The following is a 106,069-nucleotide window of genomic DNA, read 5'->3' as shown; positions in this document are numbered from 1 at the left end:
TGTGTGGGGGGCAGAGGGCAGAGCACGAGGTGTGAGGGGCCACTGAGGCCTGGCCCAGCCTGGGGCCGGTGAGTCAGACCTCTGTGCCCCAGCTTGCTGGGGCCTGTGCTAGCAAGAGGCAAGGAGGGGTACACTGGGAGGGACACCCGGGCTGGGCTATGTGCTGGGTGTGGGGACCACCCTGGCTGGTAGCAGCTGGCCCCGCCTTCACCCGCTCCTGGCCTTCCCCATTCCAGGCCGGGGATGGCAGCAAGGAACAGTCAGCCTTCGGTGACGGTGTTCCTGGTAATGGGCTCAAATCTGCAGCCCCTCCTGCTATCCACAGTGCTTCTGGCAGGCAGAGGCTGCTATAGACCCTGACATGGCGGGGAGTGAGGCTGAGCCTTGAGGAACTGCCACTCAGGCATGGAGCCCAGGGCAGCTGGAGCCCCGGGGGAGCCTCCTGCTCAGTTACCTGGGATAAAGGGACCTGCCCAGGGGTGCAGCTGGTGGTAGGATAGGGGAGGCATAGGAAAACTGAGGCCCCAAGGGAGTCTTGTGTCCCCTCTCTCCATCCCCCTCCTCCAGGAGGCCCTCAGGAGCTCCCCACCGCCCAACATGCACTTCCTCCCTGGGTGGTTTCTCAGCAGGGTCCACCTGACAATGGGGACACCCATATTGTCCACCCTTGGGAGCTCCTCAGTCCCTGGAAACCACTACTATTTCCCCCAACCCCCTGTGGCAGGGCCCGGGGACCAGGGACAGGCCACTGCTAAGCAGGGCTGGGCTGGACTATGGATAATTTCTGCCTTTTTAATTTATTCTCAGAGAATTTGAGGAGGATTAAAATAAAAATCACATTTGATTTCCTCATTATAACAGAAATGTAATTTTAAAGAATATGGGAAGGGAGAAGAGAGAATATTCCCAAATCCCTTGGCCAATACTAGCTACTGTGTCAGATTCTTATATTCAGCTCCGAGCTTCCTGGCAGGCTGTGCAAGAAAGGCAACACCATGAAGCAAGCGCTGTTGGGAGTCTGTCACCTTGGCAGTACCATGCCATGGCAGCCCAACCCAAGCATCCTGGCCTTTTTGCCCCTTGGTTTGTTCAGGCAGCTAGATCTCAAGTCCTGACTTTTGGTTTGGAAAATGTGGTTGCTCCCAGATGGGCCAAGGAAGGAGACCAGGCTGCCTGCAGACAGAGGAGAGGAGGGGCTGAGGGGGTGAAAGTTCAGGCTTTCCCTGGGCTCCAAACTCAGGTGGGGGAAGGGTAGAAGGCAAAGGACAAGGGGCCCCTGCCAGCCCCCCCTCAGAGCCTGGCACAGAGCCTCTGTCCGGGCAACGCAGAAGAGGCCAAGGTAGGAGAAGGGGAGGGAGTCGTGTGCCAGCCGGGGTGTGGACAAGGCCCCCACAGCTGCGATGCAGGCCAGGAGGCGGGGCTGGGGGTATCCAGCAGGGCAGCAGAGCCAGCCAGGGAGGGGTTAAGGCCTGTACAGCTCCCAGGCCTGGCGGGGGCCAGGCCAGTAGCTGCTGAGCAGCTCAGAAATCTATTTTCCTAAGCACTTGGCATTTGCCTGAAACCTCAAGTGTATTTTCCCTAAGTTTTATTTTTTCTTTGACCCCAAACTCTGGTAAATTTAAGGGAAATTTAATTATGGTGTTTTGGGTCCATTTATGCTTGAACCCTCTCAGCATTTTTTCCAAGACCCTTTTGGAGTTTAGCACGCCTTGGGAGCCTTCTAAATGAGCGTTTTTATTATTTTTATTTTTTGAAAAGGTTTCACCCCCCACCTCCTCCCTACCCCCCTGCACCAGCCTTCCTGCCAAGAATAAACAAGCTCCATCTCCAGGCTCCAGCTGAATTAGGAATCTGGGCCCTGGGACCGTGGGCCAATCTCACGTCACACCGGTCCTCCTGCATGGCCGTCCCCACCCTCCTTGGAATGCCCCTTCCCCTCTATCCTGCTGGCCCTTCCGGGCATCACCTGCCCCAGGAAGCCCCTTCAGATCTCTGCCCCCACAGCCTCGGCTGGAGCCCCTCCTCAGAGCCTTGACCCCCAGCCTTTGCCCCAGTGGTCCCTGCACGGGTCACTCACGGTCAAACCTCAGCCATATTCAAGGCAGGAGTCAGCTAGTTCAGAGGGGCCTGCAGGGTCCGGCAGGCAGTGAGTGTCTCACCCCCTGCCCAGTCTAAGCCAAGGTGAGATCACCCCACCTCTGCAGTTGACAGGGGAACCCACGACCTGTGGGTCTGTAAGGTTGGGAGTGAGGGTGGCTCCTAACAGAGGACCCCAGGGGCTTGATCCTCACATCAGCCTCATTATCAGCCCTGTTTGATGGCTGGGGAAACTGAGACACAGAGCTTTGACATGGCCTGTCTAGGTACCCCATGACCAGGTGTGGCTGCCTTGCTCTGGGGAGGTTTCAGCTGAACTTGAGAAGGGTGGGGTGTTCTCTGCAACATTCGGGGAGCCCAGAAGAGCAGGCTCGACCTCCTAGTATTGGGCCGGGCGCCCAGAAGCCCAAGGGAGGGCTGGCCCCTGCCCCCACCCGGCCGCCAGCCACCGGATGTTGGCACGAAGGGCCGCACAGAGCTAATTGGAGGAGGCAGCTGTTTGCAGAATGGACTTGCTGCGTGGGCAGAGGCCCCTGGCTGCTGTTGAGCCCTGGTCTCTGGGTGCCGCCCCCCAGCCAGGCTGCTGTGACCCACGCTCCTCCTCCTCCTCGTCCCAATGGCCAGACCCTTGGCCCATGAGTATCCAGCACAAGACATGGTCTCCACCACTCGAGGGAACTCAGTGGCTAGATCAGGCCGAGGCTTGTTCCCTGTGCCTGGGCTGACACTGGTGACACACTGGGCATGTTGAGCGGAGGCTGCATTGGGCTGTGGTGGGGGGAGGGGGATTGGTTTGGGGGTGAATATCATAGCCTGGCAGGCAAATGGCCACTGTCTTCAGGCCTCAGCCTCCCTGTCTGCAGACAGAGGTTGTAACAGCATCTGGTTGGTGCATGGGAAGAAGGAGGCAAGCCCTAGAAAGGACTCCAGGGGGCACAGGAAGTGCTGGGAGGAGGCAGGCCTGGTGGCTGCCTGGAGGAATGGCTAGCTCTGGGTGACTTTCAGACAGTTGTCCTCAGAGTGCTGATCCGAGACACTTGGCTCTGGCACCTTGTCCCCAGGGGAGGAGGGGCAGAAGGGTCTGCCCTGCCGGAGACCCCCAAGCCCAGCTGGGTCTTTTCTCTTCCGAAGTGGAAGCGGCATCTTGCCAAGATCTTTGCTGCATCGGGCGGGGTGCGGCCACCCCGACTCAGTGCGGGAGGTGGGTGGTAGCCACAACCAGGGCTTCTCCAGGAAGTCTGCTCTGAGCCCAGCTTCTCAGGGAGTCAGGGCCTCCTGTGTGTCCCCTGGCCACAGAGCTTCCACAGCCCTGACCCCCTGTGGGCAGCTCTGAGCCCCTCCCCACACCTGGAAGCCCCAAGGCAGATGAATGGGCTCAGTTGGGTACCTGGTGGGAATTGAGGGAGGGGTGTCTTCGTGTAGGATGTCTCCTCCTGTATCCCTTTAAACTGCAGGACTGCCCAGCATGGTCAGCACTGCACCACCATTTTGGCAGGTGGGGAAACTGAGGTACAACATTATGAAGAACTTCACGAGGGATTTATCCCAACAGCTGTTTGCTTAGGGCCTTTGCCAGGGACTGGGCAGTGTGACCCACCCAGGGCACTTCCACCCAGCTGGCCAGCCACAGAGCCGGGCGCCTTGAGGAGGCCGTGCAGGGCTGGGGGTGCCCAAGCCCTCATACCCAGCCACACACTGCCCCTCTCTGACCACCCCTGCCCAGCCCTGCTCTCTGGGCCTCCCTCTGCCCAATGGGCTTGCCCAGTGGGGGGCCCTGATGGACTGTAAGCCACCTGCTTACTCTGAGCCTGAGAGTCGCCTCTGCCCCAGTCTGACCCCCCTTTTGGAAGCCTCGATCTGGGCAGGCTGAGTAAGGCAGGGTCTGCTGGCCCTAATAGAGTTGTCTTTGCTGGCCCTTGCAGCCTCCCTCCTGGCCACGCCTGCCTGCCTTCCGCAGGCCCAGGCTGCTGACAGCTTTATTTTCTGGCAGGCCTGGGTGGGCATGAATGGAGTGCTTGGTCAGGGCAGCCCCAGGGTGATGGGGATGCTGACTGTCACCCGGGACAGGGTGCCCAGGCACTATGTACTTGCCCCCATATGTCACTGCCCACACCTGTGCCCGTACTGGTACACACAAGGGCAGACAGGGCCACCCAAGCAGCTGCGGCTCTCTGGAGGCCCTGCTGGAGAGCGTCAGACACAGGGTCCCCCAGGCTCAGGCTGAAAAATGGAGCCAGATGGAAAGGTGGGGGAGTGTTCCCCCTCAGGCCAGAGGGACCAAAACTGACTGCAGAGAGGCCAAGGATGCTGGGTCGGGGGTGGGGGACTTGAGAGCCAGGGTGAGAGTCAGGCAGTGCCCTAGGTGGTGGGGGCCCACCAGGCTCCCCACCTGGCCGACAGGACCACTCTGTGGGGTCCCCCCTCCCCACCTTGGCTCAGGCTATCCTTACCCCAGGCTTCTAGCTGAGCCTGCTCTGGGGACTGGCCACTGTCTGGGCCACAGTCAGAGATGGGTCAAGAGTGGAGGTGGGCTACACTTGGGAGGTGGCTTGGGCCACAGCACTAAGGTTCCCAGGCCCAGGTTATCTCAGGGTGGGGGTCTGCCTTGGCTCAGTGCAGATCAAAGGGGCTTATCGGGCTGGCCGGGCCCTGGGCCTGCTTCCCACGGCCACCCTTCCGCTCCGCCCCTACTTCCCCCTTACCGCCTCCCAGCAGCCTTTGCCCTGGCTGTGCTCCCCTGCCTCCCTGCCCATCCGGACCCTTCTACCTCTCCTCCGGGAGGACTTGTCTTCAAACCCCACCCCCTAGGATTGTGGTCTCCTCCTAGGCTATGATGGGCCTCCAGGAGGAGTGACAGGGAAGGACCTTACCCAGGTCTCTAGCGGAGGGCCACAGGGCTCCCTCTTGGCACACCATGCTGGTTTATCTGGAGGAAGAGGTGGGGTGCCAGAGTATTGACGGACAGCTGTGCCCCTGGTGACCAGGGGCAGAAGGTGGAGAGCAGGATGTGGGTGGGCCCAGGGCAGGGACACGGCAAGGATATTACCCCCAAGTAGGAGGCACACGTGGGGACACGCTTGTGAGCACACCTCCACAGGGTGCTCAAAATGCCCATGTGTGTATGCCTGCACGCTGATCTTGTGTACCCACGCCTGGGATAGCATGGAGCTGGCCGGTGCCCTGATGAGCTGCCTCAGCTCTGGGAGCACCCACAGCCAGCGCCTGCCCACCTGCTGGTCTGGGCACAGAGGGCTGGGCCGGGCCCGGAAACTGGGTCAGAGCAAGGCTGGGCAAGCTCCCTGCACCAGCGCCACAGCTGTGCCCGCACCCAGCAAGCTCCCAGTGGGCCCCAGGGCCCAGCTTGTGCACGGCTCACACGTGTGCATGGGAGTGTAGGTGTGCACTCACATGTTCGTATCTTGGGGGTACAAGCAGGGTTGGGGCTTAACTAACAGCCTCAGCTCAGGGCTCAGGCCCTCTGGCCCCATACAACCCTGGCCTGGCTTAGGGGAGACTTTGGCCATTGCAACACCCAGGCTAACTCAGTTCCCAGGCTAGAACTGGGTAACCTGGGGGGCATTTTCCAGTCCTGCCCAGCTCAGGAAAAAGGCTCCCTGCCCAAGATCCTTTGGTCTTTGGGACACAGAGAGATGAATGATCTCTGGTAGATGGAGGAAGAAGCCAAGTTTCAAAGAGGGCTAGGACTTGCCCTGGGTACACAGCAAACCAAGAAGGGTCACTCCAGCCCTGAAAGCCTCTGACCGTGCTTGTCATAGGGTCTTGAATCCTCCATAAGAGTCGAGTGTTGCCCCTCCCGCCCTCCACCTTGGGGCTGGCCCCCAGCACAGCTCATTGGTGCTTGAGGGTGTTGTTCCTTCTGGTGGTTCGGGCCTGCGGGTGCAGTACTGAAGGCATCTCAGGTCTGAGTTCCAGGTCCCCATACCCCTGAGGCCCAGTGGGGCGGGCAAAGAGAAGGATGGACTGTGCCCCACACCCCAGTGGCGAGGCACGTTCTGCCAGGTGCATCCGCGCACACTTCCTTCTCCCCTATTTGCCGACCCCATCTTTGAGCCCCTTTCTGCCCCCCGCCAGGCCTGGGCTTGCTGGCCCTGGGGTTTGTACTTAGCCCACTGGCCTAGCCTTGGGGTCCACCGAGTGTGGCTGAGGTCTGGCCCCACCCTGACCAGAAGCATCAGGGCCTGTTCCCATGTCCCCAAGCCACCCTGGGGTGGGGGGAGGGGGTGCGTCAGCCCACAGTTCCTGTTCAGCCAGGATCCAGTTCAGACCCCTCCTTGCTCTGTCCCAGCCACGGAGAGGTGGGGGCGGCAGCAGGTCCCCACAACCAAGAGATGGTGGAGTCTTAAAGAGATGCCACTCTCACCCCAGAGGTCATGGACCCCCAGACCTTCTGTTAGCCGAAGACAGGAACCATTCCCAAAGCCAACTCTTCAGACAGGGATTGGACTGGACTGTAGGATAGAAAATGATACTGATGAGGAATGGGCTTCTTGCCTCACGTAGACACATGAAACTATGTGGGCAGCTCCTGTCTGGAGGGGAGATGAAAAGGCAGAGGGGGACAGAAGCTGGCCGAATGGACACGGAAATACGAGGTGGAGAAAAGGAGTGCGCTGTTTCATTAGGGTGAGGGCAGCTAGGAGTACATAGCAAGGTGTATATAAGTTTTTGTATGAGAGACTGACTTGGTTTGTAAACTTTCACTTAAAGCACAACAAAAATTGAAAAAAAAAAAAAAAAGAGATGCCACTCATCCCTGCTCCCCCCATCCTTGCCCCACCCTCTGCCCTGTCCCTGCCTCATCAACCCACTGTTAGGAGTCCCTTTGCCCAGCCCCCACCCCAGGACAGGGCAGCCTTGTCCTGGGCCCACGAGAAGGGGCCAGGACCACCTTCAGTTTGACTCCATCAGGTGCCCAGCCCAGGGTTTGCAGGGCCCACGCCCCTCCTCCGTTCCCAGGAAGCTCCTGGGCCACTCAGTTTTGTAGGGTCTGGGAGGGGCTGCTGAGTGGCACCCCATGACCATCTCCCTACCACCCAAGATAACACACACACACACACACACACACACACATTGTGTCCTCCTTGTCAAGAGCTTAAAGGATTCGGGCTGTTTGCTACTGTGGAGCTCACGGAACTGGTCGTGCCAGAAATCAGGCTGGCCCCAGGCAGGTGGAGACTCGAAGGCCGGCTGGCCGGGCTGCTCCCGGGGCCTCATCATCTCTCCCTGCCAGCCCCTTGCTGACCCCTCCAAGGTGACCCACCCACCTCAGCCACCCTCAGATGAGGAAAAAAGCATGTGGACCTCGCTCCTCTCAGAGGCCACCTGCTCCGCCCCACATCACTGGCAGCTCCCCCCTGGCCTCCTCCCAGACTCTGAATGTCGTGGTGTTCAGGGTCCATGCCGGAGCCTTGTCATCTTCTCTGTTGGCGCTCACTGCCCACAGGCCCCCATCCCTGAGCCGGGACCTCTCACCCAAGCCCCTCATACTCCCCCTGACCAATGTGGACCTCCTGGCCGCCGTCCACACCCGCTGGGTGGTCCTGGGGTGGGGTGCCAGCACTGCTATCTCCAGCGGTGGCTGGGGCTCCTGGTTCCATCATTTGTAGAGAGGAGACAATAATGGTGCCTCCCAATGGAGTGTGGGTTTAGTGACTGAGGAGCGCTCCCACCGGTGCCCACTGTCAATGTCAATTGCTATTAACATTGTCACCATCTTGCTATCTCCCCAGCCCCAGAACAGTGGGCAGGGTGGGCATTCACCAGGTGGGGCTGCCTGCCCAGCAGAAATAATAGCCAGGCCACCTTGTGTGCTGTGGGGACCCAGGGGTAGCTGCTGGTTATCTCATGAGAGGGGACCCCGACTTGACCAAGGGGCTCTGTGAGGGCCAAGACACTTTCCAGCCAAGCAGGAGAAACCCCATGCAGACTGGCCCCGGCCCATGGGGTCTGTGCTGGCACCCATGCCTGGGACACGCAGGGGAATGCAAGCCTCACACACAGCTGGCTTCTCCTTGGACCCCTCCTCGCCCCCCACTCATTCTCTCCTGCACCAGCAGGTCATCCCCATAGGGTCAGCCCCTGCCCACTGTTCTCCACCAGAGCCCACTTGAGCCAGAGAGGGTGCCACCTGAGGTCCCTCAGCCCAGGGCCAGCTCACCCAGAACAATGTAGCTCAGCAGCCAAAGGGACCCTAAAATCAGGAGGTCCTGCACAGGGGCCCTTTGGGGAGGGGGCTTTGTGGTCTCTGGGATGGGTGTTTGTGACCCTAGAGGGTTAACAGGTGGGGTGTCAGAAACCATTTCAAGGTGGCAGCTCCATGGTGTGCGCACCACCATATGTCCAGCCTGTGCCCCTGGCAGACATCACTAATCAACTGCAGCACCAGCTCCCCACCCTCATTGTGGCTGTGGTCTTGGCTTATGAATCCTGCTTCACACACTGCTCCAGTCAGCTGCCACCACTCGTCAGCTGGAAACTTGGGGCCAAATCTGGGCCCATGGCTTCAATTCCCCCAGGCTGGTCTGGGAGGGGTTACCAGGTTTCCAGTCTTTCTGCTATGGGACCACAGTCAATCCCCTCCCCGCCCCTCCACCCCACCCAGGTTTCCAGTCCTGCTCCCAAAGGCTCTGTTTTCTGGCCCAGACCACTGGACCCACTTATCTTGGGGGGAGCAAAGTGCTGGGAGGCCCAGGGCGGGGCCAGCAGAGCCCCTGAACCCTACTCCTGATGGGTGTTTGCAGAGCTGCTCTGGGGTTGGTGGAGGGGGGCTTCGAGCCAGGACAGGAGGGTTAAGGCCCCTAAGGTCTGGGCCTCCCCAGAAAAAAGCCATGGCCCCTTCAGCCTGGGGACAGCTGTGCAAGGCCCTCGATTGGGCCACCCTGTCCCCGCTCCCCACCCAGCAGCGTGTGCAGCCCCTTGGACAGCTGGTGGTGCGAGTGATAGCGAAGTGCAGGGCACATTCTCTCCGTGAGCCCCCAGGACGCACACCAGGCCCTGGCCAGGCGCCTCACATCCGGGCCATGTGAGGCTGCCAGCTGCTGCCAGCTGGAGCTGCAGTCCACCAGCCAGCACATCTGTCCTGCCAGGCGGGCAGGGATTAGCGGTACTCGGGGAGCACAACGGCCCATTGAGCAGCCTGAGTGTGGATGCGGTCTCTTCCGGGATGCCTGCCAGGCCCCGGGGTCTCCTAGGAGCCCCCAACTTCCCCTAATCCAGGTTGTTGTCCTCAGGGAGTGCCCAGGTAGCAGATGAGCAGGGTGGACCTCAGCTGGATGCATGGGACGCCAGGTGTTAGGACCTTCGCCAGTCTTGCCACTCCCCACTTGGAGTGTGACACCCCCCACCTGCCCCCACCGTCTGCTACAGCAGCCCTCCCAACGTCTTGGATGCTCTGGTGTCCTCAGCTTGAACTCTTCACAGACACAGAGCTCACCCCCAGTTAGGCCATGCTTTCCACCCTGGAGGCAGCCCACAGCTCAGGTAAGGTCCTCGGGGAGGTAGGCCACCTATATGGGAAGGTGGCTGGTGTGTTTGTGCATGTTGATGCTCTTGGGGACAGGATGGGGTCCGGGGCTCCTTGGGGGCCTGAGAACTGTGTCTCTGTAACGGCCTGGGTCAGGCTCAGGGCTGCTCACCCCAGCCTGGCTCCCTGCAGAGAGTTCTGACCCAGCACTGGGCTGACAGATCTGCGGTGGGGTGGGGGGAGGTCAGGTCCCTCCTGTCCCCTCCCAGCCCTAGGGCTGGGACCCAGGAAGTGCTTCACAGGGAAGCAGGCAGCTGGCTGCGAAGGTCTGTAGCTTTAAGCTGCTTGTACATATCAGATTTATTTAGGCTAAGAAAAGAAAGATCGTCATGAACATGGGGTAGAAGAACTACTGCACTTGAACCCTCAGCTTTGTCCTGAGCTCCCTGGCAGCCAGAGCAAAGAGAGGAAGGAGATGTTGCCATGGCTCTCAATGCCCAAGAAAGGACAGCGCAGGGAGTTTGGCTGGTGAGATGGACAGCCCCAAGCTTCCCCTTGGCATTTTGTGGTCATGTTTCCCCTCCCAAGACCCTCTCAGGACAACCCAGGAGCATCTATCCTGCCCCTGAGGGGTGGGCCTCTCAACCACAGGCATAGCCTGCCCAGTGGCCTGGAGGCCGGAATGACCACATGGATTTGTGGAAGAGGACCAGAAGGCCAGCAATGAGGAGCTTGGCTCGACCTTGAGGCCTTGGTTGGTTGGCTCTGAGGCAGCTGAGCAGCAGAGTAGGCCCTAGGGCATGTGGGCTCCCCAGGCCAGGCTGGGCACCCTCGTGGGAGGGACAGGTCCCGGAGGGCAGCCTGCAGCTTGTCCTTGACAGCTGAGGCCTGGCCACCTACGCTTTCTCCTGTCCCTTTCCAGCCTGGTCTGATGAGGTGTGGAGTATGAGGGCTGGCCGGGCAGAGGATCCTGGACTGGGCAGCACCCTGCGGGGTTGCCTCTCATGGGGCTCCCCACCCCCTACTCTCTGGCCCAGCTGGCCTAGGGCTTCCCTTCACCCAGAGCTGATAGTGTCCCCATGAAGGAGGCCACAGGCGGTGAGAGGCCAGGGAGGGCAGGCCTGGCCCAGGTTTCCTGGCAGTCTGGCCTGAAGAATCTGGGCTGGTTCTGGGACCGAGATCCTGGCTAGGTGCACCTGGGCCAAAAGTCCTTGACCTGTTGGGGTGAGGGGTGCAGGTGGTAGCTCCAGGCCTTGGCTTTCTTCTCTGAACAATGGGGTCATGACCAGCCAGTCTTGAGGATCTCAGAGGCCTGGGCTGGGGGCCAGAGAGAGGGAAAAGGAGGGGCGGGGTAGTGGCCCAGAGTCAGGCGCCTACCCACCCACTCCACCCTGGCTCCCTGAGCTCCAACTGGCCATTTCCCCGAGGTCAGCCTCAGCTTCCACATTGCAGATTAGGAATTCATTCACTCTCTTCTCCACTTTTTCATTCATTCATTCTACAAATACCCACTGAGCACCTCCTGTGTGTCTGGTTCTGCTTGAGTGACTGGGGGACATGTTGTGAGCAAGACAGATGAGTCCCCACACTAGTGGTCTGGACAGTGTCCTGGGGTAGACAGGCAGTGACCAGTGAGGTGCTGGACTCTGGCCAATGCAGTCAGGAAAGGTGGCCACACCTCTGATGACAGCTGATGCCCAGAGATAGGGTGGAGAGCTCCTGGCAGGGGGAGCGGCAGGTGCAAAGGCCCTGAGGCAGGATGGAGTCCAGTTGGTGGGACGAGAGGGGTCAGGGAGGTGGCCCGAGCCTGGGTCATCAGAGGACTTGGCTCCTCCTCTCAACCAGATGTCGGCCATTGGAGGGTTTGGAGGGGAGGGGTCTGATCTAACTGCTTGGGAGAAGGGACTAGGGGCAGAGGGCAGAGGCTGGAGGCCAAGGGGTGGTTGCCATTTCCCCCAGAGGTGGTGGGAGATGAGAGGGCCAGGTCCTGGATGCTTTCCGTAGGGGGCTGAGAGGCCAGGCTCTGGGCGTGGGGACCTGACATGGTGGTCCTCAGGGGAGGGGACCCCTCTCCATCTTCAGCTGTGTCTACTGGATCAGGTCCCTACAGTGAGGATGACACAGACCACCCTCTCTGGCTGAGCCCAGGGAGGTGGCCTGTGTGGTCAATGTGGCCGGGAGCCTGAGGGAAGCCTGCCTGGACCCCCTCCCCCATGCCCCTGGGGGCTCCCATCCCGCAGCCCCATCACAGCTTACCTGTCTGAGGGAGGTGGGCCGCCGTGCTGATCAGAGTGGATGTAAACTTGGCAGACTGCCCAGCCCCCGTGGGCCGTGAAGCCCCAACTGTCTCTGCGCCTGATCCCAGCAACCAGGTTCTTCCCAAGAGACAAGACTGGCAAGCCGTCTCCCCAGGTAGGCGGAAGGAGGTGTCGGCACAGGGTCCCTCTGGACACCCTGCTGACCGCGGGCATTGTGCCAGCCTCCTTCAGCTTCAGCTCTTTCCCAGGCTGGGGGGCCTCCCCGGCAGCCAGGCCTTTGTGCCTCCTCGTCACCCACCTGCCCCCTGGGACTGCCCTCTCCCTGGGCTCAGGTTCCCTGGCCTCCTGCCTGACATTTTCCCTCTCCCCTCCCCGGGCCTGAGATGAAGCGTCCACACCTGAGTCAAAGCAGCCAACACACTAGGGGAGGGAGGCCCAGCTGCAACAGGAGACTCTGGGTCCAGGGTGTCAGGGGGACAGGCTGGCTACTCGTGGGTGGGATTCTGCTCCACCTGTCTGGGGGGCCCTGTCTGGGGTGGAGATTGGACGCTGATGGGGGTTGACCAGGCCCACATGGTATCTTCCAGCAGGTCCCACGAGGCAGGAGGTGGGATCAGGCTCTTGGGGGGCCTCAAGCTGGCCTCACAGGGTGCTCTCCATTCCTTGGGAGCACTCAGCAGTCAGGGCAAGGGCCACTGCCACCTGTCACCTTCATCCTCTCTTCCAGCAGGGTTGTCTTGGGTGCACTGTGCTCTATCTAGGGTCCCAGGGACCTGGGAGTCCCGGGGAATACGGCCAACAGGCACCAGCCATGAGACACTGGCTGCATTAAAACATTAATTCCTCAAGTATGTGTCAGGTACCCAAAGTATCTGGCTGAGGTCAGGTGCTGTGCAGGGATTGAGGGCCCTGCCTCTGCGGGCCGACAGTAGTAAACAACAAACCCCAGGCAGAACCAACAGGCAGACAGCAGCTCCAGAAGGAGAAAGCAAGGCAGGAGGTGATGGATGGGTAGGGTGGCCTTCGGCTAAAGCCTCCTGGAGAGGGGATCTTGCAGCATGGGGGTGACAGTGAGAGGGGCTCAGAGATGGGGGATGAGAGTGCTGAGCCCCTGTGAAGTGAGACTGGGAGGCCAGCGAGGCTGAGCTGGGTGGGGCTGGGGAGGTGGCCATCAGTGACCCTGGGGCACAGGGGCTGCTGGCCTTCCCTGCCTGTGGCCATTGGGCAGCCCCTGAGGGCTCTAAGCAGAGCATGACCTGATCGGATTAAGACTTCGATGATGTCCCTCTGGCTTTGGGAGGAGAGGGGACAAGAAGGCCACGAGGTGGAAGGGACCCATGCTCAGTGCCTGCTCTGGGCCCAGTCCTAGGGGGTATGCACAGGGTCCACCCAAGCAGCTGACGTCAGTCACGCTGGGGGAGGGAGAGATGGGGGGGTGTCCCAAGTTGGGGGGGGCGCTGACGGCTCAATCCCGCCCGTCACCGCTCAATGGGCCCTTGTCTGCGGCGGCCATTGAGCACTGCATTCCCGGCCCCCTGGCTACGGCAGGCCACAGCCATCTCCGGGGAGGCAGGAATGCAGCGGGCGGGGCATGGACAGGGGGTGGGGGCTCCTGTTCTCACGCCCCGTGGCCACTCGGGCCAACTCAATTGGAATTTAAATGCTGGCCATTGTTGTCCCTAGAATGGCCAGAGTCAGCGCTACCCTGGGGGCCTGGGCCCAGGGGCCAGGACTGGAGCAGCCAGCTCAGCCCAGCTTCATGCCGGACCAACCCATTCTCTCCTGGAGTTCTTTCCCTCAGCCCCCTCCTCCAGGCAGCCCTCCAGGTCAGCTCCAACCCAGTATACTGGTCACCCCACTTCAGTTCTGTCTCACCTGAAAAACAGGACAGGCCACCCCACACCCCTTCCAGTCATGGCTAACAGGACATGGGCCTGACTGGGATCTTTTCCCCTGGGGGCCTTACCCACATCTCAGGCCCCCTGGACCAGGCCCATTGGTGACATACGGCCCTCATCTTTCCAGTGTCCCCCACTCCAGGGACTCCTGGGGCCCTGGAATGAGGACCAACAGGGCTCAGGGATCAGACTTGCAAGGATGGGCACGGGTTTCTGAGCAATCTGCAGCCAGAGGTCACAGAGGCAACTAGGAGCTGGGCCTGGGCTGGGAGGGCAGGTGGGGCAGAATGAATGCAGGCCCTGTCCTAGGGTACACCCACGGGTCTTCCTGAGCCTCAAGCTGCCGGGGTAAGTGTCCCAAGAGGAAGGGCATAGCTCTGGCCTCCCCACCCTGGAAGTGGATCCCTGAGGGCAGGAAGGGGCAGCCCAAGGGCCGCAGAGACTCAGCATGCTGTCTCCCAAGTCCTTCCCTCCCTCACAAAGCTCAGACTCTACCAGGAGAGTCACCACCTAGGCTCTTCTCCAGGTCCAAGCAGGGACCCTACGAAGATGCGTGGTCGGGGTGACACAGGGATACACAGGGGCCACAGGCAGGCCCACCACTTCTGCCATTGGCCTGGCTCCAGGGCCTCAGGGTCTGCCCCTTTGCAGTGCCAGGGTGTGTCCTGGGACCCAGCAAACCCAGGTTGTGGCAGCCCCTGCACCTGGGTGGGAGCTGTCCCCTCCGTGTGCGACACCCACCTCCTCTGATTCCCAGTCTCATACCCTTCAAACCCTGCCAAACGCAGGCCCAAGCCCCCAGGCTGGAGGGCATCCCCTGGTGCCCTGGTCCCATCCGATCTCTCCCCTGGCCTGGATGCCCCTCTGAGGGCTGGGCGTGGAGACCAAGGCCCGGCCAGCTGAATGGGGGAAATGTTGGCCTCCCCCTGCCAGCCCCTTCCCACCACCTCTTCCTCTGCCCGCCACTTCATTCATTTATTTATTTGCTGAACCTCTGACGTCCCTGAAAGGGGCCTTTGTCTGTTCAGACAATCAATTGCACGAATGGAAACGGAGTCGTGTTTGAGGAAAGTCTAGTGGGGGGGGGGGGGCAGTGGTCCAGCCTGGAGATGGGGCACACTGCCAGCGCGGGAGCCTGGTGGGGGAGGGGCCTGGTGCACTGGCGTCCACTCCCCTCCCCCGCCCCATATCCCAACCCCAGTGGGGAGCCCTCTGGGAGGCCAGTCCCAATGCAGAGCATAACCACAGGGACCACAGCCTGCCTGCAATACGCCTGGGAGGGAGAACATGCCTAGTCTGCTGCGCTGAGGCTGGGGGCTCTGACACTCCACTTGCGTGTTTAATGGCTTTATCTTCATAGAGTTGTATGAGGCAGCTGGCAGGAGGAGGCCTGAGTGAGGCGATACCCAAGTCAAGGGGTCCTCAGGCAATTCTCGAACCATTAGACTGCACAGCCCTGTGTGGGCCCAGGGGACAGGAAGTACACAGAGGGGCCCAAGCAGACCTCTCCAAGGTGGCCACGTTTGAGCAGGCATGCAGGGAAGGGTCCTCCAGGCCCAGGGAACAGCCAGTGCGAGGGTCCTGAGGCCAGGGCACACTCGGTGAGTTTGAGGAGCAGTGAGGGGCAGGGACTTAACAGGAAGTGGGAGGCCAAGAGGCATACCCAGAGAGTGCTATAGACTCTTACGGGGTTTTGTCCAAGTAGGGACGTGTCAGGCTAAGGTTTTCGGGGGGCTGATGTATGGTTCGAATCTACCAGCCACTCCTTGGAAACCCTATGGGGCAGCTCTGCTCTGTCCTGTAGGGTCACTATGAGTCAGAATGGACTCAACAGCCATGAATTGTGCCATAGGAGGGGAGGGGAATTCGAGATTAGTGAGAAGGCCGATGCAGGGTCCCTGTGAGAGGGATGGAGGCTGGGACCAGGGGTGGCTAAGAGGGTGAGAAGTGTTGGATTCTGGGTCTATCCTGAAGGCAGAGCCGGGTTAACTCTGGGTGAGAGGGAGGAGCAGGACTGTAGTTTAGAAAAAGGTGAAGGATTTGGGTTGAGTGGCTGACCCCCTCCCCCATCTTGCTGCCTCTCCTACCCACTTCATAGAATAAAGGCCTGTGAGCCATGGAAGCCCCCAATGTTGGACTAGTGCATTCAGAGGTGGGCGCTGGGAGCCAAGGGGCTGGGCCGGGGCTGGGCCAGGCAGACCCAAGGGCTCCTGGTAGTGTGTTGTGGTTGGAGGGAGAAGCAGGAGGCCAGGGTGGGGCCAGCATTGCCCCCAAGGTGGGTGGCATGTCACCTCCCGGCATGGCGAGGCCCAGCCCCATATCCTGGGCCCTCGGCCTGGTGAGGGTGCGGAGGGGAGGGAGGTTCCGTGTCCACCTCGGCTGAGCAGCGCTGAGCCAGCACTGGCCGCCTAATCCCGGCACTGTTCTAGCGGCATGCCTAGCACCTGCCCCAGACACAAATGCACCCTCGACATTTTGCGCCATTCACAGGCAGAAGAGGCAATGCTGTGGACTTCAGGAAGTATCGGTGTCGAGCTGCTGTCCAGTGCCTGCTTGTCCATGGTCCATGGGCTGGGCCTGGCTGGTGCAGGGTGGCTGGCCTCCCTGCGCATCCTCTGTCCCTGGGCCATGTCTCTGAAACTGGGATGGGCAGGCAGGCAGGCAGGTGGCATGGAACACTGAGGGGAGGAGGGTTGAGCACAAGGAAGGACCCCCTGGCCCAGGGTGTGGGGCATGGTGAGAGGGCTGGAGTGTCCTCCTATAGAGGGACTGGCATGGTGTAAGGGTGACTGCCCGGGGCATTGGTGGGGATCCAGGGCACATAGGGCCACAGCCCAGAAGACCCCTCTTGGTCTGGCCCACCAATAGCTCAGATCCCCAATTAGGCCCCCAAATCAGCTCCGTCTGGGATATCACCCAACACCGAGGTCTTGGGTGTTGATTCAACCTCAAAGTTGTGAGTCTTGGGGCTGCAGGGGCCCCTCCCAGCCCCTCGGGCACCACCGTTCCCTTGACCTAGGGTCCCAGCAATCTGTTCCCCTGTGAAGTGTGTGTGCGGTGACTACCCACTACAGTGCCGTCAGCCCTTTGGCTGTCCCAAGATAGCTGCTGACCGCAGCATGGCCAAGGCCCTGTCTCTGACCTCAGGCAGGGGGCCACAGGTAGGGTAGGCACAGGGCTCTGCCCTCCACGGCCCCCACCCTTCATGGCCCCTCACCCTTGGCCCACCCTCTGATACAAGCTGCCTTTGACCAGCCCAAGAGGCCCCATCCTGAGGCCAAGCCGTATGGTTGTAGTACACTCAGGCTGGCATGTGGACATAGAGCCTGGGCAATGAGACTCTGGGGAGGGGGTGACATGAGCAGGGTCCCATGCTGCCCCTCTTTTGGCCTCATTCTGGGTCCCAGCCCCCTCTGGGCCTGGAAGTGGTCAACAATCACCAGCAGGACCCACGGTCTGGGCTCCCAGCTTCGGGGCTGCCTCTGGGCTGAGCCACCAAAACAGCCCTTCAAGGTGGGGCTCCCTTTGGTGTGGGTGCCTTTGGTCAGCCTGGTGGGTGGACTGTGATAAGCCCCCGCTGTGTGCATGGCCTGGGTGGGGGGAGACAAGGGCTACCAGCAGGTGAGTGACCAAAGCAAGGGGCCTGGGCAAAGGCCCACAGTGAAGAGGACAAGCTGGACTCAGGGCTGCAGGGAACACAGACGTGGGGTCAGGAAGTCAGCCCGGGCTGGTGAGGAGAATAGAGGGGACAGAGGGGACGAAGCAGAAGCCAGCGTCCAGGTGACCGGCCAGGTGGCTGGACAGAGCGGCTGGTGGCTAGGGGTGCAAATGGGGGATGAGTGTGGGACAATTCAGAGGGCGAGCAGAGGGCCTGACAGGGAGGGTCGTGGGTCTGGGACAAAGAACAATGCTGCGGTTCCGGAGAGTTCTGGAGTCCCGGCATCGAAATTCACCTCACAAAGGCCAGAGCTGAGAATCAGTCGGGTTTTGTGGCTCCAAGAAAATGAGCCATGTGGGCCCAGCTTCTCCTCATGCCAACTTCATCCTGGTCCTGGAGCCTGGGGCCCACCGCCTACACACGACTGTGGGTGATCAGACCAAACGGGTACTCCAGGACCGGGATGCATACCCCCAAACCAGACCTGAGGGACCCTTGCCCTCCCTGGGAGCCTGCATCTGGGCAGACAGATCTGTCATACCATCGGGCCAGGAGGGGCAGGGTCCAGATTCGGGGGGCCCAACAGGGGCTCCCCAGAGTAGGACACAGCCCAGTTGGCCCACCTGGGGTCTGAAAACGTGGTTACATGTGGCCAGGGCAGGAACACTGCCCTGGGTGGGCTCGGCTGGGAGGCTGGGTGGCCCGGCCGGGATCTGAAGCCCAGGAAAGGACATCGCTGGACAAAGCCCTGGCGCTAAATCCATAAGCTGGCCCCCTTGGGCCACCTCTCAGCACCGGCACCTTCCCAGTTCTCAGGCACAGCCTGAGGAGGAGGCAGAAGCGGACGCCTCGTGAGAGCCGGCCGCCTGTAAGCCAACACCGGCCACCGCTGTCCCGGCCCCCCGCGCTGACCCAGATCTCCCTGTTATCTAAGCAGGAAGGGAGCTGGGATTGAGATTGGAGCCCCCCTCAGAGGAGGGTGTGGGGAGGGGTGAACACCCGGCAGGCAGATGGGAGACTGAGGCCCAGAGCCCCCCTCTTTGTCATCCCTCCCCCGACCACCTTGCCTGTTTCCCCTGGAAGCGACTCCAGGCCCCCTGTGCCCGGGCCCTGCCAATCTGGGGCAGATCAGCTCCAGGAGGGGCAGGGACAAGGGTCGTGCTAATCTCTGTGTCTCTTGGGACGGCCCGCCAGCTTTGCAGCGGGCAGGGGGTGACAGGCAGGTTTGGGTTTCCAGTTGGCTCCTCCCCAGGCGCCGACACCTGCCTTGGGCGCGACAAGCCCATTCTGCTGCCCGTCAGAGATAGCACCTCTAGCGCTCACCGGCTGTCCTGGAAACAAGGGCTGGCATGGGGGACAGAGCTGAGCCGGGAGGTGGGCACGGCGGGCCAGGGCCCAGGGGGGCTGTTGGGAGGGAGAAGCTTCCCTCAGCCTCCCATCAACTTCTTTGGGGGGTTCAAACCAATCCTGGCTCACCAATGGGTTCCACGCACCTCCCTTGCCACCTTCACCAACACCCAGTGCACCCAGTGGGCCTCAGGGAAGGGAGGACTCCAGAAGGGGCATGGGGTGAGGGTGAGGCAGATATGGGGGCCCAAGGGTATTCCCTACTCCACAACACAAAACCTCCTTCACTTCTCTGGCCACTAACCCCCAAGTCCAACTAGGTAGACAGAGGGCGGGGGCAGGCTGAGGCCTCAGCAGACAACCCGGCCCCAACCCAGCCCCCACCCAGGCCAGGACAGGCAACAGCTGCCCCTGTGCCACCTGGCGGGGCAAGATTGGGCCCCACCCATGGCCCAGCTTCCTGGACATCAGCCATTGTCACTTGCCCAGCACTGGTGAGCGGGGACCCCAGGCCTCTTTGGTGGCCGAGAAATCCTCTTTCAGCCTTGGTTTTCACCTTGCCAGGTTAGGAGTGGTGGTGGTGAAGCCAGCTGGCAAGTGGGGGGATGGGGGGGCGGGGCTGGTGTCCTCTCTGGGTCTTTGGGCACGCACGCCTGGGACTCGGTGAGTGGGGGGTCTGTGTCCACGCCAGTGGGCACCTGGAGCTGGCTTGGTCAGTCTCCCTGTCCCCCATCTCTTGACCTCTGTGGCTGTGGCTCAGCCTGTTTCTCCTACAAACTGGGTCACCCTGGGACCACCAAAACCCTTCTGTACAAACTGTTGCCTTCCCAATGGCTGTGCACTGCAAATGTTTACTGAGCCTGGACCTGACTGGGGGGCTAGGCCCAGGGCCCCCTCCTTGGGCTCCAGGCCATGTCTTCCCAGGGCCATATGGACAGGGACTTCCATGTGTGCATGTATGTTCATGCATGTGCTCAATGTCCACATGTATTCACACACGTGTGCCTGCATGCCTGTGTGCATACACAGGCCAGGGTAGTGGCCTTGGTGGTTCTTACTGATCAGGCCCTAGGCCCCCCTAAATGGTGGGGTCTCCAAGGTATGGGGTCATGACACACACCACTGCTCCACCAGGACGCTGAGGCCTGACAGGGCTGCTCCGGGGTGGGAAAGGAGCCTGCGACAGACTGCCTGCCGCTCTCCTGCAGGCCTCCACGGGCTGAGAGGAAGCCTCTGCCTGCCAAGGCCCCTACTCACCCCCCTGCAAAGTCTGGAGCCCTAAAGCCACGGTGCAGAGCTGGCAAGGGACGGGGGTGGGGGTGGGGGCTGCACCACAAGCCAGACCTGGAGGCCCCAGCAAAACCACGAGGCCCCAGCACTGAGCGCACCCCCAATCCAGGCAGGCTGGGGTGGGGAGGCGAGCTCCAGGCCTGCAATCCCAGCCCTGCGGGTCCCCACACACCTAGTTCAGCTTCCAGACTGGTTGACCAAAGCCCAGAGAGGGGCAGCTACCCTCCATGGTCACACAGCACAGCCAGGGCAGACAAGCTAAGTGGGCATTACCAGCTGTGATTCCCCCCTCGTACACAGAATCCTCACTCAGGACCGCCCACTGTCCATCATGGCCTTCTGGCACCGAATTGGCCTGAGACCCTCCCAAGGCTGGTGTCCCCCCCCCAGCCCCAATGAGCTATGTATATTATGCCAGGGTACCCCCATCACCATGGGTTCAACCCTGAGCCCAGGCCACTGTTCAGGTCATGGCTCCAGAGTGGCCCAAAGGCTCCCAGGTCACAGGGGGAGGTCTGCAAACTCCAGAGCCCCCTAGAACCTCCTAGGGCCGCCTCACCAAGTCTCAACCTGGGTACTCCAAGGAGGCCAGAGAAGTTTCTAGCAAATTTCCTGGGTCCTGCCATCCCTGCTCCCTATAGCTGCCTAGGGTTGCAGAGTACCAGGGCCTTGGACCTCTGGGCCCCTTGGTTCTACCTTTGCCCCCCAGGCCCCCAGGCCCCCAGGCCCATCCTTCAGGCCCTGGCCAGGCTGTTCCTCTGTGTGAAATGTGGAAGGGGTGGGTGGACACCTCCCGGTTTCTAATCCCTCAAAAGGTATTGAGCCCCAGCCAGATGCCAAGATAGGTACCCTTCATCACCTCTGACCCCAAGGCTGCTGGGGCACACAATGATCCACACTGTCCAGCTGAGAGGAGGGCCAGGCCAATTGTGGCTGGACCACCAACCCTAGCACTAAACCTGGGGCACCTGGCTACACTGTCCTGGAACCAGAGCCCCCTGCCTGCGGCCCCCACGTGTCCTGACTTGAGAGTGGCTTCCTGAAGATTGTCCCCCCTACTCAGCCCTGGGGGTCCCTTTTCCAATCTGATGTTTCTCCTTTGGGAGGGGCAGCAGATGGGCATGGGGTGGTGGAGCTCCTTGGGTTTCTCCTGGGGGAATGGTCTCAAGTCACCCCACCCCCAAGCCAACTCCCCTCTCCGTCCTGCCGCCCCGCCCGTCCCTGGCCCCCCTGGCGCGGAGCCTGCAGAGCTCATTAGCGAAGCGCAGCCTCACCGAGCTCGCTTTAATTGGTGCCGGCGGGACGTGAGAACTCGGGGACCCCGTGCCCGACTGCCCGGGGGAGGGGGCACCGCCTGAGACTCCTGAGGCGGCCCGGATTAGCACGAGGCTCAGTGGGCCCAGCGAGTGGTAATTAAAGCTGCCTACCCTGGGCAGTGGGACGAGGGGGGCCCTGGCGCCCAGCCCCATCCACTCAGGAACCCCAACCTACCCAGGCTGAAGCCACATGCAGAGTGTGTGCCCACAGCCACGAGTCCCTGAAGGCCATATCTGCCCCTCAACATCATCTGGGCTGGGGATGACGAGGGCAGTCACTGCATGCTAGGGCCTGCCTCAGTTTCCCCTTCTGAAAGTTGGGCTGACACTGCCCAGGCACAGGTGTTGGTGGTGGGGGAGGGGGAGAAGAAAGGCTAGTGAGTGAATCCTGGCTCTCTAAGTGGGTGGGTGGACGTGACTAGCTGCTCCAGGACCCTCCGGGGGCCTCCCAGGGCTGCCAGAAGGCCTGGCTGGGCAACTGGACATCAGGCTACAAGGGGGGGGCCCAGCCCTGGAAGCTCTAATGGCAGGTGGTCCCAGAAGGACTGCTGGGAGGCTTTGGCAGAGCCCTGCCAGCTTTCCTAACGCCACACTAGCTGCAGGACACTTAGGACCTCATCTGGTTTCCCTGCCGTCTGAGGCCCTCACTTGGAGTCCCTGGGCCAGACAGACCCAAGGAGGGGTGCAGGGCTGACACGCAGGAGGCATAGGCTCCTCTCGGCCTGATGCAGGTCCTGGGGTCCCAGCTGACCCCAAAGCCCCCGGAGGTTCCCCAGGGGGCACTGGTGAGGGCTGGCTGGCAGAGAAGGGTAGGGATGGCCAGGCCAAGGGTGAGAGGCTCAGGGGAGCCCCCAGGGAGAAAGGCAGGGAGGGGGATGGTGCAGGAAGGCCTGGAGGGGGCCTGGCCTCTGGTGGGAGCTGTCAGTGGGAAGCGGGGGGCAGGGGCCCTCTGCTGCTGGATGGCCCGTGGCAGGGCAGCTCCCTTCAGCCGATTGCCCCTACACCAACCCTGTCATTACTTGATCGGGTTTCCCACTGCAAACCGGAGGCTCCGTGTGGTTTCCCCAGAGTCATAGGATCCGGCCGGCCTGTCCTCGTTCCGGCCAAGAGGCTGGGGGATTCATGAGAGGGCTGGCTCTCCCCTGCCCTTCCCGAGGCAAGGGGGTCAGAGTCCGTGGAAAACTCCCCCAGCCACCAAAAGCAGGACTCCTGGACTAGGGGCATCCTGTTGGGCCCAGAATGGAGGGTCCTGGACGGCAGGACCCAGAGGCCTTGGGCTCAGGCTTGGGTAGGCCCTGGGGGTAAGCCCCGAAGCCCACACCAGTCCAAAGCTGGTCCTGAGCTATCCTGGGCACAGGGTAGGGGGACGTGAGGCCTTCGTAGGGGCCCCCTCCTTTCAGAGGCATGAAGAGTCCTGGGAGGCCAAGCATGAGCCCCCTTGGACAGGACAGCCCAGTTATCTCTTAGACAAGCTCCCTGGGGTGGGCGGGGCCGGCAACCCTGGTGGCCCCTTCGAGCACCGAGGGGGCACTCCTGCCCAGTGCTCACAGTGGCCCACCTGCCTGCACAGCTCAGACACCTGCCATGCCACTCAGGCACCCACCTGCTCAGCCTTACCCACCTGGGGCCCTCAGCTCCCGCAGGCCTGCCTGGGTCAGGTTTGGCCACATTTTCCTGGGTTGCTTCTTCTGGAGATGTTTACTCTCCCGGAGCGGGGGCGCCTTCTGGGTGCATGTGCATGTGTGTGCATGTGTACACGTGTGGGTCCCTGTGCGAGGTGGGGCTGTGGGGCGCGAGCCCCGGGTGGCCACCGGCCAGCACTGCTGGCCAGCGCTGAGCAGCCAGCGGGAAAGATCACTGTTGACAAGCCCCATGGGAACCGAAGTTCAGAAAGGGGAGGTGCAGCCAGGCTGAGACCCCCACACCAGGCCCCAGTGTGCTGGGTGGGATGTTCAGGGCTCAGCAGAATGAGAGTGGGAAAAGGATGAGAGTCTAGTCCCCACTCCACACCTCCTGGCAGTGTGACCTTGGGCTGCTTCAATCTCAGTCTCCCTATCTGTAGAATGGGGATAATAGTGTCACCCATAAGGCTGTTGAAGATTATGTAATTTCACCCAACTTCAGAGAGGCACTGAGCAGATGTGAGTGATCTTTGACTTCTGTTTGGAGACGATGCCCCTCTGTCCAGCAGCTTCTCTTCTGGCCTCCTTGGGAGCCATCAGCCCCAGGGCCCAGGAGTTGAGAGAAAAGGGTGATACCTGGCTGTGGGGTGGAGGTGGAAGGGTTTCCCTACCCATTTAACCTTGGAATCAGGGGGAGCAGAAGGCAAGGAGGGGTGTGGGGACCCAGGGGCCTAGAGCTCAGCACGGGAAAATCCAGGGTGGCTGCTGGGAGGAGGCAATGCTTGTATTGGTTTTGGAAGGTTGGAGGAAAAGGCCTGGGGGTGGGCATGGAAACAGCTCTGAGGGACCCACCACTAGCAGCCTAGAGGCAGCACCCCCTTTCTCAGGCCTGGAGGGTGGGAGGGTGGCTCTTCACAGATCATATCTTGGAAGCTATGCAGGGCCTCCTCAAGGGACCCCAGCAGCAGGCCTCAGCCATGCCGAGTCTCAGCTCTGCGCCAAAGGTGCCCCTCAGAGGGTTGGGAGCCTAGGTACAGCGGGTGGCAGGCGCCCCCAGCCCTCTTGTTCCTGCCGGGGGCACCTGCCTTCAAACCAGAGCCGAGCCCTGACCCAAGGCCTGACATGTGAATGGGGGAATTCCAGGCCCCGCAGATCTTTGCAGGATCTCTGCGCGGGGCGGAGCCAGGCCTCCAGCCTCGGGGGACTCAGGCCTGCAAAAGGGCGTGGCCCGGCGGAAGGGGCGCCCCGGGTGCCGCTCATAGCGGCTGCTAATGGTCGCTAATCCCGGCCTTTCAGGCGGCCGCGGCCCGAGCTGTTGGCCCAACAACAGGCGCTTGAAAGGGGAGCGCGGGCCGGGAGGTGCCCTGGCGGCCCGCCCCGTCCGCGGCCTCCGGCCCTCGGCCCCGCGGGGTCGGCCCCGCCCGCCTGCACGCCGTGGACCCTGAGCCAGGAGGACGGGGCGCCTCTGACCCCGGGCCCCAGAAGGGGCCCTGGGCACTCCATCCTAGATGGGGAGACTGAGGCCGGAGCCCAGAGGCGCCTTCGACCAGCACCTCCGCGGACCCCTACCCCAGAGCCCCTTAGGGGTGTGTCCCCTGGCCGGTGCCGTCGGGGGTTGGGGGCTGGGGAGGACGGAGTGTCCGGGTCCCCCCTCCCGCTGCTTCACAGCGGTTCCCAGGCCCTGGAGGAGCGCGCGGGGCCCTCACGTAGCAGACAGGCCGGGCCCCTCTGGAGCGTGACCCCGGCTTTCAGAGCCGCCCCTGGCCCAGCCCCAGCGCCTCGTTAGGGATTTAATTAAGGAGCCGCCAGGGATTTGCATAATCTCCGAGCAGCGGGGCTGGGAAGCCCCAGGAGGGGGAGGAGGAGGAGGGGCCAGGGGAGCCGGTTGAGCCACTCTGTTTGGGCTGAGAGTCCCCCAGTCGAGGGGACACAGGGGCCAGAGGAGGCAAAACGCCCTCTCAGGCAGAGAACACTTGGAGGGACAGGCCGGAGGCAGAAGTGACCCTTTGTGTCACAGCCGGGCCCTGGAATTCCCCCCTCCAAGCCAGAGGGGGACCCTCCCCTACCCCAGCTGACTCAAACTGTGGACTCAGCTGGGCCTGGGCTCCCAGGGGAGGAGGGACTCCCCCAGGAGCGCCCCCCCTCCAGGCAAACAGTGAATGCAAACATTCCAGCCCCAGCTGGCTCACAGCAACAGCCCGCCCCTGTCCCAAGGTCCTTCCAGTCTGCCTGTCCCTGGTGGACAGCCAGGGGTCAGGGCCATCAGGGGGGACAGAGCCAGGCAAAGTGATGGGGAGGTGCTGACCCCTCCCAGGGCAGGGGTCGCCCCCTGGGCATTCACAGCCCCGGAAGAGGCTGGGCCAGTCTGGGGACCCCAGTTCTGGCCGGAGCTTGTGTGCTGAGCGGTGGTGACTCCAGTACCTGTTCTTGGACCCTTTTCTCTGAATGGAGGTTGGGGAGAGCCTTCTCCTGCCCCTGGTGGCTTTGGGCTGTTGCAGGGGTGGGGGGCAGAGAGCCTTGCTCCTCCCTCCTCACCCTCACATTCCCTGGGCCCCTGCCTGCACCAACTGTCCAGCTGGGGAAACCAAGGCATGGCCACAAGATTTGCTCCCCGCTGCCCACTGATATCTTAGAAGGGCAAGGCCATGGCAGTGTGGCCCCTGGAGGGTGGCCAGTGCTGAGCCAGGAGGCTGTACGGGTCCGGGCATCCTGGCTGCAGCCCCAGAAGCCCGCTCCCATGCCGGGCACCCCTTGCCCAGCGGGCATTCTTACAGCCTTCAAAGGGCACTGGTGGAAATCTCCAGGGGCAGGGCCAAGGCAGAGCCTTTCATCTCCTGGGTAGTGGCCGGGGCTGGGTGATCCCGGGGATGCAGCCACCTCCCCAGCCTTGCCCTCTGTGCCCTGGTAGGACCTGGCACCCCAGCCCAGCCTGGGCTGGGGACAGCCTACCACATCAGGATGGAGCTGACAGCCAGCAGCCCCAAGGTGGTGGGTAGGGCAGAGGGTCAGTGCCTACAGCACCCTGCCCAGGGCCTCGGTACAAAGGCCTTGAGCCCTGCTGCAGTCCATGCACCCACTGCATCCAGAGGGTTCCGAGGGTCCCAGTGTTGATCAGCCCCTGCAGTGGCTCTTGTGGCCTGTAAAGGAAGCCAAAGTCCCTGGAGTACCCACTCAGCCTCCTACTTCCCCTCTCACTCCTTCTACTGTGGCCATCAGGCCTCCTTGATGTTCTGGAACATGCCAGGTGCCCTCCCACCTCAGGGCTATCAGCCTGGCTCCTTCTTATTATTTAGGCCGTGATCTCTCAAATGTCACCTCTTCCAGGAAGCCTTCCCTGAACTCCCCACCCCACTAGCTCTCTCTGCCGTGTGGCTGGCTCCATATGAATAACTACCTGAAATCGACATAGATTCTTTTTCAGACACTGTCCCTGTCCCCATTGGGATGTCAGCCATACCAGGCCTGTCTTGGTCACCCCACCCCAGTGAGAGGGCAGATGTGAGGTATTGGTGCCATAATAGGGTTGTCACCTGAAAAGTGCTGTGGGGCCTCCAGGGAGCACATTTCTTAATCCTTCTGAGCCTGAGTTTCTGCATCCCTACAATGGAGACAACAACACAGTGCAGAACCCAAAACCCAACCTCTTGCCGTTGAGTTGATTCCAGCTCATAGAGACCCTACAGGACAGAGGAGAACTGTCCCATAGAGTTTCCAAGGCTGTCATCTTTACGGAAGCAGACTGCCACATCTTTCTCCCTCAGAGTGGCTGGTGGGTTCAAACCACTGACCTTTCGGTTAGCAGTCGAGTGCTTAACTGTTGGACTATCAGGGCTCCATGATAAAGCAGCAGGGGTGGCCAAATGGGGGTGGGGATGTCATAGGGTTAAACCAGGTCCATGGGGTGAGTGGCTAGCACAGGGGGTAGCACTCACCACATGCTTTGACAGCCCAGGGTGGTGTTGAGCTGGCTCCCATCAGGAAGGGGCTGGGCCTGGGCCAAGCAGGGCACTGCTTTACTGAGGCAGAGCACAGTCCACACCCTGGCCCACCGTGGGGTTTGCATCCAGAGCACCTTGCCTCTTTCCACCTTCCAGAAGCAGAGGACAGGGGGTTGCTGAGGTCAGGGTGTGCCACAGCGCCCTGCTCTGGCAAGGTCAAGTCAGAGCAGCCTCCTTCAGACTGGGTCTTGACGGGGGAGTAGGAGCGTGCTAGGTGGGAGAAGGAGATAGAATGGCTTGGGTTTGGCAGGCTCTGGGGGATGGCAGTGTGAACCTGGAGCGGGCAGGTACACCTGGGCTTTGGGACCCCAGATTGTCTCTCTCCTAGAGCTTTGTCCTGCCTGGCCCGGAGACCCTGGGAACCAGGAGCTACCCAGGAACCTCATGCTTCAGCTCCTGGCAGCCCTCCCTTCCACTAGGTCTGGCCCTGTCCAGCTCTTTGTGTCCACTTTGAAACCTCACCTCACCCGAGAGTTGGGGCTGGGGGTTAGGAGGGCCCTGGCTGAAAGGCAGGGGTTGGGGCAAGGCAGGAAACCCAAACATAACAAGAGATGGGCAGCCCTGAGACTAGGCCTGGGGCACAAGCAGTGGATACCAGCTGAAGGAGGAAGCCACCCCTGCAGCCCGATGAGGCAGATGCAAGCAAAGGGGGTCTGGAGAGAGAAGCCCAGTGTGAGCTCCAATGCTGCCCTAAGCTGGGGGGATGGGACAGCCCACCCCTCTGGAAAGCCCAGGGGGAACAGGGCAAGACAGAGAAGCCAGAAGACCCTCTGCCCCAAGCAAGCCCCCACCTGCCTGATGGGGCCTGAGGTCTTACCACCCTGCTCTAGGGCTCAACCCGTCCTCTGAAGTGCCTCACCGGCCCCTTCTTGCCCCAGGCACCCATCCTGTGTCCTGTGCTGGGTTAGGGGCTGGAGCTTAGTGGTAGCCGGCTCAGTCCCACCCTCTGGCAATGGCCCAGAAAGCAGGGAAGGAGGCAAGTCCTCGCCTCAGCAATGCAACCCCCCCTCGCAGCTTATGGAGAAGGCTCCAGAGGAGGCTGGGGGCGCAGCAGGGTGGAGGCTGTGGCCTCCAGGGGGGTGACGTGTGGGCATTAGAGAGACCGAGAAGCGCTGCCTGCCCCCATGCTCATAGCCCCCAGGTCTTCATCCACCTGGCCACACCGGGGCCAGTGGGACCCCAGAGCACTCGTGGCCACGGATGGAATGGAGATAAGCCACCTAGTTTTCATTCATTTCCACTTAAATTGTCTACATTTTATCCTAGGTGGCTCCTTTCTTCCCCCGACTACATTCCTCTGTCCGGGCCCCTCAACCCTGGAGTTGGAGGCTCGGCCGAGAGGGGGGTGCAGGGGGCTACGGGGGGCTGAGAATGGGACCTGGGTCTCCCCTCCTCTTCTCTTCCCCCCAGACTGTTGCAGCACCCAGCCTAGAGCCTGAAGGGATCTCAGGGTGGGGGTGACTGGCCAGGGAACCCACTCAGGGCTCTGTCACCCTCAGCTGGGCTGAGGCTAGCTCAGGGGACACACGAGGGCCCCCCACATGGTCTTGGCATCTGTGGGGGGCAAGTGTGAGGCTGGCCCAGAGAGCCTGGCGGCATGGGCCTATGGGGCTGGGGTGTAGAGTGAGCCCCGTCCCCCCGTCAGGGCCGGCCGCTATTGAAGGGACCTTTCTCTGAGTTCCGGGCGCGGCGGGAGCCCCCCGCCTGCCCGGTGCCCAGCCCAGTCCCGGCGCCTCCCAGCCGGGCGGCCACAACCCTGATGTTGCTTTAATAAAACAAAGTTTTTCTTTCGTGCGCAGCCTCCAGTGGTGAAAGGGCCGATTTACGGAGCCCGGCCCCAGCCGCCCCGCCTGCGCTGTGGTGGCGCTGGCCCGGCTGCCGGGTAATTTATAGCTTCAACTTAGCGCACTCGCGCTGGGGCCAGCGGCTGATGACTGAGGCCATTTATGCCAGCGCCCCCCCACCCCCCACCGCTGGCCACAGAGCATGGCCTTTCTTCGCACTCACAGGCGCCATTCAGGGCCGGTGGCCACGCTCCCGCTCAGGACACGTTCCTTATTAAGACGTTTGGAAACCCCATGGAACCCCGGGGGGAGCAAGGCGGCTGTTTGTGCCCTTGGTAGCCAGTGGCCGGAGCCCCTACCTGGCCAGGCCTGCCGTCCCCTCCCCATGCCAGGCCCCCCGTGGACTGTGAGTGTCCCCCTTGGCTGGCCTCACAGGTGAGAGTCAAGGCCATCCATGACAGGACAGTTTGGGTTTCTACTTTTCTCTTCAGTTGTGCCTACAGTTTTCACTAGGGAACCTGGGTGCCTGGAGAGGACAGGGCTCAGCACCGTTGTCACAGGGTACACTCTCTGGGGTTCTCAGGTCAAGGGCTCCTCACTGCTCGTGGAGGGGCAAGTGGGTGCAGGGTCTTCTTGGGGACGGGTCGAAGCGCAGGAACCTGAAGATGGGGTGGCCTTCAGTGGCAGAACTTGGGGCAGCCTTGGGGGGACAGCCAGCAGTGTGACAGCTCAGAGGGTTGCCAACTCTGAGACATACGGAAACACCTGGACGTCAGTGCCCACCACGCAGACTCGCCTGGTGGCATTTCAGGGCCCAGGCCCAGCTTTGGTCTGCATACACAGACTCATGGGCACCCACTCACAGCACACATGCAGCATATACATGCAGACATGCACACGCAGGTGCGCACACAGGGTATACACTCAGAGTACACACGCAAAGACACACATGGACACGTGCATATGCACAGAGGTACACACGGACATACAAGCACATACAGATTACACACAGACATGCACACAGGAGTACACACATTAGCATACATACATCCAGAGGTACACACACACAGACACTCTGACATGCACAGGCACACAGAGGCACACACAGACACTCAGACACACACACAGACATGACCATACAGACACACGGGCACACACAGATATGCACACACACTGACACGCAGACACACAGATGGCACATGTGCAGACACAGCTGGGTATGTCCACCTATCAGTGTGTGCACTCAGACCCAGCTAATGGGCATCTCATTTGGGCATGTTGAACTTGACAGGGTCACCCTTGCTCCTGCCCCCAACCCTGCTCCCAGTCCAGGTCCTGGCAGTGGCTGTGGCCCGACCCTTCTTTGATGTTGCTTGTTCCTGCACCCCCAGCTCTAACGGCCATACACGGCCTCCACCCTGGCCTGCCCCACCCACACCCTTCTGGGCCATCACAGGTGTCCCTCCACGACTCCCTGTATCTGCCCTGGCCCCCTATCTCTTCCGCCAGAGGGTCCCTGGGAGCTCTGGGGAAACAAGTGCCTACTCTGCTGAGCACCCTGCTGTCTCCGTGGCTGGGGTCCCCCTGGGGACACCCTGACCTCTGGCCTCTGCCCGAGCCACCTTGAGAAGTCAGCTAGCTGACAGCAGGAGCAGGGTGGCAGGCACTGTTTGGAATGCGAGTCCCCTCGTCCTCTGTTTCCTGGAGTCTAGGATTCAGCCCGGTTCCATTATGCCTGATAGCCATGTCCCCCCAGCCTGAACCAGGGTGCTGCCCCTGTTCTCGGGGGTGGGCTCAGGCAGAGGATGGGGACCTGGCACCTTGTTGGAGGGTACAGATGGTCCAGGGGCAGAGGCCACTGTCTCTGGACCTTGGTTTCCTCATCTAACACTAACCTCAGAGACTTCTGTGAGCAGTGCTGGGGGTTCAGCGCCTCCCTCCATCCCTCAGCGCCCTGGGGCTCCATCCCCACCCACCAAGCAACCCGCCAGGGGCATTTCCAGCTTGCTCTCCTTCTGTGAGGGGCTGCTCACTCAGCCTCTGACCTTGGAGAGTCCAACGTGGCTCTGACTGGCTCTGACTGCTTCCCCATTTCTGCCCCTGAGCACCGCCCCAGGAAAGTGAAGCTCAGGGTACCCAGGGACTCGCCATGGTCACACAGCAAGTCAAGCTGGAGCTCCATCTCAAGACAGGAACAGGGGGATAGGAGAGGTGTGGTGGAGGGTGGGAGGGTTCAGGTGGAGGGTGAGAGGGGTGGGGTGGAGTGGGACTGGGAGGGGTATCAGGGGTGCCTCTGAGAATCAGGGGGCTGAGCACAAACAGGACTGAAGGAGGGGGCAGGGCAACAGGCAGGGCCACTGGGACCATCAGCCAGGTCCTTTCTGCTTAAGACCCCTACACTGTGCCTCTGCCAGCCATCCCTGAGACCTGGGGTAGACCACCTGCCTCACTCAGGTCAGGGAGCCTCCTACCCACCCAAGTGCCAGATGTGGGGAAACTGAGGCAGGGTGCAGGGAGGCCACCTAGGAGTCTGTGCGCCTCTAAATCTTGCAGAACGAGAGGGTAGCTGGCATCCAGCCTGTCTCAGGCCCGGCTCCGCAGCCAATGAACGGTTCTGAGTTTCGTCCCCTTTATGAGGAAACTGCCTGTGAGAAACCCCGAAGGGTGGGGTAGAGTCCCACCCCCAAGTGAGGAGGGAAGCAGCCCTGTTGCAGGCGACACCCCAGCTCAGAGGTGGTCAGCTCCTTGTCCGAGGTCCAAAAAACCAAACCCAAACTACTGCCGTCGAGTTGATTGAGTCATAGACACGATGTAGGATGCAGTAGAACTGCCCATAGAGTTTCCAAGGCTGTAAATCTTTATGGAAGCAAACTGCCACTTCTTTCTCCCTCGCAACAGCTGGTGGGTTCGAACTGCTGACCCTTCAGTTAACAGCCAAGTACTTTTAACCACTGCACTACCAGGGCTCCTGTCCGAGGTCAGGCAACCGGAAATCTCAAGCAGAGGGGAAGTGATGGGGGTGGGGGGAGGGTGCGTGCCAGGCTCACACCCAGGATCCCGTCCTGTTGCCCCCCAGGCCCCTCGGTCTTGTCCTCTCGCCGCTGGGGGACAGGCCACCCTGAGTAGGGAGTCAGGAATCTTGGGGCTCTTCCCCCCGACCTTGTCTTGTTGGAGGTGAGATTTTCTCTTCATTCCTGAGTTTCATGGGGTCAGGGGTGCGGGGCAGTTGCAGGGCTGGGAAGATGGGCCTGGCCGGTGGTCAGGCCGCCCCGGTGCAAGGGCCCGACGGGGTTAACGAGCTGCCTCTGCTCCCACCATTATGGCTCAGTCATTAAAACCCCATCTCCTGCCTGTGTCCCGGCCCTCCCAGGGCCTCCCGGGCCCTTTGTCTCACTTTCTAAGGCTCTGACAGCATCAGCCGGGTGGGGGCCCCAGGAAGAGAGGGGGGCTAGCAGCATACAAAGCCCCCGGCCCCAGCACCTCGTCTGCCAGGATGCCCAGGAGCCACTCCCAGGATGCCCTCCTCTGGGGGGCTGGCACGGGCCAGGCAGGGCGGGCATCCCCTGTGCCCACCCCTGCCTGGATCCGCCCTGGCCGCACCCCGAGCCACCACCGTCCTGTTCCCAGGCCCATGCTGGAGAGCCCCCAGCCCCTGGTGGCAGCGGAGCGGGGGTGGCCTCACATTTGCCTACGCTCCGCTGCAGGTTGCTAGGAGCTGGGAGGGGGGCGGGGGATGTGCGGCCGGTGGCTTGGCCTGGCGGAGGATCTGGGCAGGGGGGCCGGGTGCCTATGGACAAAGCCCGCCTGCGATTAAGTCATCTGCCCAACGCACCACGCATGTCGCCCAGTCAATTGAGGGCCAAACCTGCCCACACCCGAGATGCCACAGGCCAAGTGGCCTCATGCCCCTGGCCAGGCGCAGCCCACCCCATCATGGTCAGAGAGTACCTGGAGCCCGTGTGGTCTCTATTGCTTGAGTACCCCCCTTGTCCTTCCCAGCTCTATGATAACTTGCAGGTGACCATGGCCAGGGCCCCCTTGCTTCCGTGTATCCATTTGTTCTAAGGGCACCCTGCCTGGACAAGCATCTGAAGGTCCCAGCACCCAGCACTGTCCCCCACAAGCCCCAAGTGCCTGCACCCACTTCTCAGCTCCCCACCTTGATACCCCTGTGAGCCTCTCCCACCCTGAGCATACCATCTGAGCTGGGGGTCACTGCCCACCAGGCCCCGGGAACCCACCGAGGTGGACGTGTGGGCGAGGGGGCTGCCCTGCTCAAGGAAAGGGAGGAGTTGGGCCCCCATGGCCCCTAGCTGCCTTTCCTGCCGTTCCCACTGTTCCTGCTTGCCCCCACAGGGTCTCCCGGTGGCCCCCTCCTTCCCCACTTGGGGTCTGCTGGTTAAGTTGGCCTTTGCCTGCCACACCTCCTTGGGAGCTGGGGGCTTTCCAGGCCTCACCAAGAGGGCCATGTCTGAACCTGACCTGCACACGGTCCCCAGCATGGAGCGAACCCCAGGAAAGGGCCAGGGTGGGCATGTCTGGGAACACAAGGACCACAAGAAACATACTCCTTCACTGATCCTTGCCACCTGTCCCGACCAGCTCACTGGGCATCTATGGGGTCCCACGTGCCCCCAGCCCTGGCCCCAACAACAGCAGGGCCCCTAAAGCATGGGTGTCCTCCAGGGTCTCTCAATGGCTTTAGAGCAAACTCTGAGTGAGGAGGGAACCTGTAGGCAGCGTCAGCTCCTGGGCCACCTCAGGCATCTCATCTCTGTCTCTCTAGTAAGGGTGTGATAAGGGGGGCTGGGCCGCAGGGAGGGGCTGCGGGCAATCCACAGTGCTGGCCTCGGGGGCCAGGCCTGCTCCGGATGGGCGGCCAACAGATTACGGCCGCCAGGCTGAGCCTGGCTGGAGATGGGGTTTCAGGATGGGGCGGGAACTTCCTGGGATTTTCAGCTAATCGGGTCTGGGGCGGGCCCCAGTTTATCTCTACCTCGATTCACACGTTATCTCTGAGCCTGCCCTCCAGCTGGGGCTCTGGGGGCAGAGGGCGGCACCCTGGCTGGGCCAGGATTCCTGGGACCAAGTCCAGGCCTGGGTGGGCCACCAAAAGGGAACAGGACAGGGAAACGGCTGGTGGGCTCTGCAGGTCTGACAGCCCTGTGGCAGGTCCTGAGGCCGGCTGGTGGGGGAGGGTGCAAGCAGCTTCCAGGGGAGCCCCCAGTGGGTCCTGGCCTGACCCTCAGGGTGCTGCCTTCTGCTGCTGAACTGCCGTGTGGCCTGGGGGGAGCCTGGGCACGTACGCAATGCCTGGAGAGGGCGCAAGTGAAGGAGGGGCCTCCTGCTTCCGCCCTCACTGGCGGAGGGTCCCACCTCCCTGGGCGGCCCGGAAATGGGGCTGCAGGATCCAGCCAGGCCCTGGGATCCCGCCAAGACCCTACTTCTCGTTCCAGGGGTTTGCTGCTCCTACTGGGAACCTTGGCGCAGCTCAGGGAGGGGTTGGTGTGCCTGAGTCAACCTAGATTCAAAGCTCTTTCCTTCCCAGCTCCACCTCAGCTGGGTGGAGGGGCCCAGGGTCACAGGAAAAGCCAGGAAGAGACCCTCCTCCCTCACCCCATGCCTCTACCCCCACTTTGCCCCCTACTTACCAGGTGGTGGGAATTAGCAGCTCCTGGTGGCCAACACGCACCACAGGGAAGACCCACTCTCCCTGTCAGGCCTCCTAGCCCCCAGTGCTCTCCCCTGCTCCTGGATCCCAGCTGCCCAGCCCCTGTCCAGCCCCACCCAGGGCACTGTCCCGAGTTTCCTGGGCTGCCTAAGGCTGTCCCACCCAGTCATTGTCCCTGCATCAATTCGTGTTCCACCTACCAGGTATGTGACTGCTGTCCCCTCTGCTTGGAAGGCCAGGCCCTCTTGTCTGTGCCCGGCAAACACCTCTTTATCTTTCAGTGCACAGCTCAGAGTCACCAATCTAGAGGCTCACCCTATGCCCAGGGCCAGCTTTGACTTCACTGGATCAGCAGCTGGTGGGAAGCCTGGTCTCTGGGTTCTCAGCGGGGAAGAGAATCAGCACTCTGCCTACCATGGATGGAATCAGGCACTGTTGGGGCCAAGGGACTTGGCTACGAGAAAAGAACCACTGCCATGCCTGGTGGTACAACCGCTGGCAGGAACCACAGGGACCCTAGCCCACCCCGTTGGCAGTGAGCAGGGCTGTAGCACCCAGGCGTGCTGTGGCCACCTTCCCCTGCCCCCAGACCCACAGTTGAGGAGGCACAGGCCTGGATTGCGATGGACACGTCCATGGGCCACAGGCTTTCTCACTCCTACCCCTGGCTCTGCCTCTCCTGGCCTGGGCAGCCTCACTGAGCCAGTTCTGATAGCCTGCTTCCCTGGCCATCAAGAAGGGGATGGCACCGCAGGGGGTGGGGGCTTTCCTAGCCAATACATCTGGGGGCCTTGACACCCAATTTCTCATTCACTGCCGGGCAAGACAAGAAGAAAGCAGCTCTAATGGGGTGGAGGGCGGGCCCTAGGCTAGGGATAGAGGTGTAGATGAGCTATTTGGGGAGGGGCCTCGTAAGGACCTTCTGGTCACTCCCTGTGGTTTGATCCTGCAGGGGCAGGAATAGTGGAGCTGGGATGGCCGCACGGGGTGCTGAAGGGGTGCAGTGCAGGTAACATTGTCAGTGCCTTGCCCAGAGCTGCAGGCTGGGTGGGGTGGGATCCTTGGAGGTTTACAACCCGAGTCTGCTGCCTCTCTGCAATCAGCCTGCTCAGACCTGCCTGGGTTGGGCCTCCCAGAACCCCAGGCTGTAGCTCTGGGGGGGCCTGTGTCAACCTCCTCCCCATGAGTTCCAGCTGGGGCTGTCCATGCAACAACCTGCCCCGTGGGATGATGGCAGACTCAGGTTGCAGGGTCCCTCTGAGGCCTGCCCAGGGCCTCTGTCGTTTTTCTCTCGCCCCAGACCCAGCTGTCCCAAGGCAGGCCACACCTTTCTCCTCGGGGTCCCAGCAGGAGCTCATGAGACCCCCTGAGACCTGCCCCAGCTCCACCTCCCTCATGCATTCTCCTCAGACCTCCTGTTTCTCTCTGCCCATTCCTGCCTGGAGACTTCACACCTGCTGCTCTGGTAACCCTCGTAACGGGTCTCTGCGGAAATATCTCCCGACTTGCCTCACCCTCTCATATCACACAGATTCCAACTCGTAAGAGTGTGTCACCACCAGTGGTGGCCACTCCACTTCCTTTATTTGTTGATGGTCTCCCCCAGTTAGGTTGGGGGCTCCATGAGAATATGGACTTGTCTTATTTAGCGTTCATCCTCAGCAGTGGTTGGGACAAGTCTACGTGGTTGTAACTGTTTGTCCAGTGGATGGATGGATGGACAGCCATATGGAAGGATGGCTTGATGGATGGATGGAATGAATGAGTAGGGAGACACATGGGTGGTGAGTGACAGGGTGGGTGAATGGGTTGATGGGTGGGTGGAATCAAGGGGGGTTATATAGAAGGGTAGATGCCCTATGGGTAAACTCGTGGAGGGATGGCTGGATAGATGTTCGGTTGGCAGATGGCTGGCTGGGTGGATGAATATGTGAACGTCTGGCTGGGGCGATGAATGGATGGATGGTTGGTTGGTTGGATAATGGGGGAATGGTTGATGAGTGAATGATTCTATGATAGGTAGGAGGATGGAGAGGTGATGAGAGTGGATGGTCAGCTGGGTGGGTATTGGTGGCTGAGTGAATGGATCAGTGTATGGATGGCTATGTGGTACAATATACAGATGATGGAGTGAGGATGCATGGAGGACCAAGAGTCAGATGGATGCATAAGGTATCAGATAGCTGGGTAAGCATATAGAGGATTAGACAAGAGGATGGAAGGGTGGGTTAGTGGATAGAGGGTAGGCAGGCAGAGACGGGGTGGGTATACGGGGGATGGAAGGGTGGGTGGGTGGATGGAGGGTGAGTGGGCAAAGGAGGGGTGGGCACATGGAAGATGGAGGGGTAGGTGGGCAGAGGGAGGAGTGGGTAGGTAAGGTGAGGGGTGGAAGAGCAGATGGAGGGGTGGATTGGTGAGGGGAGGGATGGGTGGGAGGATGGAGGGATGGTTTTCTGAGGGGAGGGGTGGGCCTGCAGAAGGATGGTGGGAGTGGAGATCCAAGGCTCTGGAAGCCTGGGAGCCACCACTGATGATGCATGTGGTTATCTGAGCGGCCGGGGAAGGTGGTGGACATTCTGGGGAGGCTGGCTTGGCCTGTAGGATACTGTGTGTTAGAGTGTGACCTGTTGGGCCCACCGTGTGAAGCAGGCCTGAGGTGAGAGGCAGCTACAGGCATGAGTTGTGGGGCCCGGGGAAGCTCCAGGGCCAGAGTTGGACCAGGGCCGGGGGAAGCGCTGGCCAGGGGTCCTCACTGCCGAGACCAGTGTCTGCCCCACCGCAACCCAGAGTGGAGCTGGGGGGCTGGTGGTGGATGGGAGGGGTGAGTCATCAGCCTGGGGAGCCTGGTGTTAACAAGCACCCACGCTGCTTCGGTGGGCCCAGCTAGCACCCCCTCCTGCTCTCAGCGGGCGGGATGACGTTACGTCTGCTTCAGGTGCCCCAGGCCTATCAGCCAGGCACGGAGCCCAGGGTCAGCGCAGCCTGGTGCCCTGCCGAGGCTGGGCCATGGTCCCCACCTCACAGCTCACCCAGGATCAGCTTGGAGTTGCTGGGTCATGAGGAGGAAGGAGGAGGACATAACGGTGCCCAGTGGCCATTGCCGCCCTGGCAGGCTCTGGGCCCCACCCTCTTGGATAGGCTTGGGAGTGGGCTTCTGCTCTCTGACCCCAGGGAAGCAGCGGCTGGTGCGACTCTTGAGCCCTGGGGTCCTATCCTGACCCCTGTGACTCCTGAGTATGAGCACACGATCTCCCCACGGGGTCTCCCTCCCCCAGGGCCCCAACAACTGCTACCCCTTGCCCCTTGCTGACCCCTGGCTGGAGCAGCTGGCTGGCCTCTGTCTCCCCCTCCCTGCAGACACCTTCTGAGAGGCAGGGAGGGGACAATGAAGCGTGGCCAGGCACACCCCGGGCCCTGCCAGCTCTTTCTCATCTGCTCTGAGTGTCGGGGTATAGGTACAGGAGGTGTTTTGGGGGGATGCACCCAGGCTGAGCTAGAGAAGTTGTTACTTCCTTCCCATGGCTGGTCAGACAGGGGCCCTCATTAGGCCACCCCCACACCAAAGGAAGGATCTCTCTTCCATGAGCCCAGAGCCTCCTGTGGCCTCTTAAGTGGTCCAGGAGGGCAGACAAAGGGGGGCCTGGGCCAAGACAGCTCCAGACCTGAGGTCCCACCATCTCCCTGCAGCCTGCCCTCCTCACCCTGCCTGGGTAACATCAGGGGGCTTCATGCCCCCCACCACACTCCTGCCTGCGTGTGCTGTGCCGGACCTGACCCGGGAGGCCTTCTCCATTTGCACACTGGCCAATCCGACAAGTGACCTTTAGGCCCGGGTCAGATGCCCCTCCTTGGGGCAGCCTCCCTAAGCCTTCGGGTGGCCCTGGGTGGCCTGCACCTGGGCTATCGCAGCCGGCACTGGTGCCATGTTGTTGTTGTTAGGTGCCATGAAGTCGATTCTGATTCACAGGGACCCCATGTGACAGAGTAGACCTGCCCCACAGATTTCCTAGGCTGTCACCTTTACGGAGGAGTCTTGGCTGCTAGCCGGAAGATTGGCGGTTCGAACCGACCAGCTGCTCTTCGGTAGAAAGACGTGGCAATCTGCTTCTGTAAAGATGACAGCCTTGAACATCCTGTGGGGCAGCTCTACTCTGTCTTATAAAGTCGCTACATGTCAGGATCGCCTTGGCAGCCACGGAGTCCTAATCTTCACCGGTGCACATCCCCAGGTCCTTCTTCCGAGGAGCTGCTGGGCTGGTTCAAACTGCCAACCGTTCAGTTAGTAGCCAAGTGCCACCAGGGCTCCTTAGTGGCATAGTAGGTTGAATAGTGTCCTCCCAAAATTCATGTTCACCTGGAACCTCAGAATGTGACTCATTTGGAAATAGGGACTTGCAGATATAATTAGTTAAATTAAGATGAGCTCACCCTGGATTAAGAGGACCAAAGAAGAGGAGAAGGCTCAGAGACACAGACACACGGGAGAAGGCCTTGAGACGACCGAGGCAGACTGGAGTGATGTGGCCACGAGCCTAGGAACGCTTGAGGCCACCAGGAGCTGGGAGAGGCAAGGGAGGATCCTACTCGAGCCTCAGGAGGGAGCACAGCCCTGCCGACACTTTGATTTTAGACTCCTGGCCTCTGGAACTGCGAGAGAGTGCATTCTGCTGTTTTAAGCCAGTCTGTGGCACCTCGTTGTGGCAGCCCAGGACACACACTGATGCCAAGGGTGTCTCTCTCCTCCAGTCCTCTAGCAGGGGCTCACAAAGACTCAGGCCAGGACTGGGCCATTTCTGAGGTCACTGGCTGCTGTAGAAGGTGGGGGCTGCATCGGAGCCTCTGCCAAGGTGGAGTCAGGAAGAGGCAGCCTGGGTAGGAACTGACTGAGTAACTCTGGGTACGTCATTCGGCTCGCCCGCATTGTCCTCGATGCTCTGGGAGGTAGTCTGTTCTGTGTCCACTTTACAGATGGGGCACCAAGGCCAGGCAGCAGTGGGGCTGGGGCTGCCCAACTCCAGAGCCCGATGTGATGTGCCGGGGCCCTCCATCCTGGGTCAGCGACAGCAGGGGACAGTGCCGGGCTCCTGGAGGAGAGGACCGTTCCCCTTCCACACCTTCCCAGCTGCCATTCCACCACGCTCTTCTCTGCCAACTGTGTCCCTCCGAGGCAGCCTACCCTGACCAAGTGCAAATGGCCTGGGGGGCAGGGTGGGGGGTCCCAGGCTGGTGCAGAGACAGAAATGGACTGTCAACTGCTGGTGGCCTGTCCCACCCTGCCCATCACCCATCGTTGTGCTGGGACCTGGGTCCTGTGGCCATCCCGCCTCCCCGGGGGTCTGTCTGTGTACCAGCCAGACCCCCCTGCTCACTCAGGCCGGCCAAGCTGGGGCCAGGCAGGAGGAAGGGAGGGGTCCCGGCAGACGCCAGGCTGCCATTGCCACAGGAAGAGCCAGGAGGAGAGAGCGGACAAATCTGATTAGCTAGTAGACTTCCGAGTACCCATCACTGACCGCCCAGCGACCTTCCTCCACTGCCCAGCTGGGTGGGAGCCAGAGGCCGCACACCCAGAGTGTGCGCTCCGCCCCCGGACCCCGCCTCACTCCCTGGAGCAGGTAGTGCTAGGGCCTTTTGTCCCCATCAGTGCCCTGGGGGCCAGGGTGAGAGCCGCCCTGGTCCTCGCTGGCCCACTGCCTGAGAAGATTCCTGGGCCTCTGGGTACTTTCCTTGCTGGGAGGGGGCCAAAGTAGGATGGGAGAGGCTGGTCCCTGCTCCACAGTCCCATTCAGCAGCCTGAGTGAGACCCCGGGGGCCTGGTTCTGCTCACCTAGAGCCAAGATGGAGTCACTGACCAACAGCCAGTTGCTCTCTGTGGCCGGTTCTGTTTTGGGGCACGGCAGGCTGGCAAACTGGGCCCCTGTTTGTGAACATGCGGTTTCCTGAGCAGTGTGGTCCACGGAAGGAGCTACAGGCACAGGCCCCCTGGACATGGGTCCCTGACCACTGGGCTCCTTCTGGTCCCGGCTCCAGGGTCAAGGCCCAGCCCACCCTGGGGAGCTCCCAACCTGGAAGGGTCAGGGCAGTGCTGTGCATTTTGTGACCAAACCCCTCCGGACAGGGCTTAGCTCTTCCAAGCCTCTCTCTCTGAGCCTCCGTTTCCAAACCAAAAACCAAAACCCACTGCCGTCGAGTCAATTCTGACTCATAGCGACCCCATAGGGCAGAGCAGAACTGCCCTGACCAATAGCGACCCTATAGGGCAGAGCAGAACTGCCCCACAGAGTTTCCAAGGAGCACCTGGTGGATTTGAACTGCTGACCTTTTGGTTGGCAGCCATAGCACTTAACTACTATGTCGCCAGGGTTTCCTCAGTTTACCCGTCTGTAAAATGGGAAGCATGACCTGTAACAGCCTCTCCTGTCCAGCCTGACTCCAAGGTCCCGGGTATCAGCACCAAAGCACGGCCCTGTGCTATGGGGCCTCATCACCCAGAGTGGGCCTGTGGCCACCCTCCCTCCCCCTGCCCAAGCCCAGCGGGCAGAGAGGCCTCAGCGGGTCCCCATCTGGAAACGATTGTGCTCGTGGCCCTCAGAGATATAATTAAAATATATTGGGTTTTTATGCTCCTTCCTCAGCTGGGGTGGAATCCAGGCTGGTTATGAAACCGAATCGCGGTGACGTTGAGCACTGGGCGGGGGGGGGGGGTGAGGGGGCACGTGGGTACGGGGGGCCACGCATCTGACGCCAGCGCAGACTCTGCCTTCGTGGCCATCATAAAAGCATGCAGTGAGGGAAACCTCTGAGGCTGGCTGGGTGGGAGGGGGCAGGGGGCTAAACGCCCAGGGCTTCACTGTGCCCACTCCCTCCTTGTCCCTGGGCGACGTTGTCATGGCTGGGGTATGGGGAGGAGAGTGGCAACTTCTGGTCCAGCTGCTCCCAGGCCACAGGCAATGATTCCTGCCGATCCTGGACACAGCTCACCTTCCTTCCGACCTAGAGGACCCCTGGGTTGGGTCGCTGGGCCGAGTGGCTGAGCAACCTGCAGGCAGACCACATTCTCCATCCTGCCCCTACCTTTTGCTGGCTTGTTCTCCCTGGAGCGCCCTTCTTCTCCCGGTTCTTGGTGTTGCAGGCCTGCCTCCCCCGGGGAGCCTTCCTGGCTGATGACCCCAGGGCTAGATCAAGGGCCCCTTCTCCTTACTGCCCCGTCTGGGAGATCTGAGGATCCCCCTGACCCCCAAAGTGTGTGCAGGCCCAGGGCTTGTTTGTGGCCAGCCCCTTCCCCCAGCCCAGGTGTCTGCACCAAACCACGGGCTCCAGGGCTGATGGGAATCTCCCTCAGAAGCCTTGAGAACTGGCAACTCTGGACAGGGAGCCCCAGAGGCAGGTATGGGGAGGGAGCAGGAAAGGTGATGGGGGCAGGGAGGGTGAAGAAGGGATGAGGAGGGTGGGGGGGGCAGGGAGTGTGGAGGGGCTCAGTCAGGCTTGGCCCCACAGTTAACACGGGGGCAGGGAATACTCTTCCTCCAGGGAGCCTCCCCCGAAAAGCCGCACCTTGTATCGCCCCGCCCCTCATCCCATCCTAAGTTCTGATTTCACTGAGGGGAGGACCCAGTGGGGGCTCCCTGGTGCCCAAGGTAGCCACAGACCATCACCTTCATTAACCTCAAGGACCGGTGCCCATCCTGCCACTCCCACCACCCCCCCGCCTCCGCCCCACGTTGTCTGGTGGCCTCTATCTGGCCTAGGGCCGGCATCAGTGGCTCCCAGGTGTGGGTGGCCCTGACCCCTGTGCAAAGCAGCTCACTGTACACTGTCACTGTGCCCAAGGTGTTACCAAACAGCGCCTTCTTCCTCCCTCCCCTCAGGGAGGGCACAATCAGCCACTCCCTGAGGGCTTTGAGCAGCCCCTGCCACTGGCACAGGAGACGCTGCCCAGGTCCCTGAAGGACCCCAAGGAAGCCGGGGGGGCTCCTGCTGAGCGCCTGCTGTGTGCTGAGGTGCCTGCTATGTGCCTAGTTGATTGCCTGCTGTGTGCCAGGTGCCTACTGGGTGTCCAGGTGCCTGCCGTGTGCCCAGGCACCTGCTATGTATCCAGGTGTCTGCTGGGTGCCCAGGTGCCTGCTCTGTAAAGGGCTGGGGAGACCTCCATAGTCATCTGTCATTGCCCTCCTTCCCACATCTAGCGCCCCTCCCCCAGTGACTGACTCCTCAGAGGGGACAGCCAAGCCAAGGTGTCCCCATGGAGCAGGGCTAGTGATTTCTCTGCCCTTGCCTCGTCGCCCCCCAGGGTGCCAAGGACACCTCTGACCCTGCTGGGCCTCATGGGCCCCTTATGACCGTCCCCCTCAGCTGTCTGTTCCTCCCCTAGCCCTCCTCCCCAGCAACCTGGCCTGGAAAGCCCTTAGCACAGGCCCCGGAATGGGCAGCTCACTCCTTCCCAGCCGCACATCCAACCTCAGAATCAGGGACAGACTGTTGCCTGGCCTTGTGCCCCCACAGCAGCAGACCTGAGTTCAGGAGGACTCCTGGTGTCAGGCTCTCCCTGGGGGAGGGGGTGGAGTGTTGGCTGGTTGTCACCCAGGGAGGGGCAAGCTGGATACGGCTGAGACTTGAACAAGCCACCTCCCCGTGGGTGTCAGGCTGGGAGCAGCACGCCCAGCCTCCATGTGGCTCAGGTGCCAGCTCAGTGCAGCCAGGGCTGAGCTCAGCACTCTGGCCACATCACCCTCCCGCACCCCTCTTCCCAGTGCTTGGTGATGGCTCAGGGACAGCTACCGCCACCCCCAGGACCCAAAATGCTACTGCCCCTCAGATCCCCAGCATGTCTCCTCCCATACCTTAGCCTTCCTCCCAGCATCTCCCACAGCCCCGGGCCCAGAGGTCACTGTTGACAGGCCATCCCCAGAAAGTCCCCAGTCCTCTGCCCTCTGAGGAGCCACGTGGGCCCCAGGCTTATCCTTGCCCCTGGCCCAGGCCCTCCCTGAGAACTGCCCCTTTTCTGGACTTGGCTCCCAGGCCTCAGAGCCGAAGGTCTGAGCTGTAGGGCCGTCTTCAAGCTTCAGTCTCTTGGTCTGTAAAATGGGGCCCCAGGGGCCTGTGAGGTTATGTGAGCTTTCCTGGGGAGGGGGTCCCAACACAGCCACACCAGGTGAAGACCCTGGTCAAGCCACTCCTCACAGGGCTTGACCCTGGCGGGGGTGGGGGGTCCTTTTACCCTTTCTGATCTCCCTGGTCACAGTCACTGTGGAGGTGGTGTGATGGCTATCCCTCCCAGGGGCACCTCCCACCCTGGATTCATGTCTAGAGGGGCTGACTGCCTCCTCCCTGTCCTGGTTTTGGGGTTTGGGGCTTCGTTGGGAAGAGGGGGATGGGTTCCAGAGTCTGGGCCAGTGGGAGGGGACAGCCAGAGAGAGAGAACAAGGGGCTGCCCTGGCCCAGGGCCCCAGAGCCCCCACCTAATCCCTGTCCCCTCTGCCTTCCCACCCTGCCTGAGGTGTGTCCCTGCCCTCCCTGGTTCTGGGGTCCTCCTCCAGGAAGCCCTCCCAAGGTCTGGGTGCCTGTCCCAACTGTCTGAGACAGCTCAGGCCTTATCTAACTGACCCTGGGAAGGGGAAGGGGAGTGCCAGGCTGGGCCCGTGGGGCACCCGGGGCCAGGCAAGCCTGGGCTCGGGGCGAAGGTACATGCCTGCTTCTGGGCGTGTGGGGAGGGGGATTCCCAGAACCGCCGTGGAGACCTGGCTGGCATCCCGCGGGGAGAGCCCCCGGCACTTCCTGCTTGGCAAGAAGACGCCAGTAGCCCGCCCAGAGTTCAAGAGAAACATATCAACAACAATAACAGTAACTGCCCACCTTCATGAAGCCCTCCTGTTGCCCTGGGCCCATGGTGGCCACGCTAGTAGCCAGGAAAGTTGATTGGGTGAGGTCCCGCCCTTGCTGTGGTCTTCAAGGCCCTCCACCCCCGGCACACCCCTGCCCTGTGTACAGCAGGCATCTGGTCTCTGTGTCCATTCACGCTTCTACAGCTTGTGCCCGCCCCGCTGCCCTGCAGGACCCTGGGGCTGTCCTCCAGCTCGGCTCCCATCACAGCCCCCTCTAGGTTGTCACGTCTCTCTGTGCGGGGGCATGCTGGGGCTCAGAACCGCTGCCGTGCTCCGGGAAGCAGAGGGGTGGCGGATGACCCAGGGCAGGGCAGGGAGCCGCAGAGGGGGGCTGTGTGACCTCAGGGAGTCACGTCGCAGTGGGGTGGGGAGCCGCTATGCCCCGCCCTGCCCGTGGGGCCAGTCAAATGAGCTCATGCTCCTGGCAGGCCAACCGGCACCTGGCAGAGCGGGCTCCTGGGGGAGCAAGCGGCACACGGGCAGGTCGGGGCGCGTGGAGCCGCCTGCACCCGCCCTGGCTGCACAGCTCCACAGGTGTGCCCACCACCCCGTGATGCTGCGGTGTCTCAGCAGCCAGGGGTCCAGCACAAGGGCACCAGCAAGCAGAGGCCCAGGCCTGGCCCCACCCAGCTCGGCACCCCCTCCTTTGGAAGTCCCCCAGGCTGCTGGCTGGCCCAGTCTGGCCCACTAGGTCTGTGCTTCAACTGCAAGGAGAATGGGGGTTGGGAGGTGTGAGGAGAAGCTCCAAGCCCTGGAGTCCTGGCACAAATGGCACAAATGACCCTTCGGAGGTGACTCCTGGATGCTGAGCCCACCCTCCTGGGGGAAGCTGGGGGGCTTGTGCTGTTTGCCACTTGCAGCTGGGTGTCTCTGGGCCAGTCTGCACCCTCCTCGCTGGGTGTCTGTGGGCCAGTCTTCCTCACTCCCCCAAAGAGAAGACAAATCCCAGGGCCTATCTCCTAGGTGCCCGTGTTGAAGTCAAGGGGCATTGTAGAGCTCCAGGAGGTGCTGGGGCATAGGAGCTGGGGTAGGGGCCTTCCTTGATGCCTTGGAGATGAAGGTTCTTCTTCAGACCCTAGCATTACTACCCTCACAGGGCCCCCAACCTTTCAGCTAGAAGGCAAATGTGTGAGCCTCCAGGCTGTGGGGGCAAGCAAGCTGAGCTGGGGGGTGGAGGGGCTGGGATGGGTTGGCTTGGCCCGGCCTGATCCCCACCATCTGGGCCCGCCCTGGCATGGCTCTGAGGATGAGCCGCCTGGGGGCTGGACGCTGGGCTGGCCTGGCCATGTGTTTCTGATTCCTCGAGGCCTCCGCAGCGCAGAGCTTATGCAAGAGGCGCCCCCCACCTCGGGCCCGCCCAGTGCCCAGCTTCTCAGCTGCCTGGCCTGGTACAGGGCGACCCACCGAGGGGCCCCAGCCTGTGAGGGCCATGGGGGTGGTCCTGGCAGGGAGGCAGCCTTCCAGGCCCAGAGGAGCTCAGGCCCAGGACCTCCGTGCAGAACAGAGAGGTAAGGGATGTGGTGTCCCAGAGCAGGGGGAGAGCAACCCCCCTACCTGGCCACCAGACAGGGCCATCTGGGGATGGGGCTGCCTGTATCCTATGGAAACTGAGGCCATATCAGGGTACAGGGCTGGCCCCTCCCAAGGCAGGGTAGGGGGTTCTGCTAACATAGGTCCCTCTCCCACGTTGGGTTCCCTGGAGCCTCCCAGGCTGGCATGGGTGTGGGGTGAATGTCCCAGCTGAGGAAGCAGGACAGAGGGGAACGGGGGAGTAGGGGATGTCGTGAAGGAAGCAATGGGACCTTACTGTCCACAGCAGGGGCATCTGGGTCCCACCCAAGATGCACCTACACCCCTTCCTCCCATCGTCTGTCCCCCCTCAAGGCACTGTCACTCCAGATATATTCCACATTTGCTTGTTTATCGGTTCACTCCGTTCTCCCGGCCCCCACCCTCAGCGGGAAGGTTTGCTCCAGCGCCCCCAGTGCCTGGAACAGAGAAGGAGCTCAGTACATGTCTGTCACTCAGACGAATGACCAAGTATGCAAAGCCCTTCGTTGGCTGATGGGACACTTGGCTGCAAGGCAGGTGGGGGGTTCCTGTGAGGGTCTACCCAGATATGACTTTTCAGCCCCATCCTGCCCTAAGGAGTAGCAAGCACTGCCCCTCCTGGAGCCAGCCTCGTCAGCCTCAGGGAGGCCTACTGTCAGGAGCCCCAGCCCTGGGCCCTGGGAAGGGGGCAGGCATAGCCTGGGCAGCTGGGCATGGGCCAGGGCGTGGGTTGTGGGGGGTGGACAAGAGAGATGCACAGGGCCTGGGCAGGGGCTGGCTCTGTCCAGCTCCCTTGGGCCTCTCTACTAATGTGTCCCCACAGGCCGTGGGGCTCAGGCCTCAACCCTCTGGAGGGACACGGAGGGTTCTACCCGAGGCCCTGTCCAACATCGTCCCCTCCACCCCAGGTACTGCCCCGGAATCATTGGCTAGGTTGAGCACCCCCCTAGAGAGAGGTTCAGGAGACAGTCTCCTCCAACAGGACTCCCTTGGACTCACTGCCGCCTGGCACTCGGCCTGGTGCCTCTGCTGCCCGGAAAGGGCTCTGTAACCCCAGGTGTGGAAGAGGGGTTCTGTTAACATAGGGGCTCCTGCCAGAAAGACCCCCAGGCAGGCCTGGGCCCCCTGCCTCTACTCCCTGAGCCACGGCCTGCTGACTGAGAAACTCCCTGTCCCCAGGCCCCAAAGTACAATTCCCCTGCAGAGAGCAGACAGCAGGTCCAGGGTGGTGTGCGTGCCCCCACTCCATCAGCACACAAAGCGGCCACGCTTCACCCACACAGAAGCCCTTTCTTCCAGGGCCGGAGGCCCTTCAGGGCTGAGTGTCTCCCCACTCGGCAAACACAGCCCTTCTCATTCGATCCTCTATCAAAAACAAACACCCAGTGCCCCTTGGAGCCCCTCCCAGAGCCCCCACACAGACCTCGCCCTCTCCCTCTGTACAATGGGCTCCTGAGGCCCCTCGAAGTTCAGTTGGGCGAGGAGTGGGAGCGGAGGAGGGATGGACGGACAGGCGAGGAGTTGACTGAAGGGGGACAGGACAGAGGGACAGAGGCGCCCCTGGTGGTGTGGGGAGATGGGGAGGACACCAGACCATTGCCACAGCCACACTGCCCACTCATTCATTCACTCTACGTCATTCAATCTATGCCCTGTTATCCCCCCAACCACTGCCCCTCTCTTATCCCCTGTGACCTTGGGTGGGTGGAAGGATGGGGGCCATGGAGGTGGCTGAGTTGAGGCAGGGGCATGGGATCTCCTGGTGCACAAGCACTCATTCATTCATTCAGTGTCCTCTTGTCTCTCCACCCCCTGCCCTTGCCTTACCCCCTGCTCCCGGCAGGCTGGAGGGGGCTGAGTCGAGGCAGGGACGTGGGGGCTCCCACTGCACATTCGTTCATTCATTCATTCATTCCACTAACACTTATGCCCCATCTTGGTGTTGCTGCAGAGGCAAGTTAGGCAGGATGGGGTGGGGGTGGGACCGAGCTTTTTGGAGGAGTCCCGGGAACTCCCGAAGAACTCTAGAGGGGGAAGGGGGACATGAGAACCCAGCACACCAGGCAGGGAGAGGAGCGAGTGCCAGGGGTCTGGCTGGTGGTCCAAGGAGGTGAGGGTGCAGCATCCCCAGCACGGGCTTGTTCCCAGAACATGGCGGGTGGGACAGGATGGGCCAGAGGAGGGAGGGGGCGGGTCTATCTGGGATTCTCTGCCCCACAGCCTCTACTCCACCAGGCTCCCCCAGCTGTTCATGGCCTTGCGCTGTCCCTGCTGGGCTCCCCCTGCCCCACAGTCCTAGTGCTCCCAGCCTCTACCACTGGGCTCAGCCCTCCACAAGCTCCAGAGGTCCTGGGTGAGTGGTGGAGGGTCCATGGAGAGCCAGGAGGCTGGGAGGCGAGGACGACAGTGACCCGGGACCTGGGTCCCAGCCAGCCCAGCGGGGCAGCACCTGGTGGCGAGCTGGATCCTCTGCCTCAGAGTGAGGGTCCTGCCTGGATGCCCTGAGGCCCGGATGCCAGGGAGGCAGGGGTGCTTGGGTATACCACCAGCCCCAACGAGCTTGGCGCAGAGCGGGCTGCTGGTCCGGCTGCTCAGCCTAGCCCAACAGCACCCCCTGCAGACTGCACGGCCTAACAGCTCAGGAGCCTGGCTCAAGACCCACGTGCCGGGCCCCACATGTGTGGCCCCCCACAGGCACGGCCGCACACTCACCTCTGCGCCCAAGGATACGCACCTGTGCGCCTCTGCTCCCACATGACCATCCCGACCTGCGGCACCCCCTACCGCATGCCCTCAGCCCACAGGCCCCAGTGAGAGCCAGGCTCTGTCAGGACCCACCTCCTCTGGCTTCAACAGCCCCAGCAGCTGTGGGCTGAGCAGGGGATGGCAGCCTATTCACAACGCGCTCCTACATCCTGGGTGGCTGTGGGCACTGTCCCGCCCCTCCAAGGTCAACACCTCCTGGCGGAGAAAGAGACACAGGCCAGCTCACCCAGGGCAGCCCCCGAGGGAGGGTTCGGGAGCTTGGGGGCGGGACACTCGGAGCTGGGTTTAAGAGGAGTAGAGGGAGGGTCCTGGAAGAGCAGCACAGATGGGCACAAACAGCATGCCCTTCCCGGAGGGTGGGGGTGGCCTGGATGGGGCAGCCAAACCAAGGACGGGCCTTCTGGGCACCCACTGGGTTGCACAGCAACCCTCATGGGCTTGGACTGTGCAGGGGGCCTGGGGAGTTTGGGGTTCATCTGGACTGGGGCAGCTGTGGGTGGAGGCAACACCTGACTGGCTAGAAAGAGCTGGGCGGGTGACTGGATCTCCTCCCAGGGCCCTTACGGGGAGGGGTGGGAGGTGGCTGAGCCCCATAGACCTGGGCTTCTAGGTGCAGGAGCTCAGTGCCCTGGGTCACCCTCACAGGACAAGGACGGCAACAGCTGTAGGGAGACGGGGAGTGGGGGAGACAGTGGGGGGAAGTGGGGGTGGGCTTCCGATACAACAGGCAGGAACTCCAGCTTGGTGTCACCACCGAAGGCCCTAGCCTATCACACCATGGGGAGGTTTGGTCACCCTCGCCTGCCATGATGGGAAGGTGGGGGCAGCCCTTCGGGAGCTCTGTCAGCAAGACCTGTGACTTCTGCTGCCTTGGTGATAATTCCCCTCTCCTGCTCAGCAAGGGGCAGCCCCGCCCCCCCCTGCATCCCCCATCCTGGCAGGGACTCCATGTGTGCTGACTGCAGAGACCCTCAGGGGTTGCCGGCGTGCGGAACTCCAGTGCCACAGTGTGCCCAGCGTGGGTCATGTTTACTCTCGGAAGACCAGTGCCAGAGCCCCGCCCGGCGCTCGCAGCCCCAAGCTAACTCGGGCTCCAGGATAAACACCCATTCAGCTGCACAAGGCCCCTTTGTCCCGGGAGAGAGGCTCCAGCCCAGGACGCTGCCTGTGTCCTCAGTGTGGCCCCAGGCCAGGCCGGCCGCCCCAACACTTCCAGCTGCCCTGCTGTGGCCTTCTCCCGGCAGACTTGGGCTTGGCTCACGGAGGCCCCGTGGGGGACATGGCCCTGGGAGTGGCCGGGACAGGCAGCAGAGCAGGGTGCAAGGACTCCAGGAGGCCTGCATCCTGCCCTGCAGAGTGGTGACAACCCTGTGGCCACATGGTCTGCCTGGCTTACCCCGAAGCACCCTTGGCCAGGTGAGGATGCCGAGGACAGCCCTATCCGCCTGCAGCAAGCTGAGCCTGAAGACAGCTGGTGAGCTCTAAAGGCATCTGGCTGAGAACTGTGGACCTGGCCTCTCCTGTACCCACGCCCCCCAGGACCCTGTGCTGACACATCCAGCTGGGACCTCTTTCCAGGTGCTGGCCACTGGTCCCTGTGGGCCTCGGGTCCCTTGTCTGGGTAATGGGCTTTGGCCAGATTCTCAAAAGTCTTTATCTCCAAGCTCCTCCTGGGTGGAGTGTGCTTGTTTCTGTCCCAGGTGGGATGGGTGTTCCTATCCAGGGGTGGGGGTGGGATGGGGGGGTCCCTGTCCAGGATGGGAGTGGGATGGGGTTCCCTGACTAGGATGGGGGTGGGATGGGGGTTCCTGTCTAGGGTGGGGGTGGAATGGGGGGTCCTTGTCCAGGGGTGGGATTGGGATGGGGGTCCCTGTCCAGGGTGGGGTTGGGATAGGGGGGCCATTTCAGGGGTGGTAGTGGGATGGGGGTTCCTCTGCAGGGTGGGGGTGGGATGGGGCATCCCTGTCCAGGATGGGGTAAGGTGAGGACTGCTGTCCATGGTGGGGGGTGGGATAGGGGTCCAGCAGATGGCAGCTCTGGCCAGTACATAATAGCTCACTCTCCCCAGTGTGACACCGAGGGCTAGTGAGGACCTCGATGGTTGGGACCTGGCCCTGGGTCCCTCGTGGGTGTGAGGGGCCCCTGGGTTCATGGCTGTTGTCACTCTTGTGCCTGCACTGGGCTGGCCTGAACTCACCCTTAGGGCCCAAACCTTGATGCTCAGTGGGCATCTGGAGTCCTCAGTGGAGGACCCCCCGTCCCCGCCCTACTTCGCCCGCGCCCTGCACGGCCTGCCCCCGAGGCCAACACAGGTCCGCCCCAGGATGCAGCGCCTAGTGGGTTTTGCAGGTCCAGGCTGGGCCCGCGCAGCTTTCACCTGGAATTGCCCCTCCAGCTGTCTGATTCTGACGCCTGGGACACGTGTGGCAGAAGTGAATCACAGGCAGAAACCATTTCGGGGGAAGCAGGGAGAAGGGTGGGGCGGGATGGGAGGAAGGGGTGCGGGGTAGGGACGAGCCTGAGCCCCTTCCCATGCCCGGAGTCCTCCACCCCACCCCCATCCCTACCCCAGGGCCCCCCTGAAAGTGGGACAGGGACATGCCCACCATTTGCCTTTACAGGCGAGTGGCCTTGTGGGGGAGATGGGTCTGAGGAGGAGTCGGGGATACTCATCTCCAGGTTGGTTCTGCAGAGCGCCCCAAGGCTGGACCTGGACCAGGGGGCCGGGAAGCCTTTCATGCCCAGTGTGGCTGCCTGACGGGGTCAGCGCAAGGGGCTCCCTGGGATCCCATGCCACCTGGTCCCCTGTCACTGGCTGGTTTTTGGCCACACCACATCAGCCATTACCCCTTACAAGGGACAGAGAGGTAGGGGAGGCAGTGTGCCTGGCCGGTCCTTGCACTGCAGCTCACAGGCTACAGCGAACCCTGGTGGCAGCTCGGAGGCACAGCTCCACTGGTCACGTAGGGGCCTGTCCTTGCCAATTCCCCCACCCAGTCAGTGCCCCACCACCCCAGTCCCACAGTGATCAGTCCTTGGTGGGAGGACCTCAGGGCTTGGGGGCTGGGCCATCACCAGCCCTGTGCCACCCATGAGCAGAGGCCCACGGGCAGGTCCCGAGATGCTTGGAGGCCCCCAAACCCAATGAGTCTACGAGTCGGCTGCTTGCCTGACTGAGCCTTCTGACCTTGGACAGCAGCTCCCCCCCTCCGCCCCCGCCAGCTGATGAGATAAAACACTGTTTGTTGGAGGACCACTCCTTAGGCCTGAAAGGGAATATCTTGTAACTCGGTGGCCAGCTGTGTTTTTAGGTCCTGCGCCCTCTGCCTGCTGCTTGGCTCAGTGGTTCTCATGGTGGCAGCACCTCTTGAGAGTTAGAAATGCAGCTTCTTGGCTCCCCAGGCCTCCTGATGCGGACACTCTGGGGGGGGGGGTGTCCTATCTGTGCCCTCCAGCAGGTTCAGAGCCCTGAGGGGTGAGAGCCCAGCTTGGGGCCTGGAGCCATGTCTCCAAGCCCAGCGGCCAGTGTCCAGGCCAGCCCTGTGTGCACGACCCGTCTGTGTCCAGGGGGTCCTGGCTGCCCCTACTGGCTGCCCTGCCTCCACTGGGCCTGTCCCAGTGTCCCCCCACTGCCCCCCACATTCCACCTCTTGGCCTCTACCCACTGTACCACGCTGTCAGAACGTACAGAACGCAGGACTGGTGTCAGATGCAAGCACAAGGAGTTCGACAGAGCTCAGTCCAAGTGCTCACTGAGCATGCAATGTGGAACCCTTCTTTGCAGCCAGGCTTGCTGCGTGCCAGGTCCTGGGGTTGGCACTGATGACACAGCCTGAACACCCAGCTGGGACGAGGGAGGTCTGTCAACTCAGAGACCCTCTTGTGACCACTATTTCATACTTCTGAAGCTTTGTTTTAGGGACAGAGTTCTGTCATGAGTTACAATGTCTGTTCTGGTTAGTTGCCTTACGTTATCAGACAGGGTTCTCCAGAGAAACAGAACCAGTTAGCTCGTTGCATTGGCTTCTGACTCAGGAATTAGGAGTTGGCTTATGTGACTGTGGGGACTGGCAACCCTGCAATCTATAAGGCGGCCTGGCAGGCCCACTCCTCATATCCACTTCAACAAATGTTCCCTGGACTTGTCTGTATAAAGTAGAAAAATCATCCAGTTCTTTTGGACAGTAGCGTACCTCCTCGTGGCTCGATTTCATACCTCATCTTTTGAGGCCTACTGAAACTTGCGTGTGGTTAGGGGCGGTGGAGAATCAGCAGCGGTGTCTTGAAAGGCAACTACCTCTGGGGAGGGAAGCCATTCCAGATTCCTCAGGCGAAGCCAGGTTAATCTCCTCAGCCGGGTGGAGGGGCTGCTGTCACTGGCAAAGAAGATAGAAAAATGGCATAGTGGCCTCAGACCTCGTTGTCTGGCTTCAGGGGAGTGAGACAGGAGAATCCTTGTCAGCACCAGCCCAGAGCAGACGCCCACGAGGTGGAGGTCAGGCTAACTCTTCTCTTCAATCTTTTATACTGACGCTGACACCAGCCACCCCTCCCATGGTGCTCTCTACTTCTCTGCTGGGTTTGATAAAGCTCTGCGATGGCCACACTGGTCTGTTTGGGAAGTAACAGGTTACAGCTGAGGATCAGGAAGGATTTGGAGTGCAGTTCTTTGGTCAGGACAGCTTCTCAGCCATGCCCTCAGGCAGGCCCTTCTCTCTGCCGTGCATGCCACGTGAGGACAGGCTCCTCTCAGCCCTGGCTTCTGCCCTGCTCAGGCAGGTGTTATCAAACTCTTTAGCTCCGTTGATAAGCGCCTAGAGGCACCCCACTCCACCGGCAAGCCCTCTGCCAGAAGGTACTCAGCTCTCTTGCTGCGTGGGCTGGGAAGCCCACTGTGCCGTCTTGCACCGGTCTCCTGGTTCTGCTGCTGCTGTTTCTCTGACAATAGACTGCTGTGCTTGCCACCCCTCGCCATCTCTGGTGTTACAGATGTCTCCTAGGTCTAAGAGGTTCTCGATGCAGGGACCTTGGGTCCAAAGGATGCACTCCACTCTTGGCTCTCCTTGACAGTAGTGATGTCTCCTTTCCTGTCTCTGGGGTTGGCTTCCTTTAAGCCTAGCAGGATGACAAAACTGACCAATCCCTTCATTAGGGTTCCATCCACCTTATTCGCATAGTCCTACCCCTGCAGGAGTTCAATGGACCTTATTTGTATTATTAGCACGCTGCCCAATCCCCTTGGTGGGCCATAAGCACCTTATGTGCATAGTCCCACCCAGTTCATGGGAATCACAAGACCATGCGTGGCTACAAGGGCCATATGAAGTAATTCACTACACCACAGGGGACTCAGCAGAGCCTAGGTATTCAATGTCCCCAGCTTCTTCAGGATCTGCTCATATGTCCCCATTCTAATTTTCAGGATTTCATTCCTTCCTAATCAGTGCCCTCACTTTAATAACAGACACTGTGAGGTTAGGAATTCAACTTTCACTGCAATTCAGCCACTTACAGATGAGACTCTGGTTTTGGTTTCCAGCGATCTCAGCTCTGAGGCTACAGGATATAACGGTTTTTTTCACGTCATAGACACTTTCAGGTCATTTATGCAGCACTTGAGCTAAGAATTTGAAGCCCTGAGCTCATCTTTTTCTTTCCCCACTTTCTCCAACACAGGAGCAACCAGCTAGTCTCCTAAGTTTGACTATAACGACCTAAGTTATCAGATACATGATAACACAGAACCTTCCCTATTCCAAGTATTTTACTGTTGTTAGGTGCCCTCGAATCGATTCTGACTCACAGCGACCCTGTGTGACGACCTGCCCTACGGGGTTTTCTAGGCAATAAACCTTCACAGGAGCAGGTCATCAGGTCTTTCTTATACTGAGCCGCTGGATGCCTCCGAAGCCCTAACCTTTTGGTTAGCAGCCAATGCTTAACCACTGTGACACCAGGGTTCCTTATGTATTTGATTAGGAATGTCCAACGGTTATGTTTTTCTTATCTCTATTGCCACATCACACCATGGACTATCAGTGCCTTCTTTAGTACAGGAAATAGTCATTAGTGGCTTTCATTAGTGGCTTTCAATTTTACCAGATTAGAGAACCAACTCCAGAAATCCCAGAACCAATTGGAAAACTGTTCTTAAGACTCTATTCCTCTAGAATCTCAAAACCAAAATTTTATGAGTTCTCCAGAAAAACAGAACCAGTAAGGCAATTACATACACAAACTTAAGGCAGAATTTCTTCTTCCTCAGGAAATCCTCAGTTCTGCTCTTAGGGCCTCCAATGGATTGGATGAAGTCCACTCGGGTTGTCTAGGATAAATCTTCTTTACTTAAAGTCAGCTGATGGTAGACGTTAACCACTTTTACAAAATACTTCCATAGCAACACCAAGATTAGTGTTTGGTTAAATGACTGGGTACACTATGGCCTAGCCAAGTTGACACATAAAGCTGACCACTACACCTCAGCAGTTGATAGTTTTGCTTACATTAGATTTTCACCTGTGGTTGTGAGGTGGAGACACACTTCCCCCGACCCCAGTGCCATGTGGATGGTCTTAGAAGCCAGGGCTGAGCGGGCAGGACACGGTCCATTCAGGGCTTGTCCCTCTTGTCCCTGCTCCTTCAGCTGGGCTGCATGCCCCACAGAACGTGCCTGCAGGTGGCACTAACCCTTGTGGGTTGAAGTGTGCCCATGAGGAGCTACAGGTGTGGAAAGCCCATGTGGGACAGAAGTGTGGGAAGGCTGGGGCAGGGTGGGTGGCAGCAGCTGTGGGCTGGTTCAGCCCGAAGCCAGGGCACCTTTACTGTAATCAAGACCGGAGATATGCAACTTCAGAGCTTAAACCTAAGGGAAATTTTATTTAGTCTTCATGTAAAAGCAATCTAGTTTAAAAAGTTTAAAGTGAGAGAAAAGGAAATACACAAGACCTGTTTGGAGACACAAAAATGGATGGACAGACAAACACATGGACAGAAGGAAGGAGAGAGGGCCACTGACGAGTGATTTCACATCAGATCTTTTCCATCTTTGAAATCAGGTCATCACAGATTCTGGTCAGTTCTTCGTTTTCTTTAGTCTAAAGAAAAGAAAGGTGAATTGCAGAATGCTCAGAAGGGGTGGCAACAGGCCAGGGTAGTCACTGAACTCTGCACGGAGCAGGACGGGCTGGGAAGGAGTACAGAGCACTGTCAGCCTTCCAGGATGTGTGCCCAGCCCAGAGGCAGCCTGCAGGGGCCCTTCTAGAAGGTGGTCTTGGACAGCTCCTACAGGCTGCAGGTCTGAGGATCCAGGCAGAGTTGAGCAGAGAGCCAGGGCCTCAGGACCCTGTGCCGAGAAGCCCCAGGTGGAGCTGTACCTTCTGCTCGATGGTCTTCTCCAGTGAGTGGACACGCATCTGCTCCTTCCTCAGGCTTGCCTGGAAGGCCAGCGCCTCCGCCTGGGCCTTGCTACGGACCTGGGTGATCTCCTCATTCGCTCTGGAGACACAGATGAAGGAGGCTGAGCCCAGTGGAGGCCTGGGCCTGCCCCCTCCCCAGACCAGACTTGGTCTGCAGACCACCCCCACTCAATGTTCTGCCCGCTGCTTCGTGTCCTCTGAAGTGGTCACGGGTCTGCCACTAGGTTTGCCAGACCTTTCTCAGTTCCCGTCTGCCTGTGTCCCTCACTCCAAGTACTCACAGGGTGAGCTTCTCTTCAGCGTGGGCCTTCAGTGCTTGGTATCTTTGGCTTTCCTTCTCAATTCTCAGTATGTAATCCTCAACGCACTTCTTCAGTGACTCTTCATTCTTTAAAAAACAAGATGTCAACTGTAAACCATGAGTGACTTGGTCTGAGACCTCCCGGTCTTGGCTTTTTTGGAAACCCACAAGGTCAGTTGTGCTGACCCCGAGGCTCTCTGGGACATTAACAGGAAAACACATGAGGCCTTGGAGAACAGCATGTCCTGTGTTTCTTTCTGAAAACGGTCATGACCAAGCCCACCCTAATCCAGAACACAGCAGGGAGGACAGGGCAGCGGTGGGGCCAAGGGGGGCATGAGCAAGTGAGCGCTGCTAAGCCGTGGCTGAGCCCCACTGCCCACCAGAGACTCCCCTACCTACCCCGGTTCCCAGGTACAGCTGTCACCCTGGGACACCCACCACAGGCACATCCCCCAGTCTGAAATCAGGAGTCAGGATGCCTCCTCTTCCCACCAGTTCAGGATGGCTCCTGGGCCTCTTGCACTTTGGGATGGTCCCACATTCTCAGCAGTGGCTGTCTCCCTGATGTGCAGAACCCCAAAACCTATACCCGGGAGCTAAGTGCTGCTGGGGAAGGGCCATACACCCGGGTCCACCCAGCAGCTCTACCCTCGGAACTCCCTCCCCGAGGGTCCCACGTTCTTGGTCTGTTCTCTCTCTCTCCTCGCTCACTCTCTGTAGCATCCCCCAAGTCTCAGGACTCTGGCGTGCACCCCCGGCCTGGGCCATGGTTAAGCCAGCGGAGGGAACATGCCTCGGTGCAGACATGGGTGGACTTCTGAGCACCACAGGGGCTGTCAGTCATGCTCCCTGTGGTACGTGTGAGAGGCACATCTCACAGTCACCGCTGGCTGTGATGCCACCACCGTCTGGAACTTCAGTGGGCCTGTTTCTACTGATGTTCACTTGTTTCCCTGTCTCCTCACATACCTGGTAATTGTGTGCCAGACGTGACATGCAAAACCACAGAAATAACTAATGCTTTGAGACTAGATCTAGAGTATTGACGCTCGCTTCTGCCAGTAGCTGGGAACAAAGCCACTGAAGACCACCTGTCAGACATCAAGAACTAAGACGATCTAAAGCAAAGCCACAGTGTGCGCTGGCACCAGCTCAACACGATCTGGGTCTCTACCTGAATATCTATCTCCCAGCCCTCTCAGCAACGGGCTCCACCAGCCTCCAGTCACCTGTCAGCAATTGTCCTTCCTCCTCTGACATGTCCAGCAGCTCTCTCAGCTCTTCAGCAAGCTTGGGCTGCCCCGCCCGCTAGTGGAAGTCGTGGATTTTTCTCCCCCAACCCCTCTGCAACTGTGCCAGTTACTGCAGATTGCCTTCCAGCTCTAATTCATCCCTCAGCTGTGTCCTGGGGTGATGGACAGAGCTCCTGTAAGCGTCAGCGCTTCTCCTTGGTAGGGGGCACCGGAGGGACAGGCAGGAGAAAGTGGAAGGCGCGGATGGAGCTGTGCCAGCCTCATGCCCAGAACACTCGTCCCTTGATGACCCCAGTCCTGGTGCAGCCTGGTCACCACCTTCCTGTGCCTCTTCAACATGGACACCACGCACTCCAGGGCTCCTGTCCCATCAGAGCCCAGCTCTTCCTGCTCACCTGCCCCCCTCTTAGTCTGCTGTCTCTGTGGCCCCCAGCGCTGCTGCATGCCACCTTCAGCTTGGCTCGCCCACTACCACAGACCAGCTCCAGCCCAGGACACGAGCCAGCTCCTCTGCTGTCCACAGGGCCCCACAAGGTCTGAACCACGCCTTGGAGATGGTCCTTCCCTTCCGCAGGTGATTTCCTCAGACCTGGGGCCTTGCAGAGTTCTTTAACACCTTGTAGTAGTTCTTTTATCACTGTGAGTCTTTCTTCACGTTAAACCACCCCTGTTTAAGTTGCTGCTTGCACCTGATGTGAAGGCAGCCAGGCCCGTTTCCAGGATGTGGGTCTTCAGAGGTTCTTTGCTGCCTGGACGCAGTACTGCCTCCACATGTGACAGACATGGCTGTACCTTCTGCCTGTTCCCTCCAGATTCTTCTTGCCACCTGAAGCATGTGCCCCACTGTGACACTCCAGCCTGCACTAGCTGCCTTGGTTCTGTTCCAGGCCATGCTTACATGGGACCTCCCTATGCAGATGGCTCCCCTGGGCCCCAGGACACCAGTTCGCCTCTCAGTCTGGGTTGGGTCACAGACTGCCACCTCCCGTCCATACCAACTGAATGCACGCCAGTGCAAAGAGAAGGTGTGGCCGTATGCTGAACGAGGTTATTTTCAGAAAGGAGCCTGATGGGCTTCTGGACCGCCAAAGGTGACACCATAAGAGGTCAGCACAGTCTGGTCTCTCCTGCCCACTGTCTACTCGGGAACACTTGGACAGGACTGGGAAAGATACTGCCCCGTGTCCCCACATGACATACCTTGTGGTAGCCTTCAATCACCTCCTTCTGCTTCTCAAGCCGCTTGAAGAGGTCAGAGAAAGACTTTTCCATGGAGTTCAGGTCTGTGGTAAGCTGATCTCGTTCTTTCAGAACCTTCTGGATCTTGGCTTCGGCAAGCTCCTTCTCTTTCTTAGCCTCCTCTTGAGAAAAGATAAGCACGGGTGCATAAGCTGCGTGTCACAAACGACCCAAAACGTGTGCTGAGGAACGAGGGTGTGGCAGGGAGAGGAAGGCAGCAGCCCAGGAGTGCAAGTGCTACCACAGGCCTTTGGCTCCTGGCACCCTGAGGTGGTCAAAAGGGGCCAGGATACAGCTGTCTCGGCTCTCCACACCAGGACCCGGGCAACTGGGCAGGGGTGGTACTGAGATGCCAGCAGCCTAAGACTGACAGCAGAGACCTCTGAATAGGAAGCGTGGCGCCGAGGTACCCGCAAGGAAGAAGCAGCTTCTCCAAGAGGCTCAGGTTTGAGCTCTGGCCTACAGTCCTGGAGACGGCTATAGACAGAGGACCTGGACCGCCCGCCCCAACCAATGCTCAGCCCCAGGGAGACCTGTTACACGGCCTCCGAGATGCTCCCCATCACTGTAGCAGCTGCCAGGAGCCCGTCCCTGACCAGGTTGTCCCCAGTGTGCCTGGTGCACACGCCTCAGCCATAGCTGTGGACACAGTGGCCATGTGAAGGTGGCTAACAGCTCGGGCACCACCTGGACCGGCCTGGACATGCTGTCAGCTGATGGGGGCCGGGTACAGCTGGGCCAGGCCTCCGAGTGGGGCCGCATTTCTTCTGCACCCCCCACCCTCCATTGCCCGGCTACCAGCTCAGGGTCTGGCTGATCGGGCCTGATGTACCATCTGGTGAGTGGACACCCTCCTGCTCTGGTGGAGAACTGACCAATCCTCCCACGTTCACCTCAGACACTCCCCTCGCTGTGGCGGGGAGGACTCGGGGCACACTGAGGGCTGGAAGGCAGGACGTGGTCAGGAGAAGAGGGGCTGCAGGAAGAAGGACACCCACCGCAGGACCCTGGTGCTGACCCAGCTGTGCCCCAGTGTTGCACAGAACCTGGCTTCTGGAGCCGGGGCAGACACCACGGGGAGGCCAGGATGGGGTGCACTGGGCACTCACCTGTCACCTGGCGTGCAATCCCTTCAAACTCATCCATGATCTTCCTGTGGGGAGAAGAGCAGACAGGAGCTCCAGGACCCACTGGGAGGTGGAGGGTCAGCCCCAGTCAACCCCAAGGGATGGCAGGCTTACCCCATCTCCTGGTTCTTGGCATAGAGCTCCTCACACCTGCTCTTCAGCTCCAGATTCTCCATCTGCAGGGTCTTCACCTGCACACAACACCCGCCGAGTCAGAGGGTCAGGGTCAGGGTCAGGTGGTGGCGGCACCTTCCTCAGCTCATGCTGGGTGTGGGCTGAGGCCGCCTCCGCCCACCCTGGGGACGTGGGAGCCCCGACCATGTGGGTGCAGATGTGTCACCGCCCCCCTGCAGGGATGTGACCAGGTCTCGCCCTCAGTGTCTCCAGTGACACCCTGAGTTACAGGAACTGCAGTGGCGCTCCTGAGGACAAAGTGAGCTCCTCGATGAGCCCAGTGCCTTGTCGCCACTACAGCCCAGGGGCACGATGCCTCCCCTCCCCCAAGGCACCGTCACCGAGCAGCCCTCACCGCAGCATCCAGGTCCTGCTGGCTGTACCGCAGCACGTCCACGATGGGGCCCACTTGTAGGGGTGGGCCCCCGGGTCCCAGGACACATGCGGGAGGGCTCGGTACCTGGAGGACAGCAGAGACAGCTATGGGACAACATGGCCCTGACCCCGCCAAGCCTTGCCTCCCACTAAGCTCTAGTTCAACAGGACAGGCCCGCCCAGCTCAGCCTGTAGCCCCCGGGGGACTCCTGGGAAGGCCCCAGAGAAAGACGCGTGACGAGCCCCTGTGAGGCAGGGCCAGCCATGAGGGACACACGCCCGCCCTCGTCAAGGACTGGCTGGGGCACCGCACAGCCGGATAAGAAAAAAGTCAGGTTCTGAGGAACATGCATCTGTAGACTTTCAAAACTTAATACACGCAAGAATGGCTCGAAGAGGACACGGGACTCACAGGAACATCCAGAGACCCCAAGAAGTCAAACTCCACCAGCCTCGCTTCTGACAGACTTCCGGAGGAAGGGGTGCCTGCAGCCTGAGTGCTTAGAGACAGAGGAGCGGGGGCTGCAGCTGCCTGGGCTGCTTCTCTGTACCAAACAGAACAAAAGAACAAATGACCCAGTTTCAGTCACGCCTTCCCTTTGCTTAAACTCAGGACCAATAAAATAACGGTCTGAGTATCCAGCGAGCCTGAGCCCCTACGTTCTCTTTCTGCATCCCTTGGCCCTCTCTCGCCTTTTCTGTCCACAAATAGGCCAGGCCGTCTTGCATGGGACCACTGGTCTGTCCGGTTACTCTACAAATTCTGGGCTGTGGCCCGATGCTTTATCACCTGCGACGGACCTGGCCTAGCTGCCACATACCTTAATCTGTTTCTGGGTCTCCCGCAGTTCAGAAGTCCAACTTTTACAGTCAAGTCAGCAAAATTCTTTCTTCCCCACGGCTCATGGGGCCCATGCCACACTTAAAGTCATTCCCCTCAGGCTCATGCAAATAAGCCCTTATTTCTCTCTACAGCAGGGGTGGGTAAGCTTTTCCTGTCAAGGGCCAGGCAGTAAATGTTTTCTGCTTCGTGGGCCACACGACGCATCACCGCTCACATCTGCCACTGTAGCAAGAAAGGCGCCAACAACCCATAAATAAAGGGGCATGGCTCCATCCCAATAAAACTTTATTTACAAAACCGGTGGCCGGCAGATTTGGCTCATGGGCCATGGTTTGCAAGCCTCTTCTCTAGAACATCTACTTTGTCGTTTTAACGTTTAGATCTTCAATCTGTCTACAGTGGCACACGTGATAAACTTGCTTCCCCACCCTGAGGGACACAGGCTGCACCAGGGGACTATCAAGGAGCAGGAGCGTCACCTTGGCCACAAGGGGCTGGCTCACTAGCATCTGTTCTGTTCACCCTCCTACCTCCCTGCTCCTCGTCAGCGTGACAATCTATAGTTCAGTCTCCTCTGATTGTTCCCTTCCAAAGTTCTGGGCTCTCCATTTCTAAATAAGACCCGTGAGGTGCCAGTATTGCCACCTCCGCCCTGAGGGCCTCCAGGTCCTTCTGCCCGAGTCTGCTGCTCAGAACTTGAGTCATGAGCGTCTCGTGAAATCTAAAAGCCCTTTAGGCAAACAGCCCACCTAGTAATAGTCACCCAGCACTAAAAGCTTCACAAAGAGGGTGACAGAGTGCAAGCTAGCGAGAGAGTGAGACAGTAGGGGGGGCTCACCTGCTGGTCTGCGTGGCCACAGGAACTAGTCTGTTGGGGCTGTCTTTCAGGAGAGGGTCAAATTTGAGGTATAAGGACTGTTTCCTCAAGGCGGACTCCTTAAACTGAAGGGAAGATAGGGCCTGAGGAGTTAGGTCCCCCGGGTCTCCCCTAACTGACCCCAGCCCCCAGAGACGTGGTCGACCTCATCCTTGGATAGACAGGGCCCTGGGGCAAGGTGCCTGCCCCTCTGCCTGCCAGCTACCCAGTGAGTGCCGGCCAGCAGCATCAGGAAGCTCCATCTTGGGGGTGAGCATGTGGTTCAGGGGTCAGTTCCCAGGGAACCATAGGATGCAGCTTCAGGCAAGAAACTGCAAGAGAAAAAGGAGTCCTGAAGAGACGAAGTTTCTGGGTGCTGCAAATGGGTAACATACTCCACAGCTAACCAAAAGGTCAAGTCCACTCTTGGAAGAAAGCCACGCAATCTACTTCTGAAAAATTGGCCGTTGAAAACCTCAGGGAGCACAGTTCTCCTCTGACACACATGGGGTTGCCATGAGTCGGAATTGACTCCATGGCCGCTGGTCAGAGACTAATATATAACCAGTCACAACACCTGAGCCTTAGCTGAATCCTAACTTAAACCAAAAACCCTGATACGAGTTAATGGGAAATCTGAACACTGAGTGAATACTGAACGTTACAAAAAAAAAAAGTAACAGTTCTTTAAGTCTAACAGTGGAATGGGGGCTGTTTTAGAAAAGTCCTTTCCCGAGATATATACAGGCGGTTCTTGGGTCACGAAGGTCCCACTTATGGACAACTCACGCTGGTCCTTAAGTGTTATGTAAATTTGTCCTCACAGAGAAACTGAACCAATCCCTAAACCACCCCACCAAACCCAGTGCTGTCGATTCGATTCTGACTCGTAGTGACTCTATAGGACAGAGTAGAACTGCCCGATAAGAGCTTCCAAGGAGCATACGGCAGATTCGAAGTGCTGACCGCTGGGTTAGCAGCCGCAGCACTCGGCCACGCCACCACCAGGGAGCGTACGGCAGATTCGAACTGCTGACCGCTCGGTTAGCAGCTGCGGCACTCGGCCACGCCACCACCAGGGTTTGCGAGCCAACCCCTACGGGACACAAATTCTCCATCACCATCCCCTTCACTTGCTGCACCTGCAGCTTTTACCTCACTGAGGTGGCTTCCAGCCTCTCCTGGTGTAACACCAACCAGACCAAAAACCTGTTGCTGTCGAGTCAACCCCGACTCCTAGAGACCCTATAGGTCAGAGCAGAACTGCCCCACAGGGTTTCCAAGGAGCGGCTGGGGGATGTGAACTGTCAACCTTTTGGTCAGCAGCCGAGCTCTCCATCGCGGCCGCCAGAGCTCCTTTCTTACACCCAGCTGAGGCCCGGTAAGAATCGTATGCACCTGTTCTCACTTAGGAAACCGCTGCAAAGGCACGGTCGGGAGCGGAGCTCACTGGTAACCCGGGGACTGCCTGGGCTTACAGAAAGGCGGCTGTGAGGCCAGTACTCACCGAGGAAGCTCCAAACTGCTCCAGATAGTCCACCTCGGCTCCTGTGCCTAGAACTGACAGGGCGGGGAGCGGGGGCGTGGGGCGTCACCGCAACTGCCATGGCTCCCCCACCACAATGGCCACCCACCACTCCCACACCACATCCAGGGAACACCACGATGGCACAGCCACCACTCTGTCCTCCTGGGGCCTTGCTGCCCCTGAGGCGCCTCCCCCCACCCCCAGCAACCCCACTGAGTGCACAGATGGTTGTACATCCCACCCACGTGGCAAGAACCCCACGATCACCCTGCCAGAAAACACACCATCCTGCTTCTGGTCTTCCCTGCCCATGGAGCTCCAGCCACAATGGAGACACACCACCAAGTCACACGTCGTGTCTTTCAAAGCAACAAAATCCCAAGTTTTCGCTAGGGACACTTGGGTTCAGAGACCATGCTGTGCTCCATCTTACAGACGCATCGTGCTCCCCCGAGCCTGGTGCTGAGCACTGTTCCAAGAGTCTAGCTTCGAACCACACCTTGGCTACGCCAAGCTCCCCACCTTTGGCTCACGTCCACCTGTGCTAGCTGCACTGCCTTAATCTCACGTTTGGCCCGTTTTCCTAGCACATTGGAAGTTTCTGTTTCTAGAAGTCTTTTACACCAAAGATAGTAGCCCTGTTCCGCTGGAAATGTCAATCTTTAGAGAAACCATTTAAAGTCCAGTAACACAGGTGCCTGTAGAACGGCCACCTGCAGTGACAGACCAAGGGAACCACCTACACGAGTGGAAAGGGCTAGGAGCTCAGGTCCCCGGCTGATGCAGGCACAGACCAGGAGCTTCTGGGCCCACGTACCTTCAGCTGGGTCTCTGAAGCTCTCTTTGGTGAGGTCCAGAGAGGGTGTTGGCTCGGCAGGTGTGGTTGTCGGCTCGGCAGGTGTGGTTGTCGGCTCACTGCCCAGGCTGACTGTGGGGACCGAAGCATCTAAAGAACAACTTTTTCCTTCCTGGAAGAAGGTCAGAAGTCAGTGAGCCCAGAGCCTCACAGGGGGCCAGTTTGGGCCTGGCCTTAGCCCACAGTCAAGGGAGGAGACTGTGATGGTCTCCCTCCTCCCAGGGGACCCTGCTGGGTCCACCCTGCTCCTTTTCTACACACTATGAGACATGACGCTAATATCAAGGCTCAGCCCTCCCCCACAAGCCACACCATACCTTGTCCACCGCTGCTCCTGGAGCCTCCGCAGGGACCTGGACCTCAGGGCTGCCGTCAGGCAAGGCTGAACCCACCTGTCTGAAGACAAAGAGTTAGCAGGAGCCCGTGGGTGCCCCGGCCCCGCCTTCCTGCTGTCCCCATACATGGTGCTTTGGGGGCCCTCACTGGGAAGGACTGGACACCTGGGGCCAAACTGAGTGACCCGCAGCCCAGCTGTCCTCACGTACGCAACCCTTGTGAAGAGATAGGAGCAGAGATAAGAAGGCAAGAAACTCGTTAGCCAAGGGTGCCAGGCGGGCGGGAGGCTGAGGAAGGAGATGGTGCCAGGCAGTGGAGATGCTGTGGACAACCTTCCAGAAGGTAACTCAGCATGTCACCCTGGGGCTAGAGGTAGTTCCAGCCTGGGAAGAAGCGGCCTGCGAGTGTGTGATGACGGCGTCCCTGCTGTGGGTGCCCCAGTGTGAGTGGATGTGCGAGCTGAAGGCTTCCTGACTGACCATGAGGCCCAGCTGAGGCAAATCCTACATGGAGAAGCTACACCTACGTGGCAATAGTGAACGTGTGGCTGTTAGGCTCAGATGTTTTCCTCTTCACTAAAGATCATCCAAATTCGCTGCAAATAATAATTCTTTAAAAGGACATTGGTTACCACTTACAGATAGAGCAACAGCCAACGGAGCAGCTAACTGTGGGCAGTGGTGGGTGAGGAGGCAGCTGGGGCCTTGGTGGTGCTGGCCAGGTTCTACTCCTCAGACAAGCTGATGTGTGGGGCCGTTTTACTCTTCGTCACAATGTACATAGACTTGTCTATCCCTCTACATCTCCTGCGCTGGCTTGGGACCCAGCACCCCCGCGGCCTGTGCCTCCTCAGCCCCGCCCCCACAGCCCCTTTGCCCTGAGGCCCTTTCCCAGTGGGGCATCTACACAGCCACAAAGACGTATAGCAAGTGACCTCTCTGGCACAGGGCCTGACTGTTGAGACTGCCGACGCTGCATACTTACTGACTTGGAGGTGAGGCCTCAGCGCTCAGTGGCTCAGCCACGGAACAGGTAGGCCTGGCCTCGGGTCTTTCTAGGGGCTGGGCCTCTCCACCACCACAACTGGAGCCATTTCCAAATGGATTGAAGTTTGGGTCATCAAGCTTGTCCCAGTCCAGGTTGTATGACCCCCGGGCTGCAGAGACAGAGCGCTTGCCTGTCTCCGTGGGAGCCTGTCGTGCCTCCCGGCTCTTGGAGGGGGGCTTGATGCCAGGCCTCTTTCCCAGCTTCCTTGGGGGAGGTGCCCTTTTGCTGGCAACATTGTCAGAGAAGTCAAACTCCAGCTTGATAGGCTCGCTCTTTGCAGAGTCAGCCATTTGCCTAGGGCCCTCTTCTTTCTGAGGACTCAGGGTCACAGCCCTTTCTGCTCTCGAAGGGCTGGCTGGTGCTGTGTCCACAAGACCTGAGGCATGTGCAGGGGCCAGGGCCTGGGCCTCGTCTAGGGGCACGGGAGCTCCAGAAGCCTCTGCATCACCCATGGTGCTGGCCAGCAGCTTCTGCTCATCCTCTTGGGGGGCGCATGTGTCCTTGGAGCAGGCTGGGGCCACGCCAGTCAGGTCTGCGAGGGGAACTTCTCCACATGGTCCCTCAGGGCTCCTAGTAGGCGGCGAGGCAGCCTCAGTCAGGGCAGCAGAGACTCCACTGTCCAAGAGTTCCTTGGTGGCTTCGTGAGTACCCTCCATCTTGTCCAAGGCTGCCGTCCCGGCAAAGTCTTCCAGGTTTTCAGGATCGAACGTAATGTTTTTATCTAATGAGTAAAAACTAGCATTTTCCTCCAAGGCTTCCTTGGGGCTGCCAGGCATCTGTCCTGGAGGCAGTGGTGGGCTCTTACAACTTCCTGGAGCCTGTGGAGAGCTTGAAGAGTCCACGTCGCCAAGAAGCACAAAGCCAGGGCCGTTGGTGCTGCTGTCTCCTGCTGGTCTCCCAGAACCTGGGGCTGGGGCTGCGTTGGCTGTGGCTGGCTTCTGGAGAGTTCCGTCTGCAGCCTTGGTATCCACTTCCCTGGTTAACTGTTGGCTTTTCAGAAACAGATTTAGTTAGGACCACAGAACTCGCTAACCTTTGCATTCGATTTGAGTCCTCATTAGCTAAACGTGGGGAAAAAGTACGTTCAATCGACCTTTTCCTCCAGATATAATCTCCTCAGGACATCCCAATAGATGAAAGCTGATGGACCATCTGGACACAGGGTATCTGAGAGAATTAGCAGAGAGGTGACAAGACAGGCAATCGGAGTCCAGGTTTTCAGCACTGGCCCATTTTCCCTTTAAACTGGGGACAACTAGACGTGTGGATCACAACAGAGTACAGATAACACTGAAGGACAGGAATTCCAGACACTTAACTGTGCTTACACGGAACCTATACGTAAACCAACAAGCAATGGTTTGAACGGACAATGGGGATACTGGGTGGTTTAAAACCAGGAAAGGTGTGCATCAGGGTTTTATCTTTTCACCATACCTATTCAGTCTGTATGGTGAGCAATTAGTCCAAGAAGCTGGACTATATGAAGAAGAACAGGGCATCAGGATTGGAGGAGACTCATTAACAACCTGTGTTATGCAAATGACACAACCTTGTTTACTGAAAATGAAGAGAACTTGAAGCACTTACTGATGAAGATCAAAGACCCCAGCCTTCAATACGGATTATACCTCAACATAAAAGAAACAAAAAGTTCTCACAACTGGACCAATGAGCAACATCATGATCAAAAGAAGACTGAAGTTGTCAAGGATTTCATTTTACTTGGATCCATAATCAACAACCATGGAAGCAGCAGTCAAGAAATCAAACACCATACTGCATTGAGCAAATCTGCTGCAAGGGACCTCTTTGAAGTGTTACAAAGCAAAGACGTCAATTTGAGGACTAAAGTGCACCTGACTCAAACCATGGTATTTTCAATCGTATCATATGCACGTGAAAGCTGGACAATGAATAAGGAAGACTAAAGAAAATCGATGCCTTTGAACTACGGTGTTGGCAAAGAATATTGAACGTAACACGGATTATCAAAAGAACGAACAAATCTGTTTTGAAACAAGGACAGCCAAAATGCTCCTTACAAGCAAGAATGGTGAGACTTCATCTCACATACTTTGGACATGTTATCAAGAGGGACCAGTTCCTGGTGAAGGACATCATGCTTCGTAGAGGAGCAGAGAAAAAGAGGAAGACCCTCAATGAGATGGACTGACATAGTGGCTGCATCAGCGGGTTCAAGCGCAGCAACAATGCTGAGGACAGTGCAGGACCAGGCAGTGTTTCACTCTGCTGTCCACAGGGCCGCTAGGAGTCAGAACCGGCTTGATGGCACCTAACAGTAACAACAATCAGATGCACAGACAAAGCCAGAGTCACAAGTACACGAAGGCTGAGCTTTATTGCGGACGGACAGAGAGACTAATGTCAGGAACATTGCCTAAGTAAGGCCTAGCGGCTCCAGTTACCACTTTCTCCCACGGATGGAGGAGCATCTCAGAGACACCCTATCTGTCCTCGTCTTCCTTATCCCGGCAACACAGGCAGTGGGCAGGAGGTCAGACTTGGCAGCTGTGGGGTCCGCAACACAGAAGGGATGCAGTGAGTCACCTCACCCTCAGGCGATCCAGAAATGAGGCTGCACGAATGTGGCAAAATGCTAATCCCCTTGGTGAGCCCAGAGGAGGAGGAGATGAGGTTGGTCACCCCCCTCTACCAACTTCTCTGAGTTAGGAAACTAATATTACGGAGCTGAAGAATGAAAAGGGGAACAGTGCAGGATAGAATTTCATATTCTCATGGAATCCAGATTTTCTGGATCCTTGGAGGCTAGACGAACCCCGAAACTATTGCCCTGAGATAATCTTTAAATCTTACACCAAAAATATCTCCTTAAGTATTCTTTAAACCAAACAGTTCAGCTTAACTAGCAAAGAGCATCTGCCTTGCACATCATGCTCTTTTAAGATGTATATGAGATTAAATTGACAACAGCAACTTGAAAGATCAGGTAGGAACTTTAGAAACACAAGCTTATATTAACAGAAAATGGACAACTCAGAAAAGATAGGGTGAGAACGGCTGGACGACTTGAAGAATGTAATCGGTATCACTGAATTACAGAAACTGCTGAAGTGGCATATGTTGGCCGGTATATATCCTTAACAACAAAAAACAAGCAAAAATTTGGGGGGACAAGGGCTCTGCTTCGCTCAGCAGGCCTGCTGGGAACATGTTGTCTAATCCAACTGCCTACAGCTGCTCTCTTCTTGGAAATGGGGGGAGAAAGAAGCCCGGGCTCACCCCCCAGTTCTGACGCTTGGGGGCAGCCATCGCATGGCATGCCTTGACCTCCCAGGCTGTCATACCAGCCACACGAGGACAGTGCAGCTGGCTCAGCCTGTAAGCCCCCAGCCAGTATCGCCTGGCGCCGAGGCTGTGTGCTCTGGTCTTGCTCCCCAAGGAGACTGCTGCAAGGTACCCCACTGTCCCCAGCTTCTCCTGATTCGAGGATTTAAGATCCAATCCCCTCCCGAGGTCACACCTATTCTAATCAACAAACTACCTCACATGTCATCTCTGCATTTAAAAACACACATCTTGATGTTAAGAACTCGAGGGTTGATTAACCAGTAGAGGCAAAGAAGGCTGACAAGCCACACGAGAGAGATGGAAGCAGAGGCACCCTTCCCAGAAGAGCCAGTCAGGCCTCTCAGGAGGTGGGAGATAAACACGGAGCTCCAGGTGCTGGCCCAGGCACGTCGCAGGAGCGCAATACGAAACATCAACGGGTCCCAGATATTGGGTTATCAACATCCCTGTCGGCGTCCAACGCTGAGTGCTCTGGGCTGTGCTGCTGCGTAAGTCGGAGCAGAGGCCGGAGATGCACCCCAGAAAGAACTGAGCACTTCCCAGCAAGGTCCATCTAACAGATTAAGAGTGCCGCGTGTCAGGCAGCAGTGACACTTACCTGTCTTTCTGTGTCCAGATGGGATGGAAGTTTTCCAACCCGGCTGTGTCATCCACAGTAAAAGGAATCTCAGGCTTGCTGGTCACACTAGGACTTAAGATCCTGTGAGTCTGTGGATCCCGCAAAGGTGTCTGAAAAGTTACCTGTCAGGGGAGCGAGACGGAAAGAAGACCTGTTAAATAATTCAGTCCTCCCCAATCGCGCTGGCAGCAGTGTGCCCGCTCGGTGCATCACCAGCAAAGCAGGTCGGAGAAGGGGTGACACATATTCAGTGTTATGTGGGGATAAGACAGACTCACCTTCATCGCTTTGGCTATGCTTTTGGGTGGCACATTTTCTTTCTGTGACAGACGAAAGGCAGATGATCTTCCGGTTAGTTCTGGTGGTGAAAACAGGAAGTCGCGGTTCTCTGTAGTCTTGTCACCACTGATGTTTTCATCTTTTAACATCTGCAGACTCATTCTGGAAAAGCAGACCACATTTGTGTTGGCACAAGGGTGATAATGCTGGTGCCATGTCACCCACAGACCCAGGTGTAACGGTAAGGCTGACCCTCCAGGGCATGACATTCCTTTCTGCAACAGCTTAGTTGCACACCCTGGACTCCAGTGTCCCACTGCATGTCCTTTGCTGAGCACGGCAGGAAGACCACCAGCAGAGCCACTATCTCCCAGACCCAGAGCCAAAAGGGCCTTCAGCGTAAGGATGAGAAAGAAAAAGTGAACACTTGTGTAACCTGTAAGGCCAGATTATAGGTTACTTTCTTGGGTACAAAGCTAGGAGAAAGTAAGTGCTGGCCTGTAAGAAAAATCAAAGAGACAAAGGGTGCCTCAGTCTCCCCCAGGCCCAGCCCTGGTGCGGTCACAACATGGGGAACAGCTGGGACACTGAGTCAAGTAAACAGAGAACAGCCAAGTGAAGCCACGGGCTGCAGATGGCAGTCCCCTGCACCAGGCCAGAAAGAGGGGATCGGATGAGGGCGTCAGGAGGAGCTGGGAAGGGGTGAGTGGTGTGATCCAGAATGACATGTGGTGTAGAGAAGCCACCGCAACAGCCTTTAGAACACGTGCCAGGGGCCTCCAATGTGGCATACCTTTTGTCTTGCTTCTGATAGCATTCCTAAATCAGGTATTGGCAGAGAGAAATCTGGCATGGTACTAAACCATAGGAGAACCTCAGAAAGGTGGTAGCCTGCCCCAGTTGGCACTGTGGGTCCTGGGGCCGGGACTGCAGTTTGAAGATGAGCAAGAAGGCCAGCAAGGCTGGAACGGAGGGAGTAAAGGGCAGCCTGGAAGGAACCAGGTCAGAGACGGCAGGCCAGGATGAGGAGTGGGGCCTCGGGCAAGAGCTTCACGAGACAGGACACCTCTGGAACGTGTGGGGTTGGAGCAATGTCATCAACCTGGATTTACAGACCACTCTGGCTCTTATGCAGAGGGTGGACAGCAAGGATCAGGAAGGGAGGTGGAAAGATCAGGTTACTACAGTTGTTGGGGCTGGCGGGGCGGGGGGGGAGGGTTGGCATGGTCCCATGTGATGGCACAGCAGTGGGGAGCTGTCAGATCTAGGCGTGGCCAGTGGACCTATGTAGGTATACGGAAGCAGTAAGATACAAATCAAGGGTCACCCTTAGGCTTTTGGCCTGAGCCACGAGGTAAACTGGGCAGGCGGGAAGGAGCTGAATGGCTTTCGATGCACAGATCAGGACCTTGGGGAGAAGAGGTCTGGCCTGGAGGGACCCATGCTGAGAATCTACATCTCTAACAAGCACCCTGCTGGAATTTTGCGCTTCCACCCCAGATATACTAAATCAGAATCTCCATTTTAACAAGATCCCCCAGGTGATTCTTATAACTTCCTGGGAACCTGGAAGCCCTGGACAGGGAAGCATTAGGTTCGGCAGCTCTCCGCTAGGATTGGGGAGATGGGGAGCCACGGGAGAAGGTCTTGAGCAGAGAGGGAGAGAGTGGCAGGTCAGGCTTATATTCTGAAGCCACTCTGCGGTGCCAAGAAGAGACTCTGGTGGCATGAGGAAGCCACTGAACGAATGGCTCCTCCAACAGTCCTGGTGAGAACTAGCTGCCTGGGCCAGGCTGGCTGAAGTATGGTTAAGAGCCTGGAGTTGTAGTTTTTGTGGTAGGTGGTACAGCTGGAATCCCTGGGTGATACAAATGATTAATGTGTGAGCAGATAGTGCTCAGCTATTAACCAAAAGGTAGGGTGTTCGAGTTCACCCAGAGGAGCCTTGGAAGAAAGGCCTGGCAAACGATTTCTAAAAAACATCAGCCACTGAATACCCTATGACGCCCAGTTCTACTCTGACACACACAAGGTCAGCATAAATCGGAACTGACTTTAGGGCAAATGGTTTTGTTTTTTCTGGTGCAGGCAGTTTGTGACGGCTGACATGTTGGGGATGGGAGGAAGCAGCACAAATGACGGCCTGAAAAGGAGGGTGAGCTGCTATGGCAGAGCTGGAGGGGACAGCAGGAAGCAAGGAGGGGGCTAGGGGTTAGGAATCCTGTTTCAGATACCTGGGGAGGGGGCACTGAGTCAGCAGGCTGAGTTTTGTACGGGAGACTGAATTTTCATGTCAGCAGCCTACGGATGCTCTTTGAGGCTGGATGAGGTCATCTATGGAACGGGCACACAAGGAGACGGTGCAGAAGGAGAACAAGAGGCCCGTGGACTGAGCCTTAAAACGCAGACTTTCTGAAGGAGACTTTTCGAAGTGGTCATTAAAACAGGAGGCCCATTGAGAGCCGGGGCTCAGGAGGAAGGTGGAAGAAGGGTTTCAGAGGAAGCAGTCATCTGACTCCAAGGCAGCGACCAGGTCAGGCCAGACAAAATGAGGCCCGAGAGTTACAGGGATTTACCAACATGCAAGTGACCCCTGCAAGAGTGCGTTACTGGGCTAGCAGTGGCAAAAGCCTGACTAGAGTGGGCTCAAGGGAAAAGCGTGAGGCTGTGGAGACAGATGTAGACATATCCTGGTAAGTACCGCAAGGAAAAAGAACAAAAAAATGATGAGCAACTGTGGTGGTATATTCCAGAAACAAATGTCACGTATTTTCTAATGGAAGAACCCAGCAGGGCTTGGCTAGCAGTGAGAAAGACTGAAAAGATAATAAACGCACAACAAAGACCTTGAACGATAAAAAAGGTGGGGCGTGAGCTCCAGCATGCTAGCTCCTCCAGCCCACTAGCTCCTCCAGCCCACAGAAACAAAGGCAGAGAGCCTGGGCAGATACAGGGAGCGCGGGAGTTGCTGCACGTTCTCTTCCAACGCTTCCGTGGTCTTATCGACCCAAAAGGAAGATCATCGACTGAGAGGCAGGTGTTAAAGGTTTGGAAAGCGATGAATCAGTGGGGGAAGGCGGGTAACAGACCTGGGGGCAGAGTAAGAGACCGGGGAAGCCGAGGGAGAGTAATAGGGCTGAAAGAGAGGCTGCAGTACTGCCGGCTTTGGTAACAAGCAAGGGATAGGGCGGGAAAGGCTCCCCGCCCCCGCAGTCACTCCCCGGATCCTCGTTATCGCTTGCACCTGAGCCAAACACCCGCAGCACGCAAATTGCAGGACAAAACACGAACCTTCGGCGCTGGGGTCAGAGCCCTCCCGAAGGGCCCCGGCTGGGGTCAGAGCCCGCCGGAAAGGCCCCGGCTGGGGCAGGGTCGGATAGGGGGCCCCTGGCTGGGGCAGGGTCGGATAGGGGGCCCCTGGCTGGGCCAGGGCCGGATAGGGGGCCCCTGGCTGGGCCAGGGCCGGATAGGGGGCCCCTGGCTGGGCCAGGGCCGGATAGGGGGCCCGAACGACACGGTGCGGTGAGAGGCTCAGACGCGGCGAGCTCGGGCGGCCAAGACACGGGGGCGAGGGTCAGGGAAAGCTTCCGTGGGAAGTGCTGGCCAAGCAGAGGCCCGCTGGGCCCCCAAGTGCAGAGGCCAAAAGGGGAATCAGGTCCGACGCCGCCCGCGCCGGCCCCAGCTGGGAGACGGTAGGGAACGGCGCCCGAGAGGTCTCCGCGGCCCTCCCCGGAGCAGGGACGCCTCCAGCCCGCCGGCCGCCTCCCCCTGCCAGGGGCCGGACTCCTCCCACCACGCTCGGGGCGGGGACCCCGACTCGGCTGCCTGCCTACCTGCCCGTCTGCCCGTTGCCGGGCTTCGGGCCCGCACCCCGCCGCTCGCCGCGAGAAAAGAGAGGAGAGCCGCCTGCTCCGCCGAGGTCGCCGAACCCGGGGCACCGCCGCGATCCCAGCCGGAGCTCAGCCGCCTGCCGCGCCCCGCGGATTCAAATACCGACGGTTGACCCGCGCGGCCAATCAGCGCGAGCGGGAGGCGGGCAGGTAGAGCACGGGGATGCGGAGCCAATGAGAGGCCGCATCTCGCCGGCCCCGCCCCCTGCGCTCAGGGCGTTTCCTTTTCCTGCGCGAGGGGCACGCTGGGGCCGTGGGCGGGGCACCCGGGCGCCCTCGGAGACGTCCCGGCTGAGAGGACCCGGGTCCCGCCAAACAGGCGGAAGTGAATGGATGCCCGCGGGTGGGCTTCTCGGAAGTGGGTAGGGGGAGCGTCCACGGCCGCAGAGGTCGGCTCCCCACTCACGTCCATGCATGGCCCTTTCCTGCCGCGGAGACCCGACGGGCGGTTATTGCGGGGCGCCAAAGCGCCGAGGATCTCGGACTCTGCCGGCACGCGACTGGGCTGCGCGGCACAGGGGTGCCGCGCCTTGGGAGCTACTTGCTCGGGCCTTAGTTTCCCTAGCTGTAAAATGAGCCTAGATGCAGCGCCACTTCCAGGACGGGCCGTGGGGACGGACCACACCCTCGATGGGACTGCCTAGGCGGCTCCGTCTCCCATAGTGCCCCGCGGACGGCAGGAACTCAATCTCCCAGAACACCTCGCGACTGTTTGGGCAGTGGGCGGGCTCCCCAGGGTGCGCCACGGGAGGCCGGAACACACCTCCCAGAGTGCTCTGCGGGCGGCGGGGACTCCATTTCCCAGGTCGCCCCGCGGCCGGCCTGGCGGCAGTGGCCACAACTGACGGATACGCGTCGGGGACGGGTCGCTCAGGCCTCTTCCCGTGGCGGCGGCGGCGGCGGCGGCGGCGGCGGCGGGCCTCGCTCGGGCGGCTTCCCCTGGGCCTCGCGATGGACAGCCCCGAGGTCACGTTCACCCTGGCCTACCTGGTCTTCGCCGTGTGCTTCGTGTTCACGCCCAACGAGTTCCACTCGGCGGGGCTCACCGTGCAGAACCTGCTGTCTGGATGGCTGGGCAGCGAAGACGCCGCCTTCGTGCCCTACCACCTGCGCCGCACGGCCGCCACGCTGCTGTGCCACTCGCTGCTGCCGCTCGGTGAGGCGGGCCGGGCCGCTCCCGGAGACGGCCACCTCCCCACCCAGGCCCCTCCAGCCCCACTGTGCGCTGGGTCCCGGCCCCCTGGCCCTGCCCCGCCTGGGGCCCGCTCCCCGCCGGCCTCCCGGCGGCGGGTGGCCCGGCCCGGCGCGGGTTGGGGCCCCGACCCCACAACTCCCAGTGTCTGCAGGCGCACACCCTCACCGAGGCTGACACGGCTTTCAGGGTCCCCACGTTTCTGCTTGGTTGTCGTCTGTCAGGTTCGGGGTCAGTTCTACCTCTTCCGAAGCGGTGTGTCCGGTCTGGGTCAGGACCTGAGGGCAGTGCCGAGTCTTCAGGCCCTTCCGGCCTCTCCCGGCCTGTTTCCTGGTGGGAGAGGTCAGGAGTCAGTCCAGCCTCTGTGACTTGTTAAGGGAAAAGGACTCCTGGGAGAGGTTCTCTGTGCTCTGAGCTCGTTGGTTGAGGATGGGGTTGGGTTCGTGCAACTAAGATCTCTTTTGCCCCCTAAATGTGGCTTAAGCACGGTGGACTCTCTCTCTGTTCCGTAACAGAGGTCAGCAGGAAGTCAGTGCAGGGCTGCTCTGGGGGCTTCACAGGTGCCAGTGACCCAGGCTCCCTACAGCTCTCTCCTCTGCCACGGGGACGGTGGCCTCAAAGCCTGTGTGGTGCTGCAACAGCAGCTCATCAGCTTGCTGGCGGGAGGGGACCTGAGAGTCCCCACCAACACCTGCTTTCTTGCATGCCTGGAGTGAGGGGGGCTCCAGGAAGCAGACGCTGAGATGGAATTCGTCGTGCATAGGGTTCCTGAGAAAGGAGCAGGGGGGAAGCGGGCTCAGGCAGGGGAGCAGCGTGGACTGCCCAGTGGGGCACCCTAGGCGCCTGAGATGGGGAAAAATGGCCAGGCTTCAGGACCACAGTCTTGCTCAGGTGTTGGCTGGGGCCACCTGAGAAGAGGGTGACCTCAGCGTTTAGATGGGCACTGTTCTGGGGAGTTCTGAGTGGAGCTTCTTGTGTCTGCCGCTTGGGGGTCTGCTTCTTACAGAGTTGGAAAAAGGGTGCCTGTCTAGTGGCTACAGTGGCCACACCGGAGATGCAGTGTGACAACTTTGTGCTGGCTTGCAAGTGACAGAAGCCGGGTCTGGAACCTTGAGGGAAGAGTGTCTTGGCCCAACTGGGATCAGGTAGGGGACCTCACAACCACCAAGAAGGAAGAGTCAGGAGTAGAGCACATCTTTTGGACTTGGGATCCCTGTGCTGAGAATCTCCTAGACTGAGGAGATGTAACACCGGAGAGAAGAGAAGCGGAGGCAGCAGAAGCAGGAGCCCAGCAGGAGAGAGCTGGGTGGGCTTCTGGGCCCATGGAACAAGAATGTTGAGTGTCGTTGAACGAGAAGGCTGAGTGCCTTTGTGCCGACGCTTGCTAGCCGAGTGGGGTGCTCCTGGGCACTTACTGGTGGAGCTGAAGAGCTTTGTAACAGTCGTCTGAGCAGGGCAGAGGCCAAGGGCTAGGCAGAGGCACGCCTGTGGGCATCGCTGAAAAGCTGTCGTGACAAAAGAACTATCTCAAGCTGTTTCTGCTCCTGAATCGTAACCTGCTACTTCCCTAATAAATTCTATAATCGTGAGTATTGTCTGTGAGTACCGTGTGGCCATCACAACAAATTATGGAACTCAGCAGAGAGTGCGGTGGAAGTGACGGTTGGTGTCAGAATTGGTAAGAAGTTGGAGAGAGAAGGTGGAGAATTCAGCTTTGGACTATCTTGATTCTCTTCCCGTCTTGTAAAGTTAGGTCAGATGCTGTGCCGCCACCACGCCCATGGGCCAACTTGCTTCTTTCAGTGAAGGGGGGTGGGGGAGCAATTTCCAGGACAATGGCACTGGTTCATGAACTGATTCCAACAGGAAGGGTTGGAGGGCTTCGTAGAGGAGGTAGCATTGCTCTGGGTGTAGGGAGAGCAGGCAGAGGTGGGGTGGGAAGCAAAGTCCCAGGTTGGGGGAACCACAGATGCAGAGGCCCAGGAAAGGCCATGGATGTGAGGCTAGGACACTTGGATGTTACCCAGGGGCCAGCGGGGCATCAGGAATCTGGAGGCGTAAACAGGTCTGGGAGCAGATGGCTGGTGGCAGGCATGTCTGCAGTACCACGGACACAGCAAGGGTATCTGTCTTGCTGGTAGGAGGACACAGTGGCCTGGTCTGGAAAGGTGAGGCAGGTGCGGGGTGGAAAGAGCAGAGACAGCCAGGCTGTGGGCATGTCAGCCTCCCTAGCGTGGTGTGCAGAGACGGGCTGGTGGGGCCTGTACTGCCGGAGGGCTTGAGGAGAGGGCTAGGTGGGTGGTGGATGGCCAGAAGGAGTAGAGGCCTGGGACTTGGAGCCCCCTCACCACCAGTCCAGTCCTGATGCCCGCCCCAGCCCCTGAGTCGTGATGGGGATGGCGTGGTTCCTCCAACCAGAGAGGCTCAAGGCGGTGAGGCCAGGGCTGCCCTCAGGAAGGAGGGAGGCCCCAGAGATGGGGTGGCAAGCTGCGCCTGTGTTTCGTAACCCAGTGACCATAGTTGCTCACTCAGCCAGAGCCCCTGACCAGCCAGGTCTCCAGGAGTGCAGCAGCCCCGAGGGAGGAATGCTGCGAGCCCGGTCTCCAGATGAGGAGGGCACGGCTAAGAGGGGCACCCCTGACAAGCTCACTCCCGTACAAGGGCTGTGGGTTGGGTTTCTGCTTCTGGGGACTAAAGACCCCAGCCCAGCTGCCCTCTAACTGCACCTTCAGCACGAGGGGCTATGATGAGGAGCACGAGCGTCGCCAAGGCCACCCCAGGAGGACCCAGTGAAACCAAGACTCGGGCTGTTGGGGATCGTTCTGTCAGTTATCTACTATTATTATTATTCAAGTTTTTTGAAGCTTAGTGATTTCAGATGATACATTTACTGTTACCTTTTGGTGGCATAGTGGTTAAGCGTTATGGCGGCTAAGCAAAGTGCTGGCAGTTCAGATCCACCAGGCACTCTTTGGAAACTCCACGGGGCAGTTCTATTCTGATCTATGCGATAGCTGTGAGTCAGAATCAACTTAACGACAACGGTTTTGGTTTTTTGGCTTTGGTTACTTTTTGCCAACTCAACCTGTTACCTGCGTCATCACTTACGTTAATTGGCTTCGTGGTTCCAGATGTCCCAGGTGCTGTGTGTGCCCCGTCCCTGCTCTGGAGCTCAGAATGGTCCTTTCTCCCATTGGCATCCTTGGGAATGGGACTGAGAGACAGTGGCCTGGGCCCAAAGCTGCTGCCTGAGCTGTGGCCAGCCATTGGTCACCTCTGGGTCCAGCGACACCAAATCATTGTGTTTATTTTTGTTTTTCTGGGTTTACCTAATTTCTTTGGTATTCATGTGTCACTCTTGTGAAACTCATACAGTAAATTAGAACATCTTGCTCTTGGCTTAGCGCACTAACACCGTGGACGAGAACTGAGGCGGGCCCGCCAAACTGAATGGGCACACCTGCTCTGGGTGCTGGCCTTGCCCTGGGAGCTGTCCAGGCTTCAGGTGACCAGGGCAGAGGGCCAGGCCCAGGGCTGGGGCAGGGGAGTACGTGCCCCCTCTTCAGAAGTATAGGGAGGGCACTGTGGCCCTTGATCGACACTCTGGGAGGTGGACAGTGGCCTGGCCTGTCCTTGATCTCCGCTGAAGCTCACTTGTCTTGCAGGCTACTATGTGGGCATGTGCTTCGCAGCCTCGGAAAAGCGGCTCTACATGCCCAGCGAAGCCCCAGAGGCCTGGGGGCTCTTCCTCCTGCTGGCAGTGACCCTCCCTGCCACAGCGTGCATCCTCATTTACCACTGGTCGCGTGAACAGTGGGCCCACCACCCGCTGGCCCGCACACTGGCACGGTATGCCCTCCCACAGTCAGGCTGGCGGGCCGTTGCCTCCTCTGTCAACATGGAGTTCCGGCGGATTGATAAGTTTGCCACCGGGGCACCGGGTGCCCGCGTGATAGTGACGGACACCTGGGTGATGAAGGTGACCACGTACCATGTCCACGTGGCTCAGCAACAGGACGTCCACCTGACCGTGACAGAGTCACGGCAGCACGAACTCTCGCCAGACTCGAACCTGCCTGTGCAGTTCCTCACCATCCGTGTGGCCAGCGCCAACCGCTACGTGAAGGCCTTTGACATTCGGTAAGCGTGGCCTAAGTGCCGCCACCAGCAGATCGCATGCCTGGGTGGGGGTGAGCCCAGGGGCCTGTCTGAGGGGGCGCAGGCAGGTTCCTGCATACCTGGGTATCATGTGTGACAGCAACCAGTGCAGCCCCCGACACCTGCACACACACGCAAGTCAGACTGAACAGAAACCAGCGATGGATGTGGGTCTCGGGCCTTGGAGTCGCCTGCCTTGGTGCCCTTGGCTCCCCCTTTCCTCCTCCTCTATCCCCCACCTGCCCCGGGCCCCCGCCCGCACCTGCATAGGCACTCAAGGTTTCCAGGTGCGCCGCCCCTTCCCCTGTCCTCCCTGAGCCCCTTCTCAGCTTCTCGAAGCACGCTGGGGACGTTCAGGGACATGCAAGGACAAGAGACCTGTTGGCTGCCTTGGCTCTGAGGCCCTTGTCCCTGTGTCTGCCTTCTCTGCCTGCCCTGGCCTCCCTTGGGGACACACCTTGAGCCTGTGAACCTGCTGAGTCCAGGTGCTTTCTGTGTCCCGCATTCTGTGATCTTCGCCCTTCCTGTCCCTCCTGATGTCCACCACAGGGTCAGGTGTGGTGGAGCCGGGCTGTGGGTGCTGTTTGCAGCAGGCCTTCAGGGTGGTCGGGCTGTGCTGGGCTGTCCCACCCTGAGCGCACAGAGGCCCTGGCGGGCTCTCATTTCCGTGCAGGCTGAACTCGGCGGAGTACGGCGAGCTGTGCGAGAAGCTCCGAGCGCCCATCCGCAGCGCGGCCCATGTCGTCATCCACCAGAGCCTGGGGGACCTGTTTCTGGAGACCTTTACTTCCCTGGTGGAAGTCAACCCGGCCTACTCTGTGCCCAGCAGCCAGGTGGGGAGCGGACGGGCAGGCGGGGGCCAGTGGGGCGGCTGGGTCCCCGTGGGCGACGCCGACCGGCTCTCTGCGCAGGAGTTGGAGGCCTGCATTGGCTGCATGCAGGCGCGTGCTGCCGTGAAGCTGGTGAAGACCTGCCAGGAGGCGGACGCCGGGCAGTGCCAGCAGTGCTACTGCCGCCCCATGTGGTGCCTGACCTGCATGGGCAAGTGGTTTGCCAGCCGCCAGGACCCACAGCACCCTGAGACCTGGCTGGCCAGCCGCGTGCCCTGCCCCACCTGCCGTGCCCGCTTCTGCATCCTGGACGTGTGCACCATCCGCTGAGGGCCACACTGGCCTGACCACGGGGGACGGGTCAGCCCTTGTTCACTCCAGATTGCGCCCCCTACCCCTTCAGTGCCGCTGGGCAGAGCCAGTGGGAGCAGGAGCCCCATCCTGCCCTGGGCCCTGCCCTCTTGGCAAAGGCCTCTCAAAGCACACCAAGTGTCCAGCAGCCTTCACCCCGGCCCCTGGAGCTGCGAGGAGCTGGAGCAGCTTTGTACAGGAAAGGAAGGCCAACTAAAGTTCTGGGCCCATGGCCACCAGCAGTCCCCCGGGTGGCGGGCACAGGACCCCTCAGCACCTTCTCTTCACGTCTCTCCTCTTGCCTTCTCCAGAGAGGGCAGGTGCTCAGCACACACAGCTCCATGGCCCCCTGGGGTCCTTGGGGAGACTGGGAGTCTCGTCCTAGACGGCCTTCACCTGGGCCACCTGCCTTAATTTTAAGAAACACAACTGATCCTTAGTTACAAGTGAGACCCCGGTCTGTCCAAGCTGTGGCCATCCTCCCCAGCTTGTCCCTGAGCTGGCCGTGGGCCCAGGGGTGCCTCGGCTCTGCATGGGAATAGGCCGGGTGCCTCCTGGTATGACCGCAGGTGAGGTGCCTGGCCTGTGCTCCACCCACTGAAGGGAAGTAGCCGGCCCCAGAATCCATCTGGTCTTGTGCGATGGCGCCCCCTGCCCCCAGGCCATGGGGCTGTTCGGAGGACCTGGGCAGTCTGACAGTGGAGTCCGAGCACATAGGGCATGACCTGGAGTCAGTGCCACTGGCCGCCACAGACAGGTGTGAGCCTGGTCCAGGGAAGGACAGCCTGGGGCTGGCCTCATAGGCTGCCTGTCCTTGAGTTCCTCCTCACCCGGGGCCAGGGAAGGGTTGGCTGCTTTCTGCCACCCACTCTCTCAACTTTGCGTTCCTGGGAGGTTGTTCTCCTTACCCCTCCCCCGGCCAGGGGCACTTGCTCTGTCTTAGGTGCCTTCTGCTGCCCCCATGAGTCCAGGGAAGGTTGAGGCATGGGTCCTGGGCCCAGGAGCATTGATGTGGCGCCCTTAGCTCTGCACCTGGAAACGAGTCCAGTGGGGAGGTCTGCCAGCATGTAGAGCAGGCCAGCCACAACCCCCAGGGCCAGCCGGTTCAGAGAGGCCCACGTCCAAGGGTCAAGATGCCCAATTCCTGCTTGGGCAGGTGGGGAGAGGGCAACAGAGCCAGCCGCAGAGGCAGCGCAGGGGGTAGGCGCGGCTGCGGGAAGAGGGGGTGCTTGCTAGCTGCGGGCAAGGCCCTCACTTTGGAGTCCTGTTGCCCTAGACTTCTGAACGTTGGCCCTTCCAGCAAGCGTAAGCGTGACAGCCCTGCCAGGGCTCAGCCGCCTGACCCAGGGCCTGGGAGCAGAGATGCATTCCTGTGTCCCCAGGCAGAACCCTCAGACAAGGCAGTGAGAGGCTGCAGATGGAGCCAGATCCACCTGTCGGAGAGTTTCAGGTGTATCTGGGCAGTGTGGGTATTTTTACACAAAAGAAAGTGACTTACTTTTACAAAGATGGGTTTATTGATACCGTATTTAATAAAATAGTAGTCTGAAGTTATGGTGTTTTTTAAATGGAATGTTTTGTTTTACCTGATTCTAAACTCAAGCTTTGATAATAATTGAGGAAGAGTGACCAGGGGACATTTGAGAAGTAATCATAGAAATGGGAGCATGTGGCCACTGCAACGTGGTGTCTGTTCTGTTCGGAATAAGGAATAGAGAACACATTTGTTGAGAGGCAGGCGCATCTAGAACTTTCTCCTCCGACAATCTAGTTGGAAGCCCTGATCTCAGGCCCACGGTGGGGGCAGACTTGGAGGAGCAGAGTGGGAGGCAGCCATGCAGTCTTAGGGCTGAGGGTTTTTGGTGATGGTGCGGTGGCCAATCCTTGTGACCTGCCTGGTGGGTGCTGGGCCATGGAGGTCTCCTGCTGTACTCAGGAGGAGACGGTGGTGTCTCCTCCCTCTCGTGTGTGATCCCTTCCAGACCCAGGGCCCAAAGTGGGGGCTCACTCATGACCCCTGTGGGCCGAGGCCTCTACCCCTGAGCTCATAGCTGAGTGTAGAGTGCCCTATCTCTTGTGGGACAGTGGGCTCCTTTGCTGACCTGGCTGTGGACCAGTGAGGCCCAGGCATTGAGGGCTGAGCACTGAGGCGGCCATGCAGTACTTCCCAGCCCTCACGCTGCTTGCACTCTGAGGAGCAGCCCAGGAAGCCCTCGCACCCCAGTGCTGCCAGATTTCTGTGGTGCTTGGCCTGCACCCCTGGAGCAGCAGCCAGTGCCACCTGGGTCTGCTGGGAACCCCACAGCCAGATAGTCCCCCAAATGTTTGCTGCTGCTTCCCCCACACTGTTCCCTGGCCCCAGGAATTTTGAGGAAACAGCACATCCAACCTAGATAAAAGGGACAACGCGTGGACTTGAGTCTCCCACATTCTCGATTTCCCTTCCAGTGCGGGGCTTTCTCTTGACTTCACTCTTTGGTACTCACAAGTCAGTTTGCTTTACCTAACAGCCACATAGCGACTATGGTTGTAATGTGTAAGGGTCCGTCTGTACCCACGAGGAGGGATGAGAATCAAGATCAGCACAAAGCTGATGCTTATGAGGTGGACGTCAGACTTACCTCTGCTCTCCAACTTCTTCACCATTTCTGACGTACCCCCTCCCCACCTCGACGCTCTCTATACTCTCCTGGGCTCCGTAATTCGTTGCAACGGCCACACAGAACGCAGACGATACTTCTAGTTCGGTAGCTTATTAGGGAAGTGTCAGGCTACACAGGTGTAGAATCAACTTGGAAGTAACAGGAGACAGGACTGACTTCACCAATCAGGACAACTTCCAAGTAGAACAGCTCTCACCTTCCCAGCTGTGTCCATAGGCAGGACCTTCTCTCAACCGTTGGGCCTCACTGGACCTTGCCTCTGCCGTGCTTGGTTAAGTGTTACAGCTCTTTTGGCTCTGCTACAAGGGCCTGGAGGAACCCCACCGTGCCATTAAGCCTCCTGCCCGAAGGTGCTCAGCTCTCTCTCTGTGGGCCAGCAAGCACAGCTGCAGCTGGCTGCCAGCCCTGTGGTTCCCACCATTCGTACTGCCACCACCGTCTCACACCCTCTCATGCTATCTGCAGTGTTAGAGGTTTTGACCTGTATTACAGCTCTGTTAGGAGGTTCCTTCTCTCTTCCATTACTTCTCTTAAAACCTGTTGGCTTGGCTGCTTACAGAAGCAAGTTCCTTATCAGGGCTCGTGTCCCTTGGAGTTCTGTGCTAAGGGTCATGATGGGGACACCCAGGGTCTAGGAGGCAGGGGGTAGGATGTGCCTACCCCAGGTGGGAATGACCATCCTGGGTTCAAAAGAGGGCGGGGATGGGGAGCGACACCCAAACCTCTCCCCGGGCTCAGCCTCCTTGGCCTCTACTGCCCACCCCTTTGGCTGGTCCCACGTGTAGCCCTGCACCCCTCATCTTGGACCAGTCAGGAACTCTGGGAGCTTGGCCCGCAGGTGCAGTTCATGCCTGCCTGGAGGCGTGTTTGGCCAGGGACTGCACGGCCACCTGCTGGAGCCCTGCTGGTCTGGGTAGCAGGATAGGACTGGGGTAGAGTGGGAGGCTCTCCAGGCTCCTCACCTCTGAGTGGGGCCTTGGTGGTCTGTAGGGCCTCCCCACTGAGCCAGGGGTCCTGCAAGAAACTTCAGGCCTATTCAGCCCTAGGAAGAGGGGCAATGAAAACCTCATGGGTCAGAACAGAACATTGTCTGATAACAATGCTGAAAGATGAGGCCCCTAGGTTAGAAGGCACTGAACATATGCAGTGACCGCAACAATGGACTCAAGCACAGTAATGATCACGAAGATGGTGCAGGACTGGACATTTTGTTCTGTTGTACGTGAGGTGGCCATGAGCCAGAGCTGACTTGACGGCAACAGCAATGTTGAGTGGGAGTCAGGAGTCCCTTATCTAATAACCTTTGAAGTCCCTCAAGTCCTTCTGATTTAATAGGGATCTCGTTGAGGGATCTTAGGAAGGAGTGTGGATAGGTCTATTTCCACTTGAAGAGGTTCTGCATTCCATATATGTCCAATATCAGTGGGGTTTTTGCCCTGCCCACAAGGAAGGAGGAATTCTAATAGATTGTTTCAGTCCTCAGGTGGGTGCCAGCTGGCGAGGACCAAGGAGACAGAGAAATTTCGGAAAATCAGAGCAAGCTGTTAAAGAGCACTTCTGAGACGGAGCTGAGTTGAGGGTTTGTAAAATGAGTCCTTCGGGAGCACAACTGATTTTGATACCCCAATTCATGAGACGGTCTCTGCTTAATAGACTGGGGTAGTAGGACTGAGAAAACCCGTCTGTCAGTTTGTCATACTGCGGTGGCTTATGTGTCTCTGTGATGCTGGAGGCTATGCCACCAGTATTGCAGGTACCAGTAGGGTCACCCATGGTGGACGGTTTTCAGCAGAGCTTCCAGACTCACAGACTAGGAAGAAAGGCCTGGTGATCTACTTCTGAAAATTAGTAAAAAACAACAACAAAAAATCTAACGGCTCACAATAGGACATTGTCCAGTACGGTGCTGGGAGATGAGCACCCTAGGCCGGAGCGCACTCAAAACACACAGTGGCCCTAACAGTGGACTGGAGCGCACCAACAACTATGAAGACAGTGCAGGACCTGACAGTGTTTCATTCTGTTGGACGTGGAAGGCCTGTGAATGAGAGCCAATTCGACGGCAACAACAGGTGTATGAATAATTTCAAATACAAGAATCAGCACGAAGCCAATTCCTGTGAGGCGGAGGCCAAGTATATCCCAGATTTCCACATTCTCCAAGCCACTGTGCCACTCCTCTCACACTGGCCTCTGTCCCTCCCCTCAGCACTCTTCCCGCCCCCACCCCATTGGGATTTGGCAATTCGCAGCAATGTTCACAGGACTCACAACTATATTTACAGTTAAGTGGTTTGTTAAGGAACAGGGTACGTCTTGGGATCAGGCTCAACAGGCTGCAACTCAGGATCAGGACCAGGAAACTGTAGGCAGTCTCCCTTCTTCAGTGCAGGACAGCTCTCAGCCCCTCAGCCCTGAAGGGCTCCTCTCGGCCCTGCCATCTGTCACCACTGACTCTGCTGCTGGGTCCCTTCCGGGCCAGTCGCTGTCTTCAGTGTTACAGCCATGTTACAGCCAGGGCTCCAAACCGGTTTGTTTGGATTGAACCCCTGGTGAGGATCTGCATTTCTAACTAGTTTCCAGGTGATGCCAATGCTGTTGGTTTGGGACCAATTCTCAGAACCACTAGTAGAGCAGTGGTTCTCAAAATTTATTACACATATGAATCACCAGGGATCTTGTTAAAACGTAGATCCTAATTCAGCATATCTGGGGCAGAATGCAAATTCTCAGCAGGGGTTCGAACAGGAAAGAGCCGGTTTGAAGCTCTGGTTACAGCTCTTTTAGGTCTCTTGCCTCCTTTCTGCTTCTCTCTTGCCTTTTCTCCTGTCTGCTACTACTTTATTGTGCTTTAGGTGAAAGTTTACAGATCAAATTAATTTCTTATTCAAAAATTTATACACAAATTGTTTTGTGACATTTCTTGGAATCCTCACATGTCAGCACACTCCCCTGTCCCAACCCGGATTCCCCATTTCCATTCATCCAGTTTTCCTGTCCCCTCCTGCCTTCTCAGCTTTGCTTTTGGGCAACTGTTGCCCATTTGGTCTCATACTATTGATTGAGCTAAGAAGCACGTTCCTCATGTGTTATCGTTTGTTTTATAGGTCTGTCTAATCTTTTTCTGAAACGTGAACTTCGGGAGTGGCTTCAGTCCTTTCTGCTTCTGTCTCTTGTCTTTATGATGCTTTCTGTCTGAAAAATCTCTGAGGGGCTGGCTCTCTTTTTTTCTACACACACACACACACACACACACAACCCCTTGTCAATTTCAACCCATGGCCCCTCCCAGTGGGGGGAGGGCAAACTGACCAATTCTCTCAATAGACCCCAGACACTTCATTTGCATAGTAGGCTATAGTTACCCAATTTGCATACTTCATAGTCACTTAATTTGTGTAGGTATATTAACCAATCTCTGCAAAGTGCATACCAATCACAGGGCAGGCTGCAGCCCAGGGCTCGAAAAAAAGTCAAGTTGTTTAGGATTACTCAGGAAATGTCAGTCAACCTGGACAAAAGTAATAAACCCTCTGGGGTAGAAAACTAGGGCAAAGGTAACTCCTCAGGGTTTAGGGGAAAAGTCTCTGGAGTTGTTTTTCCAAAGAACCAAGGCAAAAGGCCACATAAAGAAACCCATTTCACCACACAGTTGAGAAGGAAGTTATGTCGGGCCTTCAGAAAACCCATGGAAATACCGAAATGGCTTGGACAGGGTAAATCATGGGGTAAATGATCAAAGCTCCCAGAAATAAGGTTGATGGCTCAGAGGAAGCAGGGAGGGAAGCAAGTGGTATTGGTTGGGATGAGTTGCCCCTGTGTCAATGAGAAATGTGGTGGGATGCCCTTCAACTTGTAATTTCTCCTTGGGAGTTGAGTGGTAACGGAGGGCATTTGATAATTACTTCCCTTGAGGGGAGTTGATAGCCCTCTTGAGAGTTTTGAGTCTTTCCTCTTTAACGGCTGCACAGTCTTGAGCTCAGTGGCCTTTTTCTTTGCAATAGCAATAAGTATCCCAATCAATAGGAGTCCGCCTCTTAGGAGCTTGTCTCGTCATAATTTTCAGGCTTTTTTAATTGTAAGCCCATGAGTTTGTGTTGTGTGTTTTCTGTTTTCTTGGAGATACTCTCTCATAATGTTGGGCTAGAGTTTGAAGTTCAGTTATCTCTGCATTTTGCCAGTTATTTTTGGGTAATGTGTCATGAAGCTCTGGTTTAAGGCTGTTGACAAAGCTTGTGGCCAGAGCAGAGGCTGTCTGGGTATTTAGTTCAAGCCCTGAGTAACTTCTAATTGGTGGTGACAATTTACCAGTTTCATCTTTTTGCTGTCTGCAATTTTGAGCACACAACGAATCAATTTTAATAAGAATAGCCTCCGGTATTGACTGAATTGTGTCCCCCCAAAATATGTGCTGAAGTCCTTACCTCTGTAACAGTAGATGTAATCCCATTTGAGAATAGGGTTTTCTTTCCTATATTAATCAGACCATATCAGGGTGTGTCCTAAGCCGAACCACTTCTGAGTGATATAGATAGCAGTATGTTAAAAGTTAGGCTGCTAACCAAAAGGTCAGCAGTTCAAATCCACCAGGTGCTCCTTGGAAACCCTATGGGGCAGTTCTACTCTGTCCTATAGGGTTGCTGAGTCAGACTCACCAGCAACGGTGTATAGACACAGGAGATTTGGTGGCCTAGTGGTTAAGAACTCGGCTGTTAACCTAAAGGTTGATGGTTCGAACTTACCAGCTGCTCTGTGGGAGAAAGATGTGGCAGTCTGCTTCTGTAAAGATTTACAGCCTTGGAAACCCTACAGGGCGGTTCTCTGTCCTATAGCGTCGCTGAGTTGACTCAATGGCAACAGGCTTTTGGAGACATAGAGCCCTAGTGGTACAATTGTTAAGCATTTGGCTGCTAACCAAAAGATCAGTGGTTCAAAACCAACAGCCATTCTGTGGGACAAAGATATGGCACTCTGTTTTCAAAAAGATTACAGCCTTCAAAACCCTGTGGGGCAGTTCTACCATGTCCCATAGGGTCACTCACCATGAGTCAGAATTGACTCGATGGCAGTGGGTTTAGTTTGCCCTTTTTTTTTTTTTCCTAACCTTTGTGGGAGCAGACTGCCACGTCTGTTTCCCTCAGAGCAGCTGGTGGGTTTGAACCCGACACCTTTAGGTTAGCGGCCAAGCGCTTAACCACTGTGCCACCAGGGCTCCTTAAGTCTACCTTTACTGTGCTACAAAGGACTAGTGTTCAGGGCACTGGATCGGTGGTGGTTCCAATCCAGACCCAGGTCACAGCCCAGTAAAGGGCCAAAGAAAATCGGCGGACAGTAGTTAAAATGGCAGGATAGACTTTACTCAGGCTGCAGCAGGGGACAAAAACCAGCAGCTAGTCTCAGCTCTGATTAGTACGAAGGCAGCTAGAGCTTTTAAGGGGCACGAGAGGGAAGAGAACCTGAGAAACTACTGGGAGAAGAGGGAAGGTGCATGGAAAATTACAGCGAGGGGGTCTGGCAGTGGTTCAGGCTGAGCTGGGTAGTTGTGACAGTTCACACCATCTAGCACAGCACGCGGCCAGGGGGCTGCCCAGGAGCAGGGCCTAGCACTGGCCGACGTCTGCACTAAAGCTTGGGCAAGGTTCTGGGGTAAGTCTGTGGAAGCACGTGGGCGAAGCAGGCATCTCTTGCAGGGGTTCGCAGGGGGAAGGAAGCCCCACAGTACTGGGCGGGAGGTCGGAGGCTCCCTTGCCTAGAGAGGCCGTGGGGCGGGGGGGGGGGGGGGGGGTGGTTGGCGCGGCGGGAGTCCCGCGCCCCAGCTTCATTCTCACACCCCACATCCTCCTCCGTGCACCCGACCATCCCTGGGGCCCTCCTCGCTCAGGGTCTCCGCTTCCCTCGGGGCTCGGCTGCACCCTCCCCCTCGGAGAGGCCTGGCCTGATCCCTTCCGACCCGACGGCCCAGGGCGGCTGCTGCCGGGGCGAAGGCAGGTGCAGGTCTCGGGCACATCCCAGCCCCTCTTGCCTCACCCGGAAGGAATTCGCAGTCTGGGAGACCCCCGTCCAAACGGGCGGGAACCACGCGCCTTGGGGCCCGACGGCGGCTACAGCCCCAGCAGCTCCCCGGGTTATCACGCCGCGGGGCCGGGAGGACCAAACGCCCCAGACGCGCCTTCCGGGTTCCAGGTTTCCCGCCAGCGAGAAGGCTCGCCCCCACCTGGGACAGGCCAATGGGAGACTAGCCTCGAGCAAGCGCAACCTATCGGAGGCGCGCCCCACCGGGCCGAGACCAATCGAAGACGCTCCCTCTGACCCCTGCGCCGCGCGCGTCTGAATCTCCCGCCAATACCCCCCTCCTCCCGCGAAGGCGCAGCCAATCAGCTTCCGAGGGGCCAGCGGCGGCCCGGCTGCCTCAATACTCGAGGGGAGCAACTTTTCCCTCGGATCTCATGCAGACGAGGGCGTCGACCCGCCTCCTCAGACGGCGGCGACCGGAGTTAATGGTTTTGGTCGTCCGGGGTCCTGGACACTCAGCCCAAGCCTAGGCAGCCTCCGAGGCGCGCGCCGCTGACCTGGGCTCCCCCCGTCGCCGTGGATCCGATGGTTGCGCCCCGCCCGGCGCGCGCGGGAGCTCCGAGGGGCGGGGCCGGGGCCGCATAAAGGCGGTTGGGGGCGGGGCGCGCGCTCAGTCTGTCAGCGCCGGCGCGGGAACGGGTGTCGCTCTCCGGCCGCTGCTTCGCCGCCTTCGCCGCCACAGCTCGCGTTCCTGCGTCGCGGCCCCGCGGCCCCGCGCGCCTCCCCGCCCTCCGCGGCCCTCCGCCGCTGCGCTCGCCATGGCCTGCCGGCCGCGAAGCCCTCCCCGGTACGGCGACGCCAGGTGAGGCCGGGCGGAACGCCTGGGAGTCCCCGGGGCGGGCCGGGCCGGAAGCGGGCGGGCGGGCGGGCGCCCTCGGGCGGCCGGGCCCGGGGTGGGGGAGGCCGGGAGAGGCCCGCGCCGGCCGCTGACCGACTGCGGTCTCTTTGTGCGCAGCCCGCACTCGGCAGCCAGATGGTCCTTGGGGCGGAAGCGCAGAGCCGACGGGAAGCGCAGGAAGCCCGAGGACTGCGACCCCTCCGCGTCCCCCGACGCCCACGAGCGCAGGCGCGCGGACCACAGACTGGACAGGTGCGGGCCCGCCGGGACGCCCTCGGGCCCCGGGGTTCTCTCGGGGGGCTTCTTTCAGACGGGCGGCCGCGGAGTGAGTTCCGACTCCCGGCGGCCCCGGGGGTGCCCGTGGCCCCGCTCGTGCCCGTGGCCCCGCTCCGTGGGGTTTTCCTGCCTGGCCTCCCTGGAGAGGTAAATCACCAGGCTTTTTTTCCACTGCACCGTGGGGTGGGCTGGTCGTCGGACGCAAACCGTTGGAGCCACCCACGGATCCAGTGGGATTTTCTCCTTGGTGGAGGCGGCGCTAGATGGACTTTGGTGGGACTACGGAAGGGGCTTGTGGTCTTTGGAAGTGGTGTCTCAGGCACATAGACGCCTTTGCTTCTGCTCCGCTTGTTAAAAGATGCAAAGATAACACCTCGTAGATGCAGTTTCTGGGTGACTTTTTGCCTGAGGAGGTCTTGTGTGAATGGAATGACCCACAGAGGGAGGTGGAGTTTGCTGGCTGCCTTCTTGACTAGTTAAGGCACTTAAAACACAACGTGACTTTGGAGTATTAGGCTGTTTGAGGCATTTCTCGGTGACAAATGTAAACAAAGCTTGGCTCACTCTAAGTCAGTTATTGAGCTCTTTGGGGTTCTAGGTAAAGTCCCTGGTGACACAAACAGCTTGCACTTGGCAACTAACATAGAGATTGGTGGCTTGAATCCACCCAGTGGCACCGCAGAAGGAAGGATCGGCAATCTGCTTACATAAAGATCACAGCTGAGAAAACACTGGAGCTCAGTTCTAGTCTTTTAACGTGTGGGGTTGCCACGAGTCAGAATCGACTGAACGGCAGTGGGTTCGGGTGGTTGTTTTTGGTGCTGAGTGACTCCCACCTTTGCATCGCTCTGGCAGTGAGCCCATCCCACAGTTCCCCACTGCTCTTTGTTAATCACCGCCGAGGTTTTACAGCAGCTCATTCCTTTAGCGCCCCGCTCACTGAAGTTCACGCTCCTGAGGGCAGGCTGTGCTCCCTTCAGTCTTCCCAGCTCCTGGCCCAGGAAGTGCTGGTGGATGAAATGATGAGGGGGGAGTGTTGCCAGTCAAGTGTGACACCTTGATCCCTGAAGGGGGATAACCAGGAGGTAACATGCTGCAACCAGAAGGGTTGTGGGCTGATAGATGGCGTTAGCTTGAAAAGAGGAAGAATGACCTGGAAGTGGGAATGAGGGTAGCAACCCTCAGACCAGGCCCTGCTGTGGTGGTGGGTGTGGAAGAGAACCACTGCTCCTCGCCGAGTGGCGTGCTGGGGGTTCCCTGGTGGTGCTAGCACACAGCTGTCTCGTGGTACAGCAAGACCCTGAGTACTGCTGCTGACTCAAGTTGGGAAGCAGCAGCAGCCCTGATCAGGTGAGGCAAGGTGGAGCAGCCGTTTGTAGTGAGATGAGCTCCACGTGTAAGATAGGCTTTGGTTGACCCGTTGAGTACTCTCCCCAGAAGTAGCCTTGTCAGATAAAGCAGATCAGTGAGCTGTGAATAGCGCTGTCTGTCATACTCCCAAAGGATGTTCTGAGCAGTCAGTAAGTTCCTGTGTTGAAACGTTCCAGTTCAGGAACCTCACTTGGGAGCCCCAGATTGAACCTGTTGGTGGACTGAGTGGGATGTTTATGTCCAGCCCAGGACAAGCCTTCATTTGGTTCCAGGCTCTTACCTCCTGTCTAATTATTGAGTTACTGCAACTTTGTTAATAAGTTCATTTTGGTTTCAGATCTTTCAAACCATTTTTTTGATCTGGAAACTGACTTTTGGGGATCCAGTTTGAGTTTCTCTGGGGGTGTGATTATAAGGGAAGAAGTGACGATTACATAGAAGCAGTGTCTAGTTTTACACCAGTGGTGGCCAGGGGAAATGGGACAGAAAAGTACAAATCTAACTATAAATTAAGTTTATAAACAACCATGCCAGATTTCTTGGCATTGAAGCATTTAAGTTTTCACATTGCCTGATCTTGACTAAAGATTTCTTTGAGCACAAGGTAGAACTGGGTCCTGGATGAGGTTTAACCCAACTCTAAAACCAAACCGAACCCATTGCCATTGAGTTGATTCTGACTCATAGCAACTCTATAGGACAGAACTGCCCCAGAGGATTTCCAGGGCTTTGATCTTTATAGAAGGAGACTGCCACATCTTTTTCCTGTGGAGTGACTGGTGGGTTCCAACTGCTGACCTTTCAATTAGCAACTGAGTGCTTAACCACTGCCATTGGGACTCCTTAACCCAACCCTAGGTGGTACCTTTAAGGAGCCCTGGTGGCGCAGTGGCTAAGCACTCGGCTGCTAACTGAAAGGTCAGTTGTTCCAGCCTACCTGCTGGCTCCACAGAAAAAAAGACCTGGCAGTCTGCTGTGAAGATTACAGCCTGGGAAACCCTGTGGGACAGGTCTTCTCTGCTCTGTAGGGTTGCTGTGAGTTGAAATTGACTGGATGGCACCTACCAACAACAAACAACAGGCAGTACTGTAACAGTCGACTAAGTCCTAATGTGTCAAAGGCTCCGGCATCTGTACTTATCTCCTGTGCTCTCATTGCAGTGTGGTACGTTCTGCATGTCAGCACTGTACACTAAATGTTTATCATTTTACTAGGCTTCTTTTTACCACTTGGGGAAAAAATCCTCATTTTCCATATCAAAACTGTATTAGGTGCTCCTCTTGGTGCTGATGATGACTTGTAGCTTTGCCTGCCTGTCTCCCCACCCACTGTGTCCCCATATTTAGTGAATGCTGGCACACTTGGGCATAAAGCAGAAGTTTGACGACTAGGGCCCAGCGAGGCTTCAGAGGTTCTCTGTCATATCTAATTGATTGCAAACCTCCTGGCGTTAGGCCAAATAGCCTCAGTATTTCCCAACCTATAGTTTTAAAGGAGACCGAGGCTGCGTGTCACGGTTCATACATGCGTCCTCATTTTCTTTTGCAGCTTCACCACACCTGAAGGCCCGAAGCCACGTTCTAGATGTTCAGACTGGGGAAGTGCAGTTGAAGAAGATGAAATGAGAACCAGAGTTAATAAAGAGATTGCAAGGTATACTTTCAGACTACCTGGAATGTTATCTGTGGTGATTTTAATTAAATACTGAACTTGAGGTGTGTCTTAGGCAGTGGAGCTCAGCAGTGTGGTCCCCAGACCAGGAGCCTCAGCATCCTGTAGGAACTAATTAGAAATGGAAATTATTGGCCCCACCCCAGACCTCCTGAATGGGAAACCTTAGGGGCAGGGCCCAGTCTGCACCCTAAGGTTTGAAGACCATTGTCTTAGAAGTAGTCCTTCCAAGAGCGGAAGTAGGTTTTGAAGAGGATGCTAGTTGATTCCAGAAGGCTATTGGGAGCCTCTGACCGTCTGTAACCGACACTTTGTTGGGCACTAGAGTGTTTCCTCACAACCCGGCCAAGTACAATGCAGATGCCAGCGTCAGCTGAAGGAGCGAGCTCTCGAGGTGACACAGCTCAGACATGCTAGAGTGCAGAGAGGGGCCTGCCTGGCAGGTGGGGTCTCTGAACCCCTTGCCGTTGAACACTGAAGTGTTTGGTGGATCCGAGTCCTTTTCCTTGACTTATCGCGCACAGTGCAGGTGAAGCGTTCGTATCCTTCTCCTAGATGGGATAGAACTTACTGGTTCACTGAGTTTGGGCAGATGGCTTACAGCCTCTCTGGGTTTCATTAAACCCTTGTTACACCCACGTGTGCTACTGTTTGGGAATTTAGGACATGGTCTGTGGGGAGACAGGCAGGTAGTCTATGAGGCATCGTCAGGAACAAGCATATCTTCTTCGAATTGTATCCTGAAGATTTTAGTCCTTTGTCCCCTCTGATAAATGCTGTCAAACAAAGCTGAATGAACTGAAACAGCGAGCTTCCTAGTGAGGTGACGCGTATTGAACCAAGAGGAGCTTAGCTCCCGAGTGGCTGATAAATCAGAGTCCTCGTTAGTCCTTAATTCTGACGAGAAAATGTGTTCCTTAGTGTCGGCAGGGGAGACAGGCTCAGACCACTTGGTCCACCTCAACGTGCTTTCTAGCTGACTCTTTTGGAGAGACAGGCACACGTGGGAATTGGTTATTGAACATTCAAGCAGGTCGTCTCTTAATTTCTTTTCAGTATCAAAATGTCTGTGATTGGGTGGGTAAACTCTTTGAGTGGGAAACCTGAACTGAGTTGGCAGACGCGGGCTCCAGTGTGTTTCGAACGAGTTGTTTTATTTACATGGATCTCCATTTTCTCAGCTGTCCCGTTAGGATGTTTGACTTCACGCAGTTCCTGTGTTCCACTTAAACATCTTCTAGCAATCTCCCTCCCCTAGTCTGTCACATCCTCCTGTGGTCGGACTGGTCTGTGTTGCTCAGGTATCTCTCAGCTCTATCTTGGAAGATTCTTGCGTTGCAGAACAGTCTGCTCGTATCCGGAGCATGGACTTGGGGCACTTGTGAGCTGCAGGCTTGCCTGGTGGGAAGCTGCTGCTCTTTCATAGGACTCAGTGGTTTGACCTCACGGCCTCCACTGTGAGTCCGTTCTATGGCAGCCTGTCGTGCTTTCACCAGGAGAGGGTGTGTGCGACTTCAGCTTACTCTACTTCAAGGAGAAACGTACAATTAGAAGCCAGTAGTTTGAGTATTTGGAAATGGGTTCAAGTCATACCTGGCAGCCAGTCTTTGTCAGCTCGGGTTCTGGGGGAAAAGCCCTCCAGGGGGTGATTTGAGGGACTGTTTTCTTGGCTCTCACAAGGATGTTATATAGCTACTTGTTGTGCTGGCTCCAATTCATGGCAACTAAACGTTTTCTGGTCTTGCGCCATCTTCGTGGTTGTTGGTATGTCTGAGTCCATTAATCTAGCGTTGTGTCAGTCCATCTCATTGCTGGTTTCTCTTGTTTTCACTGATCCTCTATTTCACCAACCGTCGTGTCTTTCTCTAGTGATTGGTCTTTCCTGATGATGTGTCCACGGTAAGGAGCATTCTAGTTGTACTAGTGAGCTAGTGCCATTCCGGGCGTGTAGGAGATAAATTAATTCATTACCTCCCGGTGTCCGGACTACTCTCTGGGATGGCCCAGCGAACTCGAGGGCGCTGCAGGGATTTTAGACTTCTGAGGGGAACCCAGCGATACTTGGCATCTTCCGGGTGCTGCACAGACTTCTGGCTTGAAGTTGTTCCCAGTTTTGGCCTTAGATTGCACTGCCCTCCTTGCAGCGATGTAGCAGACCTTTGCAAAGCTGGATTTGGGTAGTTGCTGTGATACAAAACCAGTACTGTGTGGAATCGGCAAGGAACAAGAACTGAGGGTGGTCGTGTCCGGTCTGTTTCCATGGTGGGGGAAGTTGTGCAGCGCCCAGCAGGCACACACTTCCATTAATAAGGCATTGTGGTTGTTTAAGAAATAGGAACTTGGCTTCCAGTGTGTGCTCATTTTTTTTAAAAGGCTGTTAAGTTTTTGCAACAAAAATGTTGAATCTTACTATTTAAGAAACTGACACTTAGGGGATTTCTTCCGGCCAAGGAAGCCCCTGCGTTACATACGGCGGTGGCTGTGGGGATTAGGGCTTGCTTTGCCCTCAAAACTGGGCTGCTTCGAGCACTGACCCTATGATCTTGGCACATGATCTTTATCTTTTGTTTGTAAAATGATGGTGACTAAGGGAGGTGAAACGTAAAGAAACAGTGTGCCCCTATCTACCCCACTCACCCACACCACAGTGCTCAGGACCAGGCAGCTGTGTTCCCAGTGATAAATGCTTAGCTCGAAAAGCATCAAGTATTAGGTTAGTTTTTATACCTTTTTAAAAACAGCAACATCTATTTTGCTTTCAGATATAAAAGAAAACTTCTCATAAACGACTTTGGAAGAGAGAGGAAGTCATCCTCAGGAAGGTAAATGCCACACCAAGGCTGTGTTTCTGATCTGCTAGACCTGTCACTTGTTAGTGAAAATCCTCATGAATGTGAGAAATGTTAGTTGTCCCAGAAGCACTTACTGGTGTAGTCCACCTTTGTTCACTGAGCGGGTATATTGTTTCTGTTGTGCACTCGGATCCCACCTCTGCAGTGATTCCGTACAGTTCTGGGGTTGGTCTGGTTTGGGAGCCGTGAACTGTTTCAGCTTTCCTTTGGCTCAGCTTACACGGTGGTCTTAACGGCAAGGCCTGTCTTGTTTCCTCCAGTTCTGATTCAAAAGAGTCCATGTCTACGGTGCCGGCCGACCTAGAGACAGACGAGAGCGTGCTGATGAGAAGGCAGAAGCAGATCAACTATGGGAAGAACACCATCGCCTACGATCGCTACATTAAAGAAGTGCCCAGGTAGCTTTGTCTCTTTGGCACATTCTGAATAAGTCCTGCGGGATGGCGCTTCTAAAGAGCCGAGTAGGTAATAAGTCTGGTTGTGGGAGTGATTCATACCTGCTTAGGACCATTTAAGGAGCGCTGCTAAAGCACTCAGCTGCTAACCGAAAGGTTGGTGTTTCAAACCCACCAGCCTCTCCAAGGGAGAGAATACCTGGCGGTTTGCTCCCATGAAGATTGGAAACCCTATGGGACAGTTCTCCTCTCTCCTGCCGGGTGGCCATGAGTCGGAATCAACTACACTTCAACGGGTTTGTTTGGTTTAAGAACCGTTTATCAATGACTTACAGTAGCTTATTAGGTAAATAAAGATGAGCAATCAATTGACAGCTGAAAAACCCAGGACATGAAGGTTCAGAAAAATATTTTCATAGTTTTGACTGTTCCATAACTCAGAGAATTTTATAGACATAAAGTTATTAAAATACATGATGGAGAAGAAAAACTAAGTTGAAGTTCAAGGTTGGAAAATCATAACTGGAGAAGAATGTTGGCATTGTTCTCTTTTGTGTGAACAGCTTGCATATCTCACTGTGTCCCAAACACAGACACAAGAAGATAAAAGAAAACTTGAGGTTCTCATCAACGTCTTGGCAGGATCGGGATTAGATGTTTAGTTTTCTGGAATGTAAATTATAAAGGAATAGTAATATTCAAAGAGGTAGTGCTTTTTTAATATTTTGTTTTCTCACTTTGTAGAATCTCAGGTGATTTATTTTTTTTAGTAATGCTGTTCTCAGGGTTTGGTTCCTCTTCAAGCTTTCAAGCTAATGCCTCCACGTGCAGATGTGAATGGTATTGCTAGGGTAATCTTGCTTTCTTCTGTAGACACCTTCGACAGCCTGGCGTTCACCCTAAGACCCCCAACAAGTTTAAGAAGTACAGCCGGCGGTCGTGGGACCAGCAGATCAGACTCTGGAAGGTTGCGCTGCATTTCTGGGACCCTCCTGCCGAAGAGGGCTGTGACCTACAGGACATGTATGTCTCTAAAGCTTTCTTGTTCTGCTTCTCTTGATTCGTACCATGATTTAAGTAGCTTTGTGTGACGGGTTATAGTATTTAGTCCCCCGGAAGGTCCAAGGGAGCAAAGCAGCAAGTCGTCGTAGCTTCAGACCAGCTTTCTTGGTGCACAAGCGTGTGGAGCTGGCGGGGCGTGGACTCTGGGAGGGGCGAGGGGGGAGTCAGCTTCCCTGGGTTGAACTTTTTAGAACTGTCCCGTAGAGTTTCCAAGGAAGTGCCTGGTGGATTTGAACTGCCGACCTTTTGGTTAGCAGCCGTACCTCTTAATCACTACGCCACCAGGGCTTCCTAGAAAAGATCTCAGCAAATCTAGGAAGGTGTGTTTTTTTTGCGGGTGAGATGCACATCTTAAAAAGTGTTTGGATCATTATATTACAGGAAAGTAAAAGGTGTTTTTTTGAAGTTGTGAAATTATACACAACAGAACATGCCAGTTCAACCATTTCTGAAGGTATAATTCAGTGACATTGGTTACATTCTTCCAATTGTGCAACTATTAACGTAAACGCTTTTTACAAGGTTAACATAAACTTAATGCTCCCTAAGCAAAAAAAAAAAACCCAATGCTCCCTCCCACCTCTGGTAACCACTAATAATCTTTGGTCTATCTTTATTTGTTTATTTCATATAACTGAGATCATACAGCATTTGTCTTTTGGTGAGTGACATATTTCATTTAGGATGGTAATGTTTTCAAGGTTGAAGGCTCTTTTTTGATTAAGGAAGGGTTTTATCTTTTCTCCATTGGTTTTTCAACTTTTGTCTAGTTGAGTGTCCCTGGCGTAAATGTTTATGGAATGGCTGGAATTCTCCATTGAACAGGGCAGTAGGGAGGATGTGTGCTTTCCTCCCTGGTGTGGTGTTTCTTCTTAGCCCCCCTCTCGTCCTGAGGCTCCCTGTCTGTCAGAGTGCATGCGCTCATTTAACAAATATCTGAGTTTCTGCTTTGAGGCTGGGATGTTTAAATGATTTCTAATAGGGCTTTACAGATTCGGCCTCACAGATGTCATACAGATTTTTCCCATAATGTGACACTATTGTCCCATTGTCTTAATGAGTAGGACGTTGGAAAAATTAGTATTGGTGTGTGTGGTGTGGTTTGTCAGTGTTCCTCCCCCTAGAAAATTGAATGTCTTAATGACTCTGCTAATAGCGACGTCTGTGGGGGGTGAGTGATGCCGAGACTGTAGAGAACGGCAGATTCCCTGGGCTCCGAGCAGGCTGAGCTTTTGGCTGCCGGCTTTATGTCTGTCTAGTGAGCTGACTGGGCAGGGGCTGCTTGTCTGGCAGGTGGGGGGCCAGTGAAAACCTTCACCCCTCAGGGGGCTTGGGAAACATCCTTGTTCACCAGGGGCCACCTGATGTTAGGGTGGTGATTAGCGTACAGACTCACCAGAGGCCACCTGATGTTAGGGTCGTGGTTAGCATACAGACTTGGAGAACATCTCTCTGTTGCATTGCTCCCAACTTTGTTAAACGGGGTCCTGACATCCCCACTTGTTTCGTTTAACAGCCAACCAGTAGACCTGGGGGAGATGGAGACCGAATCAACAGAAAGCAGCTCAGAATCCCAGATGAGCTCGCAGGACAACTTGGTAAGTGTCTCGGCTGCTCTTAAACCTTCAGCTCGCCTGTGCCAGGTTTACTGTTGACAGTCTGTGCCACCGAATAAATTCCAGAGCAAGCTGAAGTTTGATTGGGATGCTTATGAAAAGGTGGTTTCTTACCGTATTTTCCATCGTTAAAATGTTAGACTAGATCATAAGATACTGAGTTCTTGGGTAGTGATCTTTGTTTTGGATTTCGATTAAATTGGACTGATGAATCCCACCATCTTCAATGAAAAGTAAAAGGCCATTTCCCCCTGATTCCAGCGCTGACACAGGCATTGTCACTGCACTTAATGGCAGGCTGTGTGGTTTGCGTTGGTGAGTTAGTTGTTAGCGAGGAGTCACTGGCTCCTTGTTATCAAATAAGGAAACACTGTGTGCCTAGGACACCTTCCTCCCTCCCCCACATTTGCCAGTTTAGAAAATCATATGTGAGAAAAAAAGTTCAAAGATCAAAAGCAATGTAGAAAAACGCTTCCCGTCTAATCTTGTAATTAGTGATTGGGTGCATGTTTTTCCAGACCTCTGCTTGTGTACAGTTAAATGTACGTCGGCAGTTTATGATAAAAGGATCCCTTTGTTATTTTCGTAGAGATCACCCTGGTATTTACAGATGGAGGTATCTATCACATTAAGTGGAAAGACAGGTTGCAAAACCAGAAAATACACATAGTGTTGTAGCCATGCACTTGTAGGAGTCTCTGCTGTATTCGAACAGTTCAGAAGTGTATAGAATAAAGGTGGAATGTCACCTTTACCTGCCTTCCCTCCATCTGGAGAACTTGGGGCGTGCCCTTCCAGGTTTGGTGACAATTGGCACATCACAGAGCCTTTATCTGACTAAGATTATAGGTAACTTCAGTGCCCAACAGTGAAGGAATAGCAGAACTGTTTACCTCATCAGGAGTACATCTATTCCAGATGGTTTTTCAAGATTATTTAATTACGTGGAAAAACCGTAAAAATAAATAAAAACAAGATACTTATACGATGATCCCAGTTCTGCGGCTCATCAGTCTTGTGTGGTAGGAAAGGGGCGTGCAGACGGGCCTGGAAAAGAAACCTGTCGGGACCGCGGCAGGGGTCATCCTTAGTTTGGATTAAGAGCCACTTTAATAATTAAAAAATGTGACCCTGATCCCCGTTTGAGAACCAGATTGATCAGTGAATGAGCATCCCAAGGAGAAAAGTGAAGGGGAGAGGACGCTGCACAAGACGGGTGAGGCCAGACCAGGAGAGCTCGGGGTGCAGGAGGATATCAAATGATGAGTAGCAGCCTCAGAGCCTAACTTCAGGGGGGATAATGCTAATCAAGATCTGCCCAGGGCTAATCCCTGCGAGGTGGAGGTCAGACATGCCTCCTTTCTCCAACTTTACCAGTTCTAACACGAGCCGTCCCATGAGGGAGAGCACTGTCCTTCTCTGCCGGGCCCGATAATCTGTTGCTGTGGCCACACGGAACTCACAGGCCGTAGTCCAGTTCAGTGGTTTATTAAGGAAGCAGCCGGGTATAGCTCGGGGTCAGGATCAGCAGGCTGTAACTCAGGGTCAGGAAGCACACAGGCAGAGTCTCCCTTCAGTGCAGTTCAGCTCTCAGCTTCTCTGTGCCCTGCACGCAAGCAGGCCCTTCTGTCTACCATGCATGCCTCCTCTCAGGACGGGCCTCTCTGCCTTCAGCCTTCTCACTGTGGGCTCTGCGGCAGGGCCCTTTGCAGGTCTGTTGCTGTCCTCATTGTGATAGCCATTGACCCATGTTACAGGTCTTTTAGGAGTTCCTACCTCCTCGCTCTCTGCTGCTGCTTTTTCTCCTTTCTGCTTCTTCCTGTCTGAGAAACCCCCTGTCGGGTAGCTGCATATATACACAAACATCATGTCAATTTTGAGGTGTGGTCCTCCCACCAGGGCCATGAGTTGACCAAGCCACTCTCAGCCCCCTCCAGGCAGGCCACAGATACTTCATTTGCATAGCCCATAGTCACTTCATTTGCTTGGGTGTATTGACCAGTCCCTCCAAGGTGTATACCAGTCACAGGGCAGGTTCAGCCCAGGACCAGACAAAAATATAAAACCATTAAGTTGTTTACAGCTTCCCCAGGAACTGTCAATCAGCTTGGACCAAAGTAATAAACCCTCTGGGGTGGGAAACTAGGGCAAAGGGAACTCCTCAGGGCTTAGAGGAAAAGTCTCTCAAGCTGTTCTTCCAAAGAACCAAGGCTAAAGGCCACATACGGGAACGTGTCCGCCGCAGATGGAGAGGCATGGACTGGGAGGTCCTGGTGAGAGACATTGGATACGCCGAAGGGAGGCGAGAAGGCTGGGCTGAAAGATACTTAGATTCTGCTCCAAACCTTCTGTGAAAACTGTCATATCTGCCGTACTCTGCCCATGTGCATAACCTCCCTTGCGAGCTGTGCGCTCCTTAACCACTGCTGAGAGACGGAGCTTCCCACTGAATACTGCCACTTTTATCTCCTCATATTCAGGATGTTCTGGACGAGGCCACGATACGATTATCACGCTCAGGGAATGGAGCGTTGGTCAAACACTGCCATCCAGTCAACAGCCCAGATTCCGGTTCCCGCTTGTCACAATAATGGCCTGTAGCAGCTCTTTTTCACTATTTTGATCCAGGGTCTGATCAGGGATCACATGTTCAATGGCCATGTCTCTGTTTCCTTTAATCTAGAACAGTCTCTTGCCTTTTTTCCCCCAAGACATTTCTCTTTTAAAGTGTTCAGGCTAGTTTTTGTGCAGATTGTTCCTTAATATGGAGTTGTCAGACAGTTTTGGCAAGAAGACGACAATGGGCCCGTCGTTGGTGACATCCAGTTTGATGCATGTTCAGGCGGGAGCTACCGGATTTCTCCATTGTGAAGATGGGCCTTTTGTTTTTTTACATTTATGGTAAAGCCTTGGATTTTTTGTTTTTTTTTAAAATTGTGGAAACATGTACACCAGAACATTCACCAGTGCAGCTTCCACATTTATACTTCAGTGACGTTGATGGCATCTCTCACGTTGTGCCACCATTGTCACCATCCTTTTCCAAAACATTCCACCACCAGTAACATCAACTCAATGAAAACCTTGGTTTTAATTGGGAAAATGTATTGGGCTGGAAATTGCTTTAAACTCTCAAATTGGTCAAATGTCATATTTGAATGTATGGATTTTTAATATTAAAAAAGCAACTATGTTCATTAAAGCAATCCAGAAATGTATCCAGTCAGACACTGTCCCCTCCTGCCCTGAGGTAGCCGCCATTCGTGATTTTATCCAACCTTTGCTAATTCTTTCTGTGCTCAAAGCATTACGTGGGTGTACGTGCACAAATTTTATGTTGTATACAGCGCCTTATGAATATATACGAGACCCCTTTTTGCAGTGTGATTAATTAGTACTCATTCCATTTAACGAGTGAAGTGTCTAGGACCTTGACATACCTCACGTGATTCCTGGCAGTTTTCAGCGGGTGAAGCGGTCTCAGGAAAGGGCTGTCCTCCATCCCCAGGGTCTGCCGGCTGAGCCGAGGCAGCTCTCCTCGTCGTCGGAGTACTCAGCGGTGTGACTGTTCCACAAGGCAGCAGAGTGTGGAATCTGAGCATTTGTCCACGCGCCACGCCGTTCAGAGTGGGAGCGACTGTGATCGGAGATGTCAAGCCTATTAGCTTCCGATTCTGGGGAGAAGTTCTGTGGGTAAAATTTGGCACTTCTAGCTTAAAATGAGATTTGATGTTACCCATGAGTTTTAATTAGCTAATACTTTGAATTCTCAGTGTGGCTGTTACCTGCATAGTTACGATTGTAGTCATGTAGTGTTTTGAGGTGTAATGTTATATATAATGAGTGTGTTTTGCATGTTTTAAATTGTAAAGGGAACCAAATCCAAGAAAGAGTGGACTTGAAGCAATCTTAAATCAACCTTAATTGCTTAAACCTCTATCAGCCTCTAAGTTCTAACCTCACAACTATACTTTAAGTGGTTTCCCACAGTGTTTTATGTATTAAGTTGCCACTTGTGAAACGGGTTGGTTTTGAATTTTACCATGTATCCATGGAACCAGCCTGGAGTTGGCTATTGTTGACTGGTATCTGACAGTATTTCCAGAATTGAAGATCTTTAACGTCTTCTTGTACCCTTCACTGTTGGCTTTTTGTCAAGATGTCAGGTTGGCGATATCCTCATACAGAGCACTGACTCATCAAAGCTGTTAAGCAGAGCTATTAGAAATAGTGACTTTTATGTAAGTTATACAGTCTTAATTTGGTACTTGTAAATAGTGCTAGCCGGGTAGGCTGTTCTACCTATAATACTTCAAGAGTTAAGGCAATGGAAGGGATTTAGAAGCCTTTTTTTTTTTTTTTTTTTAACGATCAGTTAATTTACCATGTAAAATTGCTGTAAATGATAATGTGTACAGATTTTCTGTTCATATATTCACTTGTAAACTTCTTGTTAAGACTGTTATGTTTCTATTGCTTTTGTATGGAACGATATTACAGAAATAAAAAGAAAAGAACCTTTAACTGAATTGTTAAATTGCCAGCCAGGCCACCTGTCATAATAACTGAGTGTGTAGAGGAGTGGAGTAGGCACCTGTCTCGAATCTGAAGCTCTCCCGTGGCACCAGGGGAGGGGCTGTGCGCCATGGCTGCCCTCGGCACAGTTCGCCCATGCCAGCCCCTGCTTTGTGCCCTCTGTAGGTTCCTTAAATCCCATACCACCACCTGGGTTGTCTTAGAGCTCTGAATACACTCAAGGTGGCAGGTCCTGATTCAGGCTGGTGCTAGGGTCCAGATCACAGCAGAGTGCGGGTCCAGCCCGATATTTAGTGTGTGGTTTCCATGCCTGGGGCCTCCTGCTCACTGGGGCTTGTACCCAGCAGGCTTACGTAGAAGGAGCCCCGGTGGCTCAGCTGCTAATTGAAAGGTCGGAGGTTCAAACCAAGCAGCTGCTCCAAGGTGGAAAGACCTGTCAATCTGCTTCCATAAAGACTACAGCCTAGGAAATCGTCTGGGGCAGTTCTGCTGTTATACAGCGTTGCTGTGAGTCAGTCAGCTCAGTGGAACACAACAACAGGCTTAGGAAGCCTGTCATTGGGTTTGTGCTTATTTACCACTCTCTTCCCTGTCCCCTGTGACAAACCAGGGCTGTGCAGTGGGACGTGGAGCAGAGCAAGCCTTTGGATCTTGGGCCTGGGGGGATGCCTTCCCTGCCCACAACTGTCCTTGGGCCCTGGCAGCTCTGCCTACAGATGTTCTGCCAGCCCACAGCCATGGGCAGATGCCCTAAGAACACTGCCTCTGGAATGGTGCTGGGCTCCAAGCAAAGGGCGGCCGTAGCATCTTCAGGATGTTTCAAAAGGTCAGAAGCCCTTGTTCACTTAACACATTTATTCAGCTCATAACATGTGCCAAGCACAGTCTAACAGACACAAGATACATCAGGAAGCAGAATGCCCCAAAGTCCCTGCACTCAAATGTCTGGGGGTATTACAGAAGATCAGTAGACAAGCAAATACAGTGTCAGAGTAAGTGATAAGTGACAATAAAGGAGGGCAGGGGGCATGGAGAATGACTGGGCAGTGGGGAGCTGCCATTTTGTGGAGTGGTCAGATGTTTGCTAAGGTGACGTCTAAGCAGAGATGTGCCATCTGGGTAAAGAGCGTTCGTTCACCTCACGGGATAGCCAAGTGCGAGGCCCTTAGGTGGCTGTGTGACATGTTGACTGCCATAATGAAAGCCTAAGATGGAATGGCTTTGAAGCTGGGAGAACTTTGAGGAGTGTGTGTGAAAGTCATGAAAGAACTGTTAGTGGGAGCCTCAGGGACTTTGAGGAGATGAAGTGCAAACTTGCAGGAAGGTGTCAAATCTATTGGGAACTGCAGTAAAGTGGACTGTTACGTAGCGACAAAGTTTAGCAACACTGTGGCCTGCAGTGTGATGGTAGAAGTTAGAAAATGTGCTTAATGAACTGGAAGATTTCTAAACAGGTTGAGGGTAGCTTCTGGCTTCCTGTTTATACCAAGAGTAGAGAGGGAAAAGCCAAACGAAGGACAATTAAACATGAAGGAGCTGTAACTATGGTTTTGAATAGTCTCAGCCTCTCTTGATGGCAACAGGTCCCTGGATGGTAAGCATGGTTTGCACTTGACTACTAACCTAAAAGGGTGATGGTTCAGACTCACACAGCAGCTCCACAGAAGAAAGGCCTGGTGATGTGCCAGCGTAGAGATGACGGCCGAGGAGATCCTCTGGAGCCGCTCTGCTCTGAAGTGTGTGGGGTTGCCGTCAGTCAGAATTGACTCGATAGCAATGTATTTTTTTATTTTTTTTTTTCCTCTTGATGGCAGGCAATGCCAAAATCAAGGAATGGCTTCCAAGCATAGATCACATCCAGAGGATAGTCAGGAAAACATGATCTATAGATGAAGCTGAGGGGGGTGGTGTAAAATTCTTTGTAAAATTTTAAACAACAGGGCTTCTGGGAAGTTTAAGAGGGCAGCGGAAGCCCAAGATAGAGAAGGAATTATTTTGAAGAGATCTGTGGGTATGACTTTTGTCTAATAAGTTGAATCCAAATAACATTGACGGGAGACTCACAAAGTTTTTAAAAGAATTATATTAGCAGA

General features: G+C 57.4%; 3 protein-coding genes across 8 annotated transcripts; 2 read left to right on the top strand and 1 right to left on the bottom strand.

Annotated features, from left to right (window-relative positions):
* Window positions 1-52,509: 52,509 nt before the first annotated feature.
* Window positions 52,510-75,612, bottom strand: TACC3 (transforming acidic coiled-coil containing protein 3). Of its 4 annotated transcripts, none has more exons than XM_010591353.3 (16): window positions 75,453-75,612; window positions 70,202-70,364; window positions 69,903-70,045; window positions 65,909-66,961; window positions 64,906-64,984; window positions 64,550-64,700; window positions 63,712-63,764; window positions 62,187-62,290; window positions 60,917-61,049; window positions 60,485-60,589; window positions 60,070-60,146; window positions 59,938-59,981; window positions 58,790-58,950; window positions 56,314-56,420; window positions 55,991-56,111; window positions 52,510-55,711 (listed from the first exon to the last, which is right to left on the bottom strand). In XM_010591353.3, the coding sequence occupies exons 2-16, from the start codon at window positions 70,361-70,363 to the stop codon at window positions 55,646-55,648; spliced, it is 2,559 nt and encodes an 852-aa protein (XP_010589655.1). In that variant the 5' UTR covers window position 70,364; window positions 75,453-75,612; the 3' UTR covers window positions 52,510-55,645. The 4 variants fall into 4 exon arrangements, with proteins under 4 accessions (XP_010589655.1, XP_064142207.1, XP_010589654.1 ...); XM_064286137.1 differs by lacking the exon at window positions 75,453-75,612 and adding an exon at window positions 74,036-74,166; XM_010591352.3 differs by lacking the exon at window positions 75,453-75,612 and adding an exon at window positions 73,494-73,646.
* TMEM129 (transmembrane protein 129, E3 ubiquitin ligase) lies at window positions 74,983-82,173 on the top strand. The gene is made up of 4 exons (XM_003411262.4): window positions 74,983-75,248; window positions 78,950-79,424; window positions 80,116-80,275; window positions 80,354-82,173. The coding sequence occupies exons 1-4, from the start codon at window positions 75,044-75,046 to the stop codon at window positions 80,600-80,602; spliced, it is 1,089 nt and encodes a 362-aa protein (XP_003411310.1). The 5' UTR covers window positions 74,983-75,043; the 3' UTR covers window positions 80,603-82,173.
* Window positions 82,174-90,062: 7,889 nt separating this feature from the next.
* SLBP (stem-loop histone mRNA binding protein) lies at window positions 90,063-103,977 on the top strand. 3 transcript variants are annotated; one of them, XM_023549711.2, is made up of 8 exons: window positions 90,064-90,160; window positions 90,314-90,448; window positions 93,393-93,497; window positions 96,278-96,337; window positions 96,628-96,765; window positions 97,636-97,785; window positions 99,341-99,422; window positions 101,921-103,977. In XM_023549711.2, exons 1-8 carry the CDS (start codon window positions 90,117-90,119, stop codon window positions 102,029-102,031), a joined length of 825 nt encoding a protein of 274 aa, XP_023405479.2. In that variant the 5' UTR covers window positions 90,064-90,116; the 3' UTR covers window positions 102,032-103,977. The 3 variants fall into 3 exon arrangements, with proteins under 3 accessions (XP_064142206.1, XP_023405479.2, XP_064142205.1); XM_064286135.1 differs by having other exon boundaries at window positions 90,102-90,145; XM_064286136.1 differs by lacking the exon at window positions 93,393-93,497 and having other exon boundaries at window positions 90,063-90,160.
* The last annotated feature ends 2,092 nt before the right edge of the window (window positions 103,978-106,069 follow it).

This window comes from Loxodonta africana, chromosome 5 (genome assembly GCF_030014295.1).
Source record: "Loxodonta africana isolate mLoxAfr1 chromosome 5, mLoxAfr1.hap2, whole genome shotgun sequence".
Classification (NCBI taxonomy): domain Eukaryota; kingdom Metazoa; phylum Chordata; class Mammalia; order Proboscidea; family Elephantidae; genus Loxodonta; species Loxodonta africana.
The sequence above is the reverse complement of the archived record's forward strand: the minus strand, read 5'-3'. Positions and strand labels throughout refer to the sequence as shown.

Coding starts and splice junctions, on each gene's coding strand:
- TACC3 (XM_010591353.3), bottom strand. CDS start 70,363: ATGAGTCTGCAGATGTTAAAAGATGAAAACATCAGTGGTGACAAGACT. Junction 60,590..60,916: donor TGGGGTCTCTGGATGTTCCT/GTGAGTCCCGTG, acceptor GCTGTCCTCCAG/GTACCGAGCCCTCCCGCATG. Junction 55,712..55,990: donor AGAAGACCATCGAGCAGAAG/GTACAGCTCCAC, acceptor TCTTTTCTTTAG/ACTAAAGAAAACGAAGAACT.
- TMEM129 (XM_003411262.4), top strand. CDS start 75,044: ATGGACAGCCCCGAGGTCACGTTCACCCTGGCCTACCTGGTCTTCGCC. Junction 79,425..80,115: donor GTGAAGGCCTTTGACATTCG/GTAAGCGTGGCC, acceptor ATTTCCGTGCAG/GCTGAACTCGGCGGAGTACG. Junction 80,276..80,353: donor ACTCTGTGCCCAGCAGCCAG/GTGGGGAGCGGA, acceptor CTCTCTGCGCAG/GAGTTGGAGGCCTGCATTGG.
- SLBP (XM_023549711.2), top strand. CDS start 90,117: ATGGCCTGCCGGCCGCGAAGCCCTCCCCGGTACGGCGACGCCAG. Junction 96,338..96,627: donor AGGAAGTCATCCTCAGGAAG/GTAAATGCCACA, acceptor TGTTTCCTCCAG/TTCTGATTCAAAAGAGTCCA. Junction 99,423..101,920: donor TGAGCTCGCAGGACAACTTG/GTAAGTGTCTCG, acceptor CCTCATATTCAG/GATGTTCTGGACGAGGCCAC.